The following is a 131,982-nucleotide window of genomic DNA, read 5'->3' as shown; positions in this document are numbered from 1 at the left end:
GCTCAGGTGTTGGTCACTTCCATAATATATTTTGTTTAGATTATTTAATAGTATATAGTATATTGGCTGAAGGACAAGTGTTGGACAATTGTGTGGTTGAAATTTCTTTCACAGCAAAAACAAAAGTCAAGGAAAGGAAGGTTTTATAAGAACTTAAAGCAAGTACACTCAAATAATATGCATTCATCAAGAAAAAAAAAGAAATGTCTCAAAAACATAAAAATAGAAACAGAAATCTACTTTATCATTACTTGCAAAAATATAAGCCAAGGAGCCAGTTTAGCAAATGCAGTGATTTCTTTTACAGAATCATTACTGTTTTAAATGCAGTGCTACCTGAGGGCCCTAAGATCACAGGCATGCAATATCGATTTTTGAAACTTTTGATGATATTATGTACTGGAAATAATTAGATATTCAGCTGTTTTGCAACTTTATGTTGAGGAACATTATTCTGAATTTGTTCCACAATTTGTAGACACAGTCTTTCACAGATTGGTGAAGCTCTGCCCATCTTTACTTTTAAGAGACTCTGCCTCTCTAAGATACACTATTTATACCAATCATCTTACTGATTTGTTGCCAATGAACCTAATTATTAGCAAAATGTTTAATAACAAGCACTTTTTCCAGATTTTTTTTTTTGCCATGTCCTGACTTTTTTGAGACGCGTTGCAACCATCAAATTCTCAATCGGCTTCTTTATTCCTTAAAATGTATTAATTTCTCAGTTTAAACATTTGAAATGTTTTTTATTTTCTAATGTGAATAAAATATGGGTTTATGAGATTTGCAGGTTAATTTCATTCTGTTTTTATTTACAATTTTTACAGTGTCCAACCTTTTTGGGAGTTGGGGTTGTAAATCATTTATTGATTTTTTTCTGTTTGTAGCAGTAGCTTTAGAAACAGAGTAGGAACTGTCATGTTCCAGTTAAGGGGTTTTCCAGTTAAAAAACAGTAGCATAACATATTCCTATATTTATTATAATTATTATGTTTGAAATAATAATGGGTACTTGTGTCAAGTTTACCATAAAACATATGCGGGTATGTTGATAGGGAAAGTGCTAGAGCCAGTAGAATAAGCACTAACACAGTTGATGAATCGTGTGATGACTATATATATATATATATATATATATATATATATATATATATATATATATATATATATATAGTGTATGTGGCCTGGACCTAGATTCATGGCCTAAATAATAGTGCTAGATTGGCCCTGACTTATACCTCTTATTACTGATGGTAAAGCTCGATATATCTAAGCTTTGATCATTCAGTTCACTTACAAATAAGATTCAAAATGTTCATGTAGGTCAGTTAAGCTATATAGTCCATGACAAACCTTTTCACCAAAACAGGCTTAGTAATAAGCAGTTCAGTGTTTGAGTGACTATTTTGTTTTGATTTATATGATTCACTATATTGTCCTCAAACATTGTTTAGGCAACAGATTAAGCTTATTATGTAGATAAATTATCTGTATAAGTTTATACAGATACTCACACACAGTGGGAATGCAAAGGCCTGAGACCACTAGTGAACATGCTTTTGCTCAGGATTCAGGACTCTTTTTCAATTTAACACAATAGATTTTATTATAAATTATATTCTGTTAATAGTGGAATGGTTCGTAAAAAAATTTTTAATGACAGTGTGCAGTTACACTGACACAGATTTCACAAGCATGTATAAAAACTGATGGTCCATTTGAGACTTTAGACATTTTTAGTGTGTCATCTGAACGCATGCTTCAATGGAAGCAATAAGGCTTAAAATCTTTTAAATCCGTTTGTATAAAAGATTAACATGGACTGTATCACAAATGTGCTTACATTTACACAGCCTAGAAAGCATATAAGATCTTCAATGCTGAACAGCCAAGATTCTGCATCTCATTTTGATTGTTTTTGTTTTCTATATTCTGTTTAATTACAGTTTTAAATGCAAAATATTTGTATGATAAGCAAAATGAAGACTGTTGTGTCTTAAATTTTCTTATCATACAAAACGCAGGGTGATGTTCAATAAGATTTGAAATAGTTGTAGAGTCTGATATTAATATTAGTATTATTATATATTAGATAGTGATATTGGCATTTTACTTCAGTTCACCAGCAGATGGAACTGTAGCACAACTCTCACCTATTGACATATACTATGTATGTGCCTTCGTTCAAGTCTAAATCTTTTTGCAATTTCTTCATATAACACTTAAACCTCACACTTTAATAGTAGTTAAAAACAGTGAGACTTAGAATCTTAACCGTTTAGCGACATATTATATATACATATTATATAACTACATTGTCTTTATATTACAGTAAATGCTGCCTCATATAAATCAATTTTCATGAAAATTGTACAAATGTAAATCACACATTATGTGTGAGCACATGCTGAGGTTTAGAGTTTGTAATGCTTTTAATGGCTATAAAGGGAATTTTACTGATTTCAATGGAATCTGCAATAGTCAGTGTGGGTCTCTTAATATTTTTTTTGCCTTCTATTAATTGTATGTTATCGCTAGTGGAGACCAGTAGAACGCCTGTGCCAACTTGAACATCACATAGTGGAACCTACTGGTCGGTACCATTAAGATTACAGAAGTTTGTACAATAGTTTCATTGGCTTGATGTTAATTGTTTATTGATGTACACTAACGCACTACACAAATTATACCCATTTGGTAATCGTTTTACTAGATACAATTTAATGTTTTTTAAGAGTATTTCTAGTGGAATTCGTTAAAACGTGTGTGATGGTTTCTATCTGAAAATGTGTGTAATTTACGACGGCGTGTTCGGGCTAATATAGGATAAAAAAAAAAAGAAGAAGAAAAAAAAACAGAGTTATAAGGGAAGGAACGGGGAAATTCCGATTTAAAAACTCAGAATGTTCAAGTTGTAAGTCGGCATTTTCAAGTTTAAAACCTACAAAGAACCAAATGCACAACTAAAAAGATTACGAGAAAGAATTTACGAGAAGAAATTTTAATTTTTTCAGTTTAAAACTCGAGAATTTCCAGTAAAATGATCTGTTGATTCTGGGATAACATAACAAGTATTTCCTTGTTGCAAAAATCCAAAGGAAAAGTAAAGTTTGATTCGATCTTTTACTCCAGGCTTTACCATGTGTCTAAACAAGAATCTTCATCAGTTATTTTATTGTTTCCTCTTAGCACATCCTACTGACTCTGCACCTCTCTATTGGTGTTGTGTGTCCAAAGCTCCTAAGCCACAAATCCCATTAGTTAAGGTTTTACAGCTACAACTTTTATATGTAATCCATCCTTTGAAGGTTTTATTATGACTTTATGTAATGAAAGAAACTAAATTTGCTAAATTGTGTTTATATTTTACATAAGTATAAATCAAAATGAAGATCAGGATCAAGTATAAATAAAAAAAATATTTAAATGAGACAATTACATTCATATAGACAAGCATTGTGTCTATATTTTATTTCCTCTACAAGATTCAACATTTTTAAGTGGCACAAATACAGTATATAAGCCTGTGTCCCAGAAACATAGAAGAAGTCACAAAGAATGATTAATGGTTCATTGATTTTGGAAATGCACACTGTTTTTCTGAACCACGTGAGGAAATTTAGACATAGATGCGTGCACAGCTCCTAATTGTGTTATGTGGAAACATCCTATAAAGTGTCACACTGCAAATCACAAGTGGCAAGACACACCCAAAGTAGAAATTAGGTTTAGCAGTAAAGGTACATTTACTGAACTCACACCATTTAACCATTAAATACCAAGCTAAGCAGCTTTAATGTATAGTTGTGAAGACAAAGATGTGATGCCATTACATCTGTGTTTTTTTAATATTCTGCCAACATTTTGATTGAAATATTTTATTTTACATGTTTAAAAGCTTTCAAATGATGGTGTTTTAATTAGATTTCTTTATTGACCCTAAATAGCAACAAATGTAATCATTTATTTTAATAGACCTAATTTTATAAAAAAAAAAAAAAAAAATGCAGACAAGTGAACTGATAAAACATTCATTCATTCATAATTTATTCAGGTGACTAAATTTAACTTGGACAGGAGGAATCCTAAATCAGCTGGAGACAAGAGGATGCAAATAAGATCAGCAAGGTGCTCCACTGACAAGACTCTAAGTAAAGCAGACTGTGCTTTACATGCATTAATTCATCACTTAGTGTAGATTTAATTAGGCTTTTTAATCGGATATCACTTTTGCTGAGCCTCAGTTTTTTGTCATTGCATGCTACAGTAGGGCTGGCACTTCTGCAGGTGGGATGGAAGCTGGCAAGTATTTGTTTATGAACCCTTCTTGTCTAGGTACAATACTTGAACTAACTTCTATTCATCAAATAGTGTGAATCCATGCAAAGCCTTTTCCCAAAGTCCCTTTGAAGGCGACAGGCCATTGAAGGAGGAGGAGAGAGGGATTAGCTTCTTCAGCAGTGGTGCATTACCGAGGGAGCTGATTAGCTCGCCATTCATTGTTAAATCGAGCAAAGGAAGGCCCTAGAGGAGTGAAAGGAGCCAAATAGGTGGGCTTGGAATAAAACATCCACAGGAAGCCCAATACAGGCCACATGAAGTTTCCCAACATTTTTTCCCCCAAGATGATGGCGTGAAAAGGAGATTAGCATACAAAATTAGAAGCAAGATAATTTGAGGGGCGACTTGGTCCATGTTTTCCCTCTGTCTCGACAAAGTTAATTAAACCAGTATTAAACAGTAAAGAAACATCCAAGTGCCAAGGCGTTGGAAGCTCTTTGAGGATTACTTAGATAGAAAAAAAGGGCATTTGAATAGAAGAAATTGAGAGAGGTGTGAAGGAAGGAAGACTATAATTAAAACTTTTTTCTCATTGTTACGTTGCCCCAGGGTTATCTGATACTAAATCCAAAAAAGAATTAGCTAGTCTACATGGCATGCTTAAAATATGCAATCCTGGTAAAAAAAAAAAAAAAATCTATAGTAGTAAGTAATTATATAGGAACAGTTTAAATAAAAAATTAGCAATGTATACATGTATGTACTCTAGATCTGTATGTAGTATTCTATTTGATATTTTTAGGTAGATTCAAGATTTACCAGATTACCCCTAACCACTATGAACCATTTTTTGTGACCAAATACATGAGCATACCATTCCTAGTTATATAATACATACTTACCAATTAATAATCATTTTTAAAAAGTTATGAATTATGAAAAGACACATTACATATCTTTAATCATAAACGTATACGGGACATAATATGAAATAAACATAAAACTATCCAGCAAAACACTACTACATATATGAAATAAATTAACAATATACAAAGTGCTTCATCTTATTTACAGATCATTTACAGAGAGTGTGATTATTATCCCCATAAGACAACACCATAACATTTAATTGTTGGTGTTTTTTCTTTTCAGATTCAGATGTAATATAATAGCAAGAATACAGAGATAAAGTTCTGGTGCTGGAATTCTGGGAGACATTATTTTTTAAAGAACGTCCCATTCATAGTCTAGTGAACCCTATTTTTTGATTAAATATAGTTTTCAGTGCTATTTGATATTTGATATTTATTATTTGTTTGTGTATTGTATGTGTTCTTTTTCAATGTCAGTGTTTTTAATTGCTAAGTCAAAACTCAGGTTGAATATATTAAAGATTACACTGTCATTTTTAATCCTTAAAAAACACTTTAGTGCTTCTTCTTTAAGCGGAGACTTTTTCCTCGACTTGCGCTATCGTTCTTAACCTGTTTGGCTCGCACACAGTAGTACTTGGTGACAGTCTTGCGGCATTGCTCACATTTCACCGCACAACACCAGTGGAATTTGCAGTTGCAGCTGGATACAGTCTCTGCCCTGCGTTCCTCCACAGCCAGGCCACAGTCACTGCATAGTCGCTTGCAGCTACGTTTCTCCCACTTACTCAGATTTTTGCCCTTTTTCAAGCACTCACGGCCTTCTGTGCCTGGAAGGCCTAGGGTACGGTTCTCAACGCAGTAATCAGGAGAATCCTCCAGGTGCACCAGCTCCTTGCGAGAGATGGAGCTGAATGTCTCAGTGACAGCCCCGCGACTGGCTGCACTGTTACCTGCACCACGCAGGAGGTCCACCTTAATGGCACGATAGTACTTCTCTTTTAGGTAGTTGCCCACTTCTCGAAATTCAGGCAACTGAAGCCAGCAGGTCTGGGTGGTGCAGCTGCCGGATACGCCATGGCATTTACACGTCCTTTGCATGGTCCCTTTCACAGCCTGGTGTAAGAAAAGATCACAAATGATAGAAATGGTTAATGTGCTTCAAAAAAGAATGCATCACTCTTAACCAGCAATTCAATAACAAAAATTTTGAGCATTGTTCATTCTCTAATTTCAGCATTTGTACCCTTTTCCATATCTTAAAGACACTTGAATTTAAATATATCATTTCTCAAGATACCACACAATGCACCTATTATTGGAGAGACTATATCCAAAACATCCACTTGACAAAAAAAAAGGAATTCATTTGAATAAAGAAAAGCAGGTTCAAGGTTCAAGCTTGGGTGTTTCGCTTTTTCTACTTTTGTGCCTTCACAATATATCTTGACTTCAGATGAAACAAACATCTGTCATTTGAAAGGAAGCATCTCTTTTCTCATGGAGGTATTTGCTCTTGATAGGAGGCAGAATCAAGGTTTCACAGTGAGCCGAATTGTTCAGCACAGGAAAGGAGAGTATTTATTTAGCAAGGCCATTGTCAACATGTTTTCTGCCATGGGCAGACCCAATGGTTAATCCATTCAGGATGAAATGAAAAAGAATTCTTTTGCATTTTTTTTTTTAGTTACAATGATGCTCCAGGTGCCATAGTGAGCTGACAAAACCTGCAGACGGGGTACTGGCAGGAAAAACAAAGCTCTTCAGCTGCATGGATGTGATGCCTGTGGCTCTCTCAAGTGCAACAAAGACCAACATAAATGTAAGATCCTTATTGCTAGAATAAAACTAAATGCTTATTCGAGAAGCAACAGAATACAGGACCTTTGCAACGTGTGGCCCCCTAGGTCTTCTAATTAAGCTCGCACCACTGATCCCAAGAATCTTGAGTTGAGGTCTTGTCATAAAGGACATTCACAGGCTGTAAATAGGCCCATCTGGTACAGCGCAAACACTGTTGGGGGAATGAGTGGCACCTTGCTTATAAGGCCATGAATGAAACTCTTGGGTGGTAAGCGATCACTGGAAGCACTAAAATGATTCAAAAGGCACTTTAAATTCTGTTGGTGGCCAGGAGAGCTGAATATGTTTCAAGTCCCATCTTGTAGTGCAGGACTAAATCCCCCACTCTAGCAAACTATCTCTAGCACCCTCTCATAGGGTAAAGTCCGTGGGAGAAACCAGAGAAGCCTTCTTTAATATTCAGGATACCTTGCGTCCAGCTTCATTGTTGTGCAGGTTCATGGCAGCACGTGCATCTTGCCCAGTTTCTAATGCATCCACAAACTGTTTAGAGATGGCCTCACCAAAGCCCACATTATCACTGCAGCCTCCCCACAACCAGCCTTGACCACCTGAAACATAACCACAATTTCAATTTAATACCACACAAACCAGTAGCATGTACATCTCTTGTGATGGTTAAGCAAATTCAAAAAAGTAAAATATGTGCCCAATGTTCCTATAAGGAGAACCTGGGATGATCTTCAGACCATTCACACTTACAAAACACTTGCAGTGCTGTTTTTCCTGGTGGCTGTCATTGTGTACAATATAGTGTTCTTATTTATAGTACATGTATGTACCTCGTTGACCGTTCCTTGTGTCATCACAGCCACAATTATCAAAGTCACCCAAGCTGCAGTTCCTTGTGAGAGTGTACATAACCCCAGCAGAACTGATGGCATGTACAAATGCCGTCTCCCGAGTTGCTGCAAAGAGAAATGGAACTGAAATTATCGTATTTTTGCTTACTTATTTTTGTGCCCAGCATGACCTACACGATCAATTACATTTCTCTGCATTTCCCTGTAAGTACAAATAAGATATTAAATACTATTTATGACTGCGCATGGGTTTGTTTGTTGAATGAAACAGTGAAGCGCACAGTTGGCATAAGCTCAGCAGTCTCTCAATTAGGCAGGGGTCGGCACTAGACTGGGTCAGGTTTCTTTTTAGCACTTGAAGAATTCCCTGTGAAAGGAATCTAAGGCAAACCTTTGACCCACACCCTTCAGATTAAGAGGACATCCATTTCACTCCCTCATGCTGCCTCACAATAGCATCTAGGTGGCTTTCTATTTGCTCACCTACACGCAAAGTTTGACTGAGTGGAGAAAAATATATATGTGGCTACAGTAAAGTGTTCAAAAAGTTTTGAATCAGTTTACTATGACCGAATGTTGTTTCTGTAATAGATAAATTACACCATATACTAGCACATTGGATATTCAAATACAGTTACATTTATTAAACGTAGTGGGACAAACAAAACAAGTATTTTTATTTCAATTACACACACTTACCACTTCTGAGACCACTGTGGGTGGAAAGCTGAAGGGCTCGTTCTGGACAGTTCCAGCGCTCCCACGCAAACTGATACTTGCATTCCTCAATCCCACTCTGAGCGCCTGCAGCTACGCTACTGGAATAGATCAGGTAAGCCTGCAAAAGCAGAAACACTTAAACAATTTGATCCCTTTAACACCCACACTGACTCTCTCACACACACACACACACACACACACACACACACACACACTTTGATTTAACCTTTTGCAGGCACAAATGATCTTATGTTGTTCATCAATCAAGATCAAAAGTCGTTTTGTTCACTGAAACTGCTCCATGCAACACAGCTGAACCTCTCACAATGTAAATGAGTTTAAGTGGAATAAAAACTTAAGGACAAAAATTGTGAGTTGTAGTCATTCCTAATATCAGATAATGTGCTGTGAGGGTAAAAAAAAAATGTCACTGGCATGCACCATTTGTAGTGTAATCATTCCTCCTAAAATAATGATCTACTTAAATCAGTGATGAGATATATTGGTACTTTGATTTTAGATAAAGATCAAAAGGAAGTTAGCTTACTTTTGGGCCAGTCATCAGGAAATTATTCACTGACCTGGAACACAGAGCAATAGTGTTAGCTCTTCCTATGTCCAACAATTTTCTACAAAAAATGTTAAAAGGTTGCATTTTGTGCAAATTATGTCCATCAAACAAACAAAAAATAATAGTCATCCTTTTATTTTTCAGATTTATACTATATACAGTACATGAAAAGCATTTATGATACCATGTCGATTTCTTAAATTTATACAATTATTTAAATGCAATATGTACACATTAATAACAAATAATCCTGTCATAAAAATCGTAATCTTTCTATTTATAGGCTTTATAACTGTATTTAACTATCTTTCTTAAATACAGTTATAAACTTTCTTTTCGGCTTCTCCCGTATTCTTAAATACAGTTATAAAGCCTATGAATAGAAAGGTTATTAGAAAACACAAATGTTTTTTTGTTTGTTTGTTTGTTTGTACTATTATTATACACGCCTTTTCAATTATATTTGCCATCTGTTAGGCTGAATGCAGAAAAGAAAATGTCTTGAAAGCACACTTTCTGAACATGCATTAAGGTTCTAATTTGTAAAATATGTTAAATACGTTTATATAATTATTATTATAATTATGATTATTTATTATTAGTATTATTATTGTTATTGTTATTATAATATTGACAAAAAACCTGGTTATAAAGAAACCAGGCAAACATTTCATTATTCTCCATGGTCATCACAAATTGAGAAATTTAAGTAAAAATGTTTTGCTTTGAAATAAAAAGAAATATCAGATCATTCTGATCATTGCACCAAAAGAATCAGCTATATCAGATATACAATCAGGTATAACATATGAGGAATAAAACCAAATGAATTTAGATCAGCTACAAACTCGTTTAAATGCAAAAATCGTTCCAACAAGTTCAATGATTGATGAATGCAATATCTTTTATTTTTTCAGGGTTTTTTTATTGAATAAAACCGTTGTACTTATTAATTGGATACAAAGTGACAGTACTTTTTTTTTGCTTTGTTTTTTGTTACTATCATATGTTAAAGTGTAAAAGTAACTTACCAGCTGCAGCACGATTTCATGTGAACCATTAAGATGAAAATGTAATAATAAACGTCCAAATGGATGAACATCCTGAGAGCTCGCCGTTAAAGCCAGCTGTTAGGCTAGAAAACGGAATCAGGCGCGGTAGAGTCTATATAAGCTACAAGCAGCCTCTGAAATGGATCTGCTCTCATCCCAAACCGAGTTTATCTGCTTAATTAAAGCCTTTTCCCCCCTTCTTAGCCTTTCAGCCAATCAGCACTATTGTGCCTAGCTGAGACTGAAATGATCAAAAGGGCACAGTGGTTCCCCGGGGCCAAATAGCGGGGAAGAGCTCAGGGTGCCTTAACAGTTGGGGCGAATCCATATGAATTCGGACTGGAGATCGCTGATCTCCTCAAAAACTCTATTTAGTCAGTGTGATACAGTAGCCTGGGAACCAAGGATGCTCGGGGATTATCGCCCCGATCAAACGCCAAATGTTATTTGGATTCTTCTCTGTTTAGGAAATTAGTGCACTTTATTTGTATTGATTTTTTTTTTTATTCAGTGCAGACTTTATATTCAATCATTCTTAATCCCGAACAACCTCATTCTGTAGAAATGGCTTTGCCTATAAATTGAACGAATCACAAATCTGATCTGGGATTCGTGTGCTGAATGCGTCTAATACCGGACTCTATAATCTGCTGCAGAAGCTTTCAGAATAGACCAACTTTATCAGATGCAGGAGTGAACAAGAGACAGATTTAAGAGGATGAAATGAATAGGAACGGTGCCGATCGATGTAATGAAATGAACAGGTCATGACAACATTGTGTTTGCTCTCCTAATCCTGACAAACTCAAAGCTCTTTTGTTGTAATGTTCAATAATCTCCCGTTTTTATCACAGCTCATGTTCGGTCTAATTTAAGATTAAGGAACGTTATTATAAAGAGATGCCTCTGGATTATGACCTGAAAGGGCCGGAAATAATTTTTCTTTTTTTCTAAGACAATGGTTAAGTCATGAATTTGCCCACCTACTAGTGATTTGATTCGCAAGTATAATCTGTAAATGAGTCAATTCTGCGACTAAATAAGGAAAGAAAGAAAGAAAGAAAGAAAGAAAGAAAGAAAGAAAGAAAGAAAGAAAGAAAGAAAGAAAGAAAGAAAGAAAGAAAGGTAAACTTGGTTTAACTAAACATGTGATGTACCCCATAGACTTCATAAACATGATAAATCCACAGACGGGAATTAATTTTGATGACACTGATGACAGCAATCTACAATTTTTGCAGTGACTGTGATATTAATAACAAATACTTTTTGTGCAGTCTAATTGTCAAATCAATGATTATAAACGTGTGGCACAAACAACTTTATATATTTTTTATTTATATTATATTTTATTTTAAACAATTTTTATATAATAAAAAATTATTAGCTGAAGTATGAGCCATTTAAACAGTAATACAGTAATGGGGTGTATAAAGGACACTGTTAAATTGCTGTAAAAGTTTTCATTAATGTTGTAAAATATATTAGGCTACATTAAAGTTCTGTACAATCTTATTATAGGATCAAATAAACGCCTATAAAGTTCCTATTTAAATTTAAGTTTTGTATTATAATATATTTAAATAACACAATAATTATTCGGAGGCAGAATATAACTGAGTTGACATGTCTTGTTTGGTGGTTCTGGGATTTAAGCAAATGAACTAATTTATATACACTTGTACTACTGAAATATCTCCACTTCCAGACATTTTGATTCTTCAGAGTAGCCATCTTTTGCTTTGATGAGAGCTTCGCAAATTTTTGCCATTTTCTCAGTCCGCCTCATGAGGTAGTCACCTAGAATGATTTTACAACAATCTTGAGGAGTTCCAAGAGGTGTTGAGTGCTTGTTGGCTGCTTTTCTTTCACTATCTGGTACAACCCATCCCAAACCATCTCAAATGGATTTAGATTAGGTGATTGTGAAGGCTAGGTCATCTAATTCAGCACTCCATCAATCTCCTTCTTGAACAAATAGCTCTTACATAACCCAGAGTGTGTTTGTGGTCGGTGTCCTGTTGAAAAACAAATTATAGTCCCATTAAGTGCAAACCAGAAGGGATGGCATGCTGCTGCACAATGTTGTGATAGTCATGTTGGTTAAGTGTGCTCTCTATTTTGACAAAATCACAATCAGTGTTACCATAAAAGAACCCCCCCACACCATCACACCTTTTCCAGGCTTCATAGTGGAAACCACACATTGAAAAGCCATCCTTTCACTCTCTGTACATAAAATAAATATATGGCATTTAGAACATAAAATCTCAGATTCTGATTCATTTAAACAAAAATGTCCACTGTTCTTCTCACTGATCTAATATATTTGATTTATTATGTAGATTGGTGGTTTTTGAGGCTGATACTTGTAATAAACTTATCCCTGCAGCAGATGTAGCTCTTGGTCTTCCTTTCCTGGGACAGTCCTCATGAGAGCCTGTTTCATCAAAGTATTTAGTAGTTTTGGAGACTGCACTTGGGAATACATTTAAAGTTCTTGTGATTTTTTATACTGACCTTCATTTCTTAAAATATTAATGGATTGTCTCTTCAATTAACAAAGTGTTTCTAGCCATCATATGGATTTGTACGGTAGTTGTAGCAGCACTAATGGGACTATTGCTTCTGCACTTACCCTTTCCTCTGCACAAAACAGATAATGGTCTAAAGCACAATAAGAAGGCAAGAATATTAAAAAAAAAAAACCACTTCACAAGGCATAACTGTGAATTGAAAACCATTCCTAGGTGACTACCTCGTGAATCTGATGAAAGAATGCTATGAGTTTGCTAAGATGGCATTTAAGCTAAATGTAAATACTTTGGACAATCTAAAACATATTCCTTGGTTGTTTAACATTTTTCTGTTTACAACATAATTTCAAATGTGTTCTTTCTTCAGGTTTAAGGTACAATGTTTAAAATAATACAAATAAAGAAAAAAATACAGAAGGAGCAGGTTTGCCCAAGATTTTAACTTGTACTCTATTTTTTGCAGTGGGTGTATTTAGTAGCACTTGTACCTGCATCAAGACTGCAAGAGCGCTCTCCAGTTTGTAGTCAGCAGAGGGGGCTAGTGCCAAACACACGCATGCACACACGCACACACACACACACACACACACACACACGTGTTTGTTATTATGCTTTTGAGGCTTTCTAAAACCACGTAGGCTAATGCAATTCCAGCACCTGCGTCTAACCTCAGCAATCATTTGCAATCATTCAACTCTTAGTTTTTAAATACAAGCTGCAGTTTTTGTTTATGTTTACAAAAACACTATGATGAACAGCTATTGGATATAGAAATACGTGAATATTACAGGTTCCCAAATAAAAGAAATAGGCTAAAATTTATTTAAACATTTTATACATTTGTGCCCCATGTAGTAATGCTGGTTAATAAAGACTGTAACTGCTATATTTTTAAGTTAACATCCATAAATAAAATCAACATGCAACTCATAAAATTCTTTTAGAAATGTTTATTTATTCAATTTTACAGAAAGGGACAACTTTTTTTGACCTTTGGAGGTAAAGAAGAAGAGCAGAAGAGTGAGGACTGAAAGGAGGAAACTGAAGGAGAAAGACTGTAGTGTGAGATTTAGAGAAGAGGTCAGACAGGGGCTCGGTGGTGGTGATTGGCAACTACTGCAGAAGTGATGAAGTTGGACACTAAGGAAGGGTGAAAGGATTTATATCGATTGGCCAGGCAGAGGGACCGAGCTGGGAAGGATGTGTTGCAAGTTAGAGCAATAAAGGATGGAGATGGAAATGTGTGACTAGTGAGGAGAGTGTGTTGAGAAGATAAAGGGAGTATTTTGAGCAGCTGATGAATGAGGAAAACGAGAGAAAGAGAAGGGTGGATGATGTGGAGATGGTGAAGCAGGAAAGGGAAAGGATTAGTAAGAAGGAAGTGAGAACAGCTATTAAGAGGATGAAGAGTGGAAAGTCGGTAGGACCAGATGACATACCGATAGACGCATGGAGATGTTTAGGAGAGATGGCAGTGGAGTTTTTAACAAGTTTGTTTACCCAAATTCTGGAAGGTGAGAGGATGCCTAAAGAATGGAGAAGGAGTGTGCTGGTACCAATTTTAAGAATAAGGAAGATGTACAGACCTGCAGTAACTACAGGGGAATAAAGTTGATCAGTACCACATATGCAATGTTGATGGAGGAGTATAGAGAAGGTCAGAAGGTCACAGTTGCATTGTGTTTGTGTATTTAGAGAAAATGTATGACAGGGTGCCAAAAGAGGTGTTGTGGTATTGTATAAGGAACTCAGGTGTGGCAAAAAAGTATGTGATGGTGGTGCAGGACATTGTGACAGCAGTGATGTGTGGAGTTGGAATGACAGACTGGTTTAAGGTAGAGGTTGGACCGCATCAAGGATCGGCTCTGAGTCCTTTCCTTTTTTCTTAGTGGTGATGGACAGGTTGACGGACGAGATATTGTGATTTGTGGTGAGAGTAGGGAGCAGGTTGAGAAGAGCCTGGAGAGGTGGAGGTACACACTGAAGAGAAGGGGAATGAAAATCAGTGGGAGTAAGACAGAGTACATGTGTGTGAATGAGAGGGAGGGCAGTGTAGTGGTGCGGTTGCAGGATGAAGAGGTGGTGAAAGTAGATGAGTTTATGTACCTGAATTTTATGAATTCAGAAATTGGTTAAAAACAGCTGTTACATTCTGAGAGGAAATGGCTTATATGCCAGAAAAAATTAGCTTTTATCAGATTAATGTACATGACATTTTTAGCATTAAAGAAGAATGTTTGGAGAAGAAACTAGATGATCATCTATTTGATAATCTTCAGATTAATCATCTGAATCATCAAATGTTTCTATTGTAGTAAAGGGAATCTGAACTCCATTTATTAGACTAGAGTTCAGTAAATGTTTGAAAAACATGGTGCTCTTACCTTAACTGCTTGTGCTCTAGTAGAAATAGTTTTAAGCTAATTGACAGCTCTGTCTATAAAAATGTTTAGTCTACCAAATGTGATCCTATTTAACTGGCTGTGTTTGTTTGCTCTGTCTTTGATAGAAATGAAGAGATAACCTTGTTTATATATTTTTACTTCCTGACCTGAATAAAATTTTTTTGGCAGAAATTCAGAGGTGTTCATGGTCATAAGCTTATAATAATAATTATCAAAAGAAATATTATCATCTTATCAAAAGGAATGTGAACTAAGTAGAGGGATGCCAATATCTATGCAATTTCATGTCACAGGAAGGTTTATTATAAACTGTATACATTTTTTTAAATAATATATCAAGATTTTTTTTACAATGTAACCTGAAATTTTTATATCATTTTTATTTACATAAATTGAAATCTGAAGATTTGTGAAGATTTCTTGAATTGACAGTAAGATGTCTCTGTGTGCAAATGAACAGTATCGGTTTGCAGCGAAACTGTTTAAAAATAGTAAAAAAAGAAATAGTTTCTTGTGTCTGTGAGCCTGGAATGTATATCAAAAGTGTCAAAGGAACGAATAGTAGTACATTGTTAAGGTTATATAAGCTGTAATTGTATAGCTTGCACAGTTTATCAATGTTTACAAGCTGTATAATGATTCCCTGGAACTGGAACAGTATTGCGTTAGCAGTGCATTCAGCTACTAGATTTAGCTGAATGCACTGCTGAAGCAATACTGTTCCAGTACCTGTGATTTATAGCAAAATCATGTTCCAAATTAATCTTTACAGCACTAAAGTACACACAGATTCATATTAAAATGTCAAAATATGAAACAATAATCCTCAGTCTGTGTAATCAAGAATTGTTTTTATTTTAATTCACTTTTAGAAATATAATGAATACTAGCATTTTCACTGAACATTTCACTGCATATTTAGATTTTGGTTTAGCTCTACATGACACATTTGGCTTCTAAAATGTAAGAAATTACTTAGCCACTATTGTAACTGCCATCACCCGTGCGTTGAACCCGAGCCTTAATTGCTTCCTGAGATGTTCTCTTGCGGTCTTCGGCAAGGCCAATGAAGCACATAAAATCAATAAACACTGTGGTGAAGTTCAGCACACTGCCAAACTCACTGGTAGCATAGTCAGATGGAAACGTGTGATGGAAATTATGGAAGCCTTCCCCTGAAATGAAAAAACGAATATTAACCAACCACAATAACAAACTAATGAACTTCTACAGAAATAAAGCAAGTACAAAAGCCGTTATATATTAATAGTGCCTTTTCTTGTAAATTTATATCATTAATTACTATCATAACCACAGTATTTAGAGATTCAAAGTATAATGGAATATTTTATTATGTTTATTAAAATCTTACTGTATCCTCATAATGATATGCACATACTAATAATACATATTAAAGAAGGAATAATGTTCTACATTGCAAAATTCTCATATGATTAATGTAAAAATTGTTAAATTTTTACATACAATTGAAGAACTGTCATAATAATAAGCTCTATTTTTAAAACCTTGTAATCTTTAACCTATAAATATAAAAATAAGTGTGTATTTAAAATCGTCCTACCTACAGCACCGAAGGCAACAAATTTGTTCTCTCTGGGGTATATGTTGGCATCAAAGGGTCTCATACCCCACATGTGGGCAGCACTATTAACCAGCCAGGTAGCATTAAGGACCACAGCGTATCTTAACAGACCTGGGATTAAGTAAGACACCCACAGGCTTTCCCCCCAGAAGTACCAGGGTACCAGTGTGGGAAACACGAAGCAAATCAGCACCACAGATGCCTTATAGTACCTAAGCCAGTGAAACAAAGATAAATATTTAATCTCTCGTAAAACTATTTATATATATATATATATATATATATATATATATATATATATATATATATATATATATATATATATATATATATATACAGTGCCTTGCGAAAGTATTCGGCCCCCTTGAACCTTGTGACCTTTTGCCACATTTCAGGCTTCAAACATATAGATAATAAAACTGTAATTTTTGTTGTGAAGAATCAACAACAAGTGGGACACAATCATGAAGTGGAACGAAATTTATTGGATATTTTAACTTTTTTTTTAACTTTTTTAACAAATAAAAAAACTGAAAAATTGGGCGTGCAAAATTATTCAGCCCCCTTAAGTTAATACTTTGTAGCGCCACCTTTTGCTGCGATTACAGGTGTAAGTCACTTGGGGTATGTCTCTATCAGTTTTGCACATCGAGAGACTGAAATCTTTGCCCATTCCTCCTTGCAAAACAGCTCGAGCTTAGTGAGGTTGGATGGAGAGCATTTGTGAAAAGCAGTTTTCAGTTCTTTCCACAGATTCTCGATTGGATTCAGGTCTGGACTTTGACTTGGCCATTCTAACACCTGGATATGTTTATTTATGAACCATTCCATTGTAGATTTTGCTTTATGTTTTGGATCATTGTCTTGTTGGAAGACAAATCTCCATCCCAGTCTCAGGTCTTTTGCAGACTCCATGAGGTTTTCTTCCAGAATGGTCCTGTATTTGGCTCCATCCATCTTCCCACCAATTTTAACCATCTTCCCTGTCCCTGCTGAAGAAAAGCAGGCCCAAACCTTGATGCTGCCACCACCATGTTTGACAGTGGGGATGGTGTGTTCAGGGTGATGAGCTGTGTTGCTTTTACGCCAAAAATAACATTTTGCATTGTTGCTAAAAAGTTCGATTTTGGTTTCATCTGACCAGAGCACCTTCTTCCACATGTTTGGTGTGTCTCCCAGGTGGCTTGTGGCAAACTTTAAACGACACTTTTTATGGATATCTTTAAGAAATGACTTTCTTCTTGCCACTCTTCCATAAAGGCCAGATTTGTGCAGTATACGATCGATTGTTGTCCTATGGACAGAGTCTCCCACCTCAGCTGTAGATCTCTGCAGTTCATCCAGAGTGATCATGGGCCTCTTGGCTGCATCTCTGATCAGTCTTCTCCTTGTATGAGCTGAAAGTTTAGAGGGACGGCCAGGTCTTGGTAGATTTGCAGTGGTCTGATACTCCTTCCATTTCAATATTATCGCTTGCACATTGCTCCTTGGGATGTTTAAAGCTTGGGAAATCTTTTTGTATCCAAATCCGGCTTTAAACTTCTCCACAAAAGTATCTCGGACGTGCCTGGTGTGTTCCTTGTTCTTCATGATGCTCTCTGCGCTTTAAACGGACCTCTGAGACTGTCACAGTGCAGGTGCATTTATACGGAGACTTGATTACACACAGGTGGATTCTATTTATCATCATTAGTCATTTAGGTCAACATTGGATCATTCAGAGATCCTCACTGAACTTCTGGAGAGAGTTTGCTGCACTGAAAGTAAAGCGGCTGAATAATTTTGCACGCCCAATTTTTCAGTTTTTTATTTGTTAAAAAAGTTTGAAATATCCAATAAATTTCGTTCCACTTCATGATAGTGTCCCACTTGTTGTTGATTCTTCACAAAAAATTACAGTTTTATATCTTTATGTTTGAAGCCTGAAATGTGGCAAAAGGTCGCAAAGTTCAAGGGGGCCGAATACTTTCGCAAGGCACTGTGTGTATATATTTATATATATATATATATATATATATATATATATATATATATATATATATGCGTGTGTGTGTGTGTGTGTGTGTGTGTGTGTGTGTGTTGTGCTTTGATGTAAAAGCTGGCTTTTTTGTTTAATTTCAATTTATTTCTAAAATATATAAAAGCAAGTTATTGTTCTACTAACTGAGTGTATATGTGCTGATCCCTTCACAATGACATTCCCGGATGACTCTACCACTGCATGCACACAAACAGGATGGTTTCTGTCCCCAACTCATTCACTGTAAGATGACGTGTTTTTTGGCAGAGGTGGGATGCTTTTATCAACATGCCACGCCACACATTGTGAGTAATACTTTGACTCAAAAGGGGCCGGGTGAGTGAAAAAACCCTGCTTGCATCTATTTGTAGAGTGTATTCATACTTGCATCCATGATAGGTTCAATTTCATAGTGCATGAAAATCATTATTGGTTGGATATGGTCAAATAACTATGAATTATTGTTGGCCTGGAAATATTTAATATCTGAGAACTTCAACAGAACATCAGTTCTATCAATAAATCAATATTAATTATACAATAAGTAAATATTAATTACAGAATTTTTCTTGGATTAAACTTATAAAATGCAAGTGATCAATCACTTTGTATTGGTCTTTGAACCAATAAGTAACCAGTTAAACGCTCACTTGGTATTTGTTTAAATTGCATTGGTCTTAGGACAAACTTTGCATTCTAGATCCTCCTGCAGAGAACCCAGAGTTTGTCCAAACACTAATGCAATTTACTTTACACAATAAAGTGATTTCTGTATTCTAATCGTTAAATTTACAAGTTTTAAAATATATGTTTATACCTTCTCTGGAACATAACGATACTATCCGCCTTGAGGTCACTGAGGTCCAGCTTGCTTCCTTTTTCAATTACTTCTGGGTGCTTACGTACGAACAGCCAGCCAATATGGGAAAAGAAGAAGCCTCTACTGGCATTATGTGGATCTGCATTGGTCTCTGAATGCTTGTGGTGGACACGGTGGTCTCTGCTCCACTCATAGATATCATTCTGAATGGACAGAATTAACACAGATGGCAATTATCAGGTGCTACTTATGTAGTATAATTATATTCAGTGTTACATAATGACAAACCATAAGATGCAGAGGGGGATTTGTCACCTAACTATTAAAGTATTTCTATCTGGGACAAAAAAAATGCTAGATTACATTTAGTAGGACTAGACACAACTTGTGGAATTACAACTATCACTGCTCTCATGATTTATCAACAAACCCTGCACAGAGTCAGTATGATTACAGAGGTTATCAATCATGTTTATTTACTGGATAGTCATTCAACAGAACAGCAGCTCTGTCAATAAGTCAATATTGATTATACAATAAGTCACTATTAATTACTGACTTTTTTATTCAAGCTTGGATTGAACCTATGAAATCCAAGTGACTAATCAAACAACTATAAGTCCTTAAGAAAATGTTTTATAACTGTGACAATGGTAGTTTAGGCATAAAAATTAACACTGGTCCCTTGGCTATGCTTTACAGACACCTCTGGGACTCTACAGCTATTTAACATGCTAAACAAAAAAAAAAGGAAAAACATGATCCCTGTTTTATACCAATTAGATTTAAGTTGGGTCAAGGCTGAATCACTTAAGAAAATTCATTTACCTGAAAGGCCATAGAGTTTGCAAAGGCTAGGAAGATTCTTAATGGCAGTTTAGCTTTATAGGGTCTGTGGCTCCAGAGCCGATGTACACCAGCTGTTATTCCCATGGCACTAATCATAAAGCACACCCATGCTGTAAAATGACACATTTTTGAATGAATGTTCAGGTGTTCTTTTCTTCACCGAAGTGCTAATTCTATGGTATTTATGGATGAGAAACAATACTCTTAGGTTGCTTGGGGCCACCCAGGACCCGAACCATTTTAAAGTGCATGGTTTAAAAGCATAGTATGTAGTCTCTTAGGAACCCTAGAAAGTTCCCTGCCTGCTCAGAAACAGTAGTGCTGAGAGGAGTGACATTCCTGCACAGAGATGTTTTTGCATAGGTGGTGAATCTCTCACTGTGTTGTTTGTTTAGACACGCTCTGTTAGAGACAAATATTGACAAATAGCTTATTGACAAAGTGATTGTTTTATCGTTCAAAGCAACCTTGAATGCAACTTCGAATATGTTTTGTATTGCAAGATTTTCAGCAAAGTCTCCATCACTCCTGACTTCACCTAGGATTTTGTGAAAAGATCAGGCTGTTTAGCTTTTAAAAAACTAGAACCTACTTCTATAAAGAGGAAATGTCTACTCTATCTCTGAAGATCTTAACAAAATAATTTCAACGAGTATATGTTAAACTAGATAAGATAAATTTTTATCCCCATCCAGAATACATTAAACACCACCATGATAGAAAAAAAGCATTTGTATTTTAACAAATGCATAATGTCATGTATTAAATACGATGATATCAATGCATAGAATAATTCAGAAGAGATAACCCACCCCAGAACAGTGTTATTGGTTTAGCAGAAGGGATCAGGATCAATCCCCAAACAGCTCCAATGTGCAGCAAAGTCATCATCATAACATTTCTCCAAATTATCTTCATTGGTGGCAGAGAGCCCTCTTTCTCCTTGTAGGATTCATCAAAAATATCATCTGCTTCACTATTTTCTTCATGTGTTCGGTGAATGACTGGCTTATCCCTCTTTTCTGTCTGAGTCATATTGTCAGTTTGGTCTGTATCGCCTTGAAAGAGACAAAGCCTCATGAAAGCCTCATTCATTAAAAAAAGATTACAATAATAATAAAAAAAAGCACACAAAAAGAACTCTATTGTGTTAGTAGTTTAACATGCGTTGCTCTCAATTGGTAACTGTTAATACCTTGTTTTTGTCGACCTACCTTCAAAATGCTAGTTACAGCAAGTTATTTGGAGAGCTGCACTAGTGCTTTATTCCACTTACTTAACTAAGCCTCTCGTCGTTCCATTTATAAATGTTGCAGTTGGTTGGGAGGTGACCCTGCTTTGAAAGTCTCATTGGTTGTCAGCTGATGATTATGCTGGATTCTGCTGTCCAAACAATCACTTTTTTTTTTTTACTCTCTCTCTCTTTCTCTTTCTCTTTCTCTTTCTCTCTCTCTCTCTATTAATATACGTATGTGTGTATATATATATATATATATATATATATATATATATATATATATATATATATATATATATATATATATATATCAGTGATCTACAGTAACAAAGTCAATTTAATCAGTCGTTACTTTTTATTTATTTATTAAGAGGATAAAAGCTACACAGGCCAAACGCGCAGAAAGTCACCAATCAGGGTGCAGTGTGTTTTAAACTTGTTTTGACCGCCAGTTTTAAACTTGTTTTGAAATGCATTTAATGATATATTAAAAATTAACTGTATAGCACTGTGGTTATTCTGTGTTGTCTGCTATGCTCTTACACACAGCAACAATATTTATTTTAGCCTGCATAACATTATAATGTATAGTATGTAGTTTATCATAATTTGTGTAGCAACAAAACAATTACAGCCTATCTATTCTAGTTGGACTGTAGTTAACCTGGCAATTGTTGATTTAGTTACCTTTAATTGAGATGATGTCATGAAGGTTTTCTGTGATTGTACTGAAAAGGTCCCAAACTAAGTTCATCTTGAGTGCATCTTAAAGGCTCATTTAAAAGACATATAGATGTTGCATGTATCTTATGGCTACAATTACAATTGCAATCTTGATTAGAATAAAGTGGTAACCAGAGATAAATAAATTTTTTGATGATTTGTCAAACTTTAAATGGAAGATGGAGGTTCTAACTATAGGCTTGGTGAGTCTACAGTCATTTGTTAGTATTATTAGTACAGGTTTTTATACACGTAAATATTACGCATGTATAAATAATGCAAAAATAAATAACTACATTTTACTTATCTATTTTAAAAATAAATAAGCAAACCATTAAAATGTGCAGTGTCATATACTGTAATTTGTTTTTGTTTTTTAAGAACAATTTGTTACATCAATTCTCTAGCCTATTACTGATTTGTTGCAGTAGCTGATCGTTCTATCCATAACTTCAAAATAGTCTTTTTGGCAGCACTTCTTGCCTAATCCGCAACATACCGTTCCGAACTTTGTTTATCTCCTTCTTTGTAGATTAAATAACTGACGTATATGGCCAAAAGTTGTTTTGTGAAGGACGTCTAAGAAAAACTATTGCAATACTTAGAAAAAAAACATGGACAGTCGAAAGTCTTTATTTGACATAAATGTTCTGTTTGTATCAATAAAGTTTGCTAAATGTGGGGTGCTGTGCTGGTTCAAATCAAGTTCATTTGATAAGAACGATAAGAAAGTTTATAAAGCAAGTCAAACTTATGTGAGGAAAATTGGTTATACTCCTATTCATCTTTTAATTGTAAAACTAAAGAAATATACTTTTGTTTTTAGTTTGTTTGTATTGATTATATCTCAAACTGAATGAGCTGTTTGTATATTGTTACATGCAAATAAACTGGGGACAGGAGCTTTAACATAACATATTCAACATAACTAATAAAGAGTCCTCAATGTCATAACTAGTTGTGATTTGTTCTGATTTGCACTGGGTACTAAAGAGGCTGCATTTCCATCTTCTTTTGAGGATCATAATACCAGTAATATGTTATTAAAAATTGTTGTTTTTTTTTAAACTTCAGTCGACCACACCAGGAAAAAAAAGTGGTATAACAGCTATGGTAAGTTTATTAAACATTAATATTTATCGTTCTAATACAAGCACCAGCTCACAGTGAGGTGTGTGTGGAAACATGTCCACAGGAACAGCAAGTTTGGGTTTAAAGCACTCTCCAGTAAACCTTCTTTTTAAATCAGTCTTTCCACAGAGCTCCAGAAAATTCCGCATTGCTTCTCCTTCTGGCTTGCAGGATATATAGATAAGTCTTTGTAAGTCTGGATGATTGCGCAGGGCTCGGATCACTCTATAATGCAGACCTGCCCTGGATGGATTCACAACAGCTGTGAGTGTTCCCTCAAAGTGCATCGCATTTATCAGATTAGGAAGAACAACCTCTGCTTTCCCTGAGAAGAACTCGCAGTTCTCAACACCATTTAGTGCTGCGTTATATTTCGCATCCTCTACAGCTTGCTCAATCAGTTCAATGCCAATGACTTTTTTCAATCTGGGGGATAATGAAATGCCAATAGCTCCTGTACCACAGCACACATCCAACAGAGTTCCTTTTTCACTATCGTTGTTGAGCTCAGCTACTGTTGTGTACAGGGCCTCTGCTGCATCTCTGTTCACCTGAAAAAAGGAATCAGCAGAGATGCGAAACTTCAATCCAAGTATCTCCTCATAGATATGGGGTTCCCCATATAGCAACTGGTATGGGGAATCTTCATGACTGCATCGTGTCATGGTGCTTTCCTGGAAATAAAGAGAGTCCAACTGGCAAACGGACCCTGGTCCTTCGATAAAATATTCTACTAGAGATGCTTTATGGACATCAATCTCCTCAGGACTTAGATTTTGTGGATGGAAATATACTATGGCCATTGTGTTACCGTCAGAGTTTGTTCTCACTGTAATTTCTCTCCAGTGTCCTCCATCATGAAACAAAATGCACGGTTTCAGTGGTGAAGCACGTATAAACTCCTCATAGCACCGTCCCACAAGTTTGTGCTTTGCCGGCATGTTAAGAAGATGGTCACCGTGAACACAGACAATGTCTCTACCTTTTCCAGTGCCAATGTAGAATCCTACAGTTTTTGAATCTCCATCCACTCCTTTGTTGACTGAGAAAGTGGATTTATTGCGGTAGCCATCTCTGACTGGTGAAGGCACTATGGGCAGAACAGGAAATGGGAGTTCTCCCTTATTGGAAGAAAGAGAGGAGTCCTGTTCTAGGTGTTTGATCATCTGAAGTAAAATCTTGTCCTGTCGTTCCTGTTTCCACTGAAGCTGCTCCTCATAACTCAGTCGCCACAAAGGGGTCACTGTATCAGCAAGTCTTTCCTCCAGAGGCAGAGCTTCTCTATTTGAAAGCAAGGATTTCTTTTTGCGTCTCCTGTTTTCTGTACTACTGACACACATTAAACTGCGACTGAGTGTTCCATAGCGGTTGGAGACTTTTAGAAGATCCCCAGCACCTTTAAATACTGCTGGGAACATCTTATTCAGGCGCATTTCACTTATAAGTCTAATTTCAGATCCTACAGTCTGGGCGGATTGAAAGTCTTCCCATCACCGTCGCTCTCGGTCAGTTCGGGTAAGTGTTGCCGGTCCCACGCTGTGACGCATAACAGATGCGACCTGAGCATTTGGTGGTGGTGGTGTTTTTTTTTTTTTTTGCCCGCGTCATCATGTGGCGCCTGAAAGCCATTTTCAGTTCCGCTGTCGCAATGGAATCAAACAAGGACGAGGCGGAACGCTGTATAGAAATTGCCGTCTCGGCGCTTCAAAATCATCAGCCCGACAAGGCTCGTAGATTCCTGGAGAAGGCGCAAAAATTATTTCCTACGCAGAAGGCGCAGCGTAAGGGGATTTGTTTCTGTTGGGCTACACGAGAGCCAAAACGGTAGCGTTTAGGAGCTAGCCCGATGGCTAACCTTATCCAGCATCCGAGTGTCTAGTCTAACTTGTATGTTTGTATATGACATTATGCCTTTTGACTACTTTTTCTACTGTTATTACATGATTTTTACGATTATTCTGCATGTGAACATAATAAAAATAGCTAAGCTGCTGTGCTGGTGTTGTATAGTTTACTGTACCCAGGATTGCTAGTGAATTATTACCACACTACCCCGCCCCAATTAATCACGTGACTGCGGTGTTTCGTATAAATTGGACAAACCAGCTTTAATATATTTAATGTTGATTTAAGCTCTTTTATCATTTTACAGCAAACCTTCTCACTGTGATTGTGTTTAAGCTCTTGTTTTCTGCATCATCCTGATTTAAAGAATATAAATTGCGTGTAAACATGAGTTCTCTGAGACACTGTTTGATGTAAACAGTACATCCCTGAGATGGTAGTGTTATGGGTTGGGGAAGATGCATACTGTAACTTTCACAGTCCTCAAATCTCTGTAAAGCATCTCTGAAATGAGATTGAAAGCTCTCTGCAGACACATACATTTTATTGTTGACTAATACAACATTTGATGCAAAACAAATTTGTTTTCAGTGACTATTACATTTGCTTGCAGCTTCTCATGTCAATTTGAAAGACCCATGTTTTTACTTCACCGTGCTGTTTTAGGTTTATTAGAATCTTTAACTCCGAATGGAAAGCCGCATGGCAGTAATAATAACTGTGGAGAAAACGAAGGCAATGGAGTTCGACACCGAGCTGCCAGCCCTGGAGAGGAAAGATCAGAAGACAGTGCCACAGATGGAGCCAAGTCATATACAGCAGAACAACTGGATGCAGTCAAACAGTACATTTACTTTTGGCCACAATTCTACTATTGCCATACAATGTGATTAATTGTGGCATCTTGCTGGTAATATTTTGTCTTGGTGTGGTAATATGTCTTTGTTATTATGTAGGATAAAGAAGTGCAAAACTTATTACGAGACTCTGGGAGTCACTAAAGATGTGTCCGATGACGATTTAAAAAAAGCTTACCGAAAACTGGCTTTGAAATTTCATCCAGATAAAAACCATGCTCCAGGTGCTACAGAGGCTTTTAAAGGTATGGCATGTCGATGCTTTGTAACTCTCACTTGCTTGTTTGAATCAAACCTAATTGCTATTAACAATATCAGAATTCAGCAGTTTTTGGGAAGGTTACTATAATCTTTATACCATTTCCATTATAGCTATCGGAAATGCGTATGCCGTTCTTAGTAACACCGAAAAGCGGAAGCAGTACGACCTTTATGGCGAGGAGAAAGTTCAACACTCGCGTCATGGCCATTCTCATCATGGTTTTGAGGCAGATATTTCGCCAGAGGATCTCTTTAACATGTTCTTCGGCGGTGGATTCCCATCTAGTAAGTGAACACTTTGGCTGTTCTGTATATGGTGAAGCCACTGTTGAGAGTGGCTAGGCTACGGTGATCGGGTGATGTGATTAGACACTGGATTGCTGCTGCTGTTTGCTATGTGATCCCAAGCTGTATTGGGAAGAAAACTAGTAGAGCCTGGAGGAAAGTGTTTTGCTTGGAAAAACACTTCTTAGAGCATGTTTTGTGTTGATGTGTTTGTGTATGTGTGTTGGGGAGGGGGTAACCAGAAAAAATAAACTCTTTGACCTCTGCCGGCATTTTACATAGAAACTAGCTTAACAGGCAACTTAACATTAACTTGATATACATTTCTAATTACTATTATTAACCAATGAAGTTTAAAAGCACAGATTGTGACTGGGCAAAGCATCAGGCTACAGCAGAGCAATATTTTGCCTTGTGGCAGTTTCTAAGCATTTTCAGTAAAGGTGTTTAGGGATCAGATGAAAGTTGTACAATCAGGAGGATCACATACTTCACTGTGTGTGTATTATGGGCTTTTTTATTTTTTTAATGTTTTCTTTTTTTTTTTCTTTTTTTTTTTAGATAGGCAAAGAGTAAAGTGGGCAGGAGATGAAAATTAGTAAATATTATGATTTTTGTTTTGTTTTGTTTTTTTGCCCCAGTGGTGCCACATTACTTTATCTTCCCAGATTTCCAACCGATTTTTTGTAACCAGATGGAGCATAATGTTTAGGTGAAATGTTTACAATTATGAAAGTGGAAGCAAAACAGTTTCACAGATCCATGGATGTGAGGAAAGGCTTTTTGTTACATCTTTTCTTTGTACGTGCAGACCTTGCAACTTTTGTGCATTTTCATGCCAACTTTCATGCGTAGGAGCCCCCATTTTATCTTTCAGGAACTTTCCAAACAAGTAGTTTTACTTGATCTGCCCCACCCTCAAATAAAAACTACATATGAAACACTCAATGTGTATCTGGACTTAGAGACTAACCACAGATTCTTAGAAGACCACTGAGCGCCCTTCCCCTTCCCCATCACACATTACTGGCTTTTGACTTGATTTTCCTGCTTGGCTCAATATTTTACGTGTTTAACTCACATGGCACCCTCACGTTCACTCAAGCTAAATGTAGGTTATTCATCTGTGTGAAATAAAATCTATCAGTATATTTTCATCTGCTCCAAAGTTAGATAATAATATAGTTAACAAAATTAACTATTTATTTATTACATGTCACTGGAATATATATATATATATATATATATATATATATATATATATATATATATATATATATATATATATATATATATATATATATATATATATATATATATAAAACCAATATTTAACCTATATTAAACATAATTAAACCCAGACTCCTTTGTTCAGTTTGAACAGCAGATGATCAGCATTTTCCAGTTTGTATGAGGAGTTTTAGACAAACAGTAAGTCTAAGGATTAAATATAAAACATGGAATTATTCTTTTTTTTTAATTATTTAAAATTGTGGCTAGACTACACACATTTCCTCGTCTGAGCTGGCAGTTTTGCAAATGTACACTACTTAATCATTCATGAATTGCTTGACTTCTTTCAGGCAATGTCCACGTATATAGTAATGGCAGGATGAGATTTGGACATAACCAGAGGCATGAACGAAGAGAACAACGGAGAGATGTAAGTAACTATGCACTGGGAAAGTTTTATAGCCTCTTTAAAAACATGCTGTCTGTTTAATGCATTTTAGAGCATTTTACCACAGTTTCTTTCAAGACAGCAAATGTGTTTGCCAAGGTGTGTAGCCACAAACTGATTTATTTTTTTTAAACACTAAGAACAGTGCAATGTTGGACAGATTATGCTTTATTATTATTTTTTCCACAAATTAGGGAAGCCTTGCTCTGTTTGTTCAGCTGATGCCCATCCTCGTCCTAATTATAGTTTCAGCTCTTAGCCAGTTGATGGTGTCCAGCCCCCCCTACAGTCTCAGCCACAGGCCGTAAGTCTGCACTCATCTTGTATTCACCAGCATATACCTTTTTATTTTTAAACTTGTCTGACTCATGTTCATTTTATATACCAAAGAGTATAATTTGTAAAAATTTACTTATTTGAAAATTTAGCAAACAGTCTCTTTTGTGTAATTAACAACCTGAAGAAGACAGTTAGCCTTTCTGGTAAATAATCAAATCTTAAAATATATATTTTTTTGTTCTTTTTTCTGAATACAGCTGTTTATTTATTACAGATTATATTAGTGACAGCAGTGAGTTTCACTGAGGGGAAAAATGTTTAGTATTGGTGGTGGTCTTTTTTGCAGCAAGATTGTGCAAAACCTTATGATTCATTTTAGATCAGATTGAGCAGTGTCTTCTGAACAGGCTTTACTAGAGTAGTAAAAATGAGCAGTTAATATGGTCATTGCTTGCATTTAAATAGGGACCAAGACAACTTTAGAGCATTTGGAACATTTAACTATTCACAGTTTTGAAGATGTAATGCCTTTGTTCTAACAATTAAAAAATCTAAGCCCTTACATTTGTCTTTCAAGTCTCAGATTTATTTTCTATGTGTTTTCAGACTTTTAGGTGTCATTGCTTCAAGAATTAATGTAATGTTTTATATGTTACAGATCCTCAGGGCACACGAACAGAAGACAAACAACTAATCTAAAAGTGCCTTACTATGTAGGTGACCACTTTTCAGAAGAATATAATGGAAAGCATCTCAAAAATATTGAGCAAAGTGTGGAGGATGACTACATTTCAAACCTTCGAAATAACTGCTGGAAGGAAAAGCAACAGAGTGAGTGATACCACTAGTGGCATTGTAAATAGCACTTCGAGACAATTTTAAGTTTCATATCATCTTATAAAAACCACAAGCATCCACTTATTTATCGGGAGGTGGAAAGATTTGATACATTTGTTTTATTTGTTTTTATTAAGTGGTTCAAAGTGCTGCACAGTTATTATTCTAAAAACACGTGATCTTCTTCAGTACTGAATATTTGAGCTTGCCATTACAGAGGAAGGACTGTTGTATCGGGCACGTTATTTTGGAGATTCAGACTTATACCAAAGGGCCCAGAAGATGGGTACACCCAGCTGTTCAAAGCTGTCAGACATTCAGGTCCTTTTACATGGACACTAAAAAACAAGTAAGTGTTTATGAAAACATTATTTTTTATAAATATATATATATATATATATATATATATATATATATATATATATATATATATATATATATACACATATGTATGTATATGTGTATATATATGTATGTGTGTGTGTGTGTGTGTGTGTGTGTGTGTGTGTGTGTGTGTGTGTGTGTGTGTGTGTGTGTGTATATATATATGTGTGTGTGTGTGTGTGTGTGTGTGTGTGTGTGTATATATATATGTGTGTGTGTGTGTGTGTGTGTGTGTGTGTGTGTGTGTGTGTGTGTGTGTGTGTGTGTGTGTGTGTGTATTTACTTTTTAAAAACCAAATAATGTATTTCAGTTATTCTAAAATTTAGAATATTTGGTTTGTCTACTGTTGCTTAACAAGATTTTATTTAGATTGTGCTGTATTTGGCATTCTTTTTTTTTTTTTTTTTAATCAGAAGTCTTTTATAACCTATTATGAACAATGTAGATTTAAAACTTAATTCAGTGTCCGTTTATTTGATTTCCACATGACTTATTTTTCCCTGTTGTTTCAGGAAAGTCCATATTTAAAGGTGACCAACTATAACCTCACCAAACAAATTTTTGGAAATTTGCACCAGTTCAAGGAAAAGAAAATATTAGCAGCAGCAGCCACGGTTATCTTTCCTCTTTCCCATAATGATGAAGTGTGACATCATTGGGTAGCTGAAGCACAGCACTAACAGTTAATTGTGCTGATATGAAAGTAATTGGTAATGCTATATGAATGTGAAACAAACAAATAGGTATATTATAAATGGTAAGTTACGCGCCACACGTAATGCCTTTTACTTTGTCCATGCATCCAAGTTTTCTGTTAAGCAAGTTGTAAAATCTCATCTGAGCCAGTTCATTTTTTTTTTTTTATTGAACTGCAAGAACATCAAGAAAGCCTTATTTGGATTTAATTCCTCACTGTAGATTACCTGTTGGATTTTTTTTAAAGAAGCCTTTGAGATTAATGGAGATTTTGCCCTGTATTTATTAAAATTTAAATCACCTATTCTTGTGTGCAATTTAATTATAGATATGAGGGGTCTGAGAAACAGCTGTAATTATACCAAATGAAGGATTTTCATTACCATGTGTTTGGATGGAAGCAGTTGGTAAAAACTAACGTAATTAGTAATACTTTATTACTACTTCTTACCTCAATTTAAAAAGGTGTGTGGTAGAGACAATAGAAAGAAAATAAATTACTGAATAAACAGACAAAATAAATTACTGGCATTAATTTTTTGGCATCATTATGTAGTTTAATTTGTAAAAAAAAAGTCCCAAAAGATATGTACATATATAAAAAAAATAGAACTATACAAATCTTTGGCAGTATGTTAAGATTCAATACTTTTGGTTCTGTTCCTCATTTAGTTACACTTTTCTTTAGCTATCATGATGAAAGAACACTTGATAAAATCATTAAGTAACATACATTTTGTAAACTTTGACATAATGAGGTAGTGCAAATTTTCATTCGTGCAAACATTCAAGCATTTCATAGAATAATATAAGCACAATTATAAAATGCCTGACATTTCTTTCCTGAGGTAGAATCATTTTAGCTGCCATTACTCAAGTGATGGGTATTTTATAGGGCTTGTACTGTAAATTTTAAGACATCTTGCCCTACATCAGCTTAAAACAGTATAGTAAAACCCATACTTAAGAAATAATAATAATAAAGTCAAGAGTTTTCAAGTAGGGTTTGCATAGAACTCTTGGTAAGAGTATTTTAAGAAGTGCTTTTATCTTCAGGTCATAATTCTTCCACGTACACTTCCTCTGAGCTGTACAGCTTTCTCTTTAGCACAGTAAAGCTTGTGCTTAGTTTCACACAGTTACTGAGTCTACTCGTGAACTTCGGCCACAGTCCCCCAAGATCCAGCCGCAGTAAAAATGTGAGATGAAACGTTGGAACAATATCGGAGTCCACTGATATCTGTCCAACACTCTGAGGAGTCTTGCTGTTGTCCACACACACGTCGATGATGGCTCCTCGGAGACCACAGGGTTCGGTTGCAGCCAGCTGAAGCAGCTCCTGGCCGATCCTTTCCAGCAAATCGTGAGGAATCACCAGTCTGGAGGAGCCGAGGAGCTCAGCACTGCTCTCACTCAGGACCTCAGACACGTTGGCTACAGTCTCCGCACACAAAGCCTCTTCAAGGGGATCGTCGTCCATCGAAATCACCGATAAACACCCTGAAACAGACATTATTTTCAAAACGTTAAAATTAATCATAATTTAGATCTTCAGTAAACTTTTCCTGTAGACATTGAACCAGTATACGAGGCTCAAAAACATTTAACCTGAGCTTACCTGAATCTCTTTTCCCCGTCGATTTGGGGTCATCGGTATGATGGAGCAGTTTCTGGACCACTCTCCCCCATGAAAGGCGTTTTGAAACCCAAGAATCTGATTGCGAATAATCCATGGTGAAGGTGGGGTGGAAATGTCCTGTGGTAAGATCAGACTGGATGTTGGGAACAGACCAAGAAGCTCACGAACTCGCAGAAGTTCCCCAGCAATATTTATAGGCGGCGGTCTTTGGCTCCGCCTCCGTCATACTTCGTAGCCAATCAGCTTTCAAGGCACGTTCTCCGCGTTTCATCTGCTCTACAAACGCTCGCGGCTCTCGGGAAGCGAGATCGGTTTACGATCTTCACTTCCGTTGGGGGGTGCAAACGTGAATGGTTGGTGATTTGGGAATGAAGAAAATGGCGCCATGACCTCCACCCCAACATGTAAAATAGTTCGAACAAAAGTTGAAACAATGTAATAAGTCTAGCGCGTTTGTGTTTAGTGTTGGGAATGACGTATACTCAGGCTCGAAGGATCATGATCACGTGATCACAAGTTTTGCTATTAGATCAATCTAATACTCGACCAATCTACAGTCTCACAAATCAGATTAATTCAGTCAGTTATTTTTGTAAATTTGTAACAGGATTCTCACGGTGCTTTAAAAAGTAGGAGTGGAAACTATATATAGTTTTTTGTACCCAGTGCATAATAGGAATGCTTACAAATGATTGATTTTTTTATATAACCTATAACATATATGAACCATTGTGTGGAAAAAAAAAACATCTGATTTCTTTAGCAGCAACTTACTGAATCGTTCATTCATTGAAGAAAGTTTGCTATCGAGTCAAACTTCTGAACCAATCAGCACTCAGAGCACGTTCACAGCGTTTCACACCGCAGGAATTCCTCGCCTTTTAGAAAGCGGTGGTCGGTGTGACCCCCCCCCCCCCCGACCCTCCCCCACTCTCACTAAATTTGGGTAAACGCCCGAATTGTCACGTACACACCGCGAGTGGAACAGTAACACTGCAAAGTCCTACAGGAGGAATCTTGATCATCTCGCGATTCTGAAATAATAGCATGCTAACTTAGTTTATAAAAAACAAACAAAAGAGACGTGTAGACCGACGTGAAGTCGTAATGTTAAAATAATATATCATTTGTTTTAGGAAAAGAACTTTATACAGTCTACAATAAAAGACTATGCAACTGCTAGGTGTAGAGTGGAACGTGCAATGGTCCAAAAAGTTTTGGAAGATACTTCATGTTCAACGAATAAAGAGATATTTTCACCAGCAAAGAAGCAAAGCACAGTAGACAGCAGAAATCACAGTTGTGTGTGTATGTATATATATATATATATATATATATATATATATATTTTATTTATTTATATTTATATTTATATACATGCGCTAAAGCAGAAGATAAAGACAATGTTCAAAATGGGCTTGTTTTGGATAAGTTACAGACTCCGTGTCTCATGAATAAAGAGAGATTTTCACTTGCACTGATGCAAGACAAGTCAAGGCTTGACATTTTTGTATAAAGCAGAAATCATAGTTGATATATATTTATTGTTTTTATTTTATTTTTTTGCTAGTTGCAAAACAGAACATGTAATGGTCAAAATGTGATTTTTTGGAGAAGTTACATGTTATGGGTCCCATGACCCATAGAAAAGAAACCTTCTTGCCGGCACCGAAGCGAGACAGGTCCAGACTTGACGCTTTTTTTGGAGCAGAAATCACAGTTGTTGGGATTGGGGTGAATAGCCCAGACCATGAGCTAATTTTGAAGGTAATTTCTTCATTTGTTTGGTGATTTTGATACAGTTCCATGCCAGATGTTTATGTATACTCTGAAAGCTATAGGTTGTTCTCAATCTAAGCACATAATAACTATCCTGTAGCTAAATTACCGTGCTAGCTAGCATCAGCTAACTAATTCAGTTATATTATAGATAATCTTGTGGACCAAGCTGTAAATTCTGTTGTCACAGATTCAGTAATATTTAAAAAAAAAAAAAAAAAGATGAAAATCCTAAAGCAGATAGAGGACTCAAACTGTAAATATTTGTTTGCTGAGTGACAGGGGCAGGTAGCACTGCAGTCTCACACATCTATTCTGGGGGCTTTGCCCTTAACCAGGGTTATAGGCTGCATGGCCATTTTGTGTTTCCTCCTTCCTCCTTCAAACTTCCTATGTGTGATTGTAATGTGAAATAAGAAAATTATTTTAATTATTTCTATTTTATATTGATTTCTGAATGTTGTTGTTGTTTTTTTATTATTTATTTCCTTGCAGTTTCTTTTCTTTTATGTGGTAACACTTTAGAATACTTGTTCCACCAACTATTATAACAATTACTCTAATTAACTTCTAAGAAAGAAAGTATATTAAATAATCTAAGCTACAAATTTTGAGCCTTTCACAGTCATTAACTAGAATTAAATTTTCCCTGTAGCCCCTGTATCGCTTCTCTATAACAACATTTACATTAACATTAATTCCCAGTAATTAAGACTTAATCTTCCTTGTGAAGATTGACCAGTGAGTATACACTAAGAAGTTTTATTTTCACTTTATAATACTGCTCTATCCATTGTTTCATCATTAACTGCAGAAGAACCAGAAACTCACAGTAAATACTCGGTCATCAGAATTGGTAAAATATGATCCCTGTTGCTTTAACTGTGGCATGGTTGTTGCTGCCAGATGGGCTGGTTTAAATATTTCAGAAACTGCTGATCTTCTGGGATTTTCACACACAACAGCCCCTGGTGTTTACACTGAATAGTGTGAAAAACAACAAATGGTGTGCAGAGGTTCTGCAGGCTGAAACACTGTGTTGAGGAAATATGCATTGTTTTGCCATCTACAAAAGCACACAGCACATCAAAACTTGATGAAAAAGCTACAGCAGCAGAAGAGCAAACTGAACATTTAAAGACTGAAAAGTACCTTTTTTACTCCTGCTTTGTACCATTATAAAGAATGGCTAAGATTGTAATTGCAAAAAAATGATTTCATGTTCCTTCAACCACTTCTATGTTGATTTGAATGTTTGGCTTCTTGACATTGTAGAAAACAACCTGAAACCTAAAAGTCATCTAACCACCTTGACCTGACTGGTGGCTCATTATCAATCTTAGGGTCCTTAGGTGTCCTTAGTACAATCATTCACCATTGAAAAATATTATAAATGCAATTCATTCAGAAATTTACAATTATTTCAGTCTTATTCTGAATTGTTAAACACTGATGCACCAATAGAATGTTATCCACCTTCAGATGCACTTTAAATAAATATGTACCATTGTCTTCAGTGAATTTTTTTCTCGCTCTTCTGTGAAGTCTTTTATTTTTTCATAGTGTTGCTGGATTTGTGCTCAGTCAGCCACAGGAGCATTAGTGAGGTCAGGCAATGATGTCCATTGAGGCAACCTGGAGTGAAGTCAGTATTCCACTTCATCCCAAATGTGTTTAGTGGATTTGCGGTCATGCTCTGTTCTTCCACACCAACCTTGTAATTGTCAACACTTCCATGTCCTCCCTGTCATTGTATAGTGAAATGCTTTCTTTTGTATATGCAATAAAAGTCAGTGTAATCTATGCCATTTTATTAAACATTGTAATTATGTATTCAATGCTATTAAAGCATTTACTTACACACGTTGTCCTGAATTCAATTCAATTCATTTTTATTTGTATAGCGCTTTTAACTTTGCAAATTGTCTCAAAGCAGCTTTACACAGATAAAGAATGAATGAGGTGTTCTTTATGTGTCCCCGATGAGTGAGCTGGTGGCGACTGTGGCAAGGAAAAACTACTAGAGATGGCATAAGGAAGAAACCTTGAGAGAAACCAGACTTAAAATGGGAACCCATCCTCATCTGGGTGGTACCGAATGTCCATTTATTACAGCTGAACAATGTTGAGGTGTGCAGTGATGGTGATAATATGTAAACTGTAGTCTTGTGTCAGTGTAGGAGACTGTTGACATTAACTACAGTCCAAATCCAAATCCTCAAAGCCCCTGTTCTTACTCTGTAATTTCATGGATCTCTAGGCCGTTGATGAAAAACCATCCCCAGCTGCACAGAGTGGCCTTTAATTTAGAAGAACACCATTCAGAGGCAGGCCAGGACGAAGCGGGAAGCTCCTATGAGAGTAAAGGAGCAGAAACACTGGTCACTAGAACTTCAGGAGCATGATTAACTTGACCGAGAGAGAGAGGAGGGGTGACAGGGAGAGAACAATATGGATTATTAAGTATCCTTATTGTTGTATAAAATTCAAGGACACTGTGCAGTTGGGGACTCCAGCAAGACTCGCTATGGCAGCAGAACCAGAAGGTAACACATACATGAGGGATCTCTGGGATAAGAGACCACCCAGTTCACCAAACACTCTATATCCATGATCCCTCGAGATCTGCTCTTTTACCTGAGAAAAATCTGCTGATAAAAGGCTTGACTAAAAAAAAATGTGTTTTTAGCCTCGATTTGAACACTGAGACTGTGTCTGAGTCCTGAACACTAATTGGAAGGCTCTTCCATAACTGAAGGAGAAATGTAATTCTGTCTTATCTGAGTTGAGCAGAAGGAATTTATCATCCACTGTCTAATGTCCTTTACACTCTCCTCAACAGTTTTAAGCTGATCTCTGTCATATGGCTTTGCTTAAATATACAACTGTGTATCATCAGCATAGAAACAGAAGCGAATACCATTTTTATGTATCATTTCACCCAGAGGCTGCATATATAAAGATAAATGCAGTTTGGAAAAATGAGAGTGTGGAGAACTCACCTCAACAAACCGATAGCAATCAGTCAGATAAGACCTACGCCAGGAGGGAGCTGTTCCCTTTATTCCAACAACATTCTTTAGTCAAGCAAGGAGGATAGTATTATCAATGGTGTAAAAAGCTGCATTAAGGTCGAGCAAAACAAGTAAGGTCATTTAACTACTGCCGTCTCTGTACTATGATGAGGCCTAAATCCTGACTGATACATAAAAAATGTTATTCCTAAGCAGATGTGAGCAGAACTGCTGTGCTACAACCTTTTCTAAAATCTTGGAGATAAAGTGGAGGTTTGATATTGCGGTTTTGTTGGATAGCTGACAAGCGTCAAGGTCAGGTTTCTTAATTGGGGGGTTTATAACTGCAGTTTGAAGGATTTAGGTGCATAACCAGTGCTGATGGAAGAGTTTATAATTTTTAGAACAGGTTCAATTACTTTTGGAATGATCTGTTTGAAGAAAGTTGTAGGCAAGGGATTGAAAATACAAGTTGATGATTTTGATGAAGAAATCAATTAAATTAATTCACTCTCTTCAATGGGAGTAAAACTTTGTAATTGACAATCTGTTATAGTTATAGTGGGTTATTTATGCAACAGGGTTATTTATGCAATAGTTTGGATTTAAATTAATAGTCTGGATTTTTTGCCTGATGTTTTAAATTTTATTATTAAAAAAGTTAATGAAATCATTACAACCGATTGACGGTATTTTCAGTTAATTTTGCTACGTGCTGATTCAAATTCTAAGATTATGCTTGTTATTATGAGGGTAGAGAAATATGCTGATCTAGCAGCACCAGGTTCCTTTTGTCTTGTAATTTGTGATTTGTTTTGTTGTGTTTATGTTTAATGTCTTACACTGCAAATAAACCGATCTGCACTTTCATAAACCTTACTCCTTATTACGTGGTATCCACACACTAGTTCATCATCCATGCAACAATAGTAACAAGTTCTATAACCTGCAGAACATCCAATATAGAAACTATAACAGAAAATTGCAATAACTCGGTATTCACAAAATGTCTGTTTATTTAATTAACTTAAGTTTTAAATTGGCAAATTATATTATCTGAAATTGTGATCAAATATCTTTGCTGTTAGACTTATAGATCAGAAAGTGCAAATCCTGTGAATTCAATAAAAAAAAAAAAAACATTTTTGTGAGATTAATGAAAAGAAAAAAATGCACCTTATACTGATCATGAACATGGTAAATATGTGTGACTCAGTAATGAAGGACAATGGTACAGAGCTTTTTTCATTTACCACACAAGCGGGTTATTTGGTCGTTGCAAATGTACTAATTTAACAACATTTCTCATATCAAGATAAAGATTAGCAGCCTCGTTTATTGAAAGAACAGTCGGCACAAAAACTAAATCCATTTATTTCTTTATCTATTTATTTTCTTGTCACATTCTTTCTGGTGTTTTAGCTCAATACAAAGACATTGTGTAAATTATAGAATGACTGAAAGCCAGCTTCAATTAAGTATGTGTGAATCAGCAATGGTAGACCATGGTGGGAGTTTTGTCACTTATCACACAATGCACTTATCACACAAGGTGGTTATTGGGACGTTGCCAAGGTACTAATTTAACTCAATTTCTCAAATCATAATAGAAGTAAGAAGCCTAGGTTATTGAAAAAACAGTGGGCACGAAAATCTAGTATTTACAGTAAACAAATGCTATTTAAAGAAATATACACATAATATGTGCACTATGTCTGCTTACTTCTGGAGGGAAGACTTTCAGCTGTGTCTTTGCTCTGAAAGTGTACTTTATTTTTATATCATGCAGATCAATCATATGTCATGCCACACAGTAAAATATTAGATGTTAGATTTTAATGGTTTTATACAAAGATGTGTGGTGTGTTTGTGGTGAGATAAAAATCTGTCAAATATTTGGTAGTGGGGTTGTGATGGTGTTTGTATTTGTGCAGTCCAGCAGTAATGCTTTTTGTTGTTTTAGCTCAATACAAAGACGAAGCATTAATGACAAAATGCTAACTTCAATTAAAAAAAAAAAAAAAAGTATTTTAGCATATGTATGAGATGAAGCACGTAGGAAACAAATATAAGTGCTCTGCAAACAGAGTTCACAATATACAAGCATTATTGTAATTTATATTGTAAATAACTTTTTTACTATGCAGGTTAATGATAATAGGAAAATGTGTAATAACAAAAGTGTACACTGGGAGGCATTCATGTGCTATTATAGTTCATGTTAACCAATTTGTTTTAGAAAATACTCTTGGACACTAATGTTTTTCTAATTGCACAGGCATATGTATGTTTAATAACATTATTAACAAAAGTGATGTATCAGAGTCTACATTTTCTACAAGCTCTTACTTATCTGTAGTACACATCTCAACCTCTGCCTGCATTCAGAGCAGCTCCAGCAAACAGTACTGAATAGATTTACCCTTTTTGAATATGTGGGGCATTATCCCTGCTCTACATGGGTGGCTCTGTTTCAGAAGAATAGCTGAATTCTCTGTGTGATCGTCCTAGGGGCCTTAATGCTGATAGGAAGATTTGTGTTAAATAGTGAGCAATGCTGAATCCAATGTAGAGGGAGTGCTGCAGGAGAGTCCCAGGGCTGCATGGTTTAGTCTGTATCCATAGAAACGCCATGCTGTTAGAACATGAAGGCTTCTGTTTATATGGGCCGCATCTGCTAAAAGTCCTGAAACCTTTAGTTGCTGCCTCTTCTTTTCTCAATTCTGCAATTGCAAACTTATGTAGCAAACATGAAAAAATGAAAATATATATAAAAAAATTGCACATACTTAAAAGAGTTGTTTGTATTGACACTAAAGTATATTTTAACATTTTATTACATATATGGAATGATAACAACCAAACTACAACAAAAGTGCAATCTACAACAAATGGAGTGAGTATGTGGTTTGTACCTGTGGCCCCAAATAGCGGTGCCATACTCTCTCTCTTTCTCTCTCTCTCTCTCTCTCTCTCTCTCTCTCTCTCTCTCTCTCTCTCTCTCTCTCTCTCTGTGTGTGTGTGTGTGTGTGTGTGTGTATATACTCTTAGTCACTGGCTAAAACATTGTTCCATTTACAGTTTGATTTATGGCTGGTGGAGCTAGAAGAGGATTTCAATTCCCTAAGGTGCAAAAGAAACAGTGATGCTGGATAAATCTTGCTGAAAGGCAATGTTCTCTCTTTCAGTTCCCATACGTTGCACAGCACCTCTTTGTACAGTCCTAAGGTTGATATGGTGGAAAAATGTGTATGCAGCTGACACTTCTAATGTATTATGATATATCAGTAAATTAGTGATATATCATACCACCATGCCACATCGCAACATTTCTGCTGCAGTATGGCATAAACATAAATCTGCTTTCAATGGCTGTTTTGCTATTGGCAGAAACAATAATGTAGTTCCCGCTGTTTTAATTCCGGCAGTAATAAATCAAGATTGTGATGTGAAGATGCTCCTGACTTTTGGAAAGTTCAGCCATCAATTAAATTCAGGCATCAAGCCAAGTCCAAGGTATTATCAGGCCATGATGTGCCTGTAGAAATATAATCCAGTTTTTTTTTCATATTTGATTTGATATCATTCATTCTTAAAGAAGCCCTTGCTTTCATTAATTAAAAACATGCTGTCATTTATGAATACAGTTTAGTGTATTCAGAATAATGAATGAATGGATAAATGCTAAATGTTGCGGTTTCATCAGAAGTGAAAGAACTTAACAACCAGAATTCCAAAAGACAGGATATAATGAAAGGGATGGTGTACAAGCAAAGGACACACTTGAGATCAAGTAAATAATGCCCAAGGCTCAGCAAGAAAAAAGCATAAAAACAAGAACAAGGACAAAAAACTTGTTACCCAAGAAACAGACGGGTGCACAAGGGAACAAAGGAAAGACAGGTCTGTGTCACCAGCAAGCAAAATCACATTGAATCGATCTTATAATTATAATATTATTCGCATAAGTCCAAGAGAAAATCTACATTTCAGAAGTGGCTTAATGTGTGTTGTCCTAGGTCTGCTCATACTTTTTTATTTAAATAAAAAACATAAAGACATTAAACCTAACATTAAATGTTAAATAGTTCACATTCCCCTTATCTAAAACAAATAACGTTGATATAAAATTTTAAGATCACTTTTATAGCCCTGAAGAACTGCAGTTGTTGCGGCAATTCATAGTTCATGATATAGCTGAGCCTGGATTCCTTCTCTCCAAAGGCTTTTTGACCACCGCCTGGTTTCTTCTTAGAGCAGAGCAGAACAAAGTAAGAAGAATTGGAGTGCAAAGATCAAGCAAGAGAAAGTATCATCGTGAACATGCTCTTTGTCACGTAACTTTGCATACTTTCCATAAGAAAGAATTATTAATTACGTACGGTTAGTATACTATGTATATTAAGCTATAGTCTACTGATATAGCATTGTGTTTACATTTTATTCATCTACTTACAATTGATGCTATTAGAAAGTAGAAGCATAAACAGATATAAACGGAAAAGCTGTGAAAAGGAAGCCCTTTAGAAACGGTGTGTGACCAAAGTGTGTGCACTGTGGCCAGTATTAGGCTGCAGAACTAATTGACTATGAGAAGGTATTGATATCAGAGATGTGTCAGTATCTCACTGCAGTTGAAAAAGGGTGAAATCAGAATGAGTCAGTATAGCATTGGTCTTCACTGCAGCATATCAGTGACAGAAGTGTCCCAGCTAAGCAATGATGAAAACTGCTGAGAGCAGGGGAAACTGCCCCCCTTCCAATGCTATATAATACAATCTCATTTCCAAACATTGATGGTTCTCCCTCCGAGGATGAGAGAAGAAAGATTGAACTGGCGGCCTGTAGTCAATAGTCAATCCATTCTGTTTAGAAAAAAAAGGCATGAGAACAGAAATGGGAGAAGGCCAATGAAATCAGCATAATTTAAGAAAAGTTCAGGAAGTTCCAAGAACATTTAACAACCATCTTAATAATAGCACTTAATAAAAACCTATTTTTAAAATTCAAACAGGTTGACACAACACTTAATCCCTCAGGCCCATATGTGTTTATTATACTGAATAAGCAATCATATCTGTTTACTTAGATTTATATTCCTCTTTGCATACATTTTGAAAAAGAGAGAAAAATGTAGTGGATTAACATATTGTATGAGGTTTAAAATACCTTTAGACATACTGAAAAAAATATAGTCTTAATAGATTCAAATAAGCATGTATGCAGTTCATAAAATACATTCTCCATAAAGATTCACTTTATACCTTCTTTGTTTCATGCCTGCAGCCCTTTTATTGAATCACCAGTCACTAACAAACTTTACCTAAGAACCTCAATCACATAACCACATAATAAGCAGCCATAGTCACGTATAACATACTCCTTCAATAACATGGTGAACTCCAGAAAGTTCCCCTGGGTGTCTGTGGTTTGGATTTCACCACATACTGATATATGTGAGTGACACAGGATTGTTCTGCACTGTCACTTTGTAGTTCAAGGATTGAAAAAAGTAATACAAAAATAAAATATAAAAACACATTTTTAAAGTGCTAGATTACTTATTTGCTCTATTATAATAACTTTTTTGTTCCCTAACTAGTGTTTTTTTTAGATGAATGTTTTGCAGAGAAAATCTATCACCCATTCAGGGTTCAGCTGTACGTAAATTCACTCACCAATTTGAATACATTTACATATTGCACATTGGATACTGTGGCTTTCAACGATTTTCTGGACCCTTTGCAAATGTTGTCTCTTGCCTTCTTTTGAAAATGCAGGAAGCTTATAGTCCAGGCATTCGGAAGGTCACTTCCCTCCATGTTCCTTAGGTGAACTGTTCCCTTACTGTTCTGTTTTTTTTTTTTTTTTTTACAAAAGAAATGCTATATCTAGGCACCACTTGGATAATTGTGTAATTATGTTTTGTGTCAGCTCTTTTTGATTAAATCACTATATACTTTGGGCAAAAGTTTTAATCCTGCACATTAACAGAAAATGTAAACAATGTAAACAAAATAAATAAGTAAAAAATGTAAAAATTTTATTAATATATATTATAACAGTACTGTTGACACATTTTACATTTCCATTTCTGGATGTGATATAAACTTTTTTTTTTCCTTTTTTTTTTTTATTAATTATTTTTGTGTATCCCTTGAGCAGCTTTTGAATCCATTCACTTGTAATTTTTCTGTTAATAATAATAATAATAATAATTATTATTATTATTATTATTATTATTATTATTATTATTATTATTATTATTATTATTATGTTTTTAAATGTTTAATTGATTCAGGTCTATTTTTGTACTCATCTGTAGAATATAAAAAAGACAGAATGGAATATGGTTGATGCAAATCTTATTGATACACTGCATCTCTCTCTCTCTCTCTCTCTCTCTCTCTCTCTCTCTCTCTCTCTCTCTCTCTCCTTGTAGCAGTGTGTGTGTGTAACCAGCATCCTGTAATCGGGTCACATTTCAGTGAAGCCTCAGCATCCATCTATAGCTGTTAGGAAAAACAGCTCCTCTGACTCGCTGCTCTCTTGCGGAACCCTGGTGAAGGGAAAATCATGATGCTCTTGTGTCTTTTCTCTCTTCTTCTCCCGATCCTGGTGCTCTCGGGGTCTCCGGTTCAGGCGGACGGGAAGCGAGGTGGCAAAGATGCGGCTGAGAAAAGCGGCAATTTCATGGAAGACGAGCAGTGGCTGGCCACCATTTCCCAGTACAGTCGCAAGATCAAACACTGGAACCGATTCCGAGATGTAAGTCCGCTTGAACGCACGAGAGAAGCTGCGGGTTTTAATTCGGTTTCATTGTTTTTGTGTGCATTTTAACGTACGGACACGCAAAGTCTATAAAAACCTTCAAATACATTTGAATGGTGTGAGAGGTCTGGCGTCGAGTTCGAGTCGTCTTTAAGGCTGTGTCCGAAACAGCAACCTTGTGTTCAAATAGGGTATTATACTCACTAGATCCCGTTTCCGAACCCCCGAGTGAAGCTTTGGATGTTTGAGTTTAAATATGGGCTAAATAAGTGGTATTTGCCATGCATCTCTCAATTGGATGAAGTAATATATTGGCTGGCTTAGTTTACACAAGATAAGTAATGAAGAGGGTTTCTGAAGACCTGCAGGACTGCTCCTGTTTACTGTTGACAGAAGATGTCGGTCACACACTGTCAGATAAGAGGTGATGCTTCACTTCTCCTCTTGTTCAGTTCTTTAATGATTTTCATCTTCAAATGCCAGAATATATTATTGTGTACATTTTCATCACAGCTTTTGCAGTGCATATGTGCCGGGTTAATTAGCCCCTGCTTCTGCAAACACTAAACCATGTGCTATTTCTGAGCAATTATCACAGCATGCACACCTACTTAAACCATACCAGCAACAATATTAAATAGATGAATATACAAGAAATACACTGCAAACTAAATTCAAAGGTTCTGTATTGAGAATTAGAATTAGAAATGTTTCCCTTAGTCTGTATTGGCTTTACTGTATGGACCAGCTCTAGAGAATCAACACCCCCCCCCCCCCCCCCCCCCCCCGAGAAATTTTGATTTAACTGATATTTTCCAATGATTTTTCAATCTTATTTATTAACCTCCTGGTGCTGGACTGTAGAATTCTCTAAATTGTGGCCATAGACATATTGGGATGGGGATGAATTAGAACTAGGAGCTTAACATGATTAAACAACATTTTCATAAGATCTACATAGGAGGCCTGTGTATTTGGATATTTGGATTTGTATCTCTTGCATACAAAATAATACACAGGAATGTCCACTGTCTTAATATTAGCCACCTGATAGGGAACTTTTTATGCATTTAAAATTGTGTAGTTTATGAAATTGAGTAGTACAGGCTACATACCTCTCCTTAGCAATCATGTGACTGTTCAGTTCTGCACATGATGATTCAATTCAATTCCCTTTTTTTTTGTGTAGTGCTTTTAAAATGGGACACAATCCCATAGCAGCCTTACAGAAACATATCACTAATATAAACATTATACTAAACATTGTGGCAACACAGGAAACAAAGATTGTTTTCTGTAAGAAATCAGTATATTAATACATTTTCAACTCATTCATACAATGTATTGCTTTATTGCTATCACTTTTTTTTTTTATATAACTGATTACTTTAGAAACCCCAATTCTCTCCTATCTCTTTTTATCACTGTGAAGTGTAGGATTAATATATTTTTATGGATCTAACTTAGAATTTGGTTATTTTATATTAAAAGTACGTGGAGGTAATAAATACTTTGGTTTCAGATACACTAATCTTTTTGTGGTACTGATCTGACATGCTGTGTATGTAAGATATATGTAATTTCAGATACAGTACCTGGGCTACAGAGTGCAAGATTACTTAATACATAGATCATATTGTGCAAACAGAGAAAGTGCATGGCCTCCTAAATCTGTGCATTGTGCATGTGTTTTTGTTTTGTTTCCATGTGATGCTATAGCTTTCGGGAAGTCACATTGTTCCTAATGGTTACTGAAAACTGCAATTTGGGATTTGTTACCTTGTGTCTCTGGTGAGGAGACACTGGAGAACCCCTGTAAATCTGATCCACCACACCATCTCCTGAGAACAGCTCCAGCCACTGCTTTGATAGAAGTGTGAATTTGGCAGCAAGAAAAACTGAAAATTGTATCACATAATAATTAGTTCTTTTTACTATTGTTGGAAGTGAAAGAAATGTATGAGTAGTTTATGTGTTCTCCGAGGTGCTTAAGAAGCATTATTAAGCTGAGAGGCACATCCTTTTAAAAGAAGGCTGGGGCATTCTTTATACGCATTTTTTCGAGCATGACTTGTGTCGTTCACACTCACTAGAATAATGTGTGTTAAATAACTAGTGTGTTAAAGGACACAACTTATACAAAAATTCTATGATTTCATAGTGCAATTGTATAAAAGCAGTACACTCTATACATAGATTTTAAACTTAAATATATTCATTAAATGGCAAATCTTTCAATATTTTCTGAAAAAAAAAAAAAAAACTGGAAAATTTACTAGGATGCTGATGTTTATTGCTGTTCCCATACATGTATAAAAAGCAGTTAAACTGTACTGAGTTCACATTGACTCAGTTTATAAAAACATTTATTTTATCTTCACTTTGTATCAGGGTAAAGTCAAATTACCGAAATTGATTCAGACTTTTAATGCCCTTCGAGACACAGAGTATTGAGTGGCATTGTAATGAATGGTAACAGTAATCCAAACAGCAGAACAAAAAAAGCATATGTCCTCACACACACACACACACTCACATAAATATTTAATGAACATTCTTTATTGTCTGCATCATAGGGGGTTTGTAGATCTGAATTTTTACTCTAGTGGGATAGATAGATTATTCTGATGGGCTTGAAAACCAGACATGTAAATAGCCTAGTTTCCTATTCTGACTGTCTGCATATAGATCTTTGCATGCCCAGTTGATGTTGAGACAACATCAGCTGAGAAAAAAATATTGAGGCAATTGTATTTGGTTTACTATTATAAATGGTGTTTGAATATTAAAGTAGATTTGTTTAAGTATACAGTGTATGTAAATATTTTAATGTATTTAAAATGTCACCTAAGTATAATATTTAGCCATAGCTTAATGTTCATGTTGCCTGTTTATTTATATTTTATGAGATTTTGGTGAAGAGCCAAATTGGCAAAGAACAATATTTATGATGAGATTTTCAATGAACCAACTATGACTAGTGTGAAACTGGCATTGCTAAGGAGACTCCTGCTTACAATTGTAACAACATGGCATAGGAGAATGTCAAATCCGATTTAAAGTGACCGGCCACCTAAAACAATAGACCATTTATGTCATGACTGAATATAATTCATTGTAAACAGTCTTTTTTTTTAACCCGTTCCTTAATCTCTGCAATGTTATGCTATGTAAAACAATAATGAAAGGTGACAGAAGATGAATATACAGCATTTCCATTGGATGCAGTTACATTGACTTTTAATAATCTGTTGTAATAGGATTATGCTCATTATCAGTATATATGCAGCAGTTTCTGTGAGTGCATGTGATTGCCCCCTCCTCCATCAGCAGCTTAGAGAGTTTCTCAGAAAGCAGGAGTGAAGCTGTCATCTGTTCCACTGAAAATAAACAACGAACAGAGCCGGTCAATCCTCTGGTGGCTGCCAGCCTCTATCTCTCCCCCTCTCTCGGTGTAGAAGGAGCTCATTAAAAGCAGTGCTTCCCCTCAGCAGCGGAAGACTGTGTCAGGCTTGCACCTGTTACACTGCCACTACATTTTTAATGAAGCAAAATGTTTCATGCATCTTCTCCCCAGTTCCCTAGTCATTACTGTGGTATTAAGATGCACACTGGACCGGGCTGAGGTGGGTGTAATAATGCTGCTCTTAGGGAAGTCTGTTATTTGGCAGACTTCTTTCTCATTGCAGATAGGAAAATGTTTTCAGCATGATGATGAAGAAGATGTCTTCATTGGTGGAGTTAAAGTCTGATCAAGCGAATAATGTATTGCTTCTAATCAAGTGCATTAATCACTGGTAAAAATGCATGCTGGTTTGCATTTGTGAGCCTAATAAAATGAATGAAGCATAGGGTAGTCATAGTGTAGTCATAGAGTAGCAGCTGAAATGCTTAAGCATCCATCCTCACCCTCAGCGACAGGTGAGACGGCTGGCTGGGTAGTGTGAAGAGTAAACGCTTGTGACAGTCCCACTGGGCATGTATCCCAGGTATATAAAAGTCACACAGTTTTGTCATGAGTGGCGCTAATCCATCAGGGTTGGAACCACGTGGCTGTGTAGGTGGGTATACCCCTGTCGTTATGTTGTCATCATGGCATATGGGTTATGATTATTTGTAATCCTGTATAATTTAATGCCAGCTAATATAACCTTACAGTCAGGGTGTAGACAAATCATAATTCAGCAAGCTACATTGGCACACAGCAGCCAATGAATCCTGTTTTGTAATGTGCAGGTTTCTTGCTCTCAATTCAGTACTGATAAACTTGCAAGTTTGGCCTGAGGGACTGGGCGCAGGCTTAATAGGCAGCAGAGTTGGAGTACATTGAAATGGCAGCCAGTAAAGGGAAAGTCAGTGGGGTGTAGAAGCTTCTGGCCACACACCAGTTTTTGGGGGGCTTTAATTGAGTCAAGAGAAACCGGTCTTTCATCATGGCACTCCTGTGTTCTGTGCCCTTTCCTGCTGAATTGAACATTCAGCAGTGCAGGTGCAAAGTGTGGCAGGCTCAGCACCAGTTTCAGTGCTGTTCAGTCTCTTATACATTCCTGAGCAGGACTTTTACATTTAATTTCCAAGGCTGTTATTAAACAGTAAAATTTCCATAATATAGGCTTCATTAAGTTTCCTTTTTTTTTTTTTTTTTTTTCGGTTTTAAATATTGCACATGCTAAAATGAAAAGCAGTTTAAAAGCATCATTTGAAATAAAGCAATAAAAGTCTGGATTGTTGAACAGGGAGAATAGGTGAACCTTCTGTCTTATTCTGCTTGCCTTCGCTAAAGTCAAGGGCCAAACATACTTCAGACTGGGAACTTTTCTTTGAAAGTAATAATGAGTAGCTAGGTTATTTGGCAGAGACTTTGTCCAAATGTCAGGGAGGTGCAGTCTGCCTCTAGCCATAATGAGCCAGAGTATACTGGGAATGCGTTTAGGAAATGTGTAAGGTTGACATGACTTGTCAAAGCTGTCAAGATCTGCTCTACAGCAGTCAAGTCCCTTACTTCTTTCTGCTGCTTTTGGGCAGAATGGGTTATTGACTGCGTCTCATGTCAGATTTGCTCATTTAAAGGCATCACTGATTTTCTGTCTCTCTTGTATTGCTCCCTCTGGCTGTCACCTTTATAGCTGTCATTCAGTCTCATTGGGAAGGTGACAGTGTTTTTGAAGCCTGAAGTGTTTACTGAGTTAGAAAGCACTTGTTAATTTGTCACTACAGCCTCCATTCAGAGGCTGAACTCAATTTATGCATAAGGATCGGGATTAATTAAGGCTCAGGATTTGTATTAGTTTGCCTTGAGAAATAAAATTTTGCGCTTATATATAATTTAAGCAGGAAAATGGATGGATGGACTATCCTGCTTATAAGTATTTACTACTATAAGGAATAGTTATATGATATTTTTGTATTAGTCTTGTTAATCTTATTTATGAATATGACATTCCTTAAATTACTCATTTTTACACAATATTGTTTAATGCATCAATGTCTTTATTATAGAGCATTCTATATATAAAGCTGGCCCTGTTGAAACGGTTTCTATTATGCTTGTTCTTCAGATAATATTCAGTTAATGTTTTAGAAATGTTTATAATGGGTAAATGGATATGTATTAGAATACACAGATAAGGAGGATGAGCAGGGAATAGACAATGCACAGAACAACAACACAGTGCTTTAATACATTGATTAATTATCTTTTATAGATGACAGTTTGGGACAGTTTTACAGTGTTAATCCCTGCATCTTGTCACACCACATTTGATCTATACTTTGGAAATAACATTAATTGACCTCCAGTGACTTTAATAAATTTATTATTATTTCCTAATAATTTAAATGATGTGCATGTTATCTGAGAACCTTTTTTTCACTTTTGGCTGTCATGTGTCATTGTGTATGCAATAGATAAGTAGTTGTACACATTGGTTTCTTAGACTCTGAATCTAAAGAGCCAGACTACTATGCTGAACCTGCCACCCACATCTTTATGTTTCCCTAATAGATAATAGTGAAGCTTGGCATTAGTCAACTGCAGGGCATTCTCTCAGAGCAGTTCGCTTTATTCCGTGCAAAGCCTTTGGGCTTCTTAAAATGATCTGTCAGTCTGGGTCAGAGATGCGTCTCTGAGGAGCTGCCTGCCTCACTCTTTTGGCTCAGAAAACCTCTTCTGAATTGTAGACCTTCAAGCTTTTTCCTGAACATGAAGGAAGACTGGGATGCTCTAAATCAGATGAGTGGGCTGCTAGCAGTGCTTTTGATGTGCCATGCAGCTAATCTGAAAAGCCTGGTCAAATAAGCCTTGTGCATAAATCAAGTGGGAGGCTTATGTTTGCCTGTCTGGTCCAACTGTGCAGTGACAGTAAAAACAGAGTTCTGGTGGGCGCTTTGCTTAGTTCTAGTCTTTTCATGGTACATGACTGATTGGATTCTCAATTGAACAGCAACTGAATGCGAACACATGTATTTGTGAGCTGTGAGAAGCCCACATGCCTGTTAGTAGCCCAGCAGCGTTATCTTTGTGTGGGATGCAAGACCATTTTGAGGCCTTTACCACACTGATACATCTGATACATTTTGATATAGCCTTCCTACATTAAATCAGTATAACAGTCAAACAGCGGATCTGTCAGGAATTTTAATGTCTCTATATCACTTCAAAGGAGAGGAAAGACCTCATACTGGGTAGAGGAAATGAACTGTAAATGATATTATTCACAGTTCCAGCTTCTGAAGTTTGATCCTGAGCTCAGGTTTCTTAACTTGTAATTCTTGTGTCCAAGTAAATTTTTTTTTTTTATTAGTGCATTGGCCCCCACTCCCAAAAAATTTCCTAGGTGTGAATAGGTGTTTGTGTATATGTCGGTGTGTCTTTAATCTCCATCAATTAATTGGTGAATTGTTCAGGGCATATGTGTCTGTGACTCTTAATGGATGCTGAACTACTGTGTACATGACTTCATCTTTAAAAAAAAAAAAAGACCTCATCTGTTATTACATATGTTTCATTACTTACAACCAGGCTACAAGTATGAATCACTCTTACACCATGTTATTTCTTAAATGTAAGGAAGAAGCTGATCCTGTTCATGCAGTCTTGCTGTTTGCTTTTAAAACCTCATGTGCACAAACAACCACATGCATGCACTAAATTCCTATTATGCGTGCCTCTAAAGCGCAGTTAAATTTTGAAACAGCGTGTTAAGAGATTAGAAGGCTGCCAATCAGTGTTGTCATGCAAACGATGTGAAATATTGCGCAGCACTCAGCGATGAGACATGGTCGTGTGAGTGATATCCATGACGGCGCACAGTCAAAGAAGTTCTCTGGAATATCTGATATCACAAAGCACTCACTGGTTATCAAATACAACTAGATGTCACCAGATATTTATGTGCTCAGATAGATCTTGATAAAGATATGTGAACTGTTCATAAGAGATTATGTTATAACTGGATTATTTTGGCAGGTTCTAAAATAAAAAAGAAGAACCCCATAGCGGCTCATGATATCATACAGACTTCAAAATGAGAGGTTCCCAGAGATCAAGTGAAGGATAGCAGTGTTACTTTGACTTTATCAAGGAGGGATGAACAGAGTGTTGAACATTTGACATATTGTCTCTGATACACAATGCAAAGCCCAGTTTTCATACTTATGATACTTTATGAATATAAAACCTCTGCAGTCAGTTAGCTAACATTATAGCTATCTACATTCTTTTATAGTTTTCCCAAGGGTATCATAAGGTTTTCTAGCACTATTACAGCTTTGTGAGGTGAGATGATGTAGTAGCCATGCTAATGTGTTTCTTAGAATGCTGTTATGTTTCTTATTTAATTTGGCTTTTTTATATTGCAGTATATGGTTATCGCTTAATATCTTGAACGTCTTGATAATATTTGAAAGCTCTATCTCCCAACCCACGTGGCTAAGCGCACGTTTTGACATTAGTGGCTCGTGCTGTGGCAATGTTTCTGTGTGGTGTGGCACGGTCTCATGCTGTGACTCATGCTTGTGTTTGCTCATCATCGCAATGATGAAGAACATATTATCAGATCATTTCCTACTCACTCTGCTGTCTGAGTGTAAAGTACAGAACGTAACAGCACATGCCATGTAAACACTTGTAATGATTTTGTTTGCAGATATGTTTAATACGCATAGAGAAACAGTGAACCAAACACAGAAGTCTCGCCACCAAATAAAATACCTTCTTCTGCAAGATTCCGCTTGTCTGGACAATAAATAATGCAGATACCAAGGTACCAACATCATGTCTGCCAAGTGCTATAGATCACCCAAGGTTTGAAGCTTTAGCCTTTTAGAAAGTGACATCATTTATGACTTTATTGTACAAGCTAAATGGGCAAAGCTTTTTTCATTTTGATGGAGCAGAAAGGTGTTTAGTTGGCTGAGACGGTTTGATTAATGTTATGCAAATGGCAAAGTTGATATTGTGCCAATCATAGAGCAATTTAGGTCTTGAAACGAAATGCCAAAGTGCCATGCTTTTTTATGGGGAATGCTTATTCTTCTATGATCCGAAACAGGGCTTTCTGGCAGTCATTTTTTATGTACTGTACATTTTTAGAGGATTGTATTTCTAAAGCCTCTACAGCAAACGGCATGTAATTCACAGAATGGCGGGTATTTACTGTAGGAGTAACAGCAAATAAGCTGTATATCTCTACGGCTACTGACACTGTTTTATATTTTAACACATGCAGTGGTTACTTTCACTGACTTATAACATCAGCTCTCATTTTCACTGTATGATGCTCACTATCTTGCTAAAAATCCAATTTACTCTTGCTTCATACTTTCTCTTGCTTGTTATAACACTTGTGAAACTGCATTAAACAGAAAAAAAAATTATTTAAAGTTTAAGTCCAGTCTTCATATTTACCAACACTTCTTATTGGCATGCAGAACAGCAATAAGCAATGTTTGCACAGTAAATAATTGGTGAAAATGCTCACAAATGTGGCTGTAAAATCCCCGAACAGAACATTTCTGATAAAACAATTTCACTATTTGAGTGCACACATTGGGAATTATGCAAATCCTGCCTAGAGACCAGTGCGATATATATATAGAGCAGTGATACATTGTCTTCCATTTCTTTTGTTTTATCTCCTACGAGACTTATTCTCCTCTAACTGTCTGCTTTTTCTTTTCTCTTTTACTCGTCTGCCTCACGTTTCACCAGGAAGTAGAGGTCAGTAATATGTTCTAAATCTGTCTTGTGTCCTTGGCTTTCTTTTGATGTTTCTTTTTAAGATGAAGAATTTATAAGCATTTTCTTTTTAACTCCAACCTACTTGTGTCTCTCAAACTCCCTCCTTTTGTGTTGTGTTACTTAACCTTTTACCTTTGTTTTTTACTTAATGTCACTGTTCGTACAACATTTCTAATGATTTAATGATATGGTATTTAGAATACATATAGATTTATCTCACCAATTTAATCTTTCTCTCCATCTCTTTAGGATGATTACATCAGGTCATGGGATGAAAATCAAGGTTCAAATGAAAGTAAGTTTCATACCTGTCTTTTGAAAGCAGAAGATAAATATAACAGTCAAATCTAGAGTTCATGAAGACAGACATCCTCATTAAACCTGCAGCCCAGGATTATCTATATGTACAACTTTATAGCTGATATAAAATGACCTCTACAAAGTGCTATAGTGGAGAAATGGCCAGACACGTTTCAACACTGTATCTTGATTTGCAGTTTAAATGATGACCACCGAATCGAGGAGTCCATTATCACATATCTCAGAATGTAATTAATGAATCATTGTCAGTTCCACTGAAGGCCTAATAAGAGTCCTGGAGGCTTGATTTAGCACTGAGTGACATTGGCTTTGTTCTGACCCACTTAAACTGCAGACATCGAAGGATTTCCTGCATTTCCAGACATCTTTTTGGTTAGCACTCAAAGTCTGCAGCAAAGTCAACTCTGTGACTTCTAGTGATTTTATAGAAATAAAGTATTTAAAAATGCAACATTTTATTTTTATGTATTGGAATTTTTGGTATTTGTGTGTCTTTTTGTTGTATAGCATTGCATTCCGCTTTGTTTTTCTAATGAAACTAAAAAAAAGTGGTGAGGAATGGATGTATTTTTCTTTGTTTTAGCTAAAGTATCAAGTCTTTCAAGTATCAAGGTTAAATATTGAAGCAGAAGAAAGATGTTTACCAAAGACATTTTTGTGACTTAATATAACTAAATCAGTCTGATGTAGTGTCCACTGTAACAACATACTAGAAAGAGATTCACTCCTCGTTATAGTATGTTGTTACAGTGCACACTACATCATACTGATTTGGAACAAAAAGAGACTTTTTTATAAACAGTTTTGGGTTGTCATGTCTCATTGGGTCTGGCTTTGGAACAGCAAAATTGATCAGAAGAAACGCTGGCATTTAGCAGGCTCCTTTGCATGTACAGTATATGATTAACATTTATAGATGGGAACGGTGCTGTTGGAATGTCAGAGTCTATACTCAAAATTACATAGCGTCAAACATGGAGGCTAATTATAGATCACTTTTATGTGAAAATTCCCCTAAATAATATACTATCGTCATCCATAATAATGTGGAAAAACATCATACATGTAAAATGACCTATAAGGTACAAAACAATTATACCATATTATCTAGTGCACATTAGTCATATTTATTCCTAAACATATGGAGATACATATATTTTAGTCTTTTCAGCTAAATCCAATCTTATGTTTAAAAATTGTAACACATCAGAGTGTCACATTCAGTCTACATTTAGAGCTCTTTGTTTAATCATGAGTTTGTGTCTGGCATTCAGATCTAAGACCGAGATGGTCATATTAAACAATGCATGAGCTGGACGATTAGGCCAAGGGGCAGAGGCAGAATTCATGCAAAAGCAGTTGGGATTTGTTTTCTTTTTCCCAAGCTGAATTTAGCTCTGCCACAACACAGAATGTTTAATTTGGAATTTTAACTTGGTTAAAATTAAATCTGACAAAACATGTCCAGAGAGTGAAAATGGAGAATCAGAGGTAAAGAAATATTATGTCTAGGGGGAAGAGGTAATGGAATTCTTGTCACTTATCACAGTCCAGCATTTGTGCTATCTCTATAGTGGGTCTGTTGCTATGGCAACATCATCATTCTTGTGTTTTCTTTAATCTTAGTGAGGGTGTTGTGATGCAACATGGTTTATAGATCCACCCAGATACAGCCATGGTACCGCTAAATACAATCATGCTTCTAAAGGAAAGTAAAAATAATTGTTACCATGACAGTGATGCGATACAATGCTGATGATGGGACTGTAATGGCAGAAAACTAAGCACATAAAATGCAGATGTGACTTAAGCATAGATGTGATTTTAAAGGGCATTAAACAAACAGTACATATTCAAACCACTATGAAAAATTTTATTGTCTTCTTATGTATTATTTGGAACAAAACTGGATAGTGTATGGAATCATTAAATGTGTATTTTCACATAATTTGTAAATTTGGATGTTAGATTGACAGAAAGAATGTCACAGAAGCTCATGAAGAAATTTGCTTTACAGATATTTGAATGGGTTTGCTTATTTTATGTTAGCCTTATACTTATCAAATGTAGATCAACTGAAATACAAGTTATTACAAAATAAGTTATTTTGTTTATCTTTATGCATTTAACTACTGAATTCTCTGTAACCCTGAACTAGTTGAGAGATAATTGTAGTCTCTAAGAAGCCTGTTTGCCCCCAAAGTGGTTGCTATTATATATTAAAAAAATTTCGCTCCTCCTACAGATGTAGACACCACTAAAGACCCCTGCCTGAAGGTGAAGTGTAGCCCACACAAGGTGTGTGTTGCCCAAGGCTACCAGCGTGCTGTGTGTGTCAACCGCAAGAAGCTGGAGTACAGGCAAGATTAACTCAATTAAACTAAATTAAACAAGTCAACTTACTCTCTTTCAAAGATTTAAAGGTTGTTTCATTGGCAAAATTTTTTTAATTTCTATTGCTAAAGCTTGGGTGCAGACTTTGGGGACACATTAGAAAATAACTATAGAAAGATATAAAGAGAAACAAATGTCTGTCTCCCTAGAAGGATTTTCCTTATGCTGTATATAGAAATCACAGTTAAAATTACCACTCAATTATTGATTTTATGCAGGTAAGGGTGCATATCAAGATCCTTGTCTTACACTAATATTGTAATAATAATATTCCATTCAAAACACATTTAGGGCATAGGCTTTCAACCTTGCTATGAGGTCATCTGAAATGTTTATCTGGGAGGGTCGCAGGAACTCTTTAGCAGCCGTTATTGATAATGCCGTTTTATGTACATAAACTTGATTTATGGAATATTTCATTCAATTTGGAGCTCCTCTTAAGCCTATTTTACACCAGACTGCAGCGGTGCCTCATCCATCATGCTGTCATGTTAATCAATTTGGCCTTTACACTGACAGAGCACAGAGCGGTTATTTAAAATAGAAATACACATTTTCGGGTGGCATGCTCGTGGTTTCAAACTAGAAATAACACATAATACTCATGCTGTAGCTTGCAGTGTATGCTCATGCTTTATTTGCTCATATGCCCATATTTTAAATTGCACATGGGTGAATATTTGAGTCTGTTGAGTGCTCTGGCTTTGGTTAAAATTTAATGAGCGTTTATAGCAGGAGTATGCATATTTATTATATTTACAAAACCACAGCACAGAAATAAAAGCCCCACACCCCAGAACACACATTCTGCAATGCTTTTGATGTAAACTAGGCTTAACACTCATGTTACCACAACCTGACTAAACTGACAAACTTAACCATTGCTAGCACATATTTATGGGACTCGGCGTTCAGTGCACTTGTGTGCATCAAATCAAAGTAGCGATCCAGATGGAATGTAACAGCTGAAATGAAATGCACACTTTTGACTGCATCTCCTGAAGCTGCGGTGAGATTCACAAGCCCAGGCTGCATAATAGACACGGTGAGTGTAGAGTGCCTGCAGATGAGTGATCTCACACAGTCATTTATAAAAGCATGTGTAACATATGGAACCAATTTGTCATCTTTCCCACTTTGATTGATTGATTTAATTAATAGGGACAGTACTGATTGATCAACAGTAAGATACTGTAAATAAGATAGAGTTAGCCTGAATGGCTGATTTTTATCTGTTGCCGCTTGCCAGATTTTTTAAAAGGCAACCTAAAAATCAAAAACACAATAAGTTATCACACATAAACATACAATAACATTTACATATACATACAATAACACTACTAAGGATAATAATGGCAGTATCGATGATATGCATATGATTACAAATATGATTTGCTTTTATCCATTTCTTTAATTAATACAAATATAAATATTAATGTTAATAATTTGTACTACTCCTTAATTCATTTGGTAAAGTATTTCAATAGTAAATGGCTCTGGTACGCATAAACTGTACAGCACAATCAACTCCAGTAAATGCTCTTGTTACTCTGCCATTATTATCCTTCTGCCTTGATGTATAACAATGAAATGTAATGTTGAATAAACAATAAGTGATTTTATGTTTTTATGTATTGGCTTGTTCAAATGAATTTGAATCCTCAGATGGAAGGTTGTCTAGCATTTATTTAAAGTAATGCACTATGAATGTTTTAAAATAGCATGCCTATTATTGCTGCTAGATGAGACTATAGGGGTAGGGAGGGGGTTGACCTTTTTTTATTTTTATTTTAAATGATACCATAAAAAGATTGGGTCTCCTGCCTTTTTTGAGAATTATCTGTATGTAATAATGTATATTATTGATTATATAATAAGTACAGGATATAAGGAATAAGTTCCTCCCTAGAGGAAAGCACTGACAGTTTTTAAGCCTTATTGCTGCTTAAAACGTGTTTAAGGAAACTCTGATTGCAGCTGCAGTGAAGGTAGATGAAACCAATGCAGTAAGCTAACAAAGATTAGTTTCTATCTGCTGAAGAAAACATCATTCATAGATCAAAACTCACAACATGTTGTATAAAACAAACAATACCAAACCAAAAAACTGATTTTATGTTGTGGAATTCTGTCTTCAATATCACAGGATATAAGTGTGTTTAATTAATCTACACTTAGTTGTTTATTTTGATCCAGGTCCACATTACACATTAGTCATGTTACTGCTGAGTATGAATTGGTTTAAAATTTCAAAAAAACATGAATGTGGTACAAAATATGGACAAAATATTGTGTTGCTTTTTGAACATCCCATTCTAAAATGTTGTCCCCATTTGCCATTATAATAACCTACAATCATTTTAGAAGATGTTAGACTAGATTTTGGAGTTCTAAATCATCCCAAAGGTGTTCAATAGGGTTAAGATCAGAGCTCTGTAGCAGGCTACTCAAGATCTTCCTCCCCAAACCTTGTAAACCATATCTTTGAGAAGCTCGCTTTGTGTAAAAGGGGAGATTTTAGGTTAAGGTGTAGTAGTTCAAGTAAGGAAAATATTTAATGTTAACACATCCAAAAACATCCTATACAATTGTGTGCCTTCTTTTATTTCCACGTATGTTTGAAAAAGTCAGGTGTCCTAATACTTTTGTACATATTGTAGTTAGCAGAACCTTCTATAGAATAGAAATTGGGTTTCATTTTTGCATCAAAAAGCAAAAGAATGTGCTTGCCTCAGTCTATAAGCAGTCAGTTGACTTTTTTGAGTGTTACAATGATGAGTATAATTTTACAGGCTGAAGCATTCAATGGTGGGTCAGCAGGAGAACAACTGTAAACCGTGTCCCATGTCCTCCTCTGGGCCTGTATGTGGTTCTGATGGACACAACTACGCCTCTCAGGTAAAACAAATCTGCCACCAATGTGCAAATATGATTTTGTTATTTATTTGTTATTTGATCTTAGTTCCAATGTCAGGAGAGACTCTGTATTATTGTCAAAACTAACAAAGTACATGTTTTTTTTGTGCAAGTGATTTATTTTTGTGCATGCTACTGAAGAAAAGACTGAATAGTCATTGCTTGTAGTTATTTATCCTTTCTGACTCTGCTATGAATCATCATGTGCAGCGGCAGTGGGTTGCTTCATTAGTTTCTTTGTCATCATGGATATCGCATTCATGGTAACCCAAAAGTTCCACAAAACCTAAGATGAAAAGCCAAAAGGAATTGGAAATATCAGGGGGTGGGAGGGCGAGTACACTTAAGAAACAGAGAGAGAGACCTGAAGATAAAGAGAGAGAAATAAAAGGCGATTTATGCATAGTCTTGTTTTATTCCTCGCTGACCTTGTTGAGAGGCTGAGGTACTGAAGGAAATTAGTTTTCCAAGAAAGATGATGCCTTATCTGAATGAGATATAATTTTTCTTGTGGTCACCTTTATAAAATATTTGTACAGAATCTTGACTATAACTGGAATTGATCCCAAATACATTGCATGAACAATTGAACAGATTTAAACTTTATTAAAATAATTGTAAATTTAAATCATCAGCTGTTTCTTCCAATTGGAATTTCTGAATATGAAAAATCCCACTGCTTAGACAAAGTGCTCTTATGTCCTGCCACACAATAATAATCCAATGTTCTCACAGCAAGTCTTATCATATCTGAACCATCTTTTCTGTGTGCCTGTGTGTGGTCATTCATTTCAGTGTAAGCTGCAGCATCAGGCCTGTCTCACAGGAAAAGAACTGAGTATGAAGTGCACTGGTCCCTGCCCATGTTCCATTACAGCTATGCCAAGTACAGTGACAGACAGTAAACGCGGTATGTAGCACTTTTTCATTGACCATCAAATTACTGCAGCTTTTCTACTAACATTCTATTTCTACTAACTTCCTCCATCACTGGACTACCGCAAAGCTTAAACAGCTCTATGATTTATTTATTTATGCAGCACCTGCACACATAGCTTTGTTTTTTGCTGCTGGGGAAAGTCTCCTTCAGATCACATGTTTGGAGTAGTGGCCCACTGCAGTACTGTGCCGCTATTAGCCATTCAGTGAACTCACAGTGCAGATTTACTCTGCCATTCACTAAACTTATTTCCATAAGTCATAGCCAACAGGGACTCTCATCACGTCCGAATGCGTGTGATTTACAAACACAATCGAGCTAGTTTGCAAGAAAACAAGTGGGTTGCTAGTGCCAGATGCAGTGAAGGATTCTAATTATAATGGACCTTTTTCAAGGACATTATACCAGAGCAATAAAACAACAGGTCGATGTGAAATTCTATACAACTGTACAACGTGAACGATTTAGAGGCATAACCTGACACATTAATTGATAAGACTGCGCTTGCTTAGAAACAGCCTCAAGGCATTTTTCTCTAAAATCCCCTATATTTCCCCCTGTAACACAGAGTACTGATTCATCAGCATTCCACAGTTTATTGAATCTTTCTGTCTTTTTCTTTGTGGATATCTTTGGGAGGTTGTGCTGCCCTGTATCACGGATGCCTAAATGGCTCCAATGGTTTCAATATTTCAAAGAGCAAAGTAGATCTTTTTCAGTTGCCTTTACCCATAACCAATTACTTATCTTGTTTTTTTTTTCCCCTCTCTGTACATTCTGCTCTTCCTCTCACTCTGTCCTACAGACAGTTGTACAGGCCAGGATCTTGCAGATTTGGGTGATCGTCTGCGGGACTGGTTCCAGCTGCTTCAGGGCAACGCCAAGCAGAACAACACACGCAAGCCTGCTGCAGCCACCTCAGCATCAAGTAAGGCCCTAAGCTCTCAGCTCTCTGCTCAGCCATTGATTTGATGCTGAAAAAGATTACACCAAGGAGGTTTTGCTGAGGCTGCCCTAATCCAAGGCTCACTGCTGAGAAAGTGTACACAGTTAGCATGTTATATCAGAAATGTGCTTCTAAGAGCAAGTTGTTTTCTTTAAATCTGAATTTGCACAAATATTTCTAAACCTGCTTTCCCACCTGCCATAAAAATAATTAAAAAAAAAACCAGGATCAGTTTAGTTCAATTATGTTGCTTTTAAATAGCGTTTAATATTTAACAATGCATTTTTCTGTACAGTTTTGGACCGCACTCTAGTGGCAACCTGTAAGGATTCCATTGGATGGATGTTTTCAAAGTTGGACACGAATAACGACCTCTATCTGGACCAGACTGAGCTGGCTGCTATTAACCTGGACAAATATGAAGTGTGTATCCGGCCCTTCTTCAATTCCTGCGATTCTTACCGTGATGGCAAAGTCTCCACAGCTGAATGGTGCCTCTGCTTCTGGAGAGAGAGTAAGCTAAATTCATACATAGAGTACCTTATGACCTCTTGACCATAGCTGGATTACCGTATTTTACGGACTATAAGCCGCTACTTTTTTCCCACACTTTGAACCCCGCGGCTTAAACAACGAAGCGGCTTATTTATGGATTTTTCCTGGGTTTTTCCCGGTTTCACAAACTGCAAGCTAAAAAACTAAGCCCCATAACATTAGACCAATGAAATTTCCGAAAGGGTTCAGGTGAACCAATTAAAACTCTTTATATTAAACTGCGCTCCCACTGAATCGGGCAGCACTACATCATAAATATGGATGATGTTCTGACGTTTGACCTGCCGCTCACTCGGACTGTCTACAGAAAATGCGAATCATTCGTCACGCTGTAAACAACCGGACATGAAAAACCACACTTCACCTGTGTTCTGAGCTGCATGGCATCGGGAGAAAAGCTTCACCGATGGTGATTTTTAAACGTAGGACGATGCCAAAAGATAAACTCCCGAGAGAAATAGTTGTGAAAGGAAGGAGGAAGACAGTGAACAATGACTTTCTTGGTAGGCTACTATTTAGATACAAGCCGTTGTAACGCGTTGAGTCTGGGTCATGGGAGAGCTTGCTAACTCCAGTTGCAACAGAAATCATATAAGCACAGACAGGTTTCCAAAACTCGTGATTTTTTATTATTATTGGCAACAGCGTTACGGGTTAGTCAAAGAAACTTAGAAATGAGCATCAGAAAATAATAAGGACATATTCCTCGGTCTTGCACGCAGTAATACCGGGAAAATGCGGCGGCAGGCTATTCCAAAAATGCTGCTCTGCTCTTAAAGGAGCCACAACATATTTCAGCCGTTACACCGTGTAACAGACACTGTCTTTCGTTAAAGCCTGTATGAAGTTCATTAGATTCAGTGTAGACACGGCTTATAGACAGGTGCGGCTTATTTATGTTCAAAATAAAAATTCAAAATCTTTGTCAAATTCAGTGGGTGCGGCTTATATATGGGTCCGCGTAATAGTCCAGAAATTATTGTACTTTATATAATTACAGAAGTTAAACTTTCTTAAGGTGATTTCATTTCATTTCATTGAGCTTTTTTGCCTTCTTTTTTGCCTCTTGGCTTAAACATGCCCCATATAGTGTTCAGAATAAGAATAGAATTCTTTATAATGAGATACAGGCTTCTTATATAAAGCAACATAATGTGATAATATTATTTAGACTTCTTGATGAAGGTAAATATACAGTGGGTACAGAAAGTATTCAGACCCCCTTAAATTTTTCACTCTTTGTTGTATTGCAGCCATTTGCTAAAATCATTTAAGTTCATTCTTCTTCCTCATGAATGTACACACAGCTCCCCATCTTGACAGAAAAACACAGAATTGTTGACATTGTTGCAGATTTATTAAAAAAGAAAAACTGAAATATCACATGGTCCTAAGTATTCAGACCCTTTGCTCAGTATTTAGTAGAAGCCCCCTTTTGATCTAATACAGCCAGGAGTCTTTTTGGGAAAGATGCAACAAGTCTTTCACACCTGGATTTGGGGATCCTCTGCCATTCCTCCTTGCAGGTCCTCTCCAGTTCTGTCAGGTTGGATGGTAAACGTTGGTGGACAGCCATTTTTAGGTCTCTCCAGAGATGCTCAATTGGGTTTAAGTCAGGGCTCTGGCTGGGCCATTCAAGAACAGTCACGGAGTTGTTGTGAAGCCACTCCTTCGTTATTTTAGCTGTGTGCTTAGGGTCATTGTCTTGTTGGAAGGTAAACCTTCAGCCCAGTCTGAGGTCCAGAGCACTCTGGAGAAGGTTTTTGTCCAGGATATCCCTGTACTTGGCCGCATTCATCTTTCCCTCGATTGCAACCAGTCGTCCTGTCCCTGCAGCTGAAAAACACACCCACAGCATGATGCTGCCACCACCATGCTTCACTGTTGGGACTGTATTGGACAGGTGATGAGCAGTGCCTGGTTTTCTCCACACATACCGCTTAGAATTAAGGCCAAAAAGTTCTAGTTTGGTCTCATCAGACCAGAGAATTTTATTTCTCACCATCTTGGAGTCCTTCAGGTGTTTTTTAGCAAACTCCATGCGGGCTTTCATGTGTCTTACACTGAGGAGAGGCTTCCGTCGGGCCACTCTGCCATAAAGCCCCGACTGGTGGAGGGCTGCAGTGATGGTTGACTTTCTACAACTTTCTCCCATCTCCTGACTGCATCTCTGGAGCTCAGCCACAGTGATCTTTGGGTTCTTCTTTACCTCTCTCACCAAGGCTCTTCTCCCCCGATAGCTCAGTTTGGCCGGACAGCCAGCTCTAGGAAGGGTTCTGGTCATCCCAAACGTCTTCCATTTGAGGATTATGGAGGCCACTGTGCTCTTAGGAACCTTAAGTGCAGCAGAAATCTTTTTGTAACCTTGGCCAGATCTGTGCCTTGCCACAATTCTGTCTCTGAGCTCTTCAGGCAGTTCCTTTGACCTCATGATTCTCATTTGCTCTGACATGCATTGTGATCTGGAAGGTCTTATATAGACAGGTGTGTGGTTTCCTAATCAAGTCCAATCAGTATAATCAAACACAACTGGACTCAAATGAAGGTGTAGAACCATCTCAAGGATGATCAGAAGAAATGGAAAGCACCTGAGGTAAATATATGAGTGTCACAGCAAAGGGTCTGAATACTTAGGACCATGTAATATTTCAGTTTTTCTTTTTTAATAAATCTGCAACAATGTCAACAATTCTGTGTTTTTCTGTCAATATGAGGTGCTATGTGTACATTAATGAGGAAGAAGAATGAACTTAAATGATTTTAGCAAATGGCTGCAATATAACAAAGAGTGAAAAATTTAAGGGGGTCTGAATACTTTCCGTACCCACTGTATATTAGGTAATATATAAATATATATAGTGTCATGTCATTCAACTGATTCAAATTGTGATACATTTTAATGCATGTATTTCTTTTAAATATTAATAAGATGTTACATCATGGTCTAAAAATAGATACATCTAAATAAATATAAAGTGTGTATGCCACTGGCCTGTGTATATTATGTAGAAAAATGAAAAAGGCAAAGAAGTTGTTTAAAACCAAAAATATTACAAAAGCTCCTATATTTCTCTGCTAGTTTTTCATCTTTAACGAATGATCCTGAATGACCCAGATGCGTATCAGCAATTACTGGGAAGATTAAAGATTGCTATTAATGTCTGATGTACTGGTTAATGGCCGTATCCTTCACAATGACAGAACTCATTCAAACTGCAGTGGATTAGGCTTAATTGGTTTTCTAAATATAATCAAATATTTGAGGGCAAAATTCAACCATATGTGGGATGCTTGGATTAGAGTAATCCAAAGCCCTCAACTCCTTCACAAACAGTTTCACCCTCCCTGGCTGAGTAAAGCACAAGAGTGAGCGGAGTACGGCATGCTCAGTTTTGTTATAGTGTCTAGAGATTTTGTTTGTGTAAGGAAAAGAATAAAAGAACCATTTATCTTTTTCCACTGCCTATTCATGGTATTCTGTACTGAAAAAAGAACTACAGTTTCATGTGACTGAGGATTAGCAGATGTTTTATGCGTGGGTGGCAGTGTTGTGTTTGCTAAGGGGAAATCCCTTTTTATATTCTTGTGTGTTTGTCAGTGGGGCAAAGTGGCATATTGCATATTGTTAACACTACCAGGCTTCTTCCCTCTGTGTGCATGTGTGTGTGGGCATGCCTATGCAATAGAACACGATGAGACTGTTTTACAAAAACAAGCATATGTTCCACCCTCTAAAACAGGAACGGCACAGAGAAGAATCTCTGCACACACACACACACACACACACACACACACACACACACACACACACACACACACACACACACACACAAACACTGACTTACACACACACAGAGACAGCAGTTTTGTTCTTATTTTTATTCTGGTTAAGCATTCTTACCTCTCCTGAGGCAGGTGTATTTGCCTTTGGTCTGTCTCATAACCCCCCACCCCCTAGATTTTCTCCAATGGTTGGGAAAAAGCCATCATAGAAAAAAATTGACATAGAAAAAAGACTGTCAATTTGTTGATAGTCTGCTCAACCTGAATCACTTGGGGACCACCCGGTGGAAATTCAGCATGAGTTTAAGACTTGAAAGGCATAGATTGTACATAAATCTTTGACTTTGACTTTTGTGTTAGTGATTGGGCAAATGGAGAAATTTTTATTTCATTCAAGTTTATTATACACATATTAGCAGCCTTCATAAAAATGTTCCAGAATAATCTTTTTGTAGGCATTTTCTTTCAAAAGCAGATGTGACAAAATTACTGAATTCACAAGGAACATTGTAAACTACAACGGCGTATTAAGGCCAAAAAAATTAAGTATTTTCCTTGCAAAGTATATATACTGTTTCTTGCTTGATAGAAACTCTAATTTTTGAGTTTTAAACACAAAACCTTCAAGTTTAATACTCTTTTTTTTCTCGAAAATCTTTACTTACAACATGAACATTTTGAACTCGGAAATTCCCCACCCCTCCCCCTCCAATTCTTTTTTAATCCTAAATTTGTCCTTATACTCCATCGTAGTAAACTAATTAAAATCAATGCAAAGATTCTATGTGCGTTTTCCTGGGGTATGAACATGAGGTTGCACACAGAAAATCCCTTTGCTAACTTTTAACATAAGCCTTCTTTTTTTGGGATGTATTTTTTTTTACTTGATTTGCATATGTTTTTGTAGAACTTTGTAGGATATAATTTAATTTTGAGCATTATAGATATGATTTTTTACTGTCAATTTTTTTTTATAGTATTATTAAATGTTTCTTTTACATTTCTCATTCAGGTGCATGGCATGGTCTGTATGACAGCTGTAGTAAGTCAATGTACCATTTGAGGTCTATAATGTACCCAATATTTTTAGCCATTAAGTTGTAAGGATGAAATTTGTGAAACAAGATGTTGAGATTTATGTGATCAATTAACTTTTTTTTATTTAATTTCTTGCTTGATCTCACTGCAATATGTTTTTCAGTGGATCACACACAATAATGGCTACCAGCCTGGGGGGCTGTGGGCTAGAATGTTTCCTTTGAGACACATGAAGCCAGTCAACTGCATCTTTTCAAACTGCTGTTCAGGGCAGCATAGCACACTCAGAGGAAAGCACTAACCATCATCTTTCACATACATGAGCTCAGAAATGACTGGCTAGTGTCACTGCGATTGACAGCTCTCTTGGATGATTCTGGCACAGCTTTGCCAAAAGTCAAACACAATCTCTGGATGATAGAGCAAATGTTTTTCTGCTGCACCACCCATGAGCTTGTTTAAGAAAGAATATTTTTGCTCATATGTATTTCAGATGTTTTTGCACACAGTTTTTGTAGGAACTTGGCAGGTAGATTGTTCTACTTTGGAAAAAAAATAAGATCTTCTCAAATCCTTCTGTCTCATCATGAAATGCCAGACCGATTTGATGATGTTGATTTCAGGGCTTTAAGGAGGCCAAACCATCACCTCCAGGACTCCTTGTTGTTTACGCTGGAGTTAGGTCTTAATGAGATTGGCAGTATGTATGGGGTCTTTCCAAGGAACCTCCACCGTTCTTCAATGTTACTTGCAGACACTCATTATTGTACTGCTCTCCAGCCCTTTGGTAAACAACTTGCTTTCAGCTACAGCTAGTACAATTTTGCAGCTACTGCCATTTTTTCAGCACCCCACTTATTATGTTTTTATGCATAGTTGAGTCGTTTCCACATAAGAGGTATGGCTTTTTGGCCAAAACTCTTTCATGAAGAGTATTTCTGACCAGACTTCTCCAGTGATTAGAGGGGTTTACCTGGGTCCCACTGGATTCCACTGGAAGAGTGCTGGACCTCTTCTGGTGACAAAGGAAAGTAAGCATAATGTGCCTTTCATCCACTTCATTAAGTTTCCCTGGCCGACCACTACGCCTACGGTCCTCAATGTTGCCTGTTTATTTATGCTTGTTCAAAATAGCTTGAACAGCACACTCTGAAACTCTTGTTTCTGAGCTCAGTCTTGCCATGGTGTATGGCCTACGACATAAAACTGTCTTCCTCAACCTCACCGTAGTAGCGTAGTTTGGCTGCTCCTTATCCAAGATTAAACCTCCTACACAGCTGTTTCTTTATCAGATAATGTGTGTGTTTTAAAGCTTGCAAGTGTAAGAATTGTTAAAAAAAATAAATAAATAAAAAGTGTAAAGAGTAGTCATAAGAAATATTGATTTAATTTAGAGTTGTCTTCTGATTGCTCACTGTGCATTTTGTAAATTATAATTATAATAATTATAAAATATTAAGATTTTTAATACTCTACAGAGTTTCTTCACACCTGCCTAAAATTTTTGCGCAGTGTACATATCATTGGGGCAGATTAAATTATTGCAATTTTCTTAACACTGGGGCCTGTATTCGACTTTGACCTTTATGACCCTCAAGGGGGTAATGTTGCCAAATGTCCAGTTTGGGTGAGTCTGTGCCCACTATAGCCTCAGAATCCTTTTCTTGGCTGATGGCAGTAGAAACCAATGTGGTCTGCCCATCTGCCTTAAAGTTTGTAGTGTTGTCCTGTGATGATTTTTGTGCTCAAACATTTGGCAATCATGTTTATCTGAGCTAAAGTAGACTAGCTAGTTTGACCCACTCTGGAGATTTTGCCTTCATAACCACTCACTCTACTTTTTTTTCTTGCAACCAGATAAAAATTGTTTTAACCATCCTGTGTAAACTTTGCTGTACCTGAAAATCACCAGAAATCAGCAGTTTCTTAAAAAAACTCAAACCAGCTTGTGCCTGACACCAACATATCAACATTAAAAGTAACTGAGACCATGTTTTATTCCGATTCTGAGATGTGGCGTGAACATTACTAAAGCTTGAATGTAATATTTTATAATTGGTTTCCAACAATACTGAAAAATGTAAAAAAAAATATATATATATTTTTAACTATATAAAGTTCATTTAGAGTATATGATCATGTTGACTTTTTCTTAATGCTGTATTTTATTAGTACTCTTTTCTGAATTTGTAGCTACACACATTTATAAAAGTCTATCAGTCAGTAAAAAAATATATATTAGAGCATGTTTTAAGGGAGCAGCTGCATTGGGAAATGAATGGCGTAATGTCAGTTTCATTAGGGGCAGGTTAGTTGGAGAAGCTCAGCTTTTGGCTGGTGGAGATTAGCACACTGCCTTCCTCTAATGCTTTAATTGTTTTGCTCCTCAGAGCCTCCCTGCTTGGCGGAGTTAGAGAGGATCCAAATGCAGGAAGGAGCCAAAAAGAAGCCAGGTATGTATGAACAGTCATATGGGAAGGGGGAGCATTTGAGCCAAGAACCAGGAGGGGGGGAAGCCTGAAACATTGTGCAATAAGAAGGGATACTGAACGGCACAGGAAAAAGAAAATGTGAGCAAGATGCCGAAACCGAAGTGAATAACTACAGGGAGAAGGGTATCATTTTGGTAAAGGAAAGATTGATCAAACATCACAGAGGAGATGCTGGAGGAGTTTTGTTAAATTTTTTGTTAGATGACAAGCTCAAGGCTGGGATAAGCTGTTAATCAGGCATGGGGATTAACATGGAGCAGAGCTGGCAGTGGGCAGTGTTGCATGTTTGGCTCTGTCGTCAGCGGGAATCGCCGAGGACATGCAGATGCAGGAATCAGCCAGAGGTGGCCAAACTCACACATACTCCCCAATGCCTTACCACAAGCTGGCATCATCACCATAGTGATCTGTTCCATTTGTCTCCTAAAATGCACATCAGTGTTTTTTTAGGCATAGCCACAAAAAAAGTGACAATGCATTTTTGTTCTGTTTTGTACACATAATATATGCAGTTTTTTTTATTTTTTTTACTTTAAAAAAATATTACATTGAGTAATCAGATGGAAAGTCCTTTTCAAGGTTGTTCCCTGCACACTGCTGTCATTTGGCTTGGGTGCATGACCGATTATTTGCAGAACTAAGGCTGCTTTGCAATCTCAGCTAGAGTGCAATGCTCAATTTGATTGATGCATGATGCGAGATCGGAAAAAAATAAATCATGACACGTCTGAAATGAACACGTGTTTTTAGGTACATATATCCCCAGCTGTGATGAGGATGGATATTATAGGAAGCTGCAATGTGACCAAAGCAAGGGGGAGTGCTGGTGTGTAGACCAGCATGGAGAAGAGTTAATGGGCTCCAGAATCCATGGCAACACTGACTGTGGTAAGCACACACGACGTGCAGGAACACAAACACACATACCGAGAGCACAAGGCCTCCTTTGTTGCATGGGCTTAGATACACAAAACCATCAGTCACCCCTCTGACAGAAGACCAAGTGTTACATTCATTAGACCAGGTTCATTACCATTCCAAAAGAGCAGTTGTCTCACTTGAAATAAAGGTCTGTAAGATTAATTACTACTGGCTGTGATGGACCTGCAGGTGATAAGAACAAATACTCTGACAGGTTTAAAATAGCCATTAAAAAGCCCAATTTCTAAGCCACAGGGCTTGTTTGTTTTGTTCAAGCAGGTAGCTGAAGCATTCTCATTTCTTCCATTGGTACATTGCTCATTTTGCTGGAATTGAATGTTATTTGATGTTATCGAAGCAAACTGCTTCCTTTCTTTGTAGTTTTCATTAATAGGTGAACACAAAACATGCTTGTCATTTGTCACACTTGAAGCAATTCGATTTGTGATTTAGCCATTGTTAGAAGGAAATTGTACAGTTTGTGGTAGATTTGCTGCGATTGTTTTGATATGCAGAAATCATGTTTAACTGATAGAAAGTAAACAGCAGATGTATTAAATGTTAAATGAACATTGTCTTTTCCTAATTTGGATTTGTGTTTGCTAGATGAGGTGGCTGGCTACTCAGGGGATTTTGGAAGCGGTGTGGGATGGGAGGATGAGGAGGAGAAAGAAGCAGAGGACACCGGAGAAGAGGCTGAAGAAGAGGAGGAGGAGATGGGGGAAATGGATGATGGTGGTTATATCTGGTAAACCAAAATGAAATGGTTGCCTGGTCAAGCGAGCTTTACTTTGACCACTGATTCAGAGGCAGCTCCATCTCTTGCTGACAAAAAATGGTGGAAACTGAATGGTTGGACATCTCTACACTGCACTCCAAACAGCATTGGCCATAGTTTGGGGGAGGGGGGTCAAGTTGTGATGAGTGTAGTAAAATAATTGGTATGGGAAAGAGTTTTTAAAAAAAGATCTTATATATACACTTGTGAACATTTTTTTGTTGTATGTTCAAGATTGTGATCTTCAGATAAAGTCAATAGCATCAGCAACCATAAGCTGGAAACTAGGTAATTGATAACTGGACATTTTCTGTTTAGATGAACTGGAGCTTTGCAAATGCTATACTGCGTGCGTCATCTCACCACATGACACGTTATTCTTATGCAAGAAGCTTACATTGAATGCACAATATATATTTTAAACGTTACCATTTAGCCCCAGACTTTTATGGTAGCATTTGGATGTAAACTAGACAGACAGACCTTAAGCAAAAATAAACGAATGACTGAATTTCTTAAACTTTGGTGAACATTTACAGGTTTACCCAACTCTGTATAGTTTTACAAATTCAAACATGCTCTGATAACAAGCCACAACTCTGATTCATTATCAGACTACCAAGAGTTTCTGTCATTTGAAGATACAGCATGTCCCGTTGTTGTCTATCATTTGTGCAAAATTATTTCATTTCTCGTCGGTCAGTAAAAAAAAAAAAAAAAAGAAAAAAGAAAAAAGTAAGGCCATGCTTCGCATATTCCTTACAATATTCTGCACTTATCTCCTTTTACACAGTTATTCAATTGAGGGCATTTTTATTGCATTTGAGCAAATAACTGATGTCCTAAAAGTGGATATAATGTGGGTTGTGAAGCACCGTTTCCTTGTGTCTTGAAACTTCCGACATCTTCCGAACTCAGCAATTTTTTTTTTCTTTTGTAAAATTATGCTGTTTTACATATCATTCATGTTTTATCATAAAATCTGCTTAAAAAGTAGGATAGGACAAAAAAAAAAAAAAAGCATTAGCTCTGAAATAACAGTATGTCACAGTAAATATATCTATGAATAGCAGTATGGAAAATAAGATACTCAACCTGACGACAGCCAGGGGGGTCTGTCCGTCATTCTATTTGTCTGTCAACCAAATCAGATCCTCTCATCGACCACGGAGAAAGAGGAGTCTATTGTAGTTACTTGGTGTACATAGTTTTGCTGCAAGGGTTTCTAGTTTTGGTTTACACAGAGGAAAACTACATTCATGTACCAAATGCATTGACATTCTTGGTATAAATGTTACAGTTACCAGAAAAGACTTAACTTACAAGATTTCAGGGCGTCTCTGGTGTCAGTTAGACGAAAAGACATCAGGCCCCAGTGATTTCATACACATAAAGACAAGACTTTTTGCATAAACATTGTGCAATACATATCAAACACTGAATCAGTCATTACAAACCCCTTCTGGAGAGAACAACACTGTTTGAAAACGCATTTCTTTGCTCAGCACAAGACGGATGGGCATCGTGCATAATCCATACTCCATGCAGATCTTAAATGTGTGCAAATCACTGATATTATCTGGTATAGTAATACATTCTGACAGATCCAGGCTGTGAGCTCCAAGCAGGATTGGGTGTGTGATGTAATAGGATGTAATGTGCTTGTCTTCTCTTTAAATCAACAACAGATAACAAGTAGTTCTGAAGAATGAATAATAATAGGATTTCTTTTTTTCCCCAAGAAGGATTAAGGTTTAATACATGCCATTAGAGTGCCTGTCACTTCAGTCAGATTTTGAGGGGATAACTTTTTGTTTTCCTCGCGTGTATGAGGGCATCACCTGTGAGTATGGATTAAATTGCATATGGTTGTATTGTCATAAAAACATTTATCATTGTAAATAGTTGGAGTATACAGACACATCGTACTTGCCCTGGCAATTGCATTATATTTGCATTTAGTCGCATGTTTCTTTGTCCCAATGTATCATCTTTTTTTGGATTGGTATAATAACGATTAAAGGCATTGGGCCCAAACATCATGTTTTCTTGTACTGCTTAATTCTGCGTTTAAGCGTATAATTAGACGTGCTCTCATCAGGTGGCAAAAACAAATTAGTTCTTCTCTCCTGTTGATCAAGAGCAATGATGAGATGTAAAACTTGGCAGTAATTGATCCCAGCAGGTTCAACCCATTTATGACCTTGTGTTTTTAAAAAAGATGCAGACTTCAAATGTTTACTTCAAGTGCTGCATTGCATCAAAGTGAAATACATTTACCACTGCACTTTCCTCTGCTTTTGTAAAACTAAGACAACTTAGACTCCCATCTCAACCATATACTTATATTAATTATATAAATATAAACCTCGAGCTGGTATCTATAATGCCATAAAAGACATCCAATTATTAAAGTGGCAATAAGCATTGATTAACACTGTAGGAACATTCAGGGTGGATCTCTAGGCTTTGCTTCACACTTATTTCAGCATGTTTGAAATATTTTAAAGAAAAAAGGAAAAACAATATATGGGGCTTTTATTTGACACATAATGAGTTTACAATCTGAGTCTAAAATGCAACATGTCAGAATTAAAAGGCTTTTTTTTTTCAGTCATGGTAATGAGCAGATCAGTTAGACTTCATATAGGATAAGCTGTGGGAAGGAGAAATTGTGAACGCAGCAGTAACAGTCCATGGTGTGTCTCCAGTCTGAGAACAACTGCTTCAGGCTTTGTTTGTTTTCTAATCAGACTCTCCTTTCCCCCCAGCCTTACTTCAGTCAGTTTCATTCGTAGTGCCCGATAGTCTCCTAAGCATAAATAATACTGACAACAATATGCATGAAGAGTCACACCACCTGAGGGCATTCCCATTTTCAATTTTTCAAATTTGACATCTATTTCATGCCTGACTTAATATTGGCCCACTCTACAACAGAACAAGAAGATACATTTTCAGGAACAATATCCCAAATGACATTGCGAAATAGATAAATAAAATAAAATCGCAAATTTTTTTTTTTATTATTAAAAATGTATTTAAAAATCATTAGAACTCTATCGTCATATTCATTTGTACATTTTAAAAGTTGCTTAAACCAACCAATTTTCATAATCGGTATACACAATTGTTTCTATAAGTCTCTATAATTAAAAAATGATAATTACATTTGATGTCTGCCAGTCTTTTACATCTATCGATCAATGACAAAAATGATGAGAAAATGATGACCTCAAAATCAACTTCCTGCCTTTCTATTCTTTCAGTAGACAATCAGCAATTAGAAGTTAAGCAGTGTTTGTTAATGCAGTTGTGGAATGTAAAATGCAACAGGATTGATATTTTCAGTCTGACATAATGTGTATTCACAGCTTACTTTCAGGAATCTGAAGTCTCCACACTTTCCTAACCTCAACCTCTGTACTGTCCAGTTCCTGAAAGACTGCAGGGTCTTGTGTTTGTGCAAAGCGACTCAGAAGAGGCGCCAACACAGTAACTGGGATGCTGAAGTTTAAATGGGGATATGTGACCTTGGCTGCAAAGTCTCTTGTATTACTGGACACAATACCTGGATAAAAGCAAAAATATTTATCGGTCATTAGATGGATATGATGGAGATATTGTAACTTGAACCTTAATTACACTTTGATAATAGATCATATTCTGGAATGCTTTATTTTACTAGTCGGCTAAAAACCTTCAGAAACATTAGTTAAATGATGCCCCCTACTGATTAAAATCAACATAACTCAGTGTCTCAATAGCCATATTGATGTGTGTATGTTGAATGTAGGAATGTTAATAGGAGTTCAAATGAGTTCCAATATACAAGTAATTGTACAATTAATTGCACAAGAAATGAGGCCATTGCAGAAAATGATTTAACACTGTGTTACCTAGCAACTCGCCCGTTTTGGCACGAACAACAGCCCCACCACTGGCTCCGCAATTCACCGCGCAGGTTGTCTGCAGCATCACTGGCTTGTTTTGCAGGTGCACAACTCTGGAGAGAATCCCTGAGGTCAGGGAAGGGCCACAGGTTTTTCCTAAAGCTCCATAACCCAGCACAAGCACATCCTCACCTTAAAACACACAGAAATAAGCTGATCTTTAATGTAGCTACTAAATAATGCAACTGGTTTCAAGCCCGTTCATTTAAAACAATCCAGAACTATCATTTAATCTCAAAAGAACAGAAAAGTTTTTTCATGAGCTTTACTTTATTCTCATGAACTTCATTTATGACAGTCTGTGAATTTAGGGGGAAGGGTGAAAGAGAGAAGTGACTACAAGAACTACAAAAATGGCAGTGTGACTTAAAAGTGCTATTAGTTAACATGCAGCTATTCACACCAACTCTCATCTTACCAGGCACAAATCTGGTGGTTATCTGAGGCACTATGACGTGTGGAAAAGGCTCCTGAAGCTGCACAACAGCAATATCATAAGGAGAAGTGGTCTTTGTAGAAAACAGCACTCTGCTACTCACAGTCTGAGATCTGATAGTGAAAAGACCATGTTTTAACAATTGTTAATTTAGAAATGATTATGGTGGCTTAAAATACATATAATGCGTATAAATATATGTACAGAATATATGTAATATATAATAAAAAAAAATGGATGATACAACCTTTGACTAGTACTGAGAGTGACTTTAAGAAGCTGTCTTCCATTCACAACGTGTCTGCACGTTAACACCAAATATGGACTTAACATGATTCCAGAACCCCAAACGTGTCCACATTCAACCACAACCACCATGGGGTAGTTTCTATTTTCTGCCTTTTGGTGTGCATCACACGTAACATGAGGTATATCAGTGAAAGTGTGTGTTGATATCTGTCTCAATGTCTGATGAGAGGTTACAGCCTGTAATATGTTTCTCAAAATTAAATGCAGTGAACACACTAAAGTCAGCCCAATCCATTCGTTTGACTTCCAACACAGCGGGGAAGTGATTAAGCCAACAAGATAAAACTTGTCTCCATCACTAACGAAGAGGCCTCCTCCCTCAGTGCCAGGCAGACAGCGAGCATCTGTCAAAATCAACGCATTCTCCTCTCCAGCCAGGTTGCTCACGATGCCTTTGCTCAGTGTACTCATGAAAAGATCTGGACAAAAAGAACCGAATGGAGATCCACACGCTACGACCGAGCATCCTTTTGCAAGCATTGTGCTCTTTCTCCAAGGAACAGGATCAACTTGAGCATTTGTGGTCATTTTTAGCACTGCAAACCAGCTCAAGAAACTGGAGGCGTAGGGAATGTCACGGTCCTCATCGCAATCAGTGAACTTCCACTGCTCAGAGCCAGTAAAGAGGTTTTGAAAAGCCCCCTGGAACTCCACGCAGTTGATCATCATGAGCAGCTCAGCAGGTTTATGGCACGTTGGTAACGCATTTGTATTGGATCTCTTGCTGGTGCCCTGGTCCACCTTTCTATCAACGTAGTCTATGTAAATTTGAATTTTGCTGCTAAATTTGTTAGCAAATAATATTTTGGGGTTTTGGCTTATACACTCTTTATCTAGCAGGAAACGAGAAAGCACCAGACCGCTGCAGAGCAGAAGGCCAGACTGGTGGCTCAACACCACTCCACTGCAGCTCAATGGATTTCCATTCGACTGCTGCGTCTCACTGCAGCTGCTTTCAGAAACAGAGACAACACAGCACATCTGCTCAACAGACATTTTACAAATTGAAAAATTAAAAAACACTTTGTAGATATTCAGCTACTATTTCTCCAAATCGCAAATAAACCCAGTTTCATCCCTGTAACTTGCAGCCTACTTATGACTAACTGCGTTTGTGGTCCGTTCATATAACGCAAACCATTTGCAGAACAGCACCAAAATAAACACAAATGACAAGCGACGTAATGCACATCGAATGGCTTCAACTCATTCTACTTTACATTACACATGTAAAGCACAGCCATCGTTACAAACCGCACTGCTGCTGCCGCACCAACACGCCACGGTAGGTCAAAATGAAACACTTCCGGGTTTCATCTCATTGGTCGTTGTACAGGCGTGCATCGTTTCCCATTGGCCCTAAAGTATACCCTTTAAGTATCCCGTGTCCTGATTGGGGCAGGGCCAAAACAGGAACGCCTAGTTACATGGAACCACTACTTAGTTTTTAATATAGATTTTTCGTTATGCAAATAGTTCAAATCTTGTTTAAAATTTCTTTCCAGGGTCGTGGTTATGTAAACAACATGCAAATGATTAATACTTTAACATAAAAAAAATTTTCTCACACGAACCCATGCTTTTTGAACATCCAGTTTTCAGATGTAGACCCTCATCCCTTAACCACTCTGCTGCCATATGACCCCCACGCTTCTGGAAAATACTTTCCTTTTTTTTTTTACTTTTCGTGTGTGTGTGTGTGTGTGTGTGTGTGTGTGTGTGTGTGTGTGTGTGTGTGTGTGTGTGTGTGTGTGTGTGTGTGTGTGTGTGTGTGTGTGTGTGTGTGTGTGTGTGTGTGTGTGTGTGTGTGTGTGTGTGTATTGCTCATTCAGCAAGAAGTGCTAAGCCCAGCTCATTGATGTCAAGTGAGGAGGCCTGGGGTCCAGTGGGGTTTGAGGTTTTACTTTTCCAGTGAAAAGAGAGTGTAATAAATAATACAGTATACCACTATAGTCATGCTGTTCAGACATAGTGGCATAGGGGGGAAAACGACAATCTATATGTGACGATCACGTGTCCTCAAATTTAGCCATACAGGTAGTCGTCGACTTACGACCACGATTGGGACCGGCAGACCGGTCGTAACACGATTTGGTCATAAGTAAAGTAGGCTATTTGTACAGTACTGTGAAATTATGCCGGAAGCTGGTTAAAAAAAAAAAAAAAAAACGTACGCCGCGGCTAGCGATTGTGGTCGTAAATTACGTTGTAAGTCGAAGACTACCTGTATTGTGTTGTGTTTCTATACACTTTATGTATGTAGATAGATAGATAGATAGATAGATAGATAGATAGATAGATAGATAGATAGATAGATAGATAGATAGATAGATAGATAGATAGATAGATAGATAGATAGATAGATAGATAGATAGATAGATAGATAGATGCAGAGTACAGTAATCTATAATTTATTAATTCATTGATACAGTTTATCCCAAATCCAAACAGAACAAAATACAAACAACACATAACAAGAATATTCACTTTTATTTTTGTCTGCGCCAAAATAAGCCTTGGAGATTGTGCCATTAAAGGTTTTCTAAGCCACATTTAAAAAAGATGCAGTTCTATTTACAAATGTGAGAAGTGACAACGTGACTGTATTGTACGAGCGTGCTTTATCTAGAAGCGTGTTGTTGTGCATTTACTCTTGCTCATCGTCGCATGTCAGATGTATTTGCAGCTCAAAAGTGCAGAAATAATTCATGAATTTTGAATTAATTATTCTATATATTGCATCTACAACAGCTTCGCCTTTAAATTAAAGAACAAATCAGTTGTAGACCACACTACTCTCATAAAGGCACACTGGTGGTAATATTGTTTAAAAATAAAAATAACGAATATACAACCAACATGCATCTAATTATTGCACATGTCTTATACCTGTTGGTTAGTTTCCACATCATGGCCAAAAATCACTTTTCCAATTTGATCAAACGTGCAATACATATTTAACTGAAAATGTATGTAACCGAAAGTGTATGTAATGTGGATAGACTCAACAAAACCTAATTATGATACTATTTATCCTAAAATACCCCCTGACTCAACATGTACCATACAGTTTGCTATCCTTATTGAATTTAAAATAAAAAATGATGCAGTCTTGAGACTACACAAATATATTTCAGGAGCATATTCTATTTTTGGCACATTAAAAAAATACTACATGAACAACTGTCAGTTTTCATTACATTTTAAATAGTTTACTCCTGAGTGAAATCTTCAATAAATAGGGTCAAGCTTATTTGCAGAGGCTGTTGGGTCTTAATCAATTAGTCAATGTATTGAGAAAGCCATCGGAAACCATCCCCGTATCCTTGTCGTTTTAACACGCTGCACATGAAAAGTTCCAGTGGCCTCATGTTCAGCTCCTTCAGTGACACATTGCCCTAAAGATAAACAATCAATTATTAGCAAAAAAACATTTTTTTTAATTATATTATATATATTTTTTTATAAATTATGCAAATATAAAGCTAATTCTGGACTGTACTGAGATATATTGTGATTAAAGTATTCCAGAATTGTACAAGCTCTAATGCAAAATATATAGTACTGTACCTCACAAAAATAAGTACACCCTTCACATTTTAGCAACCATTTTATGATATACTTTCAAAGGAACAATACAATAGAAATTAAACTTGGATATATTTTTAAGTAGTCAATGTGCAGCATGTTTAGCAATACATATTTACTGTTCTTTTATTTATTTTTTTCCTTTTTTTTTGTGTCAAAATAGCTGGCAACAAAAGTGAGTACACCCTAAGAAATAACAGCTGCATGTTGTTTACCCATGCAAAGTCACATGTCCTATTAATCATGTTCATGTTTTTGTCTGTTTGACAGGACAATAGAGATTTGTGTATCTTTTATTAGAGAAGTTAATATTTGGTGCTTTCAGTACAATTATCTTACACTGACCACTGGTCATGGCACCTAATGGCACCTCATGGCAAGATTTTTCTGAGGATTTGGTCATTACAATTGTTGCTCTCCACAAAGATGGCCTTAGCTGTAAGAAGATTGGTAACACCTTGAAACAGATGGTACCACTCGGAACTGGCCATAGAAGGGTTGATCAAAGAAGTTGCAGAAGTAGGCTTCAAAATCAGATGCATCAGCCTCTTCTTTAGCTGGTTCACAGGAAAGTCCACAAATGTTTTGCTGAAGACATCCTGTCCAAGTACATGGACTACCCTCCTATCAGAAATGGCAGTTTTCAAAAATAATAACAACCCCAAACACACCGCCAAGATGAGGGTAAGTTATCTGAAGGTAAAGGTGAAGGAGTGGCCCAGTATATCTCAAGACCTGAACCCTATTGTGCACCTGTGGGGCAGTAGAGAATTGTCATGTGTCTAACATCCAGCAGCTCTGTAATGTCATTATGGAGAAATGTAAGAGGATTCTAGCAACAACCTGTGCAGCTCTGGTGAATTCCATGCCCAGGAGGGTTAAGGCAGTGCTAAATAATAATGGTGATCAAACAAAATATTGACACTTTGGATATAGTCTTGACATGTTCACTTAGGGTGTACTTAATTTTGTTGCCAGTTATTTTAAAAATAATGGCTGTATGTCGAGTTATTTTTAAAGGACAGAAAATATGTACTGCAATAAAAGCTTGCTTATTGACTACTCTAAAATATATCCAAGTTTCATTTCTATAGTATTGTCCCTTGAGAGTATAAACTAAAATAGTTGCTGAAATGTGTGGGGTGTACTCACTTTTGTGAGATGCTGTATATAATTGTGGTAAAAGCCAGCTTCAAAGAATTTAGGCCGAATACATTTTTTAGATAAATTAAAAAAGCACATTGAGAAATATAAAAATAAATAAATACATACACTAACCCTAAAGACCATGAATAAGCATATGTTTGTTACTAATTCATTTCCTACCTTTCCAGTAGTTTGTCCATGTAGGCCAAATGTTCCTCTCAATGCATCTTCACTTATTGCCTCAGGTCGATCAATTTTATTTCCCAAAATAAGGATTGGCACATTGGATATGGTCTCATCAGTTAGCAGGGCCTAAAATACAGAACAAAAATTCTTAATAGTAATGATGGAGTTTCTATAGAAACTTTGTAGTCTTTGTATAGGAAATAAAATAGATTTTTTTTATTATTGTTAATTTTCCACAATGAAAACAACAACAATAATAATAAATAAATAAAAATAATAATAATAAAAGCTTACATCTAGTTCAACTTTGGCCTCATTTAGACGTTCATGGTCAGCACAATCCACAAGATAGACTATTCCATTTATAGCTGGTAAGTAATTCTTCCAAACTCTTCTTGCTGCAGTTGAAGAACAAAAACATTATAAAGCTGTAAAACAGTTCTTTTTGTATGTGCCTGCAACTGTAATGTGAACACTAACACTATAAATCATACTGTTTGATCATGATATAAATCATCAGATAGTTTGATAAATCACAATAGTTACCTTGTGCATGTCCACCCAAGTCAAATGTAGTGAAAGTCATCCCAGCAATAGTCAACTCTTCTGAAGCTAACAGAACGCCAAAACAAAAGCAAAATTCATGACATAAACCAAGATGATCAGGTTTTAATTCGAATGCTCACTTTCAAGCCTTTCCCCACATTCTGCATGCAGTGTATCTATACTGCCCAAATGAACAATGACTACTGACTTGGATGGAGTGTTGGCACATGCAGTCCGAGCCGATCATCCTTTAGCATGTGCAATAATGTTGTTTTTCCTGCATTGTCTAATCCGAGGAAAACCAGCTTTCCGGACTTTTTATACAATCCTATAGAAAGAATGGGTGAAAACAATCAAGTATTATTAATACTCTTAATAGTTAAATTACATGAACAGTACTTATGACAAAATGGTTTTATTTCTGATACGTTACCTAAAATTTTTAACACACTACTGAATCCTCTGTAGATCCAATCAAATATGAAAGACATTCTGTAGCTGTCCTCTGAAGACAAAGAAGTAACAGAAACTTATTAATAATTAATAATTACTATCCCTGCATTTCTAGTACAACATTTTAAGGTTTACATTGTGGTGCAGTTTGATGGACAAAAGCAGGCTAGAATGTGAGCAATGGCATGAATACACCCATGCATAGCTTCTTAAGAACATATCATTACTATCTCAACCCCCAGCCGCCCCCCCCCACCCCCAACCACCACAACCACCACACACACACACACACACACACACACACACACACAGTATGGCATTTCCTAATGCATTGTGTCTGATTTGCACAATTCCACTGGATTTTTTACACCCTGTCCTACAGATGCAACACTATTTAGCAACCTACTATTTTTACGAAAGCGTTACATATAGTTACCCGACACCATGAGCCAATGGCACACGCGCGCACATACATACATACATACATATATATATATATATATATATATATATGTGTGTGTGTGTGTATATATATATATATATATATATATATATATATATATATATATATATATATATATAAATAATTTTTTTTAATAAATGTGTTTACAAAGTTGCACTTTCTTTTGCAAAAAGAAATAAATGGGTTTTTTTTATGTAAACGTGTTTCGTGTAAAATAAAACAGCAAAATGTCCTCATAAGGTCTAAAATGTCGCATATACTTGTACTTATAGGGACACGGTAGGCCTCTTACAGGTCCCCACAAAGATATAGACACCTGCAAGACCACGCGGGCGCACATATACTGTACATACACACACGCGCGCACAAACGTCACTGAAATGGCAGATAGATATACACACACACACACACACACACACACACACACCATGAAAACGATGCCTGATTCCCGAACTTTCTGTTTGCGTTTTGGACACGTGATAAACGCGACAAAGCGTCTTATTAATAAACCATAATTCTATAATAAACTCATAGGTTTTATTAATTGTAACATGGCATTTAGTCCAGCTTTTACAACGGGATGGAAACATTGTGGCCGACGAAGCCCATACAAGTCGCCCTGAGTAGCCTATATATAGAGAGAGCGAGAAAGGCCAAGCAGCAACACTAATCCTATTTATCCCTCTAATAAAGATTATAAAAAACATCTTCATAAACAGTCACATTAATATAGTTGTAAATGCATAAGGCCAGTATGAGGGTGTACCCAGTCTAATATGAAGTGCGATGGTATAGCAGAGTCCTGTTTCAGTATCAACGCACCTCGAGTAGTCACTCCGTCAGCTCCAAGTCACTGAAACACACCTCAGCTTCCTCTTTGTTGTATCCACGACTTGATCGCAGTAGATGTCAAAATTGCTTGTAATCTACATTGGCTAATATCTAAATAAATGCGTCAAGTAAACAAACAGACCGTGCTGGGGTATGCACTTACTGAGTGTGCGCAGCGCCCTCGTGCGTGTGTGGTGAGAAAGAGTAATGTTGAACAGCAGCTGTGTGTGAAACAGGGGTGCAGCTAAGGGCTGGAAAATACCACCCAAGCACGTATAAGAGGAACTTGGACTAGCAGCTCTTCCTTTAACGCAATGATGGATAAACAATACTGAGAAAAATGTACAAATGAGCAGTTAAGGGTTAAGGTCCTTGCTCAAGGGCCCAGCATTGGCAGTTAGGTGGTGCTGGGAATTGAACTTGTGACCTTCTGATCTAGAGTCCAATGCCTAACCACAAAGCTACAACCTCCCCATTAAAATAAAATGGTGTAGATCAGTATTCTACAACCACAGACACATTCACTGGATCCTGCAACACCCCTGGTGTGAGCACCAACCTTTGATCATTAATACAGTATCAATTCTTTCATGTAGTACATTTGATAAACAAAAATCACAGATGACACAGTGGCAGGAACAAGCAGAAATACTTTATTGATGCAACTTTCAAGTTTGACCAGACTACTACTTTCCATAACAATCACAGACTGTATGCACACACACATTTTATATATATATATATATATATATATATATATATATATATATATATATATATATATATATATATATATATTTCAGGATGTGCTAACCCTGCTACTCCGGTGGTAATTTTTCAATCAATTTTAAATTATTCATTTTGTCTATGTGCACATACTCTAAATGGAGGAAATCAGACTGGTCCATCAAGATTGGGCTGTTTTCTCGTCACTTCTGATAATAAAACCATTTGTCAACTGAAAAAGAACAAAATCACATTAGTTTTTATTCCAGAAGTATTACATTTTGCTCATCACAAAACATGACATTTCTAAGCTATTCAGTTAAAAATAGAATTTCTAGGACTTTGCCCCAGGACAGAAACTGTCTTTGCCCTACTTTGCTTCAATATCTTAAATATTGTATATTGGAAGGAAATACAATGCTATTATTTTAATGTCACTTAAAAAGTCTCTGGACAAAATATAATATTTGTGTTTAACAACCAACTGGGGAAAGAAAAAGAGCCACACATACCTGAGTCTGGAATACATCCTGCCTCGCCACAGGGACAAGTCTGAAATAAAAAAAAAAAATCAATATGTAAAGACATTAAAGACACGTGTTTGACAATAATAAATATAATTTAATTTTAATATGCTAATATTACATAGCAAAACTAGAATTTTACATTTCCTGAATACATTTTAAATATGCAGAATTAGTCACAGGATGCATTTTTTGCTGCAAAGCAGACATTCCTTAAAACTGCTACCTCAAAAAGGTTATACACTGCAGCTTTAAGCATGTAACCAGAGTTCAAAATACAAGGACAGCTACACGGAAAATACACGTCTTCATCTTATATTATAAATCTATCATCATATTATTCCAGAGTGCATTAATTTCTACACCAGGGGTGCCCAGGCTTACAGAAGGGTAGGAGGAGCCCTAAAAGGTAGAATCAGGTGTAGCTTTTGCTTTCTACAAATGAAAACCTGAAACCACACCTCTCCATTGAGGAAAAGTTTGGACCCCCCTGGTCAAGACAGAAACATAATTACCTGGAAGAAAAAAGAAGAAAAAGAAGAAAAAAAAAAAAACAAAAACAAAACCAAGAAACAGAAAACACTGAACGTCCACGATGTACACAAAACACTTCTTCTTTCGTCTTTTCCCATTAGGGGTCGCCACAGCAGATCATCCGTCTCCATACCCCCACATTCTTCTACCGATATAACCCATGTCCCTCCTCTGCACATGTCCAAACCATCTCAATCACACCTCCCTCACCTTGTCTTCAAAACGTCCTACATGCACTGTCCCTCTAATAAACTCTTTTCTAAAGATGTTGAGGTTTTATTGGGAGTGACGAGAATAGACAGGTTTTATTGGGAGTGACGAGAATGGACAGCATTCTCGTCACTCCCAATAAAACCTCAACATCTTCAGCTCTGCTACCTCCAGCTCCACCTCCTGTCTTTTACTCAATGCCACTGTCTCTAAACCATTATCATATACAAATTTAAAATCATATATAAATATATCAATTTAATAAGCAAACAAAACTTAAGAGGGTTGAAAAAGTTCTTACGCCATCAACAACTGCCTTGGCGTCCTCCACTGAGAAGAAGAATGGACTTCCTGCCTCTGACACACAAGTGTTTTTACTGCAAAGCAAGTCAAAGCAAAAAGATCACATCTACTAGAGCAAATTTTGCATAAAATAAAGACAATAATATATGGCAATATTGCTATTATTCTGGTGTTCATTCCTTTTCACATTTCTAGGCTACATCACTATCTGTTACAGATCCTTATATTGCTTTATTCAAAGACCTGTTACGGTTTGTGTGTCTAAAATAGATTTCATGATGTGTTCACATTAAATACATTCACAAAGTATTTCATTTACAGCTTGGATTACCTACAGGCCTTGTCCTAGGGAGTTTACAAATTATAACCATGCTAATATCCAGTGCAATTATATGAAATATAAGCACTCTTAATGCACCCACTAAACCAAATTAGTGGACTGAAAAACAACACGGTTCTTTAAGCATTACACTGAAATGACAATGTGAAAATAAACTTACCAGCTCAGACCTCCTGCTTTGGTCTGTTGTGAAATAAGTGTCTTCCAAAAATCATGGGTGCTTTTGATTGTCTTAATGGCAAAGTCCTGTATTTAAAAAAAAATAATAAATACAAAATAAAAAACATTAAACGCTTGTTCTGAACTTTCCAAATATGCATATTAATGACATTGGTTCAGGGTGAAAATTCATTTATTAGCTACAGTAAAAAGGTTTTAATGTAAGCTAATCAAGCACACTGTATTTGCAAGCTTAACAAAAAGGTTAGACAAAAAAAGATGTTGCTTATAACAGAAAGCAGTTTTGTGACACATTTATTTGTTTTAAAATATCTGTGTATCCCTGATATTAAGACTCCCTTAATGAACTACCCTAGTAGGATTTATTCTACTGTCACTCACATCAGACATTGCAAACAGTTTAAACATGCATACCAGATTAAAAATTCAATAATATGTCAAGAGAAAAGAGTTACAGATTTTTTTTTATTTAGCAACCAGAACATGATATCTGTGATTGGTCCACTCCTGTGGATTGCCCTTCTAAATGGGTAAGTCACTTAAATTTTCCATATTTATTCTCTTCTTCCTTTTTTAGACATACAGGTAGTTGGGTTAAAAGAGGCAGATGTAGAGGACAGGGGGGTATGGAGACGGATGGTCCGCTGTGGCGACCCCTAATGAGAGAAGCCGAAAGAAGAACAAAAAGATTCTCTTCTTCCTTTTTTCTATTGACCTGAACAGTGGAAAAAGAATAATGAAAATACCTTGTTTTTAAACTCCCCATTAAAAGCGAACTGGTTTTCAGGCTTCCCATCAGGTACTTTGTACCGTCTAAACCAATCCACCGTAGCTTCAAGGTAGCCTGGCTTGAGTCGCTGAACATCAGCAATATCTGAAATGAACATCGCAGAGCAAATGAGAACGATACCATTTTTTTTATCAATATTGTCATGTAAAGGAAAAATAGCAAAATAAAGGTCATTCATACAAAAAAATAAAAAAGTTCATAAAATCACTCACCATTCAAGTCTTTTGCTTCTGGATCATCAACATTGATTGCAATAACTTTCCAGTCAGTTTCGCCTTCATCAATCATAGCCAGTACACCTAGGACTTTCACTTTGATAACTTCTCCTCGTGAGCATACCTGAAAAATATCACAGTTATATACAAGTATAAACTAAACTACAAATTATTCTAATTTACAGATGAATTAATACATACCCTGCTTCCAATTTCACAGACATCAATTGGGTCATTGTCACCACAGCATCCAGTATCACAGTCTTTGTGGCCTGGGTCTTCCCAGGTCTGTCAGGAAGGAAAAAAAAATTTCTGGAGTCAGAGACACCATGAAAACCATGTGAACCACTGTTAGTGTTTTTATGATTGATTTCAATGAAAGCTGAAGCAATGTCAAGCTTCTGTAAAAGAGCAAGTACACTTTTTTTTTAATATTTGAACAGAGCAGCCATTTCAATTCCTTATTTAGGAAATATAATGTATACAACACTACATATATTCTCAAAGAGAAAAAAAATCCTGAAAGAGTCCCCTGCTTTACAATACATTAACAAAGTTGGTCTTATATTTTCACTTTATGCTTAAAAAAGAGCTAATTGCTGCTTCATTGTTTTTATCGCACTTCGTTCTGCATTTTGTGTGCAGCTAGGTACAAGGTACAAGGTATTGTAGTGTCAGGAAAATAAATAAAAAGATTAAGCAAGTCATAGTCATAGCACCTGCTCTTGAGAGTTAATAAAGCCTTGGCCTTACACAATGTCACAGCATCAGGGAATAACTTATTCTCATAAATAGCTATTTTTAAAAAATAATTTGGTGACAATGGTGCAGACACAAACGCTGTGGAACTGCCTAGTCTTGGTTATGGGTCTGGAGGTGGACTAAACTAAAGTAAGTCTGGTTCATTAAATAACTTGGGGTGTCTGAGCATTTTCAGCATAACTGATCACAAGTGAAAATTTTTTTCAATTATACACAATCTAATTGGTCAGAAAAGTACGTTCATTTTCTCTGCCTTACCTGAGGAATTGCACCATAGTTCCAGATGTAACCTTTATGTGGGAAAACACTGGCCACATAACGCAAATTCCCCTTTTTTACATCCTGCTTTATTGGATTAAGTGGGTCCTTTGTGGCAATCTGAGAATAAAAACACTTGTTAGAACCGTATCATTTATAGGTAAGACACAGTCTACTGTACATAATTATATAGTGTAAATGAATAGGACACGAGCAATATCACAAAACTTGACGAAAACTGCATTGATGGATTGGCTACAAAATTTTATTTATTAGTTATACCTCCATTTTTGCATTTGTCCAGCGGGGTACCTCCACAACCATATGGAAAATGTTCTGTGAAACAAAATTTGATATAATTCATATAAGAAGAAGAAGAAGAAGAATAGTTAATTAATATTATTTTAATAGTAATAGTATGACTGCTATAGTAGAAGAAAAATAAGAAACCGAGTGAAAACACTATAACAACTGTGCTAAAATGTTTTTTTTTTTTTTTTGTTTTTTTTTTACTTACAACAATCAGTAAAAGTTGAGACATGAACTCTGATTACACAAGTGATCTTAGGGGAGGAAAAAAAAAACTAAATCTAATTTAACTAATCTATAATTACACCCAAGAGTGAAGTAACTTTGACAACTAGGTTACAGGAACACAGTACCTGGGCTTCGTCTGCGTACATAGGGATGTCGTGGAATGGCGAAATGTATTTTCCATCCTGGTCCTCTGTTTAGAAAATAGAGGGAAGAAAAGGAAAAAAAAAAAAAAAAAAAACAAAAAAAAAAAAAAAAAAACACAGTAACACAAAGGTCACAAAGAGAAATCTAAGTGAATCACAGTTTTATTGCTTTGATGAAATGAATAACTGTATGTAGCGTAATGCAGGTTAGTTGTTCAAGGTCACATTAGGGATCAACAAAAAGGGGTTCTGACTAAACTGGATGATTGATTGATTGATTGATTGATTGACTGATAGATAGATAGATAGATAGATAGATAGATAGATAGATAGATAGATAGATAGATAGATAGATAGATAGATAGATAGATAGATAGATAGACAGTGGAGGAACAGCATTAAAAAATAAAATTAATCCAAAATTCAGGCAAAACACAATACAACATAAAACAATACCTGGAAAGAAGACAGACAGACAGACAGACAGACAGACAGACAGAACTTTCACTTTCAAATTCGTTTGAAATTATTGAATTATTGCGTCTCATGTCGTTTTACTTTTGTTTACACACGTTATACGACAGCTGTAAAACCGAAAATAGATCATTTAAATGACATAAAATTCGCATCTACATGATCTTCTATAAGGTTAGTAATAAGGTGCAGTGAAGTCTTGGGCAGCGCCTCAGGTCCAGAAGACACTACACGTGTACGCGCAGCCAAGTGAACAGGCGCGTGCACAATAATCCGGTTGTGTTCATACATTAGTGTGAAGGATCAGCACCCAGGAGGGTGATGTTTTTAACACCTTTTAAACGTTCCCCAAAACTTAATCGAATAATGAACTCGGAAGCACGATGCTTCATCAAAATCACAGCGCCATTCCATCATTTCAAGAATAGCAGGTTAGTCATGGCGACTCCCATAGCAACTAATCATGGCGTCACTACGGACATCATTCCACGTTTCTCTCGGCGCGGAAAAGAAAATCGGATTCTATTATCTCCTGGGGGTATTTAAGTAACAGAACACTCAATTTACACCAGGGATTTTTTTTTTATTGTTGTCTCATCTATATGTGTAAACAACAGATCTAACAGGACTATGACAGTTAACTGAGAGAAACCTGCCTATTATCTGTCCTGACTACAGCGTCCACAGCTACAGCGTGTTTAACACGTGAACTTGACTTTGCATTGCTCGAAGTGTGCAGATCTGTACAGTAACTCATCCTAAACTGGTGAATGATGCAACTGTAGTCTATGGAACACGTGGCTCATCCTCTCTAGATTATAGCTGTATCGTTCATTACAGGGTTTCTTTTAGATGATTAAAAAATATATTTTTGTCACTCACTGTAAAACACCCTGTAGCTCAGAGTGTTGGGATTTCCTCGTTCTTCGATGGAGAAGCTCATGGCTGCCACCGGTACGCGTGAGGTGAGAATGCGACTCAATGACGTGGTACTCTGAAAGTTCAACAAAAAGCCTTCGCGTTGGAGGAGGAAGAGTCACAATTCAGAGCACAAGATCCCTTCCTCACTTGCTCGAGCAGAGCAGGAAATACGGGTTCTTTTTAGATCAAGCTCAAAATGACTCCTGATGTTAGAATGAACATAAATGTTTCTGTATGATATATTCTACATAAATACTTTTACCAAAACAAAGACTTTATTTTATTTATTTTTTTATTTATTTTTATTTAGATGCATACTATATGACCACAAATTTGTGGACACCTAACAATCATACCCACATGCACTTTTTGAACATCTCGTTCCAGATTGAATCCCCATTTGCTGGGAAGATTTCGTCCACTCTTCTGAGAAGTCTTTCCACTACTTTTTTGGGTGTGAGTGTAAGGAATAAACCACAGTTTCATTAATAAAGTCAGGTCTTTTAAAAAAAAAAAAAAAAAAGGGATATCTGGGAAACTACATCTAGTCAAGTCAAGTTTATTTCTATAGCGCTTTTCACAACAGACATTGTCTCAAAGCAGCTTTACAGAAATCAACAGTTAAGGTGAATGATGTGTATTTATCCCTGATGAGCAGCCGTGGCGACTGTGGCAAGGAAAAACTCCCTTAGATGTCATGAGGAAGAAACCTTAAGAGGGAAACCTTATCCTCATTAGGGTGACATTGAGAGTGTTATCATAAATCTTTCAACAATACAGAACACTGGAGAGTGAGAACTAACATGAGCACTGGAGTGTGTGATTTTAAGTAATGTTCTTTCTAGTCTTATACAGTCGTTATGGTTATAAAACTAGGAGCTACTGAGCAACTCATAAAATAGCTCAACATTTGTGATCATCACAGTTCCAACACCAGCTAAATTGAATTATCCAAGTGATCCATAATGAAGAGGATATTTGACATGACTTGAATATAATGTGTTTTAGCAGATGTTTGGATGATGACAGTGGAAAGCACTGTCTAAAGTTCTTTGAGTGTATAGAGGTTTGCTGACTGTGATAGATATAATGTAGTTTACATGATTTTCATGCTCACTGATCAATTTGGTGAGCACTTGTACCCTGTATCATGTTTAAGGAGACTATTAACTTAGAAATGTTTTCGGATCGGATAAAGGTAAGTGTGCTGAATGTGTCGCAGTGTTGCAGTGATTCATCCCTCTAATGCGGAGGCGCCCAAACCATTTCCCTATGAAGGGCCAATAATTAAACTTAATTAAGGGCTGTTGGCCAGGGGTACATGTTGCATAGAATTAAATACATTGGGAGAGCTGCAGAAGGTTTTATTTCATAATGATAGTAAATTGTGTATTCTTTCAAAACAGCAGACGGTTTCTTCTTGTCTGTGTGCCACTGCTTCGATCTGTCTTTAATTAGATGTTAGTTGAGTGGCCCAAAAGCATGTTGTACCTTCACCTTGAAGTGTGTATATACTTTCTTTTGGCTTCTCCTGTTAGGGGTCACAACAGCGGACCATCCGCTGTTGGCCAGGGGTACATGTTGCATATAATTAAGAATGTTTTATTTCATAATGAGAGTAAATAGTTTATTCTTTCAAAACAGCAGACAGTTTCTTCTAGTCCGTGTGCCACTGCCTCAAACTTCCTTTACCTTGAATGTGTATGTACAATATGTAAAAAACAACAACAAAAAAAAAAACTAACATGCCTACATGAATCTAGATTGAGACGCGCCCGGTATGAACACGTGTTCAGCTCTTGTTTTGCGCTCATATCCTCCGGAGGCGCACTGCTTCCTGCCTGGCGGAAGGAGGGACGGACGGAGCTGACGGCTGGGAGGACGAGGCAAACGACAAAAAAAGCGCCTTAAAAAAAAGACAAAAGAAAGGGGGAAAGGGCCCGGGGTTTCACCTTCCGTCGGCGTTACAACTTCAGCTCGACACCGCTCAGCTACCCAAATCTAAATCGAATGCAATGTCGTCCAGTCGTCAGCATAGCGAGAGCAGGGCCATTCCGACCAGGACGGTGCTGATCGACGACTCAACGCAGCTACCTCACGATTATTGCACCACTCCTGGAGGCACTTTATTCTCAACTACCCCGGGCGGTAATATCATCTTTAAACCGTGCTTTTTGCAGCTTCAACCAAAATTCACACATAGACGGCTGTTACTGTGCTCGACATTCGCCTGTGGCCTACTTGCTTCGCTAGAAAGCCCTATAGCGTGGTCAAAACAAAAACAGGGGCTGAGGCTCAAACGGCGGTTTACTTCCTCTGTAGGCGCACTATTCAGGGTGTCAAAGAATGACTTCTGCTCTCTTGTACAGCGCTCTCGGTGGCCAATCGTGTGCTATTCTGGATGCTGCCAGACGACTTGCCCCTCCCATTTCATTGTTTAAAGTGGCGTGATTGGTTAATATGCAGCGTAGTGATCGAGTTTTCTCCAATCAAAACAGGGATTTTGTGTTCAACGTTCACAGTAATGTAACCTTTAGCCCAGGGATGGGCAAACTTTTTGACTCACGGGCCACAATGGGTTCTAAAATTTGACAGAGGGGCCGGTTCATACAAATACATACATTATATATATATATAAATAAAAAAAATATATGCATGCATATATAACATTAGAGATTTGGCAAATTCAGTTTCATCAAGTGCCAAAAGAGCAACAATTTGTTGATCTTTTTTTGCCAGTGCATCAATAAACACAGCAGAAAAACTCAAGTTCAGTTTCAGTGGGAACAGTGTTGTTAAACTCCTTATTTTGCCAGTTCATCAAAGTCTGGAGTAAGTTTTGTTGTGGCAATTCTCAGGATAGATCCGAGGTGTTTGTCGGAATATTGCACGGAGTATTGCACGTGAACAACGTCAATTGAGCTGAAGTGCGACATCTTTAGGGGAAACGTGGGCATTACAGGGGAAAGGTCAATTGAACAATGTTTACCCGTACCTATTTTAATAGAATTTGGTCACGTTCGACAGGCCGGATTAATAAACCTTATATATATATATATATATATATATATATATATATATATATATATATAAAATGATGTTACTGATGAACTGCAGTAAAAAATAATCCATGCTCCAGTTCTGTAAATTGTACATTCCAGTAAGGTGCATTTGCTTTGAAATGAATGCATTTTATCATATAACATGACCCTTGTGTTTATTTAGATAATGGGAAAATCCAGCATGCTCTTGTTTTCATTGCTAACTTGCACGTTGTCCACTCCAGGCACCCGGATCATCTATGACCGTAAGTTCCTGTTAGACCGGCGTAATTCCCCTATAGCCCAAACTCCACCAGCACACCTGCCCGTCATCCCCGGAGTGACGAGCCAAAACATTCTGAATGAGAAGAAGAAGAAGAAGAATGAAGCCAATAACATCAATAACCACGATGGCAAACCGGGAACAGGTTTGTCTTTTTCACTCATTTAAACCCCAATCCTATAATGATATAAATTCACTACGACGTTGGTTAATTGTAAATGTTGTGGTTGCGGCACCCGTATGAGACTTTGCTTTATGTTTCAGGTGAAGATGCTCAGTTCGAGATGGACATCTAAAGAAGAGGAACCAACGTGATGAGCGAATAATAATCTGGCGTCCATGTGCCAGTGGCTTGGCTTGTAGAAACCAATGTTGTGAGCCCTCTCCTTTAGCTCTCTCTAGCTGTTGGTCGATAAATAATCATGGGATAGTCAACTCCTGTTGGCCCAGTGGGCTGCTGGAGCCCTAAAAGTTAACAAATGATTATTAATTGTTTGATTAGGTTTCAGGGCTACCAACAGCTGTACAGTCTTTGGCCACCCAGCAAGGGAAATGTCTGTATTTAAGTGCCCAAATGTAACAATTAATGTAATGTTTCACTTGCAAACAGCCACCAAGAGATTTCTTCATGGTTATTTAGTGCCGTTTTTACAGTAAGATAAACGACCCAAAATGTTCACTGTGTCTGATATCCAGGCATTTCATCAGTGCACCTTCTGTTACCTCCTTGTTGTTTCATCATTTTCAATAGTCAATTTTTTCAAGTATGTGTTTTTTTTTTTGTTTGTTAGTTTTGTTTTATTTTATTTCCTTAACAAGGTCTAGTAGCATTTGACGAGGGTCGTGCGTTTCGGTTCAGATTTGAAAGAGAACCATTTTCATTCCAACTTTTTCGCATTGCTACATCGCTGGAACCATTGTTTTCTTTTTCAAATGTGCTATAACTTGCTTTAGATTCAGCATGGGTAAATAGTTTTATAAATGCCTAAACCATGCAGTTTAAGTAAGAAGCGCAGTTGGAATCCTGCCAAATTTCTACTCCAATATTTTCCCCATCATCTTTTATTTAATGCAAAAATATCAGTTAGAAAACATATTGATGACCAGGTTGTTTTCCGCTAGTGATACCATGATCAATTGTCAGATTGATCTTTGCCTGCAATATAATTTTCACCCTGTCTTTTGATTTCTGAGTAAATTCCTGATGATACTTGAAGCATTGCCATCAGCTTTGTGGTCACAGTCTAAAAGAAAAAAAAACAGATGCTGTAGTACAAGTGACCCAAAACTAGTTGTTGGTCAAAGGTAATGACAACATGCACAGCTTTTGGACCAGTAAAGGGTTAAATATGATTTAGATAAATAGGTAAAAAGAATCCCCTTTCCAGAGCTGGTCTCAAGATGCAGTTATGTCACTTACAATGTGTGACTTTTAGCGCTTACACAGGTGAAATAATAGGGAAGTATATACACCATAATGCCAGTTGTGACGTCTACTTTTGCTTTCCATTTGCTACTATATTTACAAACCTTCAACATCAGTTTAAAACGGTAGGAAAGCACTGAAGTGTTGTCAGGAAGTTTGTTCTGCAATTATGCATCAGTGATAATGCGGTTAGGAAAAGTTGTAACAGCATTTGAGATGAATAGTTGCAGTGACCTGGCATTTGATTTCTTTTTTTTGTATTATTTTTTATTTTTTTGGACTGATCAAAAGCTTGAATGAAACATTTCCAGTACTCCTCTATGCACATTAACTCGTTTATATCTTATCCTAAGCTCAGCATTAAAAAAAAATGTATGTGAATTTTTTTTTTTTTTTTTTTTTTTTCCCCCCCGTTTCCTCATACAAAATGGAGAAGGTTTGAGTTTTCACAGGAGAGCAAAATGATTATTTTAAGTGACTTAAAAGAGAATTAAATTTATATTCTGCTTCTGTGATATTTGTCTTTTTAGCATAAGTCTCTTTACCTATGCCTTACTTTACTTAGTGTCACAGCTGTGACAGGATTAAGTCCCTTTTATCCTGAAATTAAATTTTTTTTTTCTTCTGAGATTAGGATTAAGATGTTTTTACCAGAATGCATTTATATTTTTGGAGACATGTCCGTTATTCTTTTTTTTCCTCTGCTTTAGAGGTAAAGGTTTGGGCTTGCAGCAATATGTTGGTTGAAATACGAAAAAAAAAAAAAATGCTTAAACTGATTGGATTTACTGGGTCCTGATTTTTTGCTAAACATTGCAGCTGTGATTCCCAACCATATATTATTTCTACTGTCTAAATTGACAATTTAACTTACATTTCGACTTTAAATTCCAATTGGCAAGATGGAAACGTATGGTAAAGCAGATGGTGGCATATTTGCTGAATGTAATTTTGTAATGTCTTGTGAGCTGTCGAACTCGCAGTGTCTTTCAACCCCTTAACTCAAATTTTTACCTTCTGTACCCACTGGATATCATAAATTGCCCATCAGAGACAGTTGTATTGAACCTTCCCAGAGTAATTTACCAAATTCCATACAAAAAGTGGCACAGACTGTATTTTTCTTTTTAAATTAAGACCCTGTAAAAATTTACATTGATTTAAATAAAATTCCAATGCCAGTGGACACAATAAAAGTTCCTTGAAAAAAGTCTTGTTCTGTTTTGCCATTTTTTATATGACCACTAGGTGGCATAATAGGCGTAAGGATCGTTTTTTGATTCAAATAATAATCCTCAAGGAATTGAAAAATAAATACATGTTTCAGCAAGACAGGAACTCTTGCTTTATACAAAGATATCCTGTACAGCTGTGTGTTAACAATTTTGTGGTACTTTTAGGGAGAACCACGAGTGTGATGCTATGTTTTGTGTGTGTGTGTGTGTGTGTGTGTGTGTGTGTGTGTGTGTGTGTGTGTGTGTGTGTACCCAACAGGCATAACCTTATGACCACCTGCCTAATATTGTGTTGGTCCCCTTTTGCTACTAAAACAGTCCTGACCAGTTGAGCATTAACATCTTTAACTTTTTCAGCAATTTGAGCTACAGTTGCTTGTCTATTGGATCGGACCACATGGACCAGCCTTCACACCCCACGTGCACTCCCCATGACCCTGTCGCCAGTTCATCACTGTTCCTTCCTTGGACCACATTTGATAGATACTGATCACTGCAGATAGAGGACCTCACTGGTCTTAATGTTATAATGTTATGCCTGGTTGGTGTGTATATGTGTACACTTTATATATATATATATATATATATATATATATATATATATATATATATATATATATTACACCCACACACACACACACACATGATATGTGGGGATTTTTACATAGCAGATGCAGCATTAATGATTAGAAATAGTGTAAAAAAATATATATATATTTACAGTGAATGGGATAAAGGTCCTTTATGTTCAAATGTTGGTCAATAATTAATGTAACTGCAAACACACTCAAATACAAAAATAGGAGTAGTTCCCAGTGTAAATAGTTTTTGCAAAATATTTTATAAATGTACATTAATTCCCATAGTGTGTGCAAGAAACGTTCTGTCAGTGTGAGCTTTCGAGGTATAATCAAGCTTGTACTCTAAAATCTTTTGTTGTATGTTTGCCTGTATGCAGTTATTTTCCTGTAGTTCTCTAAGCAAAATGATACTATAATAGTATGTGGTTGATCTATAGCGGTCTTATACTGTACCAACAGGAATACTTTGTGACATTAGGTGGACAGTCATCTCTCCCAAGTACAGGAAAATCGATTAATATTTATATGCAATACTCTGATGTTCTGTGCTAGGAAAAACTATTAAAAAGATAATAAAGCCATACATATAGCCAAATAACTTAACACATGTCTATAATAGATGTCAATTAATGTTCTTTTTATTTAGTATTTTTCTTCTTTTTTTTTGGTAGATTTGGTCATCCAGAAAAACACTTTATATATCATTTAAAATTACATTTTATCCGATTCACAATATTTGAGACAATATTCACAAATGTTTACTAGAAGACAAAAAAAAACACTTTTGTGGTATTTAAACTCTTTCATTCCTGCTTTTCAGACAATTAATCTTTGGTGAAACTACGGTGTATAAATGATTCTTGAGAAGTGCTCAGTTGCTTGGAAACCCATGGCAACACTGTCCACGGCGCACCAGCAGGCCTTCAAGCCGAGGGTGTTCTTTATCAGTGCTGTGAAAGGCGCCACCTCTTAAAAAGACTTTATTTAACTGAGACTGAAAGCACTGAAAGAAAACTGGCACTAAAACTAAGGCTGTTTGTCCCAGAATACAAAAGTGACACTTGCGGAATTTTCCGTTCCCATTCACTACTCCACATTTGCATTCGCTAATTAAAGGACACAGTGTGATTATTTTGCACAGATTATTTTATTCACTATTCATAATTGAGAATGTGGTCAAAACATCACTTTAATAGTTGGTTATGTGATTCGACGAAAATGGTGAATTCTATATCCTTCTTCTGTACTGTGTAAAAATGCAGGATCCAGCAATGTTCTTAAAATGATCAGATTTAGTGAGAATGTTACCAGCTCTGCTGCTCTATGGCTCCTAGGCTTGTCACTGTCCTGCATTTTCCTGTGGCTCTGTTGTTATTGTTTAGTAAAAAGAGCAGAAGAGTACTGATGCCCTCCTTTTCTGTAGTACAGGAGACTCTTAGTGCAAGGTCTTGTTGACTCACTAATGCTTTACTGTAAATGTTCTCCGTACTCATTTGTTCCCACGTTAATGTGTAGGTGCTACGTTGCCAGGAGATGGAATTGCTGATTGGTGAGAGCATGAGACAAGAGTCCTCCCCCACATCCTCATCTCATATCCACACACTGTGTTGAATTGAAGAGGTGGTGAGGATAAGTACTTGCCCACCTCCGTTGTTTTCTCTGTGTAAACTAGCCTCTGCCTCTCGGCTGTAGTCTCCTCCATTCAGTCCTGACCACATGACAGAGGACAAATGAGAAAGGATCCATACAGAGGGCTTAGTTCAGACTAGGACTCAGTATGCAAGGTTTAAAACTCCTCTACACATGAGCACTGAAAATCGAATGGTCATATAAGCGAAGAAGTAATTAGGTAAGGAATCTGTTTTATAATGTTTATATTTCCATTTAACAGTGGCTAAAAGATTGTGCTGATTGTGTTCAATGAACATTTTACTGGGCGTTTGTGGCAACATAAAAGTGAAAAAGCACAAGTTATACCACAAATACAGTATTTCAAATAATACTTGTGTGAAGTTTAAGATAGTCCAATTCAAAAATAGTTGTTTGGTATATGTCTGTTGAGCCTCGTTATCTACGTAAGAAAATAAGTAATACACGCATGCTGTAAATGAAGGTTCGTATATGTAATGTATGCTTGAGGTGCGGAAAAACTTTATTCAGAAGCTTCCAACCTCATATGTGTATAGTTTGTACATTAAAAAGGATTTTTTTTAATGCATGTTTTTCTTTGTCCACTTCAAATAAGGATATATCAATCAGTAGTACCCCTCGAACTTTTCTGCTTCCTCCTCTCTGCTAAGCCCCTTTGGAGCTCATATCCTTCCTCCTATCTGGGTGACATCACACAAATGCATCCTGAGCTCTTTTTTTTTTTTTTTGCCCATATTTAGATCATTTTTTCCTTGCTTTTTAGTCTGCTCTATTGTGGCACAAATGGAATTTCAATCAAGTCTTTGAAAAGGCCATTACTATACCTGATGTCTGACTATTTCCAAACCCTTGAGTAGATCATTTAGTTGTACAAAAGCAAAAGTATAAAAATAAATACATTTGCAAGGACACGATATTGAATGTATTTACATTTTTTAAATATTAATTAAATATTCAATTAATTGTCTGTAGAAAATCAATCCAAGTCTATTTTTTTTTTATCTGTTATGCAAAATAGAAAAAATAAACAAATATTAAGTTCATTTCTTATTGTCCTTCAGCTTGGACTTGGCATTTATCTGTTGTCAGTGTTGCTGTGTGAGAGTTTGTGTTTTGGATCTGCTCCATGAAAGGGGGTTGTCCTGTGAATGTCTGGAGCTGCCCACAGAGCTGTCTGGCTGCCAGATGTACAGTACTTCTCAGCTGCCCCCTCGGGAGCTTCTACTTCAACTATGTTACTATAAGAAAAGAACCAGAAAGTTACATTAGTGAAGGGGTGACTAAGTCTCGTTGGGCTTTGTCTTTGTGTTTAAAAAAAAACCCAGAGCTTATTATAGTGAGGAGATTCTGCTAGCAGCACAGATTATTTGTTCCTCCATTTGTTTGTTTCATAAAAGTGTGAAGAGGTCGGACATGAAGAAGCAAATAGCAAAGGATTTCGGCACAGCTGTTAAATCGTGAGACAAACTTTTACAATTAAATGATAGAATATATGGCACAGAAAATGTGGTATATTTTTAATAATCTTTTTATTGACCTGGTGGAGTGAAGTGTGTGATGTTTGCAGGTTTTTATTTTCATTGTTATCATACTTAAGAGTTATGTGTCTTTGTGCATTAGTAATGGACTGTTCATGTTGTATTATCTTAAAAAAAAATAGCTTGAAGTTAATTGCATTTCTCCTTGCAAATGTATATTACTGTGTTTTCTGTGAAATTCTTTCAGTGTGTGGTCTGATTGCAGCTCGGCGTGGATTATGGGCACTACTGCCAGCGCAGGATCCCAACCTGCATCAATGACTTCTACACACCACATCGATCACCAAGCTGGTGACATCGCTGAAGACAATTGCTCCATGAACAGCAGCTCTTTGCCAGCACTGAACATTCCCAACAGCAAGGCCAAATCCATTATCACAAACAAGGTGGCCCCCGTTGTAATTACGTAAGCACATACTAAAATTGTTGTCCAATATTGTATTTAAATCGTGTGCTTTATTTCAGTCATACAATGACTTATATCCAGGCAGAGTAGATGAATTATATCTCATACCTAGTTTACATTACATAAATTGCATTTTATGTAATTAATCTGAATATTCTCCCATTGAAAACATAGAATGTTACATAGCTGAAAATGTTTTGTTTTTTAAAACTCACCACTGTTACTCGCTCAACACTGCAGCCATTGTCAGTAAACAAAATGTTTTCTGATATTCAATATTGATTTAAAAAATAAAAAAAATATTTGAAGAGTTATGCAGGCTAAATGGCAAGCTAATCATGGACTCACTTTGCTGTTTGATTACTACTAGTTAATTACACTAATTATAAGCATGCATATAATCATTAAAAATGTGCTAGCACATCTCATCATATATATATGCAAATGCAATATCAGTAGAGACACAAATACTACCATCAACCAGAGACTTATCTATTTTAAACAGGTATAACTGCCGGGAAGAGTTTCAAATTCATGATAGTATCCACGCAGCAAACTACTCTGTGGGAAAAATATCTGATAAACTGCCTGAGCATTACTTAGTGCTGGTAAGTATGGCTTTATAAATCACATTTTCTAACATAAAAAAAGAGGTGGATATTTTGATTTTCTAGTGATATACTATAATGGTGAAATGTCCAATCTTCAAATGTTAAAACACAGCTTGTTCCTGAAGTGTTCTCATTTACTGTTAGAATCTTTACATAAACACTTGCCATCAGATTGTACAATTTCTATTTCATCCCTGCACTGAAAGACACTATGAAAGGAAAGTCAGTACATGTCAAGTCATGTCATTACAACCTACATGTCTCAAAAGCATTGTCATATTTTTAGTGAACATGAAATTTGAAATTAGATTTTTTTTTTATATATGATTGCTGTCATATTTCTCTTGATTTGTAATATTTCTAATGATTTATATCCGGAATTCCATGACCAGATTTAAAGACTGAAAGACAAAGAATTCTTATTGTTATAAGGGTTATTTGATGGGTCATGCTTTACCTGAAAACACAAGTAACTATCATGCTTGCAATATTTATATGCTTTTTATTGCCTAGGGGGAGTTTTTTATGGTGCAGGATGTGAACAGTAGAGCAGATGTCTTAAACACTACAGGAAGCTACGGGGCCCCTAACTTCCGGAAAGTCAAGGAAAACTACCCTTTGTTTGGAATGGGCCAGACCAGCCTGAATGGCTTTAAACAGGTCCTCCAGAAGCTAGAAAGTGAAGCATATGAGGTCAGTGATTCTTACGCAAGTTAAAAAAAACCCTATTCTTTCATTCATGTTCAGGACATGTGTGTTATATCATGTTCTCTGCTGTTGAAGTTCAGACTTCAGATTCTGATTCCATAACAGACTATGAAATTACTCAGAGGGAGAGACCAACAAGAGCAATTAAACCATACATATAAATGAATAAACACACCTTATATTGTTTATTCTAATACACTCTTACTTCGACTATTGCTACTCACCTGTATTATGAAGAATTTATCCACCTTTATATTTACATGTATATATACATAGGAAGTGATATTCATCTGTGTGCGAGAAGAGCCTGTTGTTTTCCTGCGTCTGGATAGAGACTTTATTCCATACACTCCCAGGAGAAAGGAGAACCTTCATGAGAATATACATAACCTGAGAAGTTTGGACCGAGCAGAGAAGCTGGAGCTCTCTATCAGGAAAGAGGCAGGTTATACACTAAACTGATTCATGTGTAAATGTAGCTCAAACTCCTTATATTAGATTTGATTCAACATATTTATATCACTCATTATACTGATTGTGCTTCTTGTTCTTTATTTACATTTTCTCAGTTGTGTGACTTTGCCAAACTCTCTGAGAACGTCTTCTATGTTTATAATGAAATTGAAACCTTCAAAGATGAGCCGCAACATATAAAGATCATGTCCGAGGAGGACATACATGTAACTGAGGAGGTTTATAAAAGACCACAGTTTAGTTTGTCTTCTTACAGGTAATAATTTAGTTTCTGGACTATTTGTTTTACTTTAAATCACATGAATTAAATCGATGTGCACAATGAATTTTTTCTTGCAGATATTATAGACTTCCGCTTCCTATGGAGGGGGCACCAATGGAGGAGGATTTTGATGCCTTTGTAAATGTGCTTAGGGTAAGATCACATCTCCTGATAATTTATGCATGTATTTGTTTTCAGCTATTTCCAACCTCCTAAAAATGCAAGCAAAAAATTAATAAATGAATAAAATGTAATCATTAATAAAATTGTATGATCGATAGTATTGAATACCACCATGAGCTCAAGTAGCACAAGACCATAAGCCAGTAATGTTTTTTACTCCTTTAACCAGTCTATACTACAGTAATTCTGAGAAAATTAGACATAAATGGAATTACCTTTGCAAGTATAAAATGTACTGCTATTACAATGTCTAGGCTTTAGGTATATATCCAGAGAATGGAATAGTTTATAAATATTAAGAGCGATATATACCACAAATTGCATTTATATTTTGTTAGCTATAGAAGTAATTTTCAGTATTTTTTGTTAATGCTGATCTACAAAGGTATAGTGAACGTCACACACAAAAACTCTTAATACTGCACATATATGATAATATTTTCTGTTACACAGAAAAGCCCTAGTTTGTCAGTATTGCGGGATAGCTCCAGGCCTTTACCTGCACTGCTGTTCAGCTGCCAGGTGGGAGTTGGACGAACCAACCTCGCCCTTATCCTTGGTGCACTAGTCTTCCACCATCTACATGGGGCACCGTATGAAACCAGGTGAGGGTAATTATTTAAATTTATTTAAAGTTATCAGTCTGTTCTACTCTGCGTTTTGCTGCAATTTAAATATGGATTATCATATTGTATTATATTATTATTGATATATGTATGTTTATATTAATCAATAATACAAAATTCCTTGTAACTATACATTTTACAAGTCAAGTTTAATTGTCTCTTTGTCTCTCATTGTCAAGGGAAGAGGATGCAAGGGAAGAAGTCAAGCATCAGCCAGAGTTTCAAGTCATTGGGGATCTGATCAGTCGTCTCCCCAAAGGTCAACAAGTACATGATGAGGTTAGTTGTCACAATTGCTGAGAGCACCACATTGAATAAAACTGTAGTCCTTTTGCATGTAATGCATTCGCTGCAGTCTTAAAAATGTTTTCTACTTTTTCACTGTAAGGTCAATAGAGCTATTGAAATGTGCTCTGAAATGCACAATATAAAAGATGCAATATATGAAAATAAAAGAAAAATGGAGGCAATTAGTGAAGATTATCAAATACAAGTAAGTATACCAACTGGTTGTATCAAATGTTTAACTACATGAGCAAAGTTTTAAAAGCAGCATATGATGAATGCATGGTTTGAATCCATTTTATTTTTATAGGGAAGCAGTACAAAAGCCTATTTCTTGCAACGGACCATCCAGAGTCTCGAGTCTTATTTCTACTTAATTGTTTTCAATGCATATCTTCATGATCAGGTACTGTCAAGTGTATTATTGTTAAGGAATGCCAAATCTGCACACTCTATATTTTGCATTGCTTTTCTGTCTTTATCTCCTTCTTGTCTTTTTTCTATACATTCTCAAATGTTTTACATTTTGTGTGATTTGCATTTCTTTATTATTATTATTATTATTATTATTATTATTATTATTATTATTATTATTATAGTATCCTCAGATGTTTGCCCAGAGTTTCAGCCAGTGGCTGTGTGAGAATGCCTGGATCTACAGGCTGCTTGGCAGTATGAACCGTTCTGAGCTCTTAGCACCAGCCAGCCTTGTTACTGATGGCACCAGGATACTGGTAAGACCCATACAAATATTATTTCTAAAATAATATATTTAAAAATATAAAATAGAATATTTGTAAAACCCAAACAGTTTTTTTCTACCTATTCAATATAGAACATTTGAATAGCGTTCTATTGATATTTAGGGTAACATAGAATGTAAAGCTATTATCCAAAATCCACACATTTAACCCAGAAACACAATTTGTTAAGGATAATCAATTTGTTTCAAAGGTGGCCAGTGATTATTTGTCACTAGATTTACTTGGTACAAGCAAGGAACTGAGAGTGGCCAACTTCAGACGAGTTTTTAAGACATCTGTGTATGGCATGGCCCAGCCAAGCTCTGAGGTAAAGCATTGGTTGTTGCATTTATAGTGCTGTTGTGATTCTATGTTATGTGAAAAGCTGAAAACAAAACCAAATCCTGTTTCAGGCTGTTTCTATTGTGTTATCTTACCTTACGGACGAGCGAAGGAAACATTCCAGCATTGTATGGGTGAATCTGCAAGAGGAACTGATTCTGGAAGGTAATGGGCAGATGTTCACCACTCGAGAATCAGGCTGTCTGGAGCAGCCAATCCATGTGTATGTGCAGAACCCACAACAAAATGAGGTACTTCAAGTTTTTGGTGTCTATATTTGGTGTCACCTCCTTGAAAATGCATGTTATTCATTGTTTATAACTATTGATTGTCATGTTCTCGAAAATAATTCACTGTATACAATTGATGTCTCCCAGCTGAATAAGCTGTGTTTCTCATGCAAACAGTTTTAGGAGAGCTATAGTGAAATCCAGTGGCAGGCTGTGCATTTGGTACCTGGGCCTTCAGTGGGGATTTACCCGACTTAATCCACATCCTAATACCACCACTATCACGTTGCAATTATAGAAACCATCAATACTATACAAAAACGCAATATAACAACATGTGGCATTACAGAGAGAGAGGGTGAATACCATTTTACTAAAGCAAGAAACCCAGTTAAGACTCCAAACCTCTACACTACAACCACAACTGTGCACCTCCACATTCTGGAGAAGTTCAGAATCAATATTTGTCTAATAACATGACAAAAACATTAAAATGTAAATAAAATACAACCTACTCACCAGAGATACTCATAATTTGCACCGCTCCTCAGGGGCTGTAAGCCAGTGATACCGCTCGTATTTACTGGTCTGGAAGTGGAGAACAAACCCTTTACTGGCCTGAGAGAAGCTAGCTAGCTTCGGAGTTAGCCACTTCTCCTCACGATGTCTAGCTTTTTTTGAAAAAGGTTTTTAAAGAATGTCCCAAATTAACGTCTCTTCCTCTGTAGGCATAAAAAAGTCTAATTCAGATGTATTAATGTGTGCAGAGCTACAGACGTGTTTTGCCAGTCGAACTTGGCTGTAACAGTTTCCTTCTGACCAACCAATCACAGGACATAAAAATTCAACGCTGTTCTGGGCCAGCTAGCTGGCTCTGTGAGGCGAATATGAAATCTAATTGGTTAAAGAAACAGACTAATTTCTTATAGAGACTAAGGTAAAAAGGCCTGCAGGACAGACTTTGCAGGCCCTAGGCAGATTAGATTGACATGGCAACACATAGAGGCTGAAATCTGATTGGACAAAAAATCCAACATTCACATACACATACTGGAAGCAGTGCAGCCAAGAGAAACACTACGAAATGAAGAAAATAAACTGTTGGGAATAAATACAATTTCAGGGAACAAATATTGGAATTGTAAATGTAGGTCAGTGCTTCTGATAGTGTTTAGGCCAGCAGAGAAGGCTTTGCTGGCCCTGACTGCCCACCACTAGTCAAATCTCACATTGATTATAAAGACGAAATTGACACATGAACCATATTCATCAAAAAATAATTTGTTTCCCAGACTTTGGAGCTGGCACTAAAGGAAGAAATTCTCAGGTCTGAGAAGTGGCTTGAGGTAGTTCTTGTACAGGAGAAGCAGATGAGAATGCTGAAAAGCTGTCATACTGTCCAAGAAGTCTTTGCCAATCAAAAGAGCACTTATCCAGGCCTCACATATCGGCGAATCCCTCTTAATGACTATTGTGCTCCAAAGGAAGAGGTAATATTGCGGATTTCTCTGAGCACCTGTAAACTGTCAAGAACTGTAAAAATGATGTCAAAAATTGTATCAACTGTTACTGCTACTCCTCAGTTTTTTGATCAGCTGTTAGAGGCTATGAAGTGCGGTCTTGGTGTGGACCCAAGTTCAGCTTTTATCTTCAACTGCAGTGATGGAAGAGACCGAACCACTACTGCCATGGTCATTGCCACACTTACTCTCTGGCACTTTAATGTAGGTCATGCTGTCTACAGTCACATGCTTACTGAAATGCATCATGAATGATTAATGTTAAAAAGCAATCTCACACTGATCAACGATATAACATCATAACAATGATTTCCTTAGGGATTTCCTGATTGTATGGATGAAGAACTTGTAAGTGTTCCAGATGCAAAGTACACGAAAGGAGAGTTTGAGGTACAATGTTTTATTTGCTATGATTAATGAACCACTTTCAAACATGTTCCAGTATGTTTAGGGTTTAAGGCAAAATAATCAATCAAACAACCAAGAAGCAAACAAGTAAACAAGCAGATGTGCTGGGCAATTGTTTTGTAATCTTTGCACTGTATGTTTTACATGTTCAGGTGGTGATGCATGTGGTCAGACTGCTACCCGATGGTCACCGTATGAAACGAGAAGTGGACATGGCCCTAGATGTCGTCAGTGAGACAATGACCCCTATGCATTACCACTTACGGGAGATCATTATATGCTCATATAAACAGGTGACTTTTTGTGCATGCACTGTTTATACATGCGCGGCTTGAACATCTAAGCAATTACATGATTGATTACATTCCTATTGATGTTTGGCATTACCTTCATATATACTCTGGGGTAAAAAGATAGGAAAAAACATATTACATTTTTCATGGTCTTAAAAGACAATCATTCTTTAGGAAATTAGCAAGAATTAAACAAATATCTCTCCTTGTCCTAGCAATCCTGGTTCCATTTATCAGCTTGTTATCAGGCCCTTGCTGGGCTGCATCAAGTCATGTGTTAGAATATTTTTGTGTTAATTTTACATTAAAAATTTTAATCTTCATGATGATTATCTATTATTATGGATGTGGTGAGGGAAGACATGCAGGTAGTTGGGGTGAAAGAGGCAGATGTAGAGGACAGGGGGGTATGAAGACGGATGATCTGCTGTGGCAACCCCTAATGAGAGAAGCCGAAAGAAGAAGAAGAAGATATATATATTGTAAACAAGCGAATGGTGGCATAAGAAATCTCAGACATGCATTTGTTTTATTATTGCTAATTTTTTTTTTTTTTTAAGAAAATAAAAATAACAAATTTCAATTGGCCATTTTGGGTTTGGCCAATTTTTTGGCTCAGCTGTGAAATCAATGGAAACTCATTCTTTATAGAGGTTTACTGCATATTAATGGGTTTCCTGGCAATAATAACTAAATAACAACTCAACAAAAGATAATGACCCATCCAGAATTTCTGCAACCTGAGAGAGCTTGGCAAGGCAAGCCAGAGTTCCAATATTCAATAGAAAGTAAGGAACATTTCATCAGATTATATTGTCAAGCATCCTACAAAGAAATGTGTTGAAAAGTTATCAGCATCCACGATCCACATGGTCTATGTTCAGATCAGATTTGAGGATGAGGCGAAGCAAGGCGTAAGAAATAAAAGAGTAAAACAAAAAACGTTTATAATATACGTAAAATCAATAAAAAAAAAATTAATAAACAAACTAAGTCAAACAGAAATAACTGAATACTTTAAAGGAATTTCATTGTCGTAGGAAAATGGGTTTACGGTATTAACTACCGTAATCTGAGGTGACCATCTTTATCTCTCTTGAGCTCAGAATACCCCCTAGTGTCGACAGTAGGTATGACAAGGATGTAGGAAAATGATTTTAGAGAAATATAAAGCTATAACATCAAACTGCTCAACAACAAATCCCAACATATAAAGCAGGTATCCAGTGCAAATCAGACCTCATTTAGCATGGACAAAAATTATGGTTATATTTAAAACACATTTATTTATTGAAGTTACAGTTAAAGTTAATAAAACAATGTTGAGCCTGTTGCTACAATTCAACTGAAATGTACTTTATTGCAACAAGTACTTTTAATACATTTTCCTACCCACTGTTTGTTATTTCTTATATTTCAGCATGTGTTAAGGTATCCATCTTCATTCGTGTGGTGAAGTCTTCCTGTACCCTTAGCAGAGAAACAACCCCGAAACAGAATGTTTCCTCCTCCATGTTTGACAGTGGGGATGGTGTTCTTGGGGTCATATTTATAATTTCGAGTCGAGTCGAGTTGATGCCAAAGAGCTAAATTTTGGTCTCATCTGACCACATCACATGCTCCCAAGCCTATTCTGAATCATTCAGGTGTTCACTGGCAAACTTCAGATGGGCCTGTTCATGTGCATTCTTGAGCAGAGGGACCTTGGTGTGTTACCACTGGTTTTCTTGGTGATTGTGGTCTCAACTCCCTTGAGATTATTAACAAGCTCCTCCTGTCTAATTCTGGGCTGATCCCTCACCTTTCTCAGAATCATCCTTACCCCATGATGTGAGCTTTTGCATGAAGCTCCAGAGCAAGAGCGATTGATTTATCTTGTGTTTCTTCCATTTTCGAAATATTGCACCAACAGTGGTCTCTTTCTTACCAAGCTTTTTGCTGATGGTCTTGTAGCCCATTCCAGCCTTGTGCAGGTCTACAATCTCGTCCCTGATGTCTTTTGACAGCTCTCTGGTCTTGCCCATAGTGGTGAAGAGGTTTGAATGGAAGAAGTTGATTCTGTGACTTGTGTCTTTTATACACGTCACGAGTTGATATCAGGAGAACTTTCTCAAAGGGACACGAATAATTTGGGTGTGTGGGGGTCAGAATTCTTGCTGGTTGGTACGGGATCAAATACTTATTTCACTTGATCAAATACAAATTAATTTAGAACCTTTCTTGAAAATAAACTCTGTTAAAATAAACCTACCATAAATATTCTAGACTTGGTAAGAGGGTTAGGGGTAGCCTCAGAGAACAGTGACAAGGTCCTTATTATCCTGCTACCAGTTCTATTTTATTTATTTTTTTTTTTTTTTATAACAAGTTGTAAATATTTGGGTGTTTCTTCTTTCTTTTCAGATAAAAACAGCAAAATCAGATGCTGAATTGCAGCACTTACGCCTAAGAAGCCTGCAGTACCTGGAGCGCTATATTTACCTCATCCTATTTAACAGCTACCTCCACCTGGGGAAAAAAGACTCCTGGAGACGGCCATTCAGCCTGTGGATGCACCAGGTGATAGCTTTAATATATAGCTTTTTATAGCCATATTTTTTTAACAAAAGATCCTGGTAATTACTAGAAATTGTATGTTCACATGAGAACCAAAAGAAACAGTTACAAAACCTCATTTGAAGCACTGCTGTCTTATATAGTTTTCTTCTTGGTGCCATTATATTAATTTACTATTTCTTCCAAAAGACCCTTATTCATTATGTACAGTGGGGGAAATAATTATTTGATCCCCTGCTGATTTTATGAGTTCACCCCCTTACAAAGAAATGAACAGTCTAGAATTTTTTAATGGTAGGTTTATTTTAACACAGAGAGAAAGTCCAAAAAAAATCCAGAAAATATACTTTAAAGAAAGGTTAAAACATTTATTTTTAGTCTTGACCCTAACATCCTTTGACAGCTCTCTGGTCTTGCCCATGGTGGCAGAGAGGTTTGAATAGAAGTGTTTGATTCTGTGAGGGGTGTCTTTTATACACGTTACAAGTTGATATCAGGAGAAATTTCCTAAAGGAACAGGACTAATTTGTGTGTGTGGGGGTCAGAATTATTGCTGGTTGGTACGGAATTAAATACTTATTTCACTTGATCAAATACAAATACATTGTTATGTTGTTTTTTTAATATTCTGTCTCTCTCTGTTGGAATAAACCTACCATAAAAATCTAGACTGTTAGTTTGTTTGTAAGGGGGTCAACTTACAAAATCAGCAAAGGATCAAATAATTTTTTCCACCATAGTAAATAGACAACCATCTAATGGTTAATAACTTCTAAAAACATAAAACGTGAAAAACTTATATATGATACTATAATTTTAATTTATATATTATGTTATATTATATTATATTATATTATATTATATTATATTATATTATATTATATTATATTATATTGTTATAGAAACATTTTAGCTGCAATAATTCAGGAAGCAGCTACACAGTTTTGCAGTTTAAAAAATGAATTAATAGTTGAACAGAAGTCTCATGTCTCCTCTCTTTGTCAGGTGGCAGCACGAGCTGGTATTTATGAAATCCTCAACCAACTGGGCTTTCCTGAATTTGAGGCACCTGAGGGTTGGCCATTGTCCAGACTACGCTACCGCTGGAGACAATGTAGTGCTTATTTACTGCCCATCAGAGGAGAACTCATCTAACCGAATGATTGAAAGGATAAAGATTAGGGTGTTTAAATATTCAGGACACTATTATGGGCTTCATCAGTAGTGGATCGGTCAGTTTTGCGCTACTGATCAGAACGTTAAGAATGCAAATGCAAGCACCACCAAGCTATCACTTGACCAAGGCTTTTCTCCACCTAACTGCCTTGCTCAATTTGGATGAAAGCATTTTTGAAATGAATAAACGTAAACAATGATTCACAACTCTGATTATTTCTAAATGTATGCAACTGAATAAAAATTCTGGGTTTGTCAATTCTCGTGTGGTGTCAAATTCTGCTTAAAGACTTTACCCCCTTTTCTAAACTAAGCCAAACAGGTTATTATGCACATCCTGTTATGTGTAAACACTTGTGTGTGAAAATCCCAGGAGAACATCAGAGTTTCTGAAATACTCTATCCAGCCTGTCTTGAACTAATATCCATGATATAGTCAAAACCTCTGTGATCGCATTTTTCCTGATTCTGATGTGAACATTAACTGAAGCGCTTGACCTGCATCTACATCGCTTTATTTGTTGCACTGTGTCATTAGAATTGAATGTTTGGATCTGTATGCAAATGAGCACATGTACAAGTCTTCCTATTAAGTGGCCAGGGAATATATATATTTTCAAAATATACTGTATGCAGGGTTTTCTATGAATGACTTGTTACACTATTTTAAGAACCTGCCAACACCAATTATAAGTATTCTTCATATTGTGTGTTTATTATGGTGTTTACTGGGTTTCTCAGGCTTATTGGCTGAATCAAGATATTGAGGTAGAGGAATTCTTTTTAACAGGACTTCTGAAATGTGAAATTTTTTATCTGTAAATTAAAAAAAAAATGTAAATGGTAATATTTTATGAACAAGAGTACACTCATTTTTTTTTTACATAATTAAAGTATAAATCTCATAAATTTTGCTTTACTGTAGTAAACAATTATTAAAGTTTGACCCACCTGTAAGAGTTACAGCATTGTATAGCAAAAAGTAAAGTTTATTGGTTCTAGAATTCAAGAATTTGTTTTTCTCGCTTGTCTAAATTGTACATGGTGTCATTTATTATAACACTAGAATTCACCTAGAATGTCCCCTTAGTCACTTGTGTATGTCCATCTGTCATACTCAAAGAATTAGAAACTCAGTGCTCTTTATAAGCAGATAATCATAAAAACAAATTTGTATGATATTTCTATTTGGAGTTTGGATTAAGTACATTTTTACACATCTTTGAATTGTCCCTGTGGAGTGCTGCCTCTTCTGCTGAAACAGTCCATTTTTTTTGGCTTTTCTGAACATGTTTTCTTCTGTTTTGGATGTTTACTCTGGTAGACAGTCTCTCTCTAAGGAGATAAAAGGAAAATATAAGTTTGACTATCTCTATAAGAGTATCAACAGTATTCTGTATTTTAAATACCAAATATTGTACAGTTTTAATATTGGGCACATACTGTATGTTAGGCTAAATTCATTTGTAAAAATATCTAGATAATTTGATGTTGGAGTCTTTTCACTGGATAATGTAATGCATAATGACAGAAATTATTATTATAATTATTACTGCATATATAAATTTTGATACAACGTCTCAAAAAATATCATTTTAATTGAGTATTTTCCATGTTCTATTACCTATAAAGTACAGGCTCTCTGATAAGCTGCAGGCAGTATTGGACAGGTGTGTTATAGAAGCTAACAGTGGTGACAAGACTGACAGAAGGGTCCATCTTCACCACAGTCTCAGCCTTTGTGCTCATGAGTGGAGCATCCACTTTTGCGCTGGCACTGACAACTAGTGAAAACCTAAAAGAAAAGAGGATTGTTCTTTAAAAACTATTTCTTTTGATAAAATCCTCAAGAAAGATTTATCTGTGGTTTGTAAAGACATTATCGATGTTAACAAAAGACATAGAGAATAAAAGGGACAAAGTGATACACACCCTCGTTAACTTCACTTCATTAATATATAATTTGACATACTTGTTATTGACAGAGGTTTTTGACTCCTGGGTGAATAAGCTGAAGGCCAAATCAGCTGAGACATCAACAGAAAGACCTCCATGAAAAACACCCTGAGCTTGTAGTCCAGACTGGAGAACTAAACTCTGATAAAGATAAGATTCACAGTTAGGCTTCAAGAATTATCCTTAGATTTTTGGGGGTTTTTTTTTGCAAATGCTTTAATGTGATCATATACAGTATAATTTAAATGTTATAGCTCATTATTGTGAAATGTGTTATTATTACATTCTTTCAAAGTATAGGAGCAATCATGAAACAAAATATCTATTATCAATTAACTGTATAAAAAAAAAGAAAGAAAGAAAGAAAAAGGTTTACCTGTCTGTGATCGAGAAGCAGAATATTTCCAGAGATAATGTTCATTGGTCCTTCACCTGCTGAGAAGTATTTGCTCATCAAGTCTCCATAACCCTGGAAGAAGACAATGGGTTGGATCTGCACACCCACAAACATGGCTGACATTCCTGCCATTAGCTCTTCCTCTTCTGCTTCCTTAGTTGCTCCAGTCCCAAAGAGAGAATCAAGACCACTCGTTTCTAAAGAAACCTGAAGCATACAAAACATATAAACCTTTTATTTGTATTGTAATTTTTAGTTGGTGGTACAGTGGGGGGAATAATTATTTGATCCCCTGCTGATTTTGTGAGTTTACCCCCTTACAAAGAAATTAACAGTCTAGAATTGTATGGTATGTTTATTTTAACACAGAGAAAGAATATTTAAAAAATCCTGAAAAAAAAACATTAAATAAATGTTATAAATTAACTTGAATATAACTATTTCTCTTCCCGTGGGCTCACCACCTGCAGGAGGGACCGTAAGGGACCGGTGCTGTGAGGATTGGGCAGCAGTCGAAGGCAGGGGCCTTGACAGCTCGATCCCTGGACACGGAGAGGTGTCTGGGGAATCTGCTTAGACTGCTGCCCCCGCGACCCGAATTACGGATAAGCGGGAGAAGATGAAATGAAATGAAATGAAATAACTATTTCTGTCATGCTTACCTCCAGTAAGGGCCAACTTCTGCCTCTGGTTTGTGCATAGAAATGACTCCTGCTTTGCTTTAGAACTCCAGCCTCAGAGAAGAGAAATTCAAAGTCATATGATGCAGCAATGTTTTTATTCTCTGTGGAGCAATAAACATAGTAAGATGAAAAATACTCTTATTTTACATAGTTTATTCATACTCACTATAAATAATTTTATATAAATTTGGTTGGACAACTAAAATAGAATCTATAATGTGGTTAAAGTCTAGATTTTGAATCTGTGAAGTGAATGGAAATGTGTAATACCTGTCATCAGTCCTGTGTATGTTGAAGAACAACCAAGTCGTGCAAAATGAAAATAATTATTCAGCTTTGGATCTTTTAACACTTTGCGAATGACATTTCTGAAAAGAGACCAGAGAAAAATATAGAACACATTAGGCAGCATATATTTTTACAGTATTTTTTAGAAGTATTTATTTTTCCCAACTACTGTTTTTTTCAAGTGCCTATACAAGGGGTGTAATTGTACACAAGATATGTGGTTCAGTACGATTAGGGGGAAGAAATGCAAAACATTAAATTGCTTGTCATTTTTTCATTAACACAGTTTATTATTGTTAATATTTGTTCAACAATTGATCCTCTAGATCAACATTTGGACAGTTAACATTTTTAAAACACTTTGAAATAAAAATGACTGCTTAGTTAAATATTATATGAAATAATATATGATAAAAATAGAAAAAATCAAATTAATGCAATAAACTTTTTTATTATATTGATTAAATTACAGAATAAATTAAATTGGCACAAATTAAATTGATTAAATAAAATTCAAGAAATGGAAAAAAAATATATTTAATTGTTTACATTTGTTAGACCCATTTGGTTAATACATTTGTTTGTGTAAGTGTGTGTTTTACATTTAATATTTAATTTTATAAAGATATGATCTACTTATATGTTTTACTTCTTTCAGCATACTTTAACAAATGTTTTCATTCATTCCAGCCTTCATTCATTCACTCCCTCGATATTAGGAATTGTCAGGATTTTCTCCTTTTAAGAGAAATTCTTGAAACTGGACATAAAAAGTAAATTCATAATAATTCATCGCAGGAGTGTTAGCTGCTAACCAGGATGTGTCTAGCGACTAACGTTAGCGCTATTGATTCAATATTTTTCTGTTTTTTTTCAACTTTTTATTTCACTGCAAGTTGTGTCCTACATATAACTATGTTTGTGACGAATAAAAAATAACTTGAATCTTAATGCAATAGTGCTAGCGCTAGCAAATCTTCTCAAGGGGCAATACTATGGAAATGAAACTTGGATATATTTTAATGTGCAACTTGTATATATATAAAATCCTACCACTGTAGTGGTACAAAAAATACTGTATAAATGAGCACAAGGTTTAAAAAAAAATCTCTTAAAGCAAAACGAAAGAAAATAAAGAAAGTGAAATTTTTCAAAGAAAATGAAAGGTTTTCATAAATATTTTTATATTCAAGGCAAAAGATCCTACCTAGCAGGTGAATCTGACTGCAAAATGCTCATAATTTTGGTTGTAAGAAACTTGGAGACCTCCGGCTTTTCCTCTGCAATTTTCAGAATTATCTCTCTGACATCTACATCCAGAGGATCATAAATAAGCAAGAGATGGGCAGCATCCAGACGTATATGAGCAGGAAAAGGCTTCTTTCTTTGGTTAAAAATGTCTCTGGCATGTTCCTTAACCTAACATAGAAGTATATATATCATAAGATAAACACTTGTGCAGTTTTATGCTGTGTAAAAAGTCAAGGTAAATATTTTTCTATTTAGTCTTTAAAAATGTGCTTAATCTTTAAAGATTTGCTTACCTCTTTTGTGATATATTGAATTGGAAAGCCCTGCAATGCTGATAGTACAATACTTGACAGAGATTTGGAGTGATTGATGTACTGGAGAAGGACAGGCACTGTCTCTGGAAGACAAGCACTTTTTACGGCTAACAGGTATGACTTTATTTCTTTTTCTTCAGTGGTTGCACTCAGCCCATTTACAATCAGTCTCTTAGCATGTTCAACTTCCTTGGAAGTAAAATACAAAATGCAAAAGTTTAACATAGTCATTTCTTCTATACATAGAATTCTCTGCTATGTGTCTTTCCTAATATGTAAGAAAAATAAATGGGGGAAAAAACCATTTGCTTATATTTTACCTGAAGGTGACACATGTTTGCAGAACACATTTTCCTTATTACTGTTCCAAGAACAATGAGAGCCATTTCATGTGTCTCCCATTCTGCAGATGTGTGTGTAAGAATGCGCTAAAAAAAACATTAAAAATATATATATTAAGTAAAAAGTTCCTACTCATGGGTAAAAAAAAAATAATTTACTTACAGTGATGATATTAATTAAATGAGTGGATGGCTGAGAGGAGAATGCACAGGCATAAAAGAATTTCTCCAACAGTTTTGATGTCTTTGGTTTTGTGGTGTTGATAAAAGAGACAATAGCCTCCAGGGAAGCGGGTGTTGAGGCTGCTGCAGCCGCATCAGTCAGAATTGGACTAAAAAAAAATGTGAATATGTTAACAACTCTGATAGCACAGGGGCAGGCATAATAAACATTAGGTACTTTATACTTACAGAAATTTAGCATGAGCCTTTTTAAAAATCATTTTAATTTCAGCTATTTCCAGACGTCGCAGGGATTCTGACAGCTGGAGAAACGTGTTTGCTGTCATTGACTGACCTTTAGTTTTTAAATAATGTAGGATTTTAGGAACCTAAAAGAAATTTTCAACAAAAAGTTAACTTTTTTATTTTTTTTTTGCCTTTTTACAATATCTGTGTTTTCTTTAAATAAGTAAAGATTTATTATCTCACATTTAGATAATAAGGCCTACTTAAACCACACGTTTAAGGATCATGAGACTATAACAACAAGAATGTATGCTGTGTTTGAGAAATCATTGTAACTTACTAAATATCTGTTGGAAGCAGGCCGTTTGACAACAGGTATTCCATAAATAGTATGATTCACATAGCCTGCCTTGAGAGAACTGATCATGTCCTGCAGCGCTCCCTGTGCCTCATTAGGACCAGAGTGTGTTGATAAGAGATGCAAATACTGCCTAAAGACAATAGTACATATTTCACCACACTTATACACAATGATGGTTTAATCTTAGAATAGCAATGTACTTATATGGCAATTACTTATTAAGCAATTTACTTTGAAACATTAAACCAATAGACAATGTACCTTGAAGAAATGTGGATTCCTACTGTTGGATGTTCATCTACAAACAGTGAGCGTAATTCCTCTGAAATGACTGATTTTATGTGACTGCGATCCGTGGTGAAAACAGTTTCAGAACTTCCACCTGAACTTACCCTGAAGAGCTACACAAATATATAAACTGTGTTATACCAATATACAGGACAAATCTAACATACGGTAGTTTAATCAATAAGAATTCTTAAAAGTTTTAAGTGCCATCCTTGGACTAGGGTACACGTCTGCTCTTTAGATTATTGTGAGATATCATGTTAGTAACAATATCAGTTCTGTGGTATTCAACTGTCAACAGTTACCTTTGCAACATGTCAAGAGAGCAGGTGAGCTAGAAAGCTGTTATTTATTTTTGAGGTTCGAGATTTTACGTTACTGATTGCCCAGACAGAAAGCTCACATGACCCTTGGTCTGTGTGCTCGGTTCTCTAGCCAGTATGTTCATATTATTGCACTTTGCAGTATCCCTCACGCATTATGCAAATGACAGTTTTGGCCTCTTATGACTACAGAATATGTAATATTCATACCTGGTTAGTTGACATGCCATCAGCCATTCCATTTGCACAGTTTTCATGATGTTTGACTTTGATGATGTCATCCCCTGACATGCTGTATGAGACCTGGCACTGTCCTGTTACGTCATCCTGAAATAAAATGAGTCATAAGCCAAAAATATTTGTATGAACCAAATAGCATACTCCTGTCATTCAGTAAAATTTAAAAATATAACCATTTAATAAATTGCTGAGTAACTGGTGCTAAATGTGTAAAAAAAAAATTACATTCAAATGTTATGAAAGAAAAAAATCTAAAAACATTTCATCTTACTTCTATAACGACTCCAGACTGAGCTTGAATTTGAAGCAGCGACGCCAATCCTTTTTTGAAATTCAAGCTGATTGTGTTGTCCAAAGAAACATCGAAAACACCTTTAATCTGAATACATCCCAGAGGTGTTACTGGACTTTTTTTTTATTTAGCAAAGTAATTGCATTATATGTTGGACATTGTCATGTTTTTTTTTTAATAGTAGATTCTGTAGTAAATACATGGGGATTCTGATGTTCAAATTAGTTTAAAAAATGTCAGAGAAACAGAAAGAGGTGAATTAAAGAGATAAATACAATCAATGTTACATGTTGATCATTTTGAACCTGTGTGGGGGAAAAAAATCAAGATACCTACAATACATAACAAAATATTACTTGTGAGAGCCAAGAATTCATGGGAACACTATACATTTCTACATTAAACACACATAATAGTTAGTTCAATATTTCAATATGGTAAGGACCATTTTGTATTTTTTTATGCATAGTACCTGTCTTACCAAGCTTCCATCATTCCTTATTCTTTATCAAGAATAAAGTTGTTACATCATGAAGTTGTTTTTTCTTTGTCTCATTCAAAAATAGTTATGTGGACTGCGGGGTTATTTTTTAGCAACACTGCATAACACGGCTGTGTGCTCAACATTTACCACTTGTTAAAAAAAATTAAATATACCTTTCCTGAATGGAGATGCACAAGAAATGGTTTATTGAAATGTTCAGCGTCACTCATCATGTCACCAAGAACCAATGGTTTGCTGGAGGAGTCACTTGAATTGGGAATAAGTTTGAGATTTCTAATCTGCAGCAGAAATGTGCAAACAACATTAAAAATCAATAATACAATTGCAAGTGAAAAACAATTTTTGTACACATGCAATATTAGGAATATTAAATATTACATACTTAAAAGCTTTTAAGTCTTTTTTTTTTCTAATATAAACTTACTTGTAATTGCAGAAGCTGCTCTTTCTGGCTGTTCCTCCATAGTGAATGGATGTGTATGATTGCCTGCATAGTAAATGCAGGGACTTCTTCAAAACTGACCGAGATGGGAGCTACTGCCAAAGACGTGCTGTACTCATACTCATACAGGACCCCCGAATCAAAGTGCTGGCCTGTTCTGAGCACAACTGAAACACCAGCACTGCTTATTCTTACAACGAATCAGAAAACTGAGAACTTATGGAAGCTTTACTTAAATTAGCAATACAGAAATCAATATTGCACAGTTGTATAAAGATTAGTAAAAGCTGTATTTACATAAGGCATCAGAAATGCAAATGTAATTAATCAAAGAGAACATAATAAATATTGTGAAATATATGTTGGGGCATTAAATTCCTTATAAGAATTTCTTTGAATGAATGAAATCGTGTTACCTGTCAGACTGTCCCTAATTCCAATAAGAAAAATGTAGAAAAATGTGGGATAAACCAGTGGCTTCATCTTTCTGGACAGGTGCAGCAAGCGTACTCGTGCAGGTTTGCTTGGTCAGTCTGACAAAGTACAGTGTCAACAAAAATGCATTCACCAATGAAAATGGAGATGATGCAATATAGAAACTGATCGTCTACAAGAGAGAGATATATTTTTTTGTACTGGGCCTTAAATAACCGTAATGATCCGGATGTCAACATGCACCTCAACAAAACCTAGTGTTTTTTTCTGCTACATTAGTATTACGTGGTGAAATGGATAATAATGCCACGTCACAGCTCAAGGGTCTTTGGTTCCATCCTAAGATCAGGTTATTATCTGTGTGAAGGTTCTCATGTTCTCTGTATTCTCATATTGCAGTCCTCCTTATTCCCTAGTATCCTATCACCTCCAAAAACCAGTTAGGTAGGGGAATTGGCTACAGTTTGTTATTAGTCATGATATATTTCAGTGCTGTTTATTTATTTTAAGTAGATCCAATAACTCGATTTATTATATTTCAGTAAATAAACTTATAAACAATTATTTTAGGTACTAACATATTATGTACCAAAGGGGAATGTACATTATGTACATGAAGGGGATCAATAGTTTATTTCTTTCTTTCACCATACATGATGCTGCTTTATGTGAAAAAACAAGCAAACCCTTTTTTTAATCATGAGGGAACGTGATGTAGTTTGTCAAGCACAATCCCCAATAGATCAAGAACATTCAAAAAAGGTCTCTCTGACCTCTCCTTTGATCAAACTGAAGTCACACTACTGGAAGTATAACATGTGTCAAAACTCTACAGAAACTCGAGTATAAACCAAAGGATAAAGTTTAACTTTGCTTTAGCAGAGGTCCAAATATTGAAACTTTTGACATTTATCATAGCAAAAGTCTTATCTGTAGGTAAAACTGAGATAAGGCGAATAGTGACAGAGGGCACAATGACACTATAAAATGTGTTTGACATGAACCAAACTGTGCATACAGATAAAACCCCAGAACTGATTTGTTTCAATTTGACAAAATCTAATAAGGTATGCTGTGAGTTTGAACATTTTCTAGAGACTTATTTTTGATTAATTCATAAACCATTGTTGTCTTACTTTAGGGCAGTATTTAGGAAGCAATTAAAATGTAAAACCATTTCAATACTACTGAATCTGATTGACAATGTATTAAAATTAATCTGATTTCTCTGTAGCATTGCTAATAATTTTAACTGTGTTCCTGTTCTCTTCCTGGGAACACCAGATTGTGCTAATGTGTTATAAATCATTCTTGTGCCTGCAATTGTGTTAGAAAGGATAAACGCATAACTTATTAGTATCAAAACAATATATTACTATCTTTATATATAAAATACACAACAAAATGTAATTTGTATAACGAGGTTGACGATTGCGGCCCAGACTGAGTTTAAAGGAGGCCTAGGTTATCATGTACGCAAAAGGTAAATAACAATAATCAAATGAAACACAGGAGGGATAACCTCAATTGAGTTGGACAGGCTAACATTTTAATGTAAGATATTTTAACATTAACATTTAATATATTAACATTATAATAACATTCACCAAGGACATTCGTCAAGTCATTGTTAGGTTGTACGTTACCATTATGTACTGTATAAGATATATAAATTAATTTTTCATAATTATATGTAAATCAATTTGTTTATTAAATAGAATATGTGTACAGTCAACAATTGAAGGTTTATATGTGTATTTAAGTACAAGAAGTATTAATCTTATCCCTCTTTCGCAATTATTATTTATTTTTTTACAGTCAGGCAGTCACACGGACACCCAACCACCAATCCGATCAGGCATATCGCCGGTCACCTGCAGGTCCTCCTTCCTTTTTCTCGTCCCTGTGCGAGCCGACGCCAAGATGGTGAGTTTTCGTGAAATAAATTCTGAAAGTAATCTAATAAAATCCTTGCAATCATAAGCACCAAACGTACCGAGGTTTTATAATTAAATGGTATATATGGCCTCTAAATATTTTAAGACTATATTGACCTGAATCTAAGTGTTATTTTTGTAGTTTTATCCGAAGTGCTTCTCTGTAGGATTGTGTAGTTTAGCGCTCTTTAACGAGTGTCCAGGCTCGTGCTCAGGTTACACTGTGGATGAACAAATAAACACAATTATACGATTTGGCTTTATATATAAAACACTATTTTGCTTGACTTTTTTTTTTTTTTTTAATGTTTGTGGCTGATGTGTGGAAACGAAACGGCTAGTTGTAGCTTAATGCTAAGCTAATTCGCCGTCCAAGTGGTTTCTGATGCCTCGTCGGTCCTGTTCATAAGTAGCACTGTTGGCTTTGCTAGTTATAAATGTTGGTCCTGTATGTGGTGGACTTTTTTTTGTTGTTGTTGGTGGTAGAATTGTTTCATAGCAAGTGATGCTTGTAGTAATAATTTGAATTGAAATGAACTCCAAACTAATCGAATGATGTGTAGCTCAGATGTCATTGGGGAAGTTTAGGTGTAATTGTATGACTGAAATTGCTTGTAAACGTGTGCATGCACAAATAATAATTTCACCTCTTTTTCAGAACGACAGTGTCACACTCAGGACTCGGAAGTTCATGACGAACCGCTTGCTTCAGAGGAAGCAAATGGTAAATGAGAGGTTACAGTCTGGTGGGTAATCTGTACTGCTCATATTGATGCTTTATAGGTGCATATTTTTTCCCCCGCAGGTTCTGGATGTTCTGCACCCTGGAAAAGCAACAGTCCCCAAGACTGAAATCAGGGAGAAACTTGCCAAAATGTACAAGACCACACCTGATGTTGTGTTCGTTTTCGGTTTCAAGACTCAATTCGGTGGTGGTAAGACGACAGGTTTCGCCATGGTCTACGATTCGCTGGACTACGCCAAGAAGAATGAGCCCAAATACAGACTGTCCAGAGTGAGACTGTGTTCCTTTTGTTGTTGTTTTTGTGTTTAAAATGGAGCTGTATTAATACATTTGTTCTTGTAAACAGATATAAGCGATCGTGGTGTTTCCGAAGCAATTTCTTTCTATTTCAGTAATGTCTGTTTTTAAAAATGTGCTTTTCTTTTTCCCCTCCTAATTTAGCATGGTCTCTATGAGAAGAAAAAGACCTCCAGAAAACAGCGCAAGGAAAGAAAGAACAGGATGAAGAAAGTACGGGGCACCAAGAAAGCCTCTGTTGGTGCTGCTGGCAAGAAGGTACTGTTCATCTATTTGCAAAAATTTCAATTATGCATCCTTGGCTTTGTCCATGTCATTCTTATTTTTAGTTTGGTATTTGCTTTTAAATTCTCACCCTTTCTCCATGTTTTAATGTCATCTTTTTTTTCCTCGCTTGTTCATCTGGACTGTAGAAGGTAAATCTAATGGGCGAAATGCTTTGAGGTTCACTGGTGTGAGATCCCTTAACGTGTTCCCTATTATCGTAGAAAACTAAAGGACGTGTAGCGTGCATAATATTGCAGGCTACTCATCCTTTAATGCTCACTATCTTCCTACTCGAATTAAAGGACTAGTGTGTCAGAAATTAAACGTGTGTGAAATGTAACTCCTCAATTAAGATGTATTTTGTCTGAAGTTAAAATTTTGTTCGAGAAATTATCACTTTGTCCCAAATTACGCAGCTGCTTATCTTCACCAAAGAATGTTTGCATCTGAAATAAGGCAAAAAATCTAACTGAACACATGCGGCATTAGAAGCCACACTTCCCCGCATCTTAAAAGCTCAAAATAAACCATACAACTAATAAAACAGTTTAGGTTCAAAACAGTTTGACTGAGTCTGAGATAGTGTAGCAGTGTGATGCTAAACTGGACGCTCTGGGCTTTCATAATGAGCTGCAGTGCAGCACAAACTTCAGATACCTTGTGTCTTGTTTGTTCAGCTACATTTTGTAAGGTGGTAATTAGGATAGTTCACCTTATTTGAAAGTACTATTCCTTTAAATGTACTGTACTTGGAATTTGTACTAAATAAATCCGCTGAAGTAGAAATGCAGTGGTGGCCAAATTGTCTTCATTTTCATGATACTGAAGGTGAAAACAGAAAGGTCTAATGTCTTTGTCTGGTTTCTTGGGAGTCTAATTGACTTAGAAAGTGATAAATGTAAAGTGTTAATGTCTGTAAAACTTAAATGCAGCAAACCTTTTGTCCACCACTGTTCTGTATTTAGTAGATCTATGATGTACAGATGTGCTCTTTAATATTTTATACTGCTTTAACAGTTTCCAAAAATGAATCTGATCTAGTAATACTGTTTAAAAACGGCACAACCGTTAAGAGCGTAGTTTTTAAGACTGAAAAGTCATTATATGGAATCTTTGTTTTGGAGTTTAGGAATTTAAAACCATTCAAAGCAATTCTTTGCACACATTTATTAAACAAGGCTCTCATTCTTTCCCACATTTTATGCCCTTTTTATTTTGCTCCTCCTGGATGTTTTCAGAAATGAGGTGTCAGGACAAGGTAGAGCGGAAATCGGCATGGTGTGCTAATTGATATCCACTTTTACCCTATTAGTTTAGTTGGAGTGCTGTGCATGTTAAACTTTATAATACTTTGCCTCTAATGGGAATCTCAGCACAAGCCAGTTCTGTGTGTTTGTCTTGGATGTTTAATTCTAATTATGACCATTTTAAAAGGTCAATTTGCTGATTGTCACTAATAATTGTGACCTAAACTATGAATTAAGAGCAGCGTAACATTGTTACCTCCCGTTTTTCTCTAATAGCTGATAAAATGCATGTTTGCTCACGTGTGACTACCAGGTTCAAGCAGTCATCCCATCTTTTATCATATGATATTTGTAGTAAAATGCCTTGAGTGCACAGAGAAGCAGCAGTAGATGACGAAGTGAAACGCCGTGAGGTCTTTTCCTCAAAATAAATGTTTTCTAATGTGTACGCTTTTGTTCCAACAGTGAGACCTTCAGGGAAGACCATCATCCTGAATGTTCTTGTATATTGTCTGCAAATAAATTTCTAAAAGGAGCTGTGTGGTGGACTTGTTTACTTTATTCACTGTTTGTACTGTATTCTGACTGGTATTTTAACAGTACCATTAACATTTTAAAATGAAAATGTGTATGCTTGTGTTAAACTTTATGTAAAGTGGGCATTGCTAAGTGTAGGGTAGTGCAAGAGGAAATGTAAGATGAATCCAGAACAGCTGATTACAATTGAACATCTTTGCCAACTCATCACTTATACACTAGTAGTTTTTGCCGTCTCATTAATTCTCCCAATCGGCGGAAAATAAAGCTTTCATATTCTTAAATTAGATCCCTGGCAGAATCTCCATAAGCATGCATGAGTAGTCCTAACCAATATTGAGTTATGAGTTTGTGAAAGCATGCTTGATAAAGTGCTTTTAAAGCTTTTACAGCACTTGTATATGAAACTAGACGTGGTTTAAACTCAGGATTCATGATCATGAATTGTGGGTTCAAAAAGCTTTTCACAAGTAAGTGGTGGCTTAAGTTTTGATTTTATACTATTAGATGATTGCAAATCAGCCTTACCAACAAGCAATGTTTAAAGGTGGTTCAGATGCCTATTATCTTAATTGTGTCTGAGAAGCTCACTAGTCACATTTATTTAGGAATGTACAGTGCATTCAAGATTGTTCAGTATATTTGTCATGTATTTTAGATCATTGTGGAAGTCTTTATTTTATTCCAGCATTTAGGTGGGCTTAGAGTTTAGGGGCAGCACCATGACAAAGCATGAACCCAACAGCGGCAGGTTGGTGGTGCTGTTTGATGTAACATTGTAGATTCTAACAAATCCCAATTATTGGTTGTTTCTGGAGGATTTTCTGGGCATTCTTTGATTAGTTAGACATCTGAGCCAAGCCATGATCTGCAAAGAGCTTACAAAGCATGTATAGAATTAGATTTTTGAAAAGTACCAGTCAAGAGTTCAGAGGTGTAAAAAGTACCTGAAAATCATACTTGAGGAGCCTGGGGGGAAAAAATATCTTTTACTAATTAAAGCCAATCTCCAATTCCCATATGACAATCCTTAGAGTACATGATATTAAGAGAACCTTCCTCATATTGAACATAGGCTCTAAGATGCACTTAACCTCAATACAAAAGTGAAAAGCCAGAAACAATTGATTTGGGATGTTTTATTTCCTACAATACAAATCAAATTGTACACTCCCAACACTGCATTAACCAAGATAACCAAACCAAAATGGCGTCTACAGAATAAAAAGTAAAATGTATATGTAATTACAAAATGTAATTGGTAAAGGTAATTGTCAATTAAAATATAGTGGAGTAAAATATATATATATTTAATCATAAATGTAGATTTTAGAAAAGTTTGTAGCACAGCAGTTCTGCTCGCGTCTACTTAGAAATAACTTTTTCTAAATGTATCAGTCAGGATTTAGGCCTCATCATAGCACACAGATGGCACTAGTTAAAGTGTTAAATGACCTTTTATTGGCCTCTGATCAGGGTTGTATCTTCTTACTTGTTTTTACCATTGATCATGCTATCCCCCTTGCTAGATTAGAGAATGTTGGAATATAGGGAACAGTTTTCTCCTGGTTTAGGTCTTATCTGACCGATCGCTCAGTTTGTTGATGTGAATGGTGAGTTCTCAACACTCTGAGGTGAAGTTTTGTGTTTTGCAAAGATCTGTTTTAGACCCACTGCTTTTCTCTTTATATATGATGCCTCTGGGTGAAATTTTACATAAACATGGTATTCGCTTCCGTTGCTATGCTGAATTGCTTAAATTAGAAATATGATGTTACAGGATGCAGAAAAACTAGTTCATGCTTTTGTTACATCTAGATTAGACTACTGTAAAGCTTTACTGTTTGGGTGTTTATATGCATAAATAAGCTTCAGTTAGTTCAAAATGCAGCATCAAGAGTCCTTACTAGATCTAGAAAATAGGGCCACATCACCCCTGTTTTAATCAGTCTACACTGGCTCATAATGAAATCTTGCATTGATCATAAAAAAACCTACTACTGCCATATAAAGCACTTAACAGTCTCATGCCACAGTCTCTGAGACCTTCTGTACCATTATGATCCCCAATGCCTACTTAGATCAAAAGGTCCAGGCTATTTGTTGGTACCTCAAACAATAAAGACTACAGCAGGGGCAGATCTTTCTCTTATAAAGCCCCACATTTATGGAACAGCCTTCCAATTAGTGTATGGGACACAGACACAGTCTCAATGTTCAAGTTGAGGATGAAAACATTTATTTAGCCAAGCCTATTATCTGTAGATTTTTCTTAGGTAAAGGAGCAGATTTAGATGGATCATGGATATAGGGGTGCAGCTTAATAAATTAGAATATCATTAAAAAGTTAATTTATTTTAGTAATACAATACAAAATTTGAAAATTGTATAATATGTAGATTCATCACACACAGACTGATATATTTCAAGTGTTTGATGATTTTGGCCCACATTTAACAAAACCCCACAAATTCACTATTTTAGAAAATTAGAATACTTCATAAGACCAATCAAAGAAACATTTTTAGTGAACTGTTGGCCTTCTGGAAAGTATGTTAATTTACTGTATATGTCAAGTCAAGTCAAGTTTATTTGTATAGCGCTTTTCACAACAGACATTGTCTCAAAGCAGCTTTACAGAAAACAACAGTGAAGGTGAATGGTGTGCGTTTGTCCCTGATGAGCAAGCCGTGGCGACAGTGGCAAGGAAAAACTCCCTTAGATGATATGAGGAAGAAACCTTGAGAGGAACCAGACTCAAAGGGGAACCCATCCTCATATGGGTGACATCAAGAGTTTGATCATAAATCTTTCAACAATACAGAACACTGGAGAGAGAGAACTAACATGAGTACTGGAGTATAAGATTATAAGTGAATGTTCTTTCTACAGTCTTTGGTATAAAAAGCTCAACATTTGTGATCATCATAGATCCAGCATCAGCTTCTCAATGCCAGGGCCTTTAAACACTCGGCATCTACTTCTCCATGATCATCCATAGGTCCATAATCTTCACGAGGTGGGACGTGACTGGAGCTGGCCAAACCTCAGGATGCCTCGGGATGGGGAGAGAAAGGGAAGCAGTGGAGAGGAATTAACGTAGCTGCTGTTCATGATATTAACAGCACAAGTTGATAATGTGCATGTGATCATATATTTTGGAGCACAAGGTTGTGATGTGATGTGTGTGATGTGTGTTATGTGTAGGCTTTGCTAAAAAGATATGTTTTTAATCTACACTTAAACTGGGAGAGTGTATCTGAACCCCGAACACTGTCAGGAAGACTATTCCAGAGTTTAGGAGCTAAATGTGAAAATGCTCTACCGCCTTTAGTGGACTTTGCTATTCTAGGAATTACTAGAAGCCCAGAGTTTTGAGATCTCAGGGAGCGTTACGGATTGTAGCGTGTTAAAAGACTGAAGAGATACATGGGAGCCAAACCATTTAGTGCTTTATAAGTGAGTAGCAGTAGTTTGTAGTCTATTCGAAACTTAACAGGAAGCCAATGTAGGGACGATAAGATTGGGGTTATATGATCGTATTTTCTTGACCTAGTAAGAACTCTTGCTGCCGCATTCTGAACTAACTGAAGCTTGTTTATTAATGATGCAGGACATCCACCTAGTAATGCATTACAGTAGTCTATTCTAGAGGTCATAAACGCATGGACGAGCTTCTCTGCATCAGATATAGATAACATATTTCTTAGCTTAGAAATATTTCTAAGGTGAAAGAAGGCTGTTTTTGTAACTTGAATGATGTGATTTTTAAAAGATAAGTTGCTGTCTAAAATAACTCCCAGGTCTTTTTACCGTTGAACTAGTAGTTACAGAACAACCGTCTAAATGCAGGCTGAGATGCTGGAGCTTCTGTGTACTATTTTTTGGGCCGATGAGCAAAATCTCTGTTTTATCAGAATTTAATAGCAGAAAGTTATAGGTCATCCAATCTCTTATTTCTTCAACACACTCAGTTATGCGAGCTAATTGAGCTGTATCGCCTGGTTTGGATGAAATATATAGCTGGGTATCATCAGCATAACAATGGAAGCTAATTCCATGCCTTCTAATAATATTTCCTAACAGAAGCATGTATATTGTGAAAAGCAGGGGTCCTAGAACTGACCCTTGTGGCACGCCATAATTTACTAGCATTATCCTGGATAGCTCTCCATTTAAATCTACGAAATGGTAACGATTGGACAGGTAGGATTTAAACCAGCTTAATGCCTGTCCCTGAATACCGATGTAATTCTGTAAGCGATTGAGGAGAAGATCATGATCTATAGTGTCGAATGCAGCACTAAGATCTAGTAAAACTAATAGGGAGATGTAGCCTTGGTCTGAAGCTAAAAACAGGTCATTAGTGATTTTAACTAGAGCAGTTTCTGTGCTATGATGGGGCCTAAAACCTGACTGAAACTCTTCAAAGATATTGCTCTCCTGCAAGTGGTTACATAACTGGGCAGCGACAATCTTTTCTAAAATCTTAGACATAAATGGGAGATTTGAAATTGGTCTGTAATTCGATAGCGTGTTTGGATCCAGATTAGGTTTTTTAATGAGGGGCTTATTAACTGCTAACTTGAGGGATTTAGGGACATGACCTAACGATAGTGAGGAGTTAATAATATTGAGAAGAGGCTCACCAGCTGTATATAACACTTCCTTCAGTAGTTTAGTGGGAATTGGATCTAACTGACATGTTGTTGATTTAGCTTTTATAATAGCATCATACAGCTCTTCCTGTCCTATACATGTAAAATATGTACTCAAAACCTTTTGCTCCTTTTTCTTTAATTACTGCCTGAATTCGGCGTAGCATGGAGGTGATCAGTCTGTGGCACTGCTGAGGTGGTATGGAAGCCCAGGTTTCTTTGACAGTGGTCTTTAGCTCATTTACATGATTTGGTCTCTTGTTTCTCATTTTCCTCTTGACAAAACCCCATGGGGTTCAGGTCTGGTTAGTTTGCTGGTCGGTCAAGCACACCAACACCATGGTCATTTAACCAACTTTTGGTAGTGTGGGCAGGTGCCAAATCCTGCTGGAAAATATAATCAGCATCTCCATACAGCTGGTCCGCAGAGGGAAGCATGAAGCGCTCTAAAACGTCCTGGTAGATGGCTGTGCTGACTTTGGACTTGATAAAACACAGTGGACCAACCCCAGCAGATGACATGACTCCCCAAACCACCACTGACTGTGCAAACGTTACACTGGACCTCAAGCAACTGGATTTTGTGCCTCTCCTCTCTTCTTCCAGACTCTGGGACCTTGATTTCCAAATGAAATGCAAAATTGTTTTTCCTTTCATCTGAAAAGACTACTTTGGCCAACTGAGCAACAGTTTTATTGCCCAGGTAAGACACACCTGACGTTGTCTTTGATTCAGGAGTGGTTTGATTCAAGGAATGTGCTCTTGAAGCACTGACTTAAGTTGCAGTCCACTCTTTGTGAATCCCCTCCAAATTCTTGAATGGGCTTTGTTTCACCTTTTTCTACCATATTATTTCCTTTCATTCAACCTTCCAATTAACTTGGATACACCACTCTGTGAACAGAAGCTCTTTTAGCGATGACCTTTTGTGTCTTACCCTCCATGTGCAGGGTGTCAATGATCGTTTTCTGGATAACTGTCAAGTCATCCCCCATGATTGTGTAGCCTGACTGAGACACAATTTAAAGACAATCCTTTGCAGGTGTTTGGATTTAATGAGCTGATTAGAGTGTGACACCACAAGTCTCTAATATTGAAATTTTCCACAATATTCAAATTTTCCAAGATACTGAATTTTGGGTTTTCATTAGCTGTAAGCCATAATCATCAAAATTTTAAGAAATAAACACTTGAAATATATCAGTCTGTGTGTGATGAATTTATATAGTCCGTCTCTTGTTGAAAGCAAGAGATGCTGCCTTTAAATCTGGCAACGTAGAGGACTACAACAGAGCCAGGGCCAACCTGAAAAGAGGCATTAGGAGAGCAAAACTCACATTCAAACTCCACATAGAAGAGCTCTTCCACAACTCTGACCCCAGACGCATGTGGAAAGGCATCCAGACCATCACAGACTACAAACCTACAGCTCAACCAACCAGCAGTGCCTTCCAACCAGACAAACTCAATCACTTTTTTGCTTGTTTCGATCAAAGCACAGGACATTTCACCTAAACCACAGACTCTTCTACAGCTTACAGCCCACTTTCACTCATAACAACGGATGTCTATTCAGCGTTTAGTAGAGTGGATGCACACAAGGCAGCTGGCCTGGATGGCATACCGGGATGTGTTCTCAGAGCATGCACTGCACAACTGGCACAGGTTTTTACTGACATTTTCACTGGCCCAAGCCACGGTTCCTACATGCCTGAAGACCACAACCATAATACCTGTGCCTAAGCACTCAACTGCCGAATGCCCAGTTGCACTCACCCCCTGCACTGGTCCTGAATCACCTCACTGCGGGCCTACCACCTACACTGGACCCACACCAGTTTGCCTATCGCCCGAACAGGTCAACAGAGGATGCAGTTTTCACAGCCCTTCATTCAGCCCACCTGGATAAAAGCAACACCTACATCAGAATGCTGTTCATTGACTTTAGCTCTGCGTTCAATACAGTCCTCCCCACTGTACTGATCACTAAGCTCAGAGACCTGGGTATCTGCACCTCCACTTGCAGGTGGATTCTGGACTTTCTCACCAACAGACCTCAATCTGTTAGGTTGGGCAACCAGGTATCCTCAACCCTCATTCTGAACACTGGCATCCCACAGGGCTGTGTTCTGAGCCCACTACTCTACTCCCTGTTCACCCATGATTGTGCTCCTCTGTATAACTCCAACATCTTTATCAAGTATGCAGATGACACCACCGTGGTCGGCCAGATCGACAACAACAACGAATCGGCCTACAGGGAAGAGATCCGAAGTCTGACAGCATGGTGTGCCAACAACAACCTGACCCTCAACGCCACAAAGACTAAAGAGCTCATTGTGGACTTTCGGAAATCCAACAGCAGGAGACATCTACCAGTCAAGATCAATGGAAATGAGGTAGAGCGAGTCTCCAGCTTTAAGTTCCTGGGAGTTCACATCTCTGAGAATCTGTCCCGCAGCAGAACATTTCAGTCCTGGTTAAGAAAGCACAACAACGCCTGTACTTCTTGAGAAGTCTCAAGAAATTTCCTCTGTCCCCAGGGATTTTACCGGTTTATACCGCTGCATCATCGAGAGCATCCTGACCAACTCCATCACTGTATGGTACAAAGGCTCCACTGTGTGTGAACGTAAAGCCCTGCAAAGGGTGGTCAAAACCACCCAAAGCATCACTGGCACCCAACTACCTGCCATTGAACACCTTTACCACAGCAGATGTCTGCGCAGAGCTCACAACATTATCAAGGACTGTTCACATGCCAGTTATAAACTCTTTAACCTCCTTCCATCAAGAAGGAGATACAGGAACATACGCACCAGAACCAGCAGTTTCAGGGACAGCTTTTTTCCATCCACCATCACATTACTGAACGCTACACTACACCGCTAGATCACTAAAAAAAAAAAAAAAAAAAAAAAAAAAAAAAAACACTAACCTTTGTATATAACCTTTGTACTATACATGTACATATTACATAGTACAGTGGTACCCCGCTTATCGACCTTAATCCATTCCTTAAAACCGGTCGAAATGCGAAAAGGTCGAAGAGAGAATGTACACGCAATATACAACATACACGCACTAAATTGTTATATTGACCGCTAAATAACACTTTATTGTTCACAAACCGAAGTTTAATTTACGATAGATGCTCTCTCTGCGAAGGCTGAGGCGAGACTGGGAAGATCCTTTCCCTCGCTCCACGTGGGTCGGGGTAAAAAAAGGTCGATAAGTGGGCATTTGGTCGTTCAGCGGGCGCAATTTTCGGTCGAAAAACTGTTCACTAGGCGAAAAGGTCGATGTCCGAGCCGGTCCATAAGCGGGGTACCAGTGTATATCCTTTTTACTCCTCATTACATTTGCATAATTTTTTATCTTTATGTATCTTATAACCTTTTACTTCTGCACATTCCTCTTCAATACCATAGCCTTAGAACCATTTGGCTGTACTTCTTAATGATGTCCACACATCTCTGCACTGTTATAGCCTTTATATGTATTTACTGTAAATATGCTTACATATATATCACATGCTGTAAATATGCTACATATTTATCTGCACTTTTTGCATAATTGCTACATTTTGCACTTCTGGTAGATGCCAAACTGCATTTCGTTGCTCTGTACCTGTACAATGCAATGACAATAAAGTTCTATCTATCTATCTATCTATCTATCTATCTATCTATCTATCTATCTATCTATCTATCTATCTATCTATCTATCTATCTATCTATCTATCTATCTATCTAATATACGAGTTTCACTTTTTGTATTGACTTATGTAAATAAATCAACTTTTTAATGATATTCTTATTTCTTGAGATTTATTGAACTGGATATTTGTATAATGTTGTCCCCTCACTTGCACACGTTCACTCAGGTTTGTTGACGGTGGTGTGGTGGGCCCTTTCTTATCCCAGAGATCCCTCATGTCTGTGTAACCTTCTGTCTCTCCCTTTTAGTTATGCTGCAGGAGTACCCAACTTCACAGTGTCCAGTAAGAACAGGATCTTTAAGGGTTTGGACTGCAGTTAATGTTAACAGTCTGCTACACTGACACGGGACTACAGTTTGCATATTATCACCATCACTGCCCACCTTAACATCATTTAGTTGTAATAAATGGACATTCGGTACCACCCAGATGAGGATGGTTTTCTTCTTGAATCTGGTTCCTCTTAAGGCTCTCAAGGTTGTTTCCTTGCCACAGTC

General features: G+C 36.5%; 13 protein-coding genes across 22 annotated transcripts; 5 read left to right on the top strand and 8 right to left on the bottom strand.

Annotated features, from left to right (window-relative positions):
- Positions 1-3,450: 3,450 nt before the first annotated feature.
- On the bottom strand, positions 3,451-10,328 carry wnt8b (wingless-type MMTV integration site family, member 8b). Its single transcript, XM_083540559.1, has 6 exons — positions 10,148-10,328; positions 9,093-9,126; positions 8,525-8,663; positions 7,805-7,930; positions 7,431-7,573; positions 3,451-6,275 (listed from the first exon to the last, which is right to left on the bottom strand). The coding sequence occupies exons 1-6, from the start codon at positions 10,216-10,218 to the stop codon at positions 5,715-5,717; spliced, it is 1,074 nt and encodes a 357-aa protein (XP_083396685.1). The 5' UTR covers positions 10,219-10,328; the 3' UTR covers positions 3,451-5,714.
- A 3,967-nt stretch (positions 10,329-14,295) lies between these two features.
- On the bottom strand, positions 14,296-21,852 carry scdb (stearoyl-CoA desaturase b). Its single transcript, XM_083539767.1, has 6 exons — positions 21,777-21,852; positions 21,215-21,460; positions 20,382-20,512; positions 19,551-19,756; positions 16,693-16,925; positions 14,296-16,285 (listed from the first exon to the last, which is right to left on the bottom strand). The coding sequence occupies exons 2-6, from the start codon at positions 21,435-21,437 to the stop codon at positions 16,086-16,088; spliced, it is 993 nt and encodes a 330-aa protein (XP_083395893.1). The 5' UTR covers positions 21,438-21,460; positions 21,777-21,852; the 3' UTR covers positions 14,296-16,085.
- Positions 21,853-23,461: 1,609 nt separating this feature from the next.
- On the bottom strand, positions 23,462-25,051 carry trmt2b (tRNA methyltransferase 2 homolog B). The gene has a single exon (XM_083539765.1). The coding sequence runs from the start codon at positions 24,924-24,926 to the stop codon at positions 23,499-23,501; it is 1,428 nt and encodes a 475-aa protein (XP_083395891.1). The 5' UTR covers positions 24,927-25,051; the 3' UTR covers positions 23,462-23,498.
- A 36-nt stretch (positions 25,052-25,087) lies between these two features.
- dnajb12a (DnaJ heat shock protein family (Hsp40) member B12a) lies at positions 25,088-30,923 on the top strand. The gene is made up of 9 exons (XM_083539766.1): positions 25,088-25,274; positions 26,005-26,182; positions 26,295-26,440; positions 26,568-26,741; positions 28,325-28,404; positions 28,617-28,726; positions 29,360-29,532; positions 29,756-29,887; positions 30,436-30,923. Exons 1-8 carry the CDS (start codon positions 25,103-25,105, stop codon positions 29,878-29,880), a joined length of 1,158 nt encoding a protein of 385 aa, XP_083395892.1. The 5' UTR covers positions 25,088-25,102; the 3' UTR covers positions 29,881-29,887; positions 30,436-30,923.
- A 314-nt stretch (positions 30,924-31,237) lies between these two features.
- On the bottom strand, positions 31,238-32,440 carry LOC310725124 (DNA damage-inducible transcript 4 protein-like). Its single transcript, XM_083539764.1, has 2 exons — positions 32,238-32,440; positions 31,238-32,119 (listed from the first exon to the last, which is right to left on the bottom strand). The coding sequence occupies exons 1-2, from the start codon at positions 32,350-32,352 to the stop codon at positions 31,677-31,679; spliced, it is 558 nt and encodes a 185-aa protein (XP_083395890.1). The 5' UTR covers positions 32,353-32,440; the 3' UTR covers positions 31,238-31,676.
- An 11,075-nt stretch (positions 32,441-43,515) lies between these two features.
- On the top strand, positions 43,516-72,184 carry spock2 (SPARC (osteonectin), cwcv and kazal like domains proteoglycan 2). Its single transcript, XM_083539712.1, has 10 exons — positions 43,516-43,819; positions 53,313-53,358; positions 55,630-55,744; positions 58,571-58,676; positions 59,490-59,604; positions 60,440-60,562; positions 60,876-61,094; positions 68,347-68,409; positions 69,199-69,336; positions 69,976-72,184. Exons 1-10 carry the CDS (start codon positions 43,628-43,630, stop codon positions 70,119-70,121), a joined length of 1,263 nt encoding a protein of 420 aa, XP_083395838.1. The 5' UTR covers positions 43,516-43,627; the 3' UTR covers positions 70,122-72,184.
- A 484-nt stretch (positions 72,185-72,668) lies between these two features.
- On the bottom strand, positions 72,669-76,160 carry tysnd1 (trypsin like peroxisomal matrix peptidase 1). Its single transcript, XM_083539711.1, has 4 exons — positions 74,784-76,160; positions 74,519-74,649; positions 74,047-74,232; positions 72,669-73,718 (listed from the first exon to the last, which is right to left on the bottom strand). Exons 1-4 carry the CDS (start codon positions 75,839-75,841, stop codon positions 73,516-73,518), a joined length of 1,578 nt encoding a protein of 525 aa, XP_083395837.1. The 5' UTR covers positions 75,842-76,160; the 3' UTR covers positions 72,669-73,515.
- A 1,156-nt stretch (positions 76,161-77,316) lies between these two features.
- Positions 77,317-82,261, bottom strand: sar1ab (secretion associated, Ras related GTPase 1Ab). Of its 3 annotated transcripts, none has more exons than XM_083540666.1 (7): positions 82,050-82,261; positions 80,745-80,816; positions 80,520-80,639; positions 80,312-80,377; positions 80,060-80,163; positions 79,760-79,891; positions 77,317-78,243 (listed from the first exon to the last, which is right to left on the bottom strand). In XM_083540666.1, the coding sequence occupies exons 2-7, from the start codon at positions 80,800-80,802 to the stop codon at positions 78,127-78,129; spliced, it is 597 nt and encodes a 198-aa protein (XP_083396792.1). In that variant the 5' UTR covers positions 80,803-80,816; positions 82,050-82,261; the 3' UTR covers positions 77,317-78,126. The 3 variants fall into 3 exon arrangements, with proteins under 3 accessions (XP_083396792.1, XP_083396794.1, XP_083396793.1); XM_083540668.1 differs by having other exon boundaries at positions 82,222-82,256; XM_083540667.1 differs by lacking the exon at positions 82,050-82,261 and adding an exon at positions 81,994-82,015.
- Positions 82,262-82,684: 423 nt separating this feature from the next.
- Positions 82,685-89,103, bottom strand: ppa1b (inorganic pyrophosphatase 1b). Its single transcript, XM_083539459.1, has 11 exons — positions 88,937-89,103; positions 87,563-87,627; positions 87,183-87,236; positions 86,901-87,020; positions 86,082-86,168; positions 85,878-86,004; positions 85,622-85,749; positions 84,856-84,941; positions 84,354-84,429; positions 83,297-83,336; positions 82,685-83,016 (listed from the first exon to the last, which is right to left on the bottom strand). The coding sequence occupies exons 1-11, from the start codon at positions 88,995-88,997 to the stop codon at positions 82,988-82,990; spliced, it is 873 nt and encodes a 290-aa protein (XP_083395585.1). The 5' UTR covers positions 88,998-89,103; the 3' UTR covers positions 82,685-82,987.
- A 1,690-nt stretch (positions 89,104-90,793) lies between these two features.
- Positions 90,794-95,051, top strand: eif4ebp2 (eukaryotic translation initiation factor 4E binding protein 2). Its single transcript, XM_083539554.1, has 3 exons — positions 90,794-91,123; positions 92,262-92,444; positions 92,564-95,051. The coding sequence occupies exons 1-3, from the start codon at positions 90,991-90,993 to the stop codon at positions 92,593-92,595; spliced, it is 348 nt and encodes a 115-aa protein (XP_083395680.1). The 5' UTR covers positions 90,794-90,990; the 3' UTR covers positions 92,596-95,051.
- A 1,851-nt stretch (positions 95,052-96,902) lies between these two features.
- pald1b (phosphatase domain containing paladin 1b) lies at positions 96,903-109,808 on the top strand. Of its 6 annotated transcripts, none has more exons than XM_083539549.1 (21): positions 97,146-97,390; positions 98,589-98,648; positions 98,935-99,135; positions 99,641-99,743; positions 100,260-100,439; positions 100,731-100,895; positions 101,024-101,184; positions 101,268-101,343; positions 101,827-101,978; positions 102,179-102,278; positions 102,388-102,492; positions 102,595-102,690; positions 102,884-103,018; positions 103,239-103,355; positions 103,441-103,620; positions 104,892-105,089; positions 105,183-105,323; positions 105,438-105,509; positions 105,680-105,820; positions 108,224-108,379; positions 109,382-109,808. In XM_083539549.1, the coding sequence occupies exons 2-21, from the start codon at positions 98,605-98,607 to the stop codon at positions 109,529-109,531; spliced, it is 2,673 nt and encodes an 890-aa protein (XP_083395675.1). In that variant the 5' UTR covers positions 97,146-97,390; positions 98,589-98,604; the 3' UTR covers positions 109,532-109,808. The 6 variants fall into 6 exon arrangements, with proteins under 6 accessions (XP_083395677.1, XP_083395675.1, XP_083395673.1 ...); XM_083539547.1 differs by having other exon boundaries at positions 98,917-99,135; XM_083539551.1 differs by lacking the exon at positions 98,589-98,648 and having other exon boundaries at positions 96,903-97,390.
- A 712-nt stretch (positions 109,809-110,520) lies between these two features.
- Positions 110,521-118,207, bottom strand: LOC310725007 (microsomal triglyceride transfer protein large subunit-like). The gene is made up of 18 exons (XM_083539553.1): positions 118,058-118,207; positions 117,624-117,808; positions 117,352-117,477; positions 116,674-116,781; positions 116,373-116,489; positions 115,813-115,952; positions 115,531-115,681; positions 115,194-115,333; positions 114,946-115,114; positions 114,762-114,869; positions 114,421-114,630; positions 114,084-114,295; positions 112,859-112,956; positions 112,568-112,689; positions 111,885-112,112; positions 111,525-111,649; positions 111,177-111,347; positions 110,521-110,887 (listed from the first exon to the last, which is right to left on the bottom strand). Exons 1-18 carry the CDS (start codon positions 118,122-118,124, stop codon positions 110,737-110,739), a joined length of 2,628 nt encoding a protein of 875 aa, XP_083395679.1. The 5' UTR covers positions 118,125-118,207; the 3' UTR covers positions 110,521-110,736.
- Positions 118,208-119,889: 1,682 nt separating this feature from the next.
- On the top strand, positions 119,890-123,104 carry rps24 (ribosomal protein S24). Of its 3 annotated transcripts, none has more exons than XM_083539544.1 (6): positions 119,895-120,002; positions 120,672-120,737; positions 120,819-121,028; positions 121,200-121,313; positions 122,561-122,580; positions 123,035-123,104. In XM_083539544.1, exons 1-5 carry the CDS (start codon positions 120,000-120,002, stop codon positions 122,564-122,566), a joined length of 399 nt encoding a protein of 132 aa, XP_083395670.1. In that variant the 5' UTR covers positions 119,895-119,999; the 3' UTR covers positions 122,567-122,580; positions 123,035-123,104. The 3 variants fall into 3 exon arrangements, with proteins under 3 accessions (XP_083395672.1, XP_083395670.1, XP_083395671.1); XM_083539545.1 differs by lacking the exon at positions 119,895-120,002 and adding an exon at positions 120,070-120,092; XM_083539546.1 differs by lacking the exon at positions 122,561-122,580 and having other exon boundaries at positions 119,890-120,002.
- Positions 123,105-131,982: the final 8,878 nt, after the last annotated feature.

This window comes from Silurus aristotelis (assembly GCF_946808225.1).
Source record: "Silurus aristotelis genome assembly, chromosome: 4".
Taxonomy (NCBI): domain Eukaryota; kingdom Metazoa; phylum Chordata; class Actinopteri; order Siluriformes; family Siluridae; genus Silurus; species Silurus aristotelis.
Note: the sequence above shows the minus strand (reverse complement) of the source record. Positions and strands in the feature narration are given on the sequence as shown.

What these genes read in the sequence shown, in the direction of transcription:
- pald1b (XM_083539547.1), top strand. Translation starts at nt 98,605, where the DNA reads ATGAAGAAGCAAATAGCAAAGGATTTCGGCACAGCTGTTAAATC. An exon ending in ATTGTGCTCCAAAGGAAGAG is followed by an intron (nt 105,090 to 105,182) that starts GTAATATTGCGG and finishes GCTACTCCTCAG; the next exon opens with TTTTTTGATCAGCTGTTAGA. An exon ending in TTATATGCTCATATAAACAG is followed by an intron (nt 105,821 to 108,223) that starts GTGACTTTTTGT and finishes CTTTCTTTTCAG; the next exon opens with ATAAAAACAGCAAAATCAGA.
- dnajb12a (XM_083539766.1), top strand. Translation starts at nt 25,103, where the DNA reads ATGTGGCGCCTGAAAGCCATTTTCAGTTCCGCTGTCGCAATGGAATCA. An exon ending in TCCTACGCAGAAGGCGCAGC is followed by an intron (nt 25,275 to 26,004) that starts GTAAGGGGATTT and finishes GTGCTGTTTTAG; the next exon opens with GTTTATTAGAATCTTTAACT. An exon ending in TGCTACAGAGGCTTTTAAAG is followed by an intron (nt 26,441 to 26,567) that starts GTATGGCATGTC and finishes TTTCCATTATAG; the next exon opens with CTATCGGAAATGCGTATGCC.
- trmt2b (XM_083539765.1), bottom strand. Translation starts at nt 24,926, where the DNA reads ATGCGCCTGAATAAGATGTTCCCAGCAGTATTTAAAGGTGCTGGGGAT.
- tysnd1 (XM_083539711.1), bottom strand. Translation starts at nt 75,841, where the DNA reads ATGTCTGTTGAGCAGATGTGCTGTGTTGTCTCTGTTTCTGAAAGCAGC. An exon ending in ACTCTCAGTACTAGTCAAAG is followed by an intron (nt 74,650 to 74,783) that starts GTTGTATCATCC and finishes TTTCACTATCAG; the next exon opens with ATCTCAGACTGTGAGTAGCA. An exon ending in CAAAACGGGCGAGTTGCTAG is followed by an intron (nt 73,719 to 74,046) that starts GTAACACAGTGT and finishes GCTTTTATCCAG; the next exon opens with GTATTGTGTCCAGTAATACA.
- wnt8b (XM_083540559.1), bottom strand. Translation starts at nt 10,218, where the DNA reads ATGTTCATCCATTTGGACGTTTATTATTACATTTTCATCTTAATGGTT. An exon ending in ATGAAATCGTGCTGCAGCTG is followed by an intron (nt 9,127 to 10,147) that starts GTAAGTTACTTT and finishes TCTGTGTTCCAG; the next exon opens with GTCAGTGAATAATTTCCTGA. An exon ending in CACAAGGAACGGTCAACGAG is followed by an intron (nt 7,574 to 7,804) that starts GTACATACATGT and finishes GTTATGTTTCAG; the next exon opens with GTGGTCAAGGCTGGTTGTGG.
- ppa1b (XM_083539459.1), bottom strand. Translation starts at nt 88,997, where the DNA reads ATGAGCTTCTCCATCGAAGAACGAGGAAATCCCAACACTCTGAGCTAC. An exon ending in GAGCTACAGGGTGTTTTACA is followed by an intron (nt 87,628 to 88,936) that starts GTGAGTGACAAA and finishes TTTTCTAAACAG; the next exon opens with AGGACCAGGATGGAAAATAC. An exon ending in AAAGCAGGAGGTCTGAGCTG is followed by an intron (nt 84,430 to 84,855) that starts GTAAGTTTATTT and finishes CTTGCTTTGCAG; the next exon opens with TAAAAACACTTGTGTGTCAG.
- eif4ebp2 (XM_083539554.1), top strand. Translation starts at nt 90,991, where the DNA reads ATGTCGTCCAGTCGTCAGCATAGCGAGAGCAGGGCCATTCCGACCAGG. An exon ending in ATTCTCAACTACCCCGGGCG is followed by an intron (nt 91,124 to 92,261) that starts GTAATATCATCT and finishes TGTCCACTCCAG; the next exon opens with GCACCCGGATCATCTATGAC. An exon ending in CGATGGCAAACCGGGAACAG is followed by an intron (nt 92,445 to 92,563) that starts GTTTGTCTTTTT and finishes TTTATGTTTCAG; the next exon opens with GTGAAGATGCTCAGTTCGAG.
- rps24 (XM_083539544.1), top strand. An exon ending in TGCTTCAGAGGAAGCAAATG is followed by an intron (nt 120,738 to 120,818) that starts GTAAATGAGAGG and finishes TTTCCCCCGCAG; the next exon opens with GTTCTGGATGTTCTGCACCC. An exon ending in CCAAATACAGACTGTCCAGA is followed by an intron (nt 121,029 to 121,199) that starts GTGAGACTGTGT and finishes CTCCTAATTTAG; the next exon opens with CATGGTCTCTATGAGAAGAA.
- scdb (XM_083539767.1), bottom strand. Translation starts at nt 21,437, where the DNA reads ATGACTCAGACAGAAAAGAGGGATAAGCCAGTCATTCACCGAACACAT. An exon ending in ACCAATAACACTGTTCTGGG is followed by an intron (nt 20,513 to 21,214) that starts GTGGGTTATCTC and finishes GTCATTTTACAG; the next exon opens with CATGGGTGTGCTTTATGATT. An exon ending in TGTTGCCTTCGGTGCTGTAG is followed by an intron (nt 16,286 to 16,692) that starts GTAGGACGATTT and finishes TTTTCATTTCAG; the next exon opens with GGGAAGGCTTCCATAATTTC.
- LOC310725007 (XM_083539553.1), bottom strand. Translation starts at nt 118,124, where the DNA reads ATGAAGCCACTGGTTTATCCCACATTTTTCTACATTTTTCTTATTGGA. An exon ending in ATGGCATGTCAACTAACCAG is followed by an intron (nt 115,953 to 116,372) that starts GTATGAATATTA and finishes ATATTTGTGTAG; the next exon opens with CTCTTCAGGGTAAGTTCAGG. An exon ending in TTCAATATATCACAAAAGAG is followed by an intron (nt 114,296 to 114,420) that starts GTAAGCAAATCT and finishes CTTCTATGTTAG; the next exon opens with GTTAAGGAACATGCCAGAGA.
- spock2 (XM_083539712.1), top strand. Translation starts at nt 43,628, where the DNA reads ATGATGCTCTTGTGTCTTTTCTCTCTTCTTCTCCCGATCCTGGTGCTC. An exon ending in AGTGACAGACAGTAAACGCG is followed by an intron (nt 59,605 to 60,439) that starts GTATGTAGCACT and finishes TCTGTCCTACAG; the next exon opens with ACAGTTGTACAGGCCAGGAT. An exon ending in TGCAGCCACCTCAGCATCAA is followed by an intron (nt 60,563 to 60,875) that starts GTAAGGCCCTAA and finishes TTTTCTGTACAG; the next exon opens with TTTTGGACCGCACTCTAGTG.
- LOC310725124 (XM_083539764.1), bottom strand. Translation starts at nt 32,352, where the DNA reads ATGGATTATTCGCAATCAGATTCTTGGGTTTCAAAACGCCTTTCATGG. An exon ending in GACGGGGAAAAGAGATTCAG is followed by an intron (nt 32,120 to 32,237) that starts GTAAGCTCAGGT and finishes TGTCTGTTTCAG; the next exon opens with GGTGTTTATCGGTGATTTCG.
- sar1ab (XM_083540666.1), bottom strand. Translation starts at nt 80,802, where the DNA reads ATGTCTTTCATATTTGATTGGATCTACAGAGGATTCAGTAGTGTGTTA. An exon ending in TGTGCCAACACTCCATCCAA is followed by an intron (nt 80,378 to 80,519) that starts GTCAGTAGTCAT and finishes GCGTTCTGTTAG; the next exon opens with CTTCAGAAGAGTTGACTATT. An exon ending in ATGGACAAACTACTGGAAAG is followed by an intron (nt 78,244 to 79,759) that starts GTAGGAAATGAA and finishes GTTTATCTTTAG; the next exon opens with GGCAATGTGTCACTGAAGGA.